This window comes from Dipteris shenzhenensis, chromosome 11 (assembly GCF_047967505.1).
Source record: "Dipteris shenzhenensis isolate YYH24624 ecotype China chromosome 11, Dip_SZ_1.0, whole genome shotgun sequence".
In the NCBI taxonomy this organism is placed as follows: domain Eukaryota; kingdom Viridiplantae; phylum Streptophyta; class Polypodiopsida; order Gleicheniales; family Dipteridaceae; genus Dipteris; species Dipteris shenzhenensis.
In genome coordinates this window covers 29,754,478-29,876,373 of record NC_141606.1, presented here as the reverse complement: position 1 = coordinate 29,876,373, position 121,896 = coordinate 29,754,478, and the positions used below count along the sequence as shown (strand labels likewise).

General features: G+C 45.3%; 2 protein-coding genes across 4 annotated transcripts; one reads left to right on the top strand and one right to left on the bottom strand.

Annotated features, from left to right (window-relative positions):
- The first annotated feature begins 3,745 nt into the window (after nt 1-3,745).
- Nucleotides 3,746-98,945, top strand: LOC147896880 (ultraviolet-B receptor UVR8-like). Of its 3 annotated transcripts, XM_087381340.1 has the most exons (13): nt 3,746-4,901; nt 5,500-5,686; nt 6,516-6,662; nt 20,180-20,261; nt 58,131-58,286; nt 58,461-58,634; nt 64,994-65,065; nt 65,249-65,320; nt 96,983-97,101; nt 97,318-97,403; nt 97,916-98,010; nt 98,337-98,445; nt 98,534-98,944. In XM_087381340.1, the coding sequence occupies exons 1-12, from the start codon at nt 4,811-4,813 to the stop codon at nt 98,424-98,426; spliced, it is 1,371 nt and encodes a 456-aa protein (XP_087237466.1). In that variant the 5' UTR covers nt 3,746-4,810; the 3' UTR covers nt 98,427-98,445; nt 98,534-98,944. The 3 variants fall into 3 exon arrangements, with proteins under 3 accessions (XP_087237466.1, XP_087237467.1, XP_087237465.1); XM_087381341.1 differs by having other exon boundaries at nt 97,916-97,971; nt 98,337-98,945; XM_087381339.1 differs by having other exon boundaries at nt 3,747-4,901; nt 98,337-98,944.
- Nucleotides 98,946-117,909: 18,964 nt separating this feature from the next.
- LOC147896879 (trihelix transcription factor PTL-like) lies at nt 117,910-120,155 on the bottom strand. The gene is made up of 3 exons (XM_087381994.1): nt 120,025-120,155; nt 119,827-119,897; nt 117,910-119,705 (listed from the first exon to the last, which is right to left on the bottom strand). The coding sequence occupies exon 3, from the start codon at nt 119,695-119,697 to the stop codon at nt 118,318-118,320; it is 1,380 nt and encodes a 459-aa protein (XP_087238120.1). The 5' UTR covers nt 119,698-119,705; nt 119,827-119,897; nt 120,025-120,155; the 3' UTR covers nt 117,910-118,317.
- Between the last annotated feature and the right edge of the window lie 1,741 nt (nt 120,156-121,896).

Below are 121,896 nucleotides of genomic sequence, written 5' to 3'. Positions count from 1 at the left end.
TAGGGATCAAACCATCAGTAAGAAAGAACAACATTTTATCATTCCAATTTGGTGGTTCTTCAATTCTTACCATGAAAATGCCTGCACATCAGGAAGTTCATCTAGTATACCTATTGGAGCTTCCCTTGATAGCAGCCTGCTCAAGTAATCAGCAATGGCATGTTGCTTTCCAGGCCTATGCACAGTGCTATAGTCAAACTCCTATAACAAGAGCATCCATCTAGCCAATCTTCCCGTTAATTATAGTTTATTCACTAAGTAAATAAGAGCTTGATGATCTACATGAAAATTCACTTTGTTACCCAATAAATAATGCCAAAATTTGTGCAATGCATAGATCATTCCAAGTGCTTCCCTTTCTGTGACTGCATAGTTCTTTTCATGCTTTGTTAAGATTCTGTTAGCATAGTAAACTGGTCTGAACCACTTAAGTGTTTCTTGCTGCATAAGCACTGCACCTATTGCTACATCAGAAGCATCAACAAAAACCTGAATGGAAGAGTCCAGTCAGGGGGTTGTAGTATAGGTGCCATCATTAACATTTTCTTCAGGATATTAAAAGCATATTGTTGTGCATCACCCCAGATGTATGGCTCAGTTTCCCTTGTGAGTTTTGTGAGAGGATAGCATATGTCAGTAAGGTATCTAAGAAATCTATAGTGCCATTTAATCTGGCCTATAAATCTATGAAGATGCTTAATTTTTTTGGGTGGTTTGGCATGTTGTATGGATGACACTTTGTTTGGGATCTATTTCCATTCCATCTTGTGAGATAATGTGCCCTAGGAGAATTCCTCTACTCATAGCAAATGCACATTTGGCTGGGTTTAAACTGAGACCAACCATTCTACACTTTGCAAAACATAAACTCAAGTGTTGTAGATCTTCCAATATTTTCCCAAATACTAAAAAATCATCAAGGAAGACTTTCATAAAAGATGTAAGATACTCAACAAATACCTCCTCGATGTACTTTTGAAAGGTTGGTGGAGCATTCTTAAGACCAAAGGTCATGACATTAGAAGCAAATACTCCCCATTCAGTGACAAAATTTGTTTTGTCCTTATCTTCAGGTGCCATTCTTATCTGGTTGTCGCCATTGAAACCATCAAGAAAACTATAGATTTCATGACCTGCTACAACATCTAGCAAAGAGTCACAAAATGGTAGAGAGAAAGGGTCAGTAATGGTGGCAACATTCAGCTTGTGGTAGTCCACACATATTTTGAGTTTTCCATTCTTTTTGGGCACAATGACCATAGGTGAAAGCCATGTAACATGGGTGAAAATGTATATAAAACCAACTCTCAACAACTTATCAATTTATTCTTTAACTTGTTTTGCATAGTTGGGATTCATTCTGTATCTTCCTTGCACCACTGGGACATCATCTTACTTTAATTTGCATAGTTGGGCACCAAATGCGCATTCCAATGGTGAAGAAGAAGAAGAAGAAGAAGAAGGAGGAGGAGGAGAAGGAGGAGGTGGGAGCGCCATAGCCAGAGCTTGAGGTTGGCTATGGCGATTGCTGCAGTGAAGAAGAGCTTGGGTTGAGCTCTCAAAGCCACAGGCCCACGAACATGGACAGGTGTCCCCCTCTTCGAAGGTGATGATGGGGCAGGGAGAGAATCTAGGGACATGGGAGAGAAATATGGAAGAGTGTTAGTTGTGGAAGGGGGATCAGAGGGGAGGGGGGGAAGAACTAGGCAAATGGTTTGAGCAGCTTGATAGTCCTCAAGGGTAGGATTAGCAAGGGAAGGGAAGAAGCTAAGGGTGAGAGGCTCATAAGTTTGTAACTATTGGGTTAGTTGAAAGTGGTGAGAGGCATGAGCAAAGATACGATGGAGGGAGTAAATGTTAGGCCGGATCTCAGGGAAGGTTAAGAGGGTGGTAGAAGCAAGGGTAAGTGAGGTTATGACGTTGGCATAGAGAGTGGTTAGATATGGGAAGTTGGATGTGAGATAGGCCTTGTCATCTTCCGACACTTCTTTTTGCTGGTGCGATGGGATCATCAGCTACAAGGGTGGGATGTCAGTTATGTCATGCCTTGCAAATAATAGTGATGGCCTTTGTAGCAATGGCAACAAACTAGAAATAACCTTGAAGGGAGGGCTACCCATGAGGCATACATATGCAATGAAAGCATTCATCCTGAGTGCTATAAACCCGGCGTGTGTAGACAAGCAGAATATATTTTTCTCATCTTCAGACAAGTCTTGGCAAATTATGAGCAGAGTTTTAGTCATTCCCCTTTGATTGTTGAATGAACAGATATGATCCTGATTTGGAGTTGCTTCCATATTACATTCATTAATGACTTCACCAATTATACTTGGGTCCATGGTCTAAAGCAAAAATCAGAAGTGTTTATGCATTTCAAACACTTTGTGGCTATGGTTGAAAATGAGACAAGACTCAAGGTGCAGACACTTCACATAGATAGAGGGGGGGAGTATATGTCTCATGAGTTTGAGGCATTTTTGAAGGAGAAAGGCATCACACACACCTCAGCAAAATGGCAAAGCTGAGCCCAAAAATCACACTCTTATGGAGATGGATAGATGCATGCTTACTAGTAAGAAGCTACCTCACAGGTTTTGGCTCGAAGGCCTCATGTGTGCCAATTATGCTTTGAATCAGGATCCCACTAAGGCTTTGAAGAAAATCACTCCCTATGAGGCATGGCATGGGAGAAATCCTTCAATGGATCACTTTAGAGTTTTTGGTTATGTTGCCTATGCCCAGGTGCCTATGGAGTTTCGACATAAGTTGTTAGATAAGGCACTTAAGTGTATTTTTGTTGGGTAGGCCATGGCTATGAGGAGCATTAGCCAATTATAGCCCAGTGCTTTTATGTGTATTAAGGCATCCTCCATTGAAAATGCATCCCTTATAACACAATTTATTAAAATTATTCCTCACCCGCATCAAAATTTACGGCAAAAATTAATAGATCTTTACACATCCTAATTTAAGACGCAAAGTCCCTCTTTTGTAGGAGACAAGTACATACCTTTAATGCATTCCAAGATCGTATGAAAAGGAATCTTACTTTAATTTGAAGGAAAAATGCGCATTCCTTGCACCATTGGAATGCGCATTTGGTGCCCAAATTTGTGCCCTCAAATTTTGAGTTGCAAAATCCAGCACTAGTGGCGCTTCAAAATGACCACCAGCTGGGCATTTCAAGGATTGTGTGCCCGGGCTCTAATAGTCTAAGCCCTAAACTCGATAGAGAAAAATCTAAGACCACCATGCAACATATGCTGAAAGGAAGTTGAGAGAGAGGCAAAAAGTTCAAAGTACAAGAAAGCTGCGTGTCACCTTCCATGGAAAGTTTGGTCTAGAGGACAGCGAGATTCTAGAATTTGAGAATTTAGAGTCGGCTTTTAGGAAGAGAGAGAAATTCAAAAGAAAAATCTGCAAGTCACATCTCGGGAGAAATCTCAACTGTGATGTTAGAATTAAGCTGCAAACTCACATCTTGAGGAAACAATTTAGAATTAAGCTGTTAATCACACGGCAGAACTTCTGGCTCTTGGACGAAACACTGTAGAATTAAGCTGTGTAGAATTAATCTGTCAATCACAAAATTCACAATTCTGGTTCGATGTTGAATTTAGTTGTCAACACACTTCTGGCTCGACGAGGAAACATTGTTGAATTAAGCTGTCAATCACACTGTACAACTTCTGGGTCTCCGAGGAAATGCTCTAGAATTAAGCACTGTCAGTCTTACATCAATACTGCGTGGAATTGTTGCATCAGCACGGCTTGGTTTGACACGATGCGCTTCCAGCACAATGTGGGCCTGTGGGATCAGTAAATGGTGAATGGCACTGTCATCTGGGAGGGACGATTCGTGTTCAAACTGTTCGAGGTAGGGAATTCACGAGGCAAGTAGTCAGGAGAGAGGGGGCAGGTGGGTGAGAGTGATGGAGCGAGGAGTGCAGAGTGCACTGTGAAGCTGGCTATGGCGGAGGAGCTCTGTGTGAGAGTTTGGGAGGGACAATGGTGATGCTATCTCCGCCTGTTCTGATTTTGCAACGATGCTGCAGCTCATCAGACTTCAGAATTCTGTGAGAGATGAGAGATGCGACGATGCTGCTCCAGAGTCCTGGGAAAAAGCTCTGCCTTGACAGCACCGTTCCAATCTCCCCCCCTCCTTAAAACCACGCATCGACGTAAAAATCTCAGCTTGATTCTTCAGGCCATTCCACTTCTATCTCCTCATAAAAAGGTCGCTCTGTAGAAGAAGCAGCGACCTTCCTCTGCCTGTCAGGCTCTACATGCACCATAACTCCTTGTTCTCGAAGCAGGTCCGCTGCCAGAGGAGTTCGTACTGCCTCGCCCCTAGATGGGCCCGAGAGGTTGGCTCGCTAGTCCTTTCCCTCGGACTCGGGAGCCCCTCAGAAAGTCCCCTACTCCTCCTTCAACAGCACTGCACAGCCTGCCCTGATCACGAGGCCTCAGTTTCACCACTCTCCCCTCAGCCACCCAACAATTATTCCTCTCCGCTAGTCCTTCCTTCAATTTGGGTCCCCCTTGCTACGCCCAAGTCTCAGTCCATCAGTTTGCTTCTTCCAATCATATATTTAGAGTAAACCAGTAAAGATGACGCGATACACATAGCGCCGAATGTCGAAATAAGCGCGCATCGCGGGGCTGCGAAGGAATTTTCAAGTACAAGACCCAAATTATTTTCTGCATTCTCAAGAGAATTGAGATGAGCTTTCTCCCCAAGGCTTCTGTAAGAATGCACAGGATGTGTTTGGAGTCGAGTTCTCTGGGAAAGGTTCATTAACGCACGATGGATGAGGCCACGTCGAGGATCAGCGAGAGAACTCCTTGTAGAGTGCAACTCGTTTCAGCAGGCGCTAGTCACACGGTTGCTCTTCTTTGTAAGTTAACTACTATGCGAATCCGTTTCCTTGGTCCCGTACTTTATTCGCTTGATGCATCTTAGACGTCTCTGCGGTAAATGCCTCTTGTTCTATTTGTGACTTCTGTGCATTTGGTTAGGTTCTCAGCTCGGTTTCTTCTTAGTATATGCATTGACAGCACAGGTTAAAAGCGCGTCGCAAGACCGCAACTAAGAATCAACCTCCACGCATTATATTCGTATAATCAAACTAAAGCTCAGTGCGTACACCACCAGATTTATTGCTGGACAATGTTTTATCGTAGCATCCTCTGAGTAAACATTGCCAAACCTGACCTATATGCGCCACTTCTTTGTGCCCCATGATGATGGGTTTTTGAACATCGATTGTGAAACGTGAAACGCAATTGTGCAAGTCAATTGTGTCAAAAAGTGTGAAGTCAATCGAGTCTTGGTTTGCCGTTATTGGTAGGATTTCTCTCTCTCTGTTTTTTTTCTAGAGCTTTGTTTTTATATGGGACATATGCCAACTGTCTGTTGATTCTTGTCCCTCTCGAATTCTTTGTAATATGATGGTATAGAGAACTGACGTAACTTGAGCCAATTTGTATGAGCAGCTGGAGACATCGTTTGCTCTTGGGGTAGAGGGGAAGATGGACAGCTAGGTCACGGAGATGCTGATGAAAGACACATTCCTACCGTCATTAGCTCTCTTGACGATTGCGAGATATCCTCTATAACATGTGGGGCTGATCACACAACAGCTCGATCAGATACGAGATTAACAGTTTACAGTTGGGGTTGGTATGTACAATTTATGTGTCTTTAATTTCATCTCTGTTTGCTACTGAAGCAAAATTTGCGAGGTTTTGACCTTCATGTCTGATGTGTTGCTATAGCGCATAGCAATAGGCATGTTGGATGGGTAATTCAACATGTTTGCAACTTGGTAAACTTTTTGCTTAGTAATTGGGTCACGATATCTGTCTTCTATTGCCTTGGTGCTGCAAGTTTTTTACATGCATTTTGCAAGAGAGTTCAATCTTAGTTACCTTGGCCAGTCTATCGGGGTTTAATATCCTACCAGAATATTCTGTTTATACGTCTGCGTGAATGTTTGGAATTGAAGCTTCACAAGTAGCTTGTTTAGAAGGAAAGAAAGTGCTCTTTTGAATTTTAAACCAATCTATTGATATTTGTTGTCCATGCAAATGAGAGCTGAAAATTAGTTGCATGCATTTCGGGCATGCTTTTTGCAGTCTTGACATTTTTGGCTGCAAGTGACGAGCTTTGATACTTAGGCCACCTTCCATGGATGTAACTTATTTTCTGTATTCAACATTTGTTCAACCATTCTTCAAAGTCAGTACTTTGTCATAGCTGCCTTGCAAGCTTTTGGAAAGCTCCTTCCATCTTGCAGACTTGCGCTATTGTAGAGCTTTTGTTTGCTGTATCTTGAAAGTGGGTTTTTTCAGAACAATAGTTTGTGCCTTTTTTTGATTATGACTTGAAGTTGCATGCAGTAAGTTTGTCTGATTCCAGGTCCCGATTTCTCATACTACATTGGTTTTAGTCAGACTGTCAAAGTCTATGGTTCATTCATGCATGCCAATTTTTAATGAGATTGTTGCAGGGGAGATTTTGGACGTCTGGGGCATGGACACTCAAGTGACCTTTTCATCCCTCACCCTATAAAGGGTCTTCAAGGCATTGAAATCAAGCAGATTGCTTGTGGTGATAGTCACTGCCTTGCAATTACCAGGAACGGAGAAGTCAGAAGGTAATTTTCAACTTTTGAGCTAAAGCGTGCTTGCATGTAATTTAGCAAAGAAGATTTTGAATTTGAACTTGAAAGAGAGCAGTCTTCCTGGACATCTTTGGGTTAATTTCAAAATGTTAGTCCCATGTAGTTGTTATAGGTTATAGTCATTTAAAGATTTCTACGGCTTGATGGATAAAGCTAAGGGTAGACCATATTTTGTTGCTTTGTATGCGTGTGATCTGGGCACCTGTGCATGTTACTTGTCTTCATATGTTTGAAGTATCGATGAATGCAACTGAAGACTATTTAATGTGAGGAAAAGTAATCCCACCAAATGTCATCTCATCTGAGGAGGACATGGATTTTTCTGTGTGTGATGCTTTTGTTTATTTTGTATTAGAGATTGTGGTCCAGTCAAAAAATCTGGCAGAGGTCGAACTAGATCATGTGTGCTAAATATTTATTCGGGTTTGTTCGGTGCTGAAAACAAGGAATGGAATTTGAAAACCTTGCAGTAGTCAATGTGACCAATCTATCCTACAATTAGGGTCCAGATTTTGTTGAAAACCCTCGGGACTGGCTTTTTTTTGCCAGAAGATTGCAATAAACAAGCTGCAGAATAGCTCTCCCCTGAAAAGCTTCAAATTTTGGCGGTTGAAAAATTTATAGACTAGAGTATAAAAGTCATCAATACACAATGGTTATAGAGATAATAGACTGGATGTATTCCAGCATTTTGCACGTCAAAGTTTGATCTCTAAGCAATCTGCTCTACCTGCGAGCTGCGCCCCCCCCCCGCGCGGCTCTGCTCTCCTTCCACGCCCGTTCAGCCTGCTCCTCAGCCGCGCGAATGTCAAGGGCTCCAGGACGGGGCCGCACTGATCCTGCGACTGCCTCCTATCGCTTCTAGCCACCAGAGCCCTCCGTACGGGCTGTGGTCGCCGTACAATCTGTGCCTCAGGGCTCGAGCCAGTCCGCGACCCCCTCCTAGCAGCTAGGCACTGCTCCCGTGCAAGAGGGCCCTCCTACGGGCACCTGCCATTGCCAGAAGCAGCTCTGCTGCTGCAGCCCGGCTCACTGTGTTCAGCACGCTCTACCCTCGCCATTTGGTTCGACGTGAAAAGCCTTTATCTTGGTTCGCCATTCAGCTCGAGCAGACAGCACACCCACAGCCCGCTGTGGGGCATCCCGTCCTCCCTTTGGTGCACTTTGATTCCAAGCCACATTCATCTTCATCGACCAAAGGAGGCACCTTGCTGCTCGTGTAGGCAGCTCATGGTCTAGGGGCTGGCATTGCACGTCCATTTTCCTGCATTATTCAATAGCTTGACCACCAGCCCCCTCAAGAAGAAGAGTTGAAGCTATTCCCGAGCTAGTGGAAAGCTTCAAAGCTTTTGTGGCTTGCTCTTCCTCGTGGCAGCTCCCTTGTGCAGTTCACTATTCTCTTTAAGTGCGAGAGCTTGCTTGTGGAAGAGCTTCGGGGTCGTTTTACTTCGTGGCTGAACCGGTTTCTGGGTGGCCTTCCTCTCACGGGCACCTTTTGCTTCTTTCTTCTTCTCCTTCTTTTGCGGGTGGTGCAGTTTATTGCTTAAGGCTAGTGACTGGGCCCTTGGTGGTGACCTTTGAGGGGCTCTATGGCAGCACCCTCGACTCCCCCAGCTGTCAAAGTTCTTTTGTCACCAGCGGATAAGCAACCTACAGCAGGCAGTGAATCTCTTACAGAATCGGGCTGTTATAGGCAAGATAGTAGGCCTCACTCCCTCGAGGAGGTAGATTTGGGATTGGATCCAAGCCAGCCCGGCACTAGACAGTGACCACATTCAGGAGGTCAGTATCTACGGACGCGGTGTTTTCCTCCACCAGCTAGGCTCCTCGGATCCCGCTCTGACTCTCGTGGAGTGTAGCCCTATCCTCCTGGGACCCCATTTGGTTTACCTCATCCCTTGGTATCATGGCTTCACGGTGCAGGACATGGACTCGACTCACCATGTTCCTCGCTTCCCAGTGACGCTTCGCTTCCCGAGACTTCCGAGGGAATATAGGTCCATCCTTTCTTCCATTGGATGAGCGTTTGGCACAGTTTTGGAGTACCCAGCAGAGTCGGAGGCGGCAGTGGTGACAGATGATGGGGTTCCTCGACTTAGACTCGTGGTAGGGAGCCCAGATACCGTCCTAGACGTGATTCTCTTGGAGACTTTGGAGGGGTGTACTCTTCGTCAGCGCCTGGCTAGTGTTTGAGGTGTAGACAGATGGGGCACCTAGCTCGTGATTGCACACATGGCCAGCACTGGACTCATCCCTCCCCCTAGGAGGCACAGGGACAGCATAGCGACATGAGAGGGGAGGGGACTTGGAGGCCACCTAGGCGGACGCAACAGGAGTCTCAGAGACAACAGCCAGAGTCGCAAACCCCCTGGGTAGAACCTTTGGAGGGTAGATGGACTAAGGTGGGGGCAAAGAAGAGGAGCAAGTGGGACAAAATGAATCAACGATATCGTGCCAACCGTAAGAGGCGAGCACAGACAGCTACACAGTCACAGGGGGATCTGATTTGAGGCCCACAGGTATCACGTGATCTGGAGAGGGAGACAGCGACCTTAGGGCATCCCTCAGGCCCTTTCGGAGGAGAGACTCCTCGTCCACCACAAAACCCCCCACCGCAGCCGGAGCCGATGCCATAGACTCCCAGAGCACCAGTGTCCACAGCCTCTCTTTTAGAAATTACCCAACAGAGGGTACACACAGCGGAAGACTGATAGTATTGCCCAGGAGCTCACATAGTGTGGTGTGGGGTGTGGAATCACATACTTCTTAACTTAATGTTCAAAGATGTGCAAGCCAGTAAATAGAGAATGCTCAGAAACAAATATAGAAGCAACTCTTTATATTTCTGTCCGTCCACAAAGTAGGACAGGATACAATACCAAAAGGTTCTCCTACTAGATGTCAAGCATTTCTAGATCTCTGAGCTCGCGTGCTCCACCTCGAGCGTTTTTAGACTCTCTGTCTAGTGTGTTTTTCTCCACCTTACTGCATGTGAATCAGCCTAGGTGGCAGCCCCTGCCAAGCTTTGTCTGCAGCACACAGGTCCCCTTGGTCCTTCTGAATGTAGGCTCCAAGATAGCTGCTCCACTGCTCCAAACTGCTTGTGAATGGCTGCTCCAGAAGATGATGATCTCAGCAACCTTCTGCCCTAGAAGACAGTCTAGGTTCAGCCTCTCCCTGGAGCTAAGTCTGCAGCAACACACCTCTCTCCTTCACTTCCTGTGTAGAGGCCCAAGGATGGTGGATGTGCTGCTCCTTTCTGCACCTCCCAAAGCTGCTTGGCTGGATATCAAATGAGGCCTGAGGCCTCTCCTTTTATAGCCCTCAAGGGCCCCTTGTAGAAACCGACCAGCAGCCTCAATCTGGCCGACCCAAACAGGCCGACCAGGCTGCTGCAAAACTACCCTAAAAGGGCTGTCATAACCAGGGCCCCTGGCCCACAAAACTAGGGCTTTTGGCCCTCACTTCAAGGGCTGATGCCCTCTTATATATGCAGGTTCCAGCCCCCTTCTGCCCTGCCATTTTCTAGGCATGGTAGGCTGGCTGGAACCAGCCCTATCATCCCTATACCTGGCCGACCAGGCTGCTGGTAACCCCCGCCATGTTGCACCTCTGCCAGGCCCTTCTCCAGCGCCGTATAGTTCTGTACACCCTGCTGATGTCATCGTGCCCTTCATAGGGCCTGCTGCAGTCTGTACGCCTGCTCTGCAATTCCGTCTTGCCAGGTCAGATCCAGGGCTTCATGCCACTGCCATCTCTCCTGCACAAGGTCTGTTGTGCTGTCCACATAACAGCTCATGTGCTGCCCATGTGGCAGGCCCATTATCTCCAGGTCTACCTCCCCCATGCTCTCCTCATATGGGGGCTTACAGATGGGGAGGTGACCATTCCAACACCCCCTCTCACCGAAACATCCAGGCCCAATGCCAACACGTCGATGAAGATGCTCTAGTAACTCTCTGGTCATAGTCCTCTGGAACTTTTCGATGTCGAAATCTTTTCCTGGCTTTTCATCCAATGGCTCCTGCTCCACCAGGTCTAGTTCCGCTTCCGCACACCATCCGGGTACACAGGTCCATCTTTTGTAGCACCTCCTGGCACCACCATCTTCAGTCACGTTCCTGCCTTTGAACTCGAGCAATCCAGCCGTCACGATCTTCCAGTTGTCCCCCTCATAATGAGTGAACAACCTGGAGTCTTCTAGGCACCATGCTCTGAGGGTCTTTTTCAACCTGTCCTTCCTTTGGCAAGGTTTGCAACAAATGAACATCTTCAGATAACCTGGACCACGAACTTTAAACGCACCTGATTGAACCTGAACTCAAGATCACTCCCACACTCCTTGAGCAGAGGCTAGATATGCCTGCTTCCGACGGGGGGCGACGGGTGAGACATTCAGCAGTGGAGGCCGATTACCCTTTTGGACACCGCTTGAAAGATCTTGGCTAAGGTCTTGAGTCTACATTTGAGACCCCACCTCCCAGATATCATTCATGAGACGCAGACCGGTTTTGTCCAGGAGCATAGCATCCTAGATAACATCTTCACATTCTAGGAGGCAGTGGTCTAGGCCAGGGAGGAGAAGCAACTGCTCGCTGTTCTTCTTGATTTCGAGAAGGCATATGACAGGTCTTGGAGGGGACCATGCAGAGGTTCGATTTGTCAGAGAGATGGATCAGAGGGGTATCAGCTCTCAATGCGGGCAAGGGCAGCTCCATCGCTTATCAACTCTCCATGCGGGCAGGGGCAGCTCCACCGACGGGTGAGATATTCGGCAGTGGAGGCCGATTACCCTTCAAGACACCGCTTACAAGATCTTGGCTAAGGTCTTGAGTCTACATTTGAGACCCCACCTCCCAGATATCATTCATGAGATGCAGACCGGTTTTGTCCAGGAGCGTAGCATCCTAGATAACATCTTCACATTCTGGGAGGCAGTGGTCTGGCCCAGGGAGGATCAGCAACTGCTCACTGGTCTTCTCGATTTCAAGAAGGCATATGACAGGGTCTTAGAGGGAACCATGCAGAGCTTCGATTTGTCAGAGAGATGGATCACAGGGGTATCAGCTCTCCATGCGGGCAAGGGCAGCTCCAGCTCCAACCAGATGATTATTGGGGGCCACACAGGCGAGGCCTTCCCTCTCTCCTGCTCAATGAGGCAGGGCTGCCCGCTAGCTCCTTATCTTTTCCTTTTCGTGTGGCAGAGGCCTTAGGTTACTTCCTGCAATCTTAGACTCTTGGTATCACAGGGATGCGGCTTCCGATGAGACAGGAGAAGGAGCTCCTTGACTCTGAGTTCGCAGATGACACAGCGCTATATGTGGATGGCTCTGCTGCCAGCCTGGAGAGGGTCAAAGGGCCTTAGCCATTTATTGCGAGGCTTCCAGAGCTCGCATAAATTGGACCAAATCTGTTGGTTTCTTCATAGGCTCGGAGGACACCCAGGGGGTTCGAGATTGGGAAGCTGATTTTGGCTTTTGTTGGATCCCGCGAGGAGAGACGGCACGTTATTTGGGCTGCCAGGTAGGCATTGACATTTTGGTAGAGCATCAGTTCAGCCTGGTCCTAGAGAGGTTAGGCGGAAGCTCTTATACGGGAGCTCTGCCAAACTCTTGCTTGCGGGTCGTGCACTAGTGGTGAACCGGGTACTCTTAGTTACAGCATGGTACATCGCCTCATGTTGGTATTTTCATTGGGGCTGCATGGGGCAGCTACGGCGCCTAGTACGAAACTTCCTCTAGTATGGATCGGATGGCACGCGCAACACTAGAGCCAGGGTGGTTTGGCAGACAATGATCTTGCCACAGACGCAGGAGGGACTTGGCATTATTGACCCCGAGATGCAGAGCAGAGCCCTCTTGGGCAAGCTGGTTGTGAGAGGCCTTACTCCAGGTGTGGAACCCTAGAAGCTCCTACTCCAACAGGGGCTTCTTGGGAACACACCTCGCACTGGAGGGCAGTGGTAGCAGTCCTACATGTGGATCTTCTCCGAGGCTCCATTGATAGGGAGGGGATCTCTGTTGATGCGAAGCCTCTACAGAGTGTGGCAGAGATTGGCAGGACTCATACGGGCTAGGCCGTCTTGCAGAGAAAGAAAGAAACAAATTTTATTAGTGTCTTCGGAAGACCGATGGGTCTATGAGACTGAAAGAAAACCTGATACAAATCACAGTAAAGGTGGAGCTACTGAAACGAGCATCATCACCCGTTCTGAATCCTAAGTCTGATCATACATAATCAAATAGATCTGGATGTAACAATGAAAAGAAAAGGACTGGAGCGGAGCGGAGCGGAATCCTTAGTATGTCATGTCGCCCTGGCTGGTGCATAGCCGGTGATGGGACGTTGGCGCTCCTCAAGGGGTGCCGTGCGTCTTGGTCTCCTGGACAAGGGTCAACGCAAGGCCAGAGCCACCGTGACTCCCGTGGGATGTATCTTGGGTCTAAACAATGATGGGAGGTCCCCAAGAGTGATCTGTGTCCCCTCGATGTCTCGTGTGTCGTGCTGCGATCGTCAGGTCGGGGTCTCTGTCACGTTTGCGGCTAGAGACTAGACGATCGATGTCACTCGATGGGAAGAACTCTGTGATCCTGCTCTGAGAGGTCTCTGATGATGTGGCCAAGCCCCGTCACCTGAGTAAGTACTCTCTGTGTTGGACCCCCTCGTGAATGAAGGCCGCGAGGCATCTCTGATATGGGTAGGCGAGGAATCTCGAAAGGAGCTCGGAGCCGTCTCTGAAGAGGCAGTGGTAGTGACCTCGGATCTTGTAGTACACTGGGCACCTGAAAATAAAATGCTCCTCCGACTCAGCCTCATGACAGTCGCACAATATGCATATGCGGAGGCGGTGTGATGATACCCGAAAGTGTCCGATGGAGATTTACAGTGAGTGAGGCATATGAGGCTCAGTGTACCCCGGTGGTGTGATGAATCCCTCCTCCGAAATATGAAGACAGTAATCTCTGTAGAAACTCAGCTTCACTGGAAGCTCCCTCGGCTCCAACCAGGTCCTAAAGATGTGTAGCTGCAAGAGATCCTCTTGAATGACCTGGTTGGTGTGGCGCCCGATCGGGATGGTGGGTGGGAGTACTGGAGGGGCTTCTAAACTGTACTGAAAAGGAGGTATCCTATCGTTGTGGAACCCTAGTCTCACAAACCATCTGTGAGTCCGTGCATACCAGCATCGGTCGTCTCCCTCTGCTGCCAACCTCATGGAAGAATCGAGAGCCAACCATGGCAACCTCTGTCTCCCTGATGTGCAGTCCCCATATGATCTAACCCGGTGTAGATATGTGATGGTCTGAAAGGCTGCATCTAGCTGGAGTGGAGAAGCACCAAACTTGGCCTGAATGATGTGATGTGGTACAGACGGTTTCCCCTAGATCATCCGTGAGAGCATGAGGATCTGCAGGCGCTCCACCTGTGTCCACTTTATCTCTGATATGTCAGGCCCCCAACAAGGGCTGCCATACATATCGGCTTGTCGGCGGACCAAGGAGTCGAAGAGAAGAGCTTTGGTACGAGGTTCCTGGATCTCCCAGAAGTTCCGGAAGAAGGCCGGAGTCAAGCCATCCTCGCCAGGACACTTGTGGGTCGGGAGAGCCTTGAGGGCTTCCCAGAGCTCCTCATCCGTGAAAGGCTCCTCTAGCCTGCTGCATAAATCTTGCGAGACTACTGTTGGAACGTGATCCCAAACTCTCTCTCGGGCTACAAGACCAGCTGGAGTCATCCTCAGTCTAAAAAAGCTAGCTGTAAAAACCTGTGGTCAGGTCTAATATCTCATGCGGTCAGTGTGCATGATGCGCTGTGGATTTCGGAGATGCTGCAACTGTGTGCCTGCCGAACGGGGCCCAGTGGTGTGAAAGAACCGCTTCGTTATCTTGTCCCCCTGCTGTACCCACTGGGCCCGAGAAGAGTGATAAGAGAACTCAGCCTGCCGAATCTCCGTGTCCTGAAGCTCAAGGCGAGCGCTCTCAAGCATGTCCCTAAGCCACTACGAATCTGAGTCCTGCTCCCTGAGCTGCTCTATGGAGGCGAGGTCCCTCCTCAAAGCCCGTTCACGATCCTGAAGCATCCTCCTCCGCCTAAGGGCGTGAGCCTGGAGCTCCTCACTGCTCCTCTGGATCGCATCGGCCACCCACGAAGCCCAGCCCTCGCCCGGTGTCATCTCTGACTGCTCTCAAATCCCTGCCATGACTTTTTGGATCTCCTCGTCCTGCAGAAGGTCTTATGGAATGCAGACCCCTTTTTGGGGGAGATCTCGGCGGGGCTGCTCTAAGTGAAGTACTATGGGAGAGTGGTCTGACATTGTGGTACTTGCCAGAATCTTGATAGAGCCGCCTTTGTGTAGTGCCCAGTCCCTCAAGCAATCCATTGTGTTTCCTCTGTCCGAAAGAGAATAGGAGACTGCTAGGTATCCTACTGAAATCTGGCTCTTGCCACGGGTCTCTGCCACTGATCATGAAATTGAATTGCTCCCAGGTGCTACGCTCTGCTGCTGGCATCTCAGAGAATGAGGCGCCGCCCTGGTTGTCTTCCCTAAACTCTAGGTTGTTGAAGTCTCCTCCAACAATCCAGGAGTCTACATGCGGAAGACTCTTTGTCAGCCTCCTCCAAAAGGCTGGGCGGTGCTGTCCGCACGTTGGAGCATACACGTTCAGGATCCCAAACCTGGACTCCCTCGTCTTGCTGACTCCCATCCAAATTGCCTGTCCTAGGATAAGCTCGCCCTGATCGTAGACCTCTGGAGCCAAAGTCTGTGAGACTGAGATGTAGACCCCTCTGCTCCGTTCTACTGCTGGGGACCACTCCTCTGGACCTCTCCCTAGGAGGAGGTGGTGGCGCTGTCTGATGTGTGATGTTGAGAACATATGCTCTTGGATCAAAAGAATGTCCACTGTCTGCCCTACCATGGCCCTTTGCAACTCCTGTCGGAGTATCAGGTACTTTGGCTGACTATGAGCACGGTCGTGGAGCCCGTGCACGTTCCAACTCACTATGGTCCAGCTCATGAGGACGGGGGTGCAGAGAACAAGGCTCTCCTGTGAGTGGATGCCTGTTCCAGAAAGACTGCCTTAAGTGACTTTGTTGGGGGTTTGGAGGGAGAATAGTCCGCGTCTGTGCGATGATGTACCAGGGTGGATATCGGCTCAATGCGATATTCCGCGCCCACTTCATCATGAAGGAGACTTCCACCTTGAACTGCTCCGCACACTTCTGGAGGGGCCAGTAGTATGCATGATCCACAGTTGCCTTAAGCGGCAATCCGATAAGTCCTACCGCCAAACCACACATCGGCTCCTCTCGCGTGAAGCTCAGTTGGAAATTCACCTCCGCACCATGGGCATACCAAAGATTCAGTCCGTGTGCTCCCATCCACTCGTCCATCGTGCGTACAATCTGGTCTCTCATAATAGCATCAAACACCTCTTGGGTCCACTTCTCTAGCCTTGTGGAGGCGAACTGGAAACTCCAAATGGGGTGTGTCTGAGAGTTCACTGCGCTGATCAAACCCCCCTTCCGTGGATGTAGGATCATAAGCGTTGCCTCCAGCGGTAAAGAATAGGAGTCCGGGATCTCCCGGTAGTTACAGGGCCCCAACCTCCAGAAGTCATGTGATAAGGGGTGCACGGGCTCTAGAGGTGGGGGGCGGCTTACCTAGAGGACGAGCCCCGTCTCTCTGGCTCCCTCCCTGGGTGGGCCTGATTCTGCGGTGAGGGAACAGAAGGGGACATCATCTTACCCTTGCTTGTTGGGAGGGGTGTTGAAGCCTAGGAGGGGGGGGGGGAGGTTGAGGAACCTGCTGCGGAGGGAAGGGGGTAGGAGGAGGTGGGGGGACGGAGGGAAGGGGGCGGGTGGTGAGAGTGATCACATGAGCGGGGGCGGGGGGGAGGAGGGGGCAGGGGAACCCGGGGGGGGGGAGTGGAGGGAAAAGGGGGAGGAGGGGGGGGGGGGAGGGGGCAATCATAGGCTAATCCTGTTGATCAGGCTTGTCGGGGCTTTGGATCCGCTCCTCCTCAACCACTGTCTACTATCATCTGCCATTGCCACATCAAGAGCTGGTGGGGCTTGCTTCTGATGCGAGGGTGGATGCGGACACTGAACCTCTGCCACGTGAGGAACATCTGGCTGGGCGGTGGCCCCTTCCGCTGAGGGAGGTGGATCCCCACTCAAGGGCTCCTGCTGCTGTTGCTCCTCCTCCTTAGGTGCCTTCCAGGCAACCTTGTCTCTCTCTCTCTATGCGTTTGGCCCTCTGTCTGTGGCGCTTGCGAGCATGTTTGCTTGGTTTCTTTTTCTTTTTAACCTGGGTCCAGTCCCCTTCTGAAGGGGTCACCTAGGGGGTCTGAGACTCCTGCTGCTCCTGTTTGAGGGGGCGCGGGACTCTGGTCTGCTGGCTGTGCCTACTCTGCGGGGGAGGGAGCGCAGGCGCTTGGGGGAGGCCACGGAGGCAATCTTTGGCGAGGTGACCTATTTGTCTACACCGAAGACACTGGCCTGGTAGCCCGGAAATCTCCACACGTTGGCGAATTGTGCCCCCTTCAAGGGTCTCGAGGAGGATCAACTCTGAGTGGGACTCTAGGCTCTCAACCAACAGTCTGATCCTGGGCACTCCATCATCTGCTAGAACTGAGGCGGCTGACTCTGGTGGGGACGACCACAGTGCCAAATGTCCGAACAATGGAGGAGAGGATGGCTCGATACTCCTTGGGGAGCCTTGGGAAGAAGAGCGTAATCGGAAAACGTGGAACATGGTGTGTCGTATCCATGTCCTCCACTGTAAACCCATGATACCAAGGAAAGAGGTAAACTAGATGCGGGCCAAGGAGGATGGGGCTCTGCTCCACGAGTGTTGAGGCAGTGTCGAGGGAGCTCAACTGGATGAGGAAAACGCCTCTTCCATAGATGGTGACCTCCTAGATGTGGTCGCCCTCTAATATCAAGCTTGCTTGGATCCACTGTCGCAGCTGTCTTTGTGTAGGCATGGGGCCCACAATTCTGCCCACAAGCGCCTTGTCTTGGAGGGACTGAATTGCCTGCTGTACCTGTTGCTTGTCAGCTAGGGAAAGAAGAACCTTAGCGGCTGTGGGAGTCGAGGGTGCTGCCATAGAGCCCCTCTGGCCAAATCAAGGGTCACCACCAAGATTTTCTTTCCCCTTAACAAGCACGAATGCTCCCAGTGTAGGGAGGCAAATGAAAAAAGGAGGGAGAGGAAGAAGGGCGTCGAGGCGAAGAGGTGGAGGAGAGAGGTGGAGAGGGCGGTAGGGAAGGTAGAGGGGAGGAGAGGAAGGAGGGAGAAAGGAGAGGAGGAGGAGGAAGGAGTGAAGGACTGGAAGGAAGGCGGGAGAGGTGGGAGAAGCGGAGGAGAAAGGAGGGGGGAGGCGGAATGATGTGGGGGCATGTTGGCGGGAGAGGTAGGAGGTCGGGAGGAGGTGCAAGGCGGAAGGGAGGGACGCTGGGAGGCGGAAGAAGGAAGGGTAGAGCTGGGGCGGAGGAGCAGAAAGTGGCAGGGGGAGCGAAGGATCACGGTGGAGCGGGGAGAAGGCAGGGTGGGGCGAAGGCGGCGAGGAGAAGGCAGGGCGGAGGAGAAGGCTAGGCGGAGCAGGGGCGAGGGCGAGGCAAGGCGGAAGGGTAGCGAGAAGGGCAGCGGGCAGCAGGCCTTCAAGGTTGGGGTTTGTATAGGCGCCGGCAATGGGCGGCCAAACAGGCGACTGCCAGCCTGGTCGGAGCAATCTGGTTGTCTGGATCTGACCGTTGGATGGGTGAAAGAGCAGGGCATTGGGCCCTATGAAAGGGCTCTATGCAGAATCACTTGTAGGTGCAGTCACTGAGCCCCTCAGTCCAGTGCAGACTGCAGATCAGCATCCTGTTGAAGAGCAGAGGAGTGGCAGGGAACCTGCCGAAAAAGAAGAATGCCAAGAATGATGGAGGGGACTTTTCTGATGGTGAAAACAAGAAGAGAAAGAAGCAGAAGACATGCTCATTGTGACATGTGTGGACATTCTGCTAAAGGTTGCAGAAAGAAGAAGGCTAATCTAGTGGAGGAGGACCAGACAGACAAGGCATCTGCCAATGTGGTAAGACAGGAACTTCTCTTAGTGATGTCTCCTTGTCCCATCGAGAGAGTTTACAGACTTCCTTGTCCCATCGAGAGAGTTTACAGACCCAGGTGTGAGTTTACAGACCCAGGTGTGATAGTCTTCGTGAGAGACATTGAAGAGTGGAGCACAGAGCTAGAGGTTGGAAGGCGTTGCTCAGTCTTGTGATCTGAGGGCCAGCTCAGCACCACCTGCGGAGATGGAGGAGCTCAGTCAGAGATTGGAGCTTGAAGTTGCAGAGTGGAGCATGATTACAGACTTACACAAAGGCACAGAAGAAGAGGGTACTTCTGGGAGGAACATGGCTTGCTTCAATGGCAGTGAACATCAAACTGAGTTTTGAGGGTATGTAGCCTCCATAGGCTTCATTGGAGATTTCAGTAGATTGCGTTGGGATGATTGTTCATATAGGAATCCTTGAGAATGGATGGTGGCAGATTCTTACTTTGGATGTCATTTGACAAATTCTTACTTTGCATGTTGTTTGACAAATCCTTACTTTGCATGTCACATGGCTTTTGTGCATTGAGATTTCAGCTTATGCAAATAGTGTGTGATGCCAAGTGTAATACCCTTTCATTAAGTTTAAGTGGAGATGATAAGCTCAATTGAGAGCTGTTCTCAAGCAACATTTATGGGTCATATCTCAAAAGGTTGCATGCTAAACAGTAAGAATATGTGATTGTATGAGGTGGTGACCCGTGGCACCTTCCACATGTACAACATTAATGGTGGTTGATCACGTTGTGTTAAAGCTTAAGGCCTATGCTAACGAGGAGACATGAAGAGGCATGAAGTCTATGGCTGTTTGTAGAAATGTCTCACAAACTGCAAGCTATTAAGTCAGTTCGTCACGGTCTCCAATCTTGTGCATGGCTTCTTTTTCTCATCTTGATGTCATTTTTTTTCCTTAATCTAAGAAGAACATTGAAACAACCACTTCATATTTGAAAAATGAAAGCGCAGATGAAGTTGACAATTTCATCTTTAAGGTTCTTGAATGCCTCATGCTTTGCAAGGAAAGCATCCTTCAAACATGCTTGCAAGGCAAGTTGATGCTAACTGCACTAGGGACTAAGTGTCGTAGGGCCGTTTGTGGCACATCTCTACTGTAGTTGCTGGTGAAGCTGAGTAAAGCTATCATCTATCAATGTTGTAAAATGGACTAGTGACGTTCTAAGCAACTAGATTCATTTGCAAAGAAAGCGTTAAATGGTTTTTACCGACGTAGCTAGTTGAATTGTCTGGAAGATTTCTTATGATGTTGGGGCTGGGCTTTTCATCTGTTGTGGAGTATGGTTTTTGGTCATTGAATTTGGCACCATTTCTGCTCTTATTGTGATAGATCAAAATTCAGTTTGCATTGTGTCTCAAGTTTGCTATTCTTTTGTGCAGTTGGGGGCGAAATCAAAATGGGCAGCTTGGGCTTGGCAATACGGAGGACTCTCTTGTTCCTTGCACCATCAATGCTTTCCAGGTTGGTATGGGTCTGTTTCCATGTATAGTTGTTTTATGCTCTCGGCACTTTCTCGTTTCTGCATGCTGTTTTTGGTTATGCATTTTGGCATTCTTTTAGATTAAAGCCAACAATGCTTTCATCACACATTGCATTGGTTCTCACTTTCCTAATACATTCATTCGCTATAGTATATCTAACAAGGATTCGCTATAGTATATCTAACAAATCCTTGTCTCGTAGAGCAATCCTCTAAATTCTTGTCTAGAAGGTGGTTATGAAAAGTTGTGAGGTGCCAATTTGTCTAGATATGTGGGTCAATGCCCCACTTCTGAGCCTCCAAATGGGGAGGACAATGGGGCATGATATTTGCACCAAGATGGAGAGAGAGAGAGAGAGAGAGAGAGAGAGAGAGAGAGAGAGAGAGAGTAATGTCTGCGAGAGGCCTCGCGGGCCTATGAGACAAAGTGTGAACCCAAGAAGTACCTCATACAAGCCACTGAAGCAAAGGGTTCACTAAGACCCTTGCAGAGAACTGAAAACTTAAAAAAACTGAAAAAATGAAAGCAAAAGCTAAAGCTAGCATACTAACATGCTCATCTAGTGAGCAAAGCAAGACACTAGAGTAGCAAAGTAACATAAGCGTGTCAGGCACTCAGGGCACTCCTAGCACATGCTCATGTTTTATGTCAGGTATCCTGGTGGTACTGTGATGAGATGTGAGAAGCTCTTGTATCTGTGTTTGTCGAGCTGTCTCGCGACGTGGGGGAGGGCGTGGTCTCCTCGATCTCTGGATCCAGTGGGCTACGTCAAGCGTGATGCCTCGTCTCTGGCGGTCACTTCTAAGAAGGGATGAGATAGGCCGGCGGACTTCGATCGTGTGTACTCTGGGATCTCTCCGTGTTGTATGTGAAGAGTGTGTCACTCGTCTGACCGCATCTTGGTGGATAGTCGTGCTACTGATCCATGATGCTCTCATCTCATCAAGCTCGTCTCCCTCAGCTACATTGGCAGCTGATTCCGATGCATAGAAGTCTGTGATCTATCGATGGTGACCTGTGGCATCAGTCCATGCTGCTCTCTGGTCTGTCGCATCAGTGTGTCTCTCTGTCGGCGCATCTCTAGCAGGTAGAGCCCAACACAAACCTGATCATGAAAATGTATCAACCGTGTGAGTGGACCAAAGCCATACCTCTCCTGAAAGAGACAGTGATATCATCCTTAGATCTCATAGTAGACCGGATAGACACATAGAAAATGCTCCTCTGTCTCGATCTCCCCCATCTGGCATAGTGTGCAAGTCCTTTGCTCTGTGGGTATGCCTGCAGTCCTCCCTGTCTCAATCCGCAGATGATGTGATGAGACTCGTATCTGACCAATGGCAATCCTCAGTGCATGTGAAACTCTCCTATCCTCAAGATACTGAGATCTATTGACAAGACCGTGCTCTGAGACCCTTAGGAAGTGATCATGATAGAAATGAAGCTTGGTGGAGAGATCCTCTCCCCCCCAAGCCCTAGATGTATGGACCTGGAGGAGGTCCAACCATATGATACGGTTGATCTCATCTTGTGGAATCATCTCGGGTGGTGCGTCTAGGGTACTGAAAGGGGGGAAGTCTGTCCATCTGAATGTCGTGACTACCTAACGATGTGGATATCTGTGCGTACCATGCCGTATCAACACCACTCTCTGCTAGTCGCCTCAAGGACTCAAGTGCTAACCTCGGTAGTCTCCCCTGGGGTAGGGTCCAAACTCTATGGAGGAATGTCACTGTCTGGAAGATGCCATCAACTTGGAGAGGGGTCATGGCGAACTTTGCCTGTATAATCTGATGGGGGATTGAAGGTTTACTCCGAATCATCCTGGATCCCATGGTCACCTGCAATTTCTCAAATTTCTTCCACTCCGTCGCTGAAATATCACTCCCCCAAAAAGGTGCTGCGTACATGGCAGTCAATCTCACTAGTGTGTCAAAGAGCCAGCCCTTCGTCGGGGGGTCCTGGAAGTGTGCTTGGAAGCATCTCCTCTCTAGTCGGCCTAGAGCACCCCGCCCTCGTGTGAGTCGTGCTATACCCGCATGGATCATCGTGAGACCTGGTCCAGTGAACACTATCCCCAAATATGTGTAGGACTGCACTATCTCCACAGGCTTGCCACGGTATGTGAAACTATGATGACGGGATGCTGCTCGCGAGGTGTTGAAGACCATAACCTTGGTCTTCCCAAGGTTAACTGTCAAATCTCTCTCCCTGCAGAACAACTCCAGAGCCTCTAGATGTTTCTGCAGCCCTCCTGCTGAGGATGACATGAGGACTATGTCATCGGCATACAACAATATCTACACCATCAGGTCAGCCAGGAGTGAACCCTCTCCACCTAGTTGATCGACAAAAGAAGTGATCTCGTTAATATAGAGGCCGAAGAGAGTTGGTGATAGGGGACAACCTTGGTTAATAACTCCGATGGTGCTCTCAATCCAGTCTGATAAGCCTCCTGGGGCACGTACCCTCCCTCTGACAGACTCATATAGACTCATGACCCCCCAAATCATGATATCTGTGTTAGAATCTCAATGTGCCCACCTGTGAGCCCCCGATTTGAGGGGATAAGGGACAGTGAGAGGTAGGAGGGCTGGGGAGAGACCCAGGCCGGCATCAGAGGGAGGATCGCATGGTAAATATAGGCGACCAGCACACAGGCTGGTCGCAGCCTGCAAAAGCAGGTATGAGGGGGCTCTAGGTCTCACATGGAGGCACCAGCAGCAGCACAGACTGGCCACCCAGGGCACTTATATAGGGGCCTGTGGCTGGCCAAGTCGGCCCAACCAGGGCCAACCCTGGTCGGTTTATGGGGCCCCTATGGTCGGCCACCAGACAGGGTAACCGACCCTGCTGGTCGGTCATTTGAAGGGGCCTGGGCAGAGCCTATAAAAGGCCCACTTCTGCATTCAGCCCAGCATCCAGTGCAATACAGAAAGCCCTTCTCCAAGGCCGTGTTCAGCACTCAGATCTGGGACAGTTTTGTGAGAGAGAGTTCATCAGTTTTCTCCAGCACCCTGCTGTGATTTGTATTGCTCCCTTGGAGCCATTCTCTGCCCACCATCCGGTGGATGAATTTACTCTCTCTCTCCGTCTATATTTGCTGTTATTTCTGAGTGTGTTTCTGTCGCATCTGTGATCATCTATCTAAGTTGAGTGTGTAAGAGTTGGAGAGTCTCAGCTCTGTAGATTCATGCACATGCCCAGTTCACAGCATTGGCAGGCAGTGAAGAGAGTCTTCAGATATCTCAGAGGCACTCATGATTTAGCCCTCTTCTATGGTGATCAGGGTTCACTTACCATGCATGCTTACACGGATAGTGACTGGGTAGGATGTTCCGACACAAGAGTATCACTTACCGGCAATTGTTTTTTGCTTGGCAATTCATGTATCTCTTGGCTTAGCAAGAAGCAACCAACAGTTGCCACATCTAGCTGTGAGGTTGAGTACAGGGCAGCTTTCACCGCTACAGTAGAGTGTGTTTGGCTTCGACGGTTACTTATAGATATTGGTATTCGCCAGACATCCTCCACTATGGTCTACACTGACAGCCAGAGTGCTTTGGCCATTGCGCGTAACCCAGTGTTTCATGCGCGTACCAAACATATTGAAGTTCACTATTATTATGTGGGGAGCGGTTGTCAGTAGGAGACATAGAGTTGTCCTATCTTCCCTTAGAGGACAACATAGCAGATATGTTTACAAAGGCACTTCCTCATCCCAAGTTCGAAGTCTTCCAATAGGCTTTACACTTGGTTCCCTTTGTTACATGATCTGACATGCCTTGTACATTCATATGTGGCTATATCCTTTTGGATGAACATGTGCCACCATGACCAGAAAATACCAGGTATTCTGAGATGTTTCCAGAATACTTCAGCCCATCCCATGGAGGGGGGTTTGTAGGCCATCTTTTGGTGGTTCTAGTGATGCCCTATAGGCCATGGCATGTGCCTTGTAGGCATAAATATAGGCACTTATAGTTTTAGTGCCTTTTAGGCCACATAGGATACTTAGTCCTAGGTCTAGGTACAAGTACTTTGTACTCTTTCTTTTCTATTACTCTAGTTGACATGACGGCTGATTCTCATGGAGTCCTTGTACCTTGCATTCTCTCTTTTGCCTATTGATCCTACAACTTCTGCATTCAGCCCAGCATCCAGTGCAATACAGAAAGCCCTTCTCCAAGGCCATATTCAGCACTCAGATCTGGGACAGTTTTGTGAGAGAGAGTTCAACAGTTTTCTCCAGCACCCTGCTGTGATTTGTAATGTCTGCCCACCAGATGGTGGATGAATTTACTCTCTCTCTCCGTCTATATTTGCTGTTATTTCTGAGTGTGTTTTTGTCGCATCTGTGATCATCTATCTAAGTTGAGTGTGTAAGAGTTGGAGAGATCTTGGGTGGAGGATTGAGTGATTCATTCCCTCCTCATTTCTAACAATTTGGGAGCCGTAACTCCTGTAGCCCCCTTTTCATGCGAGAGCGTGGGACAGTGTCAAATTCTTTACAAAAATCTACGAAGCAAGTGTAGACATGTTGACGCCTCGACTTGACTTCCTCAATAATAGCCCTTAGGGTAAAAATGTGACCCAGAGTGGAGTGCTATCTTCGAAATCCTGCCTACCCAAGTGCCCGCTGTCCATGACCCTCTGTGTGACTGTTGATCTCCCTTTCTAGGACTGATCTATATATCTTAGCCAAAATGTGGCCAATCATAAGAGTACGGTAATTTCTAGTGTCCATGGGATCACCTGCCTTGTGTATCGGTACTATGGTGGTGGTGCTCCAGGGAGGTGGGAAGCCATGGCATACAACATGATTGAACAGCTGTACTAATATCGTATCGGGGTCAGGATCTCTTGCCCATGTGCAAAATGCTCAGTGCGTAGTCCCTCATGATCCGGTGATCGTTGGTTATGAAGCTGAAGAAGGGCAGCTCGTACATTCGCGAAGTAAACAGATGACATGTGGTGGGTCTGGGCATAGAGGACATATCATGTGGTGCCTGGACCTGGGACATCATACAGAGAGCAAGCGTATGTGTGCCAGACTGCGGGATCTGTGATGGGAATGGGCCTTCTGATAGGAGTCCCCATCCCGTGATAGGATCTCCTGGGCGAAAAGAACTGATCACCTCATCCATCCTATGCATGAGGAAAGCCCGCTTCTTACGCCGTGTCACTCGAGTTGAGATCCGGTGTGCCTCTGGTGGAGTCAAATGTCCCAGTGCTATCTCATGTGTAAGGTGGGCTCTCATCTCTCTGCACTCATCATCGAACCATGGATTTTGGGACATCTTCCCATCTGGAACACGCGCAGATCGTGTCGTGGGAAAGGATCTCGCAGCAACATCCTGTATCAGTGTTTGATGCACGTGCGATGTCCATCCCATCACCAAGTAGTACTGGGAGCTCAGAAGCCAGGTGGCTCATGTACACCTCAAAATGGATCTGAACACGAGTGGGTGGTGGGGGGGCCCTCCTCATGGTTGGCGTGGCGATCGATATATAGAAAGTGAGATATGAGTGGTCGGCTCCAAGTGGGGGGGGGGCGGCACATTAAAGTCATGTATCCGTGGGGCCAGTGCCAGTGGACCGAGCCATGTGGGAAATAGGTGTGAGTCCACCAGATGATGGCCATCTTCGGAGACCGCTAAATATGATCAAGTCATGTATAGCCCCCAGCTCGAGTAAATGTCTCCCATATGCTGTCATTGGTGCATGTGCATCTGTTGATTGTCTCACGATCCCCAACTCTGCTGCATCCATCTCCGGTACTATGAGGGAATCGTCATCGAAATCTAACAGGCCCACCTGTGTGTTCTCAGTATGTGCATTGAAGTCACCAAGGAGGAGAGTGTCCCCTTGTCTAGAGAACTCCGTGATATCATCATGAATAGTCTCATATGGGCTGTGTCCGTCAATGGTGACTTCTCGTGCATAGGATGATGTGTCTGGGGGAAAGTAACATACTCCAATGAAAGTCGGCTGTGTGTCTGGTGTGAGGGAAAGGAAGAGGGAGTGGAACTAAGGAGACAGAGAGAGAGAGGGAGACACAAGAGGTGTGGGTGTGTAAAGTGTTGAGCCACACCACAAACTCATAGGTTTTATTAGGATTAGGCTTTCACCCTATGACTGTCTTAAGACAGTCATAGGTGTCATAACTTTAACAAAAGGGTGGCAATGTGCCTTTACCCCAACAACCTCCCACCTAAAGGCCAATGTGCCTAAAGGGGAGAAAAGAATAAAAATTACAGCAATATACAGTTACTGTATACAAGACCATAAAATAAGAATGGTCTCATCCTAATCCCATGATGTGGCGGCAATGTGCAAACCGCTCTGTAGGCAAGCTCTTAGTGAGCAAATCTGCAGGATTATCATCAGTATGCACCTTCACAAGCTCAAGTCGCTTGTCTTCCAGTACCTCCCTGATGAAATGGTATTTCACATCTATGTGCTTGGTCTTCTGATGAAAGACTGGATTCTTTGCCAACATGATAGCACTCTGACTATCACAATGCAAAACTGGCATATCTCCTGTAATGCCCAAATCTCCCACCAGCCGAGTAAGCCATATTGTTTCCTTGCAAGCCTCAGTGGCTGCAACATATTCAGCTTCAGTGGTTGACAGTGCAATGCATTTCTGCAACCGAGACACCCATGATATAGCACCTCCTGCAAATGTGAAAATATAACCGGTAGTAGACTTCCGGTTATCTGCATTCCCTGCATAGTTTGAATTTGTAAAACCATGCACCAATGCATCCTGCCTACCATAGCATATGCACAAGTCTTTGGTACCCTTGAGATACCTCAAGACGCCTTTCACTGCTTCCCAGTGCCGCTTGCCTGGATTTGCCATATACCTGTTGATGACTCCCACCGCAAAAGCAATATCCGGACGAGTGGCAACCATGGCATACATCAAAGAACCAACTGCAGATGCATACGGAACCTTGGCCATTTCAGCCTTATCATCATCTGATCTAGGGCTGTCCTTACTGCTGAGTTTTAAATGCGGAGGCAACGGGGTACTAATAGACTTCCCCCCCTCCATTTTAAACCTCTGCAGTACTTTGTCAATGTACTCCTTCTGTGACAGAAACAAAAGTCCTTTGGACCTGTCACGAATAATCCGCATACCAAGAATATGGTTTGCATCACCCAAGTCTTTCATGTCAAAAGACTTATGCAGTTGCTTCTTCAAAGCACTAATCTCCTGCTGAGATTTGCTGGCAATCAGCATGTCATCCACATATAGAATGAGTAGCATCAAACTGCCATCCTTTGCCCGTTTGGTGTACAAGCAGTGATCGGTCTCACACCTATGATACCCTTGGGACTGCATGAAGGCATCAAACTTCTTGTACCATTCTCTTGGCGCCTGCTTGAGTCCATACAAGCTCCTCTTGAGCTTACACACAAGCTGCTCTTTCCCTTTAACAGCATATCCCTCTGGCTGACTCATATAGATCTCATCATGGAGATCTCCGTGAAGAAAAGCAGTCTTCACATCCATTTGACATAAGTCCATGTCCTCATGAGCAACAAGAGCTAACACTGCCCTCAAAGTAGTCATCTTGACTACAGGGGAAAAGATCTCATCAAAGTCAATGCCCTTCTCCTACTTAAATCCCTTGGCAACCAATCTGGCCTTATACCTCGGTAAAGCATTTGAATCCACTTTGACTTTGTAAACCCATTTGCATGGCAAAACCTTTCTGCCTGCAGGTAGCTGCACCAAGTCCCATGTATCATTTTGAAGTAGGGAGTCCATTTCTGACTGCATGGTTTTCTCCCACTTCCTTTTCTCAGTTCTTTCCATAGCTTCCTTGAAGCTGGAAGGCTCACCACAATCTGTCAGCATGATAAAATCAGCCACATTATTGGCTCCTGGAACAAACCTGTCAGGAGGCCGTTGTACACGGGTGCTCCTCCTAACAAAATGTTCCATATTAGGCTGCTGTCTAGCCTGTTCGTCATGCATGACGGGTGGCTGTACCACCATATTTGGCTGTTCCACAGCCCCATTTGCTGGCATATCCAGTGGTGCATCATTGGCAAAATTGTCTGGCTGATTTTCAGCCTGTATACCCTCTTGAACAGGGTTATCTACAGCAGCCTGCTGCTGCATATTAATGGGCATTCTTTGCTGTCCGACATCATCATAAACAACCCTCCTATATTCCACAGGTTGCACGGGTTCTTTGTGTACACTATCCTCTTTAAAGATGACGTCATTGCTGCGTATAATCTTCCGTTTGACGGGATCCCATAACCTGTACCCCATTTCACCTTCGTCACCGTAACCCATGAAGATGCATCTGAAAGACTTTGGCTCCAGTTTGGTGCGCAGTTCTTTGCGTATATGAGCAAAGCACTCGCAGCCAAACACACGTAAGTGCTTATATGAAGGTGGCTTGCCAGACCACACCTCCTCTGGCACTTTCAACTCCAAAGCCTTATTCGGTGACCTGTTAATTAGGTGAACTGCTGTTTGCACGGCTTCTACCCAAAAGCCATGGGGCAATGCAGCATAAGACAACATACATCGAACTTTGTCCTGAATAGTTCGATTCATCCGCTCACTCACACCATTTTGAGATGCATTATGAGGGGTTGTGAGTTCCTGTTTAATGCCCTTAGCTTCGCAAAACTGTACAAAAGCATGTGACACATACTCACCCCCATTATCGGATCTGAGGCATTTCAGCCTGCGTCCTGTCCGATTCTCAACCTGAGCGACAAACTTCTTGAAAGCATCTAAGGCATCGCTCTTATGCTTCAAGAAATAGACCCACACTCTGCGTGTGGCATCATCAATAAAAGTAATGAAATACTTTGCACCCCCTAAGGATAGCTGTGGCATCTCACACAAATCAGTGTGCACTAGATCAAGCGGTGCTCTATTCTGGGGAGTTCTCCTCTTATGAGGAGTCATAGAATGCTTGCCAAATATGCAATGATCACAAGTAGGCAAATCTGAAAATGAAAGAGACGGCAGATAACCCAAACGTTACAGTTCTTGCATTTCTTTAACGGACATGTGTCCCAACCGGCTATGCCACAATGAAACCTTCGGCAGCTCGGTTATGGCAACAACATGATTACCTACACTGAAACATAAAGAGGGTACAAGGTATCACTCTTATAACCCTCAGCCACTACACCCTGGCCATCAGTAATCACCCATTTGGAATCCCCAAATGTGGTGTGGTAACCACTGTCATCCAACAAGCCAGTGCTAATCAGATTTTTCTTGATTTGCGGCACATGGCGAACACCATCAAGCATAAATATGCGTCCATCAGGGAATAGTATCTATATACTGCCAATCCCTGCAATCTGACATGCATAGTTGTTCCCAAGGTGAACAACTCCATGAGTACTTGTGTAGGAAGTAAACCACTCCCTATGAGGAGTAACATGAAAAGAAGCACCTGAATCCAAGAGCCAGGTGTGCATGTCATGGCCATCAATAACCAATGTATGTGCAATTACAGCAGAAGAGCATAAAACATCATGTCTGTCACTTTCACTGTCCTCTGCTGCAACATTCACTGCATCCAAGTCATCTGCCTTGGCCTTGCCTTTGCCTTTGCTTCCACTGCCTGCATCCTTTGCCTCAGCCTTCTTGGCTTTCTGATCCCGTATAAACTTGAAGCACTTAGACTTCACATGTCCCTTCTTGCCACAGTAAAAGCATTCAATATCCTTTTTGCCACGGGAATGACTGCGGGATTTGGACTTGCCAGCAGATCTCCCCTTCTGCTGAGTCCTACCTCTTTCCTGTACCTGCAAAGCATTTGAAGACTTGCTGCCCGCATTATTCTTCCTGCTCATCTCCTCCATAAGGAGAGAGCTCTCCACATCAGCATACATAAGAGTGACATTTGAATTAGATAGGGTGGTCTTGAAAGTGTCCCAACTCTCAGGGAGGGTACACAACAAGAAAGTAGCCTTGAACTCCTCATCAAGGTTCAATCCCTGTGCAATAAGCTGTGTAAAGATGGCATTGAACTCACTCAAGTGTGAGGTCATAGCTGTACCTTCCTTCATGCGAAGGTCTACAAGCTTTTTCAACCAATAAACCTTACTGGCTGAACTCTTTTGGGCATACAACTCTTCTAGCCTCTGCCATAGGCCATAAGAGGTCTTTTCAGCCTGAACATTGAACACAAGAGAATCACTGAGAGTAAGCATGATAGCAACGCTAGCGGACAAATCAAGCTCCTCCCACTCATCATCTGACATCCCAGATGGCTTGACACCCTTCACCCTTATGGGCTTAGAAATCTTCTTTAGCAGAAATACATTCAAACATTGTTCTGCCCATAATGCATAATTGTGTGCCCCTTCCAATTTCTTTATGTTCAGAATTGAAGATTCACTTCCCCCTGATGCCATATCAGATAAGGAAAGTACCTGACTCCCTGTAAGTCAAAAAATGACTAAATATAATTCTGATTTCTCAGAAAACCTGCTCTATCAAGAGCCAGGAGCACTCACAATAGTGCTGTTTTTACTGTCAAAAAATCTGCAGCAAAACAGAAAATTTTCCCTCCAGTCACTGTACCTTCTGACACACTGTACCGTGCTCAAATAGGCATAAAACAGTAACTTCAGAATGCTGCAGCTGTTCCACAAGTGTTTTGTCAGTGCATCATCATCTGACGAAGCACAAAACACTGCTGTCCTGGACACTTCTCCCACCTCAGATGAGGTCATGCACTGATTTTATATGCATAAACCACTTGTCATACACTGTTTGGTCCACTGAAAAAGGCCCCAAACACCTCAGCCTGTCACAAACCTGCAACAAAGAATGGGACAAATCCCAAACAATCACCCTTCTGCCAAGGGAATAAAAGGCATCTGAAGGTCTCAAACAGTAACTCAAGTGCTCACAAGCAAAATCTGGGCAAAAGCCCCTTGATTTGACACCTGTACCAAGTGAAAAACACCTCAACACTGAGGTAGCATACAAAATACAGCGCTCTCCTGGCACTTTCACCTGACAATGTAATGCATAAACGGCCCTGTGTACACAGTAACAACACAGATCCCAACGTACAAGCACTGAAGAGAAAATCTTTTGAGCACTGTCAATGATGGACAGTTAGGGACCGAGCAAACTCGATGCGCCCTGGCCAAGCGTGGCTCAACTGAGATTTTTCAAAGTGTCGTACACAGAATGTGACCTGCAAGAAATGTCACTGAATACACTGCGGAAACAAGACCAATGTGGGCACCCTGGCTCCACACTGCCTCAAGGCATACACTGCATACACTTCCAGGCAAAAGCCCTTTGAAATTGTCACCCGAAAGCTGAGATTTGCACTCATCAAAAGCATAAAAGCCCTCTGCAAAATCAAGGCATCTGACCTCCCCGAAACAAAATAACTGTGCAACCACCACACACTGTGGCAATAGTCACCTCAAGCACGAGGGACACGAGTGTACTTGCTGTACCTCAAACACACAGTTTGGAACTGAAAAAAAAATTCCGGGAATGAAGAGTAGAGTGCTCTCTTTTTTCTTTCTTCCCCAAAACAAAATTTTTGTGCCTGCTGTACCTCCTGTACCTGCGCAGGGTACTTGCTGTACCCTGTACCTGCGAGGGCACGAAATCCAAATTTTTTTTTTGACATGAACCACTTGTCGCAGCGTTCGTACGGCGGCGTCCGTACGGTACGGTTGCCTATACGACGTTGGCAGCTGCTGGTCACGCGACCGTACAGCCGGTATGACGGCCTGTACGGATTTCTTACAGCCGGTACGGCTGGCTGTACGGGTCGCTCCGGTACGGCTGCCCGTGTGCAGCTTGGGTGCGCGCCGGTGCTGCGCGTTGGCTGCGCCGCTTGGTAGCGGGTAGCAGATAGCAGCAGCTAGCTGCTGCTGTTGCGGCTGCTCGCGCGCGACCTGCGCGCGGCTGCTGCGCCCGCTCGCACGCGCTGCCCCGCTCCTGCTGCCGTTGCTCGCTGCTGTAGGGTGCGATGCCCGAGGGGAGAGAGAGGGGTAGAGGGAGGGGTAGACCGGAGTGGAGAGGGAGAGGTAGAGGCTCTGATACCAGTTGTGAGGGAAAGGGAGAGGGAGTGGAACTAAGGAGACAGAGAGAGAGAGGGAGACACAAGAGGTGTGGGTGTGTAAAGTGTTGAGCCACACCACAAACTCATAGGTTTTATTAGGATTAGGCTTTCATAGGGCAAGAAGTTTGATGCCTTCATGCAGTCCCAAGGGTATCATAGGTGTGAGACCGATCACTGCTTGTACACCAAACGTCTGGTAACTGGATCCGAATCCACATGTGTCGTGCATGCTCCTCCTTTCGTATCATTGAGAGGAGTGGCCTCAGATGTGATCTGAAAAGAATAGCCACACCTCCGGATCCTCCTACTCCACTATCCCTCCTCAATTCCTCCTGTGGGAAGACTCCCATGTGTATCTTGTCACTGTGGGTAGCCCTCTCTCTGGGCTCTCACGTGTCCCAGTGTAGAAGATCACATCTCTGTTATGGTATGTCTCCAAGAACCCCCTTGGGTCGGACCATAGGGTGCCTTTACAATTCCACACTGCCATCTTCAATTTGTTTTGCATACTCGCTCCATCATTCAGACACCGTTATGTGCTGTTCCCTTCTCCTATTGCATCTCATACTTCTTTTTCTACCTTCTCTCAAATGATCACCCTACCATCTATGTAAACTGCCCATTTCCCTTCTTGTCTTGCAGCCATCGCCCGCACCATACCCTCCCTTCTGTGTTCTTGCTGTAGGAGTGTGAGATCTTCATCTAGAAAGATCTTGGTCCCCTTCAATGCTGCCCGTGTACTCATAAGGGTGGACCTATCTGTGGCTGTTCGCAGCTTTACAACTAAGGGTCTCGTTAATGCATCTGTTTTACCCACTCTCCAAGCTGATGCACAAGTGAGGTTTACTCCCATCTTGTCAAAGAGGGTTTTGGCATTTGACATGGGGCTATCACCTACCGTTAAGCCTCTGACCAGCACATTCAAACTCTTGCTGTCCCGTCGTTTCAATTGTTTCAGAAATAAGCTACCTTTTCTTTGGTGTTGTGTCTTTCTTGAGTACATCTTTCCATCCAAGCATATCAGCCTTCCCTTTCGTAATTTGTTGTGTGAACTCGGAGTGTTTCCTATGTACCGTTGTTTGCAAAGCTACCATATCCTTTTTGAGTTGTTCATTCTCTAATTTCAGCATATCAATGATCTTGTGCCCTTCTTGTGACGTCCCCTCCGCATTTTTTGAGTTGCTGCATTTGCTCTTTAATGGTGTTCAGCTCCTCGTTAAAAGGTGGCCGAAACTCCCCTTCTTCCCAATGAGCACTTGCTTTCAGTTTGTCATTATCACTTTGGAGGGCATCAACATGGGCTTCTAGTGTCTCAATTTTTGAGGTCAAATTGCTGTTTTTTTCACCCAAACCACGAGTAATGTCCTGCATCATTTTACCTTTCTCACATATCCATTTGTTTTGCATATCCTCTTGCCATTTCTTCATTTCATCTTGCATTTGGGCTCGAAGGTTTGAGAGCTCTTCTTCTCTAGTCTCTCTCAGCTTCTTGCGTAGGCCTTCAATTTCTGTGTCTTGCATCTTGCGTATCTCCTTGGGTGTTGATATGTAGGCCTTGGCGTTCGGGTCTTCTATTTTCTCCGCCTTTGTCCAAATGAGGCTATACTTCTGGTCCTTGTTACCCCTTGTTTTCTGGTCGGGTGAGCTCTCCTTTGTCCCCATAGTGTCATCACTTCTTGGTCTGATGTCTTCAGATGGCTCATCCTTAACATTCTTCAATACAACAGAGTGTAAACTACTTCTATATCTATCAATCCTCCATTCTGTGTGAAAGGAAAGCTTGCCTCTTACGGCGTGTCAGTCGTTGGAAGATCCTCTGTGCCTCATGTGTAGGCATGTGACCTAATGCCTGTTCCCGTGTGAGGTGTGCTCTGGCTGCCTTGCACTCATCATCAAACCATGAGTTCTGTGGCATCTTCCCCTCATGTGCCTGTCTGGGTCGGGTCATGGAGAAGGATCTACTGGTAGCATCTTGTATAACGGTAACAAGTGTGTCTGAGGCTTGAGTCAGATCCAAGTCTCCGCCATCTCTGAGTAAGTCAGAGAGCTCTCTAGCCAAATGACTGGTGTAGACAGGATCGAGGGCTCGATCAAAATGAACCTGGGTGCATGGCTGTCTTTGGGGGTGCCGATCCGTGTGAGGTATAACGGCTGGTATACTGAATGCCAAATATGTGTGATCGGCTCCAAGTGGGGGTGGAGGCACCGTGAAGTGAGATATCCTCAATGTGAAGGCTAGTGAGCCGAGGAGATAGTCTATTGTACTTGTTCCCCCTCCGTGTGGAAAGCATGTGAGTCCTCCTGATGATGGCCATCGCTGGAGACTGTTATATATGATCAAATCATGTATTGCGCCTAGATCAAGTAACTGTCTCCCGTATTCGGTCACATTCGGGGCATCTGCGGAATGTCTCAGTATCCCCATTTCGGTGGCATCTAGCTCTGTGTACGTGCATTGAAGTCCCCTAGAAGGAGAATGTCCCCAATTCTAGAGAATTCAATGATGCCATCATGGATTGTCTCAAATGGGTTATGTCTGTTTGTCGTGACCTCAGCTGCATAAGGGGAACCATCTGGGGGAAAGTAACATACTGCTATGTAAAGTGCACGGGCCCCTGGTGGCTGTAATCATACCCACATGTATTGTGCATGCTCCTCTCTCTGTACTACGGATATGCATGGTCTCAGATGTGCTCTGAATAGGACAGCTACCCCTCCTGATCCACGGACTCCGTTCCCTCTCCGGGTTTCTTTCCTATGGGTCGACTCCCATGTGTAGCCCACCACATCGGGCAGCCCTCTCTCTGGGCTCTCATGTGTCTCTGTGTAAAAAATAACATCTCAGTCAGCATGTGTCTCTAGGAACCCCCCTGGATCGGACCAAAGCGTGCTATTGCAGTTCCATACAGCCATGTGTAGCTGTTTTAAGTCTCTTCCTACATCATATAGACACCGTCATTTATTGTCTTTCACTATCTCCTTGCCCTTCCTGTCACGGCTGGCATTGCTCACTTCTCCACTTGTCCCCTCTTTGCTGTCATTTCTGCTTACCTCTCCACTTGTCCCCTGTTTGCTGTCATTTCTGTCCCGAATAATGATTTTTCCATCTCGGTACACAGCCCACTTTCCTTCTTGTCTGGCAGCCATAACCTTGACCATGCCCTCTCTTCTGTGTTCTTGCTGTAGTAGTGTTAGGTCATCATCTAGAAAGATTCTAGTCCCCTTGAATCATGCCCTCACCTCTAGGAGATTGGATCTGTTTGTGGCTGTCCTCATTTTGATAACCATAGGTCTCTTGGGCATGTCTTCTTTCCCAACGCGCCAGGCTAAATCGCATGTGAGATTTATCTCCATTTTCTCAAATAAAGCTTTTGCATCCCCCATTGGAGTGTCTCCTACATCTAACCCTCACACTAGTACATTCAATGCTTTGCTATGCCGTCTCTTTTCCTCCTCTAGGGTTTCAGAAATTAGCTCCCTCTTTGGGGCTGTTGTACCCTTTTTTCCCACATCCTTCCATGCTAGCATGTCAGCCTTCCCCTTTGTGATTTGCTGTGTAATTTCAGCGTGTTTTCCACTAACATTGGCCTGTAGTGCCTTCATTTCATTCCTTAGTTGGGCATTTTCAGATTTCAGCTCAATGATGAGTTTATCATTCTCCCAAGATGATCCTGCATGGTTCTCCTTTTGCTTTTCTAATTTCTTGACTTGTTCCCGGAGTGAATTCAGCTCATAATGGATAGATGATTGAATCTCCCCTTGTATGCCTATCATCTTCGGGAGGCCTCGCGGGTCTATGAGACAAAGTACAATCCGAGGGTAGCTCATACAAGCCACTATGCTGAGGCAATGGGCTCACTAGAGCCCTTGTTGAGTGATATGCTAAAAAAGCTCAAAAAGCCTAAACTCAAAACCCAAAAATAGTACCTCAAAATACATGACCAAGTGCCATGGCAGCTTTTTGTGAGATGAGAAGATATCTTGTATCCGTCTGTTGGGTTGCCTCTTGTTGTGGCAGGGGGCGTGGTCTCCATTGTCTCGATCAGATAAACCATATCAAGGGTGACGCCTTTGCTCCGACGGTCCCTCCTTGTGAGTAGAGTAAGGATGGGATGAACCTCCATCGTGCGTGCTCTGGACCCTTTGCATTGTGCGTGGTCTTTGTTTCTTTGGCTCCACTGCTCTATGTCATCTCTTCCCATTGGCCCGTGCTGCCCTCATATCAGCTATTTCCTCCGCCTCTAGTCTAGTATGTCCCAGGGCTGACTCAAGTGTATAGTAAGTATGTGACATGTCGTTGTACCCGATCTGTCTTTGGCTCCGGTGGCAGTGTCAACTCCTGCTGTCTAATCTACTGTAATAGGGTCTCACTCTGTTATCGCATCTCCATCAGATAGAGACCAACACTGATTGGTCGTAAAAGTGGAGCAATTGAGAGTGTGGCCCAAACCTGTGCCCCTCCTGAAAGTGGCAGTGGTATCGTCCTTGGATCTCATAGTAGACTGGGCACGTACATAGGAAAGCTCCTCTATCTTCACCTCCGCTAGTGTGCATAATTTGCGGATCTGCTGCTCTCTAGCCGTGCTTGTGGCTCTCCCTGCCTCGATCCTCAGCTGATGGGACGGGACCTGCATCTATCCAATGGCAATCCTCAATGTGTGTAGTCGTGGTAGTATTGGATCTTGGCGGGGAACTTGTCGCTCCCCAATAGGTCCGTGATGTATAGAACTGGAGTAGATCCAATTATATGATATGGTTGATCTCATCTTGCGGGATTAGGAGAGATGGGGCAACCAAGCTGTATTGCAAGGGGGGGGGGGAACTTGGAAGGTGGTCCATCTGATACCTTGACTGGCAAACCCTCTCTCGACGAGTTTTCTAGATGACTCTATTGCTAGTTGCGGTAGTCTCCCAAACCTTGTGAAGATATGTCGCTGTATGGAAGATGGCATCAATCTGGAGTGGTGTCGAATGTTGCTTGTATGATATGGCGGGAAAGAGAGAGAGAGAGAGAGAGAGAGAGAGAGAGAGAGAGAGAGAGAGAGAGGGGAGTGGGAGCGGGGGGAGGGGGAGGGGGAGAGGGGGAGGGAGGGAGAGAGAGAGTTTAATAAACTCTTTGAAAGATTGAAGGGTCCTGAAAAAATGGCTAGAGCCACTAAGTGGGCGTCCACACCCAAAGACAAATGCTAATATTTGAACCCATGGGAAAAAGATAGAAATACAACGTGGTATCACTGTGGCAGTCATATAAGCTAAGATGAAGGTCTTTAGCTTTGGTCTCAAACTCTCTCGTGATTATTTTACCTATCTTTAGACTGGCTATTTACATGCTTTTTCTCAAAGCAAAAACTTGAGCTGAAAATTTGAGGAAATTGGGACTCAGTAGCCGAAGCCTAGCACCGTGGTAACTTTGCGGTGGGCTGCAAAGATATACCGGATCTATGTTTGTCGGGTTGTCTCCCGCTGTGGTGGAGGGTGTGGTGTGCTCGACCTCTATATTTGAAGTGCTATATCAAGAGTACGCCTCGTCTCGGGCGGTCTCCTTTAAGGAGGGTGGAGATGGGTCGGACCTCGATGGTGCGTGCTCTAGTCGCTCTCTGGGTGTTGCATGGACTCTGCGTCTCCCGCTCGACAGTATTGTGCTGTCTCTCTCCGCTGATCCATGTTGCCTTGCATGTTTGCTAACTCCTCCTCCTCCACCCCTCTGTTGCCCAGAGCCGACTCGAATGCATAGAATTCCGTGACATGTCGCTATGATTGGTTTGCCTCCACAATGCATGCTGCTGTCTAATCTATTATAGTAGTGTCTCTTTGTGTCGTCGCATCTTGATCAAATAGAGCCCAATGCAGACTTGATGATGGAAGTAGATCAGTTGGGAGAGTGGACCAAAGCCGTGCCCCTCCTGAAAGAGGCAAGGCTAGCATCCTTGGATCTTGTAATATGCTGGGTAGACCATAAGAAATGCTCCTTTGTCTCAACTATGTTCATTGTGCATAACTTGCAGATCCACTGCTGTCATGTGCACGGATTGGTATCTGACGTGTACTAGGTACACAGAACTAGCTCAGGTTAGCCTGGGGAGGCTTAGAGCTAGGCAGGCTTGATTCTCGGGTTGAGTGGCAAGGGTACGAACTATTTATAGGTCTTCGCTATTTTTGGCGCCGGGGCCCGAGTCTATAAAAGAGGCCCAGGGGGTTCAGTTCTCAGTGTGCAGTTGGGAGCAAGTCTCATTCCCAGGTGCAAGGTCTGATCCTGGATTGAGTCGCGGACGCGCGCCTGCATCTTAGCGTAGCCCAAGGCCCAGTGGCAGATCCAGGGCTTCACAATGCCACCTGGTGGTATGGGACACTAGGCTGGTTTGGATCTGATTGGGAGTTCGTGCCAGTAGCTCAGCTCGTGGCTCGGAGGGGACATCTTCTGATTCGGGATCACATCCTGTAGATGTCACGGTTGGGTGGTGAGCAGCCTGCTCAGTGCTGATGTTGTGTGTGGTTGTTTTACAGATCAGGGGTTTTAGGAGTGCTGGGACGTGTCAGTTGGTATCAGAGCCAACTCCTGAGGTAGGAACTTCTGATGCGAGAATTTTTGACGGATTTCTCTTCCAAGTATGCCCTAAATTTCGAAATCTGTTGCTGCGTTTTTGCTGGCTACCTGGGATAGAAGGGGTGGAGAGATATCTGGAAAAGAAAGAAGAATAGGAGAGAGAAAAAAATCGAGATCTCTGAAGGCCTGTGAGAGAAGGCTAGAGGAAGGGGAGAGAGAGCAGAAAAGCAGGAGAGGGGCGGAAAAGAGCAGCAAGGGAGGCGTGGAACAGGCGCCTGTGATGGTACAGAGTAGGCTGGGGCAAAGAGAGGCTCGTGAGCCTGCGCAACAGGCTGTGTACAGCCTGCGCTACAGGCTGCGTGCAGCCTGCGCATAGGGCTGCGTGCAGCCTGCGCAGGGGGTGCTTTTTTCGAAAAAAGCACCCCTCCGAAGCTAGGGGGGCTTGGCCTTTTTTGGAAGCACAGCTTCCAAATAAGGCTGCCCTGCACCCTATATAGGTGGGGGCAGGGTACCAGCCTACCCACAAGCCAGCCTAGAGCTTCGAAGCAGCGCCTCGATTTCAGCGCCAGCCTGCGTCAGCCGACCCTGCCTGCGCCAGCGCTGCCCTGCATCGTGCAGTCTGCAGCATCCATACCCTGTCAGTGTCAGCCTGCGACAGCCATCGTAGGCTGTGCATCAGCACCGTACGGAATTGTACGGAATACCTGCGTCAGCCCTGCTTCTACTGCTGCGAACCCTGTCTGTGCACCTGTACCTGCAGACTGTACGGACGCCATACAGCCACGTCAGCAACTGTACGGCCTCCGTCAGCATCTGTACGGCCTGCGTTAGCAGCCGTACAGCCACGTCAGCGACCGTACAGCCACGTCAGCAGACCGTACAGCTACTCCAGCAGCACGCGCATACGGTTGCGGGTTCGGAGAGGTCTCGGGATTCGTGGGCTTCCGATTCGCCAGGTTGCAGCATCTCCTTCCGTCAGCATCTTTCAGGACGGTTTTCTTCTGCTCCATTCTCTGTGCTTCGTTCAGTCAGTTATTTCTCTCAGTTCGTATTCAAATCAGATTTCAGCCATGACTGATGCTCCGAATCCCGAGTTCACCATGGGAGAGCAGGACTTGGATTACACTCCTGTGGGAGAGGAGGATCAGGGTCTCTATGACGACCTGATAACCAAAAAGGCCTTCAGTGAATTTACGACAGCTCTTGATGGCAAATTCGAGCAGGTCAATGCTAATCAATCGGGGTTGACACAGCAACTCCAGGGGATACAAGCAACTCTCACCCTTTTGGCTAGCACTGTACATGCACTCACGCATGTGGATGCCATGGCTTCAGTGCTAGGCCCGAATATAACTCCAGATCCTTTTCCGGGTGACCAAAAGTCAAGAACAAAGGAGGTAGTTGACACTTGGTTACACAAGTGGCAGGTACACTTCCAATTCCACCCCTATCCAGATGAGAAAAAGATCCAGCTTGCAGCAGGGTTTATGTTAGGTGAAGCCTTGCTATGGTGGAAAGAACTCCAGCCTAAGCCTGATACTTGGACAGATTTTGAGGGCATCTTCAGGAAGGAGTTTCTGAAGAAGGAGGATGATTACGATATCGTTGGCAAGCTCAAGGCCCTCGATATGTCAAAATTAAACTTGACCTTTGAAGTTTATCTTCAAAGATTTAGGGATCTGCAAACCAGGGCCACTAAAATGGATCCAGTGACCTTGTTAGGTTTCTTCGTGGATGGTTTGCCAGACTCCTACAAGTTGCAGATAAAGAACAACAAGTGCACAACGTTGCAGGAGGCCATGACATATGCACGCATATATGATGATACCATGGCCGGTACCAAGGCAACCACAGTTACCGATACAAGTGGAAAGAACAAATGCAAGTTCTTTCAGCATACGATTGGTATTGCGGAGACGAAGTCTACGGACAACGCCTCCAGGAAAAGCTTAACTCCAGCAAAGAATGGTAAAGCCCGTTTCCTTCGCACTCTGAGGCTCAAGAAAGAAGGACGATGCTTCTATTGCGAGGAGCGGGGCCACATAAAGAATGAGTGTCCTAAGCGGAAGAACCAAAAGTTGGTGCTAGGACCGAAGCTCCAGGCGGGTCCACGTACCGCAGCCAAGGGAGCAAACCAAGTCGCGATGACAGGTATTTCAGTCAATGTCATTACCTGCCCACTCTCTTATAATTGTACTTTCAATACTTCGTTGTTTGGTTCCCATGATCTTTTCCGAGTTTATGGAGAAGTTAGGAACCAACAGGTTCACATTCTCTTTGATCCGGGTAGCTCTCACAATTTTATTAATTACAAATTTGTGCAGAAGATGGGGCTGTCCACAGTACCTAGCGACCACACCTATGAGGTGCAGCTTCCAGCTAGGAAGCAGTTTAGGGATCGCAAGGTTGAAGCGCTTCCTATCCGGATTCAGGCCTACATGGGAGCTCTTACATGTTATGTTATGCATCTGGAGCATGTAGACTTGTTGATCGGGATAGAGTGGTTTAAAACCCACAATATTCAGATCGGATGGACGGAGCATACGCTTTCTTTTGTAGATAAGGACACCCAATTTTGTATTCAGTGTGATAAAATTCCCCCTTCTCAGGGGCCTATTGTATCTGCGATGCAGCTTCGGAATATATTAAACAATTTTCATTATGATGTCTATCAGCGTGTTTTGATTCCACTTTCTTCATTTATTGTTTCAGTAATTAACAAGAATGAATTAAGTGTGTTTGAATACCGTGAATTGAGAATGTTGTTAGATAATTTTAAGGACGTATTCCCAGCTCAACTGCCGGAAGGTTTACCTCTAGAACAGGCAGTAGATCATCGCATAGACTTAGTCCCAGGGGCTCAACCTATCAGTGTACCACCTTATAGGATGAGCCAGGTAGAGGAGGATGAGTTAGCTTTACAGCTTCAGGATTACCTGAATATGGGCTATATCCGCTCAAGTAAATCACCTTGGGGTGCCCCTGTCCTCTTAAGAAAGAAGAAAGATTCTTCCTGGAGAATGTGTATAGATTATAAAGGATTAAATAAAGTCACAATTAAGAACCGCTATCCTTTACCTCGTTCCGATGATTTGAGAGACCGTTTGGCCGGAGCGAAGTATTTCACTAAGATTGATTTGCGTACGGGTTATCATCAAATCCGTATCTATGCTAAACACATAGATAGGACCGCATTCCGGACTAGGTATGGTCATTACGAGTTCCTCGTATTACCTTTTGGGTTGACCAATGCTCCTGCTACTTTTCAGCAGATGATGAACGATTTGTTCAGGGATTTTCTGGGAAAATTTGTTGTAGTGTTCTTAGATGATATCTTGGTATATAGTAAAACGCTTGAGGGTCACATAGGACACCTCTGGGTTGTCTTAGTTGTTCTAAGACAGCATAAGCTTTATGCCAAGATGAGTAAATGTGACTTCTTTATGAAGGAGATCATTTACTTAGGACACAAGATTTCTTCTGAAGGTATTAGCATTGATCTGGATCGTATCCAGAAGGTTTTAGAATGGCCTATCCCTCAGACTGTGAAACAACTTCGTTCTTTCCTAGGATTTACGATATTTCTTCGGAAGTTAGTGCGTGATTATTCACGTATCACGGCACCCTTGACCAACATATTGAAAGGTCGTGGACGCAGGTCTACCCAACCGATCTCTTGGAATGATGCAATGAACAAGGCTTTTGAAACCTTGAAGTTTTCTATCAAGGAAGCACCCGTTCTTGCATTACCCGATCCTACCCGGCCTTATGTTTTGGAGGCCGATGCGAGTGATTATGCGATTGGGGCAGCTCTATTCCAAGAGGGCAGACCTGTAGCTTTCGAGAGTAAGAAGCTAGACGACACACAATATCGTTGGCCCACACTCGAGAAGGAACTTTATGCTGTAGTGTATGCTCTTAAGGTTTGGAGACACTACTTGTATGGTTCAAAGTTCCTTGTATTGACTGATCATCAATCAATTAAGTATGTGTGTGATGGCTCATAATTGAGAGGAAGGAAAGCTAGATGGGCAGAATTAATGCAGGATTTTGATTTCGAAATACGTTATCGTAAGGGTTCGTTGAATAGTGTGGCGGATGCCTTAAGTCGAGTTAAGTTTGTAAATGCTTTGTCATTTACGGAAATATCCTCAGACCTATTTCAATCCTTGAGAGGGCTATACGCAACTGATAGTCATTTCAGTTCTTATTGGCAGAGAGTCCAGGATGGGAGCTCCATGGTTGACCAGGACTCAGGGATTGTGCCACCTAGGATACAGGCGGCGGGAGGTCAGTGGATGATTAGGAACGGCTTGCTGTTCCGGAATGAAAAGATTTGTGTGCCTGATGTTTTGGACCTTAAATCCAAGATTCTCTGGGAGTGTCATGATGCTCCTAGTGCGGGACATCCAGGTATACATAGGACTCTGTCTCTTGTGAAGCATACCTTTTATTGGCCTAAGATGCGTGCATTTATAGAGAACTATGTAGTAGGTTGCCGGGTTTGTCAGGTTACTAAGGCTGAACGCCTTAGAAGCGCGGGCTTATTACAGCCTTTACAGATTCCAGGTAATAAATGGGAAAGTATTTCCATGGATTTTATTACTGGTTTGCCTCGAACGCGCAAGAGTCATGACTCTATTTGGGTCATAGTCGACCGTTTGACAAAAATGGCTAGATTCTTACCTACAAGAACAACTATTTCAGCTGTTCAGTTGGCTCACGAGTTTGTGGACCACTTGTTCAAGCTGTATGGTTTGCCATCTGACATAGTCAGTGACAGGGACTCAAAGTTTACAAGTAACTTCTGGACACTTGTATTTGAGAAGTTGGAAACTACTCTAAGTATGAGTTCCTCGGATCATGCGCAATCCGATGGCAGTACAGAAAAGGTCAACCAGTTGGTTGAAGACATGCTTCAGGCATATGTATCTAAGAGACAGTCTTCATGGGAAGATTATCTACCTATGATTGAATTTGCTTACAACAGTGCAAAGCATTCTAGTACAGGTTACAGTCCTTTTATGCTTATGTACGGGTTTCAACCTAAGTCACCAGTTATGGTTGGATTAAAAGGGATTCAAAATGATGCTGCTAAGAATTTCTTGCTCGATATGCAGGAAATGTTGCAGTTTGCCAAGGAGTCTATTAGAAGTGCCCAAGATCGGGACAGATTTTATGCTAATAGACATCGTTCACCTAGAGAGTTCTCTGAAGGAATGATGGTATATTTGAGAATTCCAAAGGAATCCAAGAGCCTAAGTACTGGTTTGGTTCCGAAATTATCCCCCAGATACTGTGGTCCTTTCAAGGTCATTAAAAGAATTGGACCAGTTGCATATCGACTAGAATTGCCTCCTGATGTTAAAGTACATCCAGTCTTTCATGTCAGTAGACTGAAAGAAGTATTGGGTGTAGATGATCAACTTGTTTCTCCTCATGAGATTATAGAAGTTACAGATTTGACTTTTATTCCTCACGAACCTGAGTGTATTCTTGAATTTCGTGAAAGACAGATTCGAAATCGTACTATCACGGAATACAAGATTAAGTGGAAGGATCGTGTTGAGGAGGATGCAACATGGGAGACATTACAAAACCTCCAAAGAACATTTCCAGATTTCTTAGCAAACTCAGGAGTGAGTTCTTAGAGGAGGGGGAGTATGTCATGTGCACGGATTGGTATCTGACGTGTACTAGGTACACAGAACTAGCTCAGGTTAGCCTGGGGAGGCTTAGAGCTAGGTAGGCTTGATTCTCGGGTTGAGTGGCAAGGGTACGAACTATTTATAGGTCTTCGCTATTTTTGGCGCCGGGGCCCGAGTCTATAAAAGAGACCCAGGGGGGTCAGTTCTCAGTGTGCAGTTGGGAGCAAGTCTCGTTCCCAGGTGCAAGGTCTGATCCTGGATTGAGTTGCGGACGCGCGCCTGCATCTTAGCGTAGCCCAAGGCCTAGTGGCAGATCCAGGGCTTCACAGTGCCACCTGGTGGTATGGGACACCAGGCTGGTTTGGATCTGATTGGGAGTTCGTGCCAGTAGCTCAGCTCGTGGCTCGGAGGGGACATCTTCTGATTCGGGATCACATCCTGTAGATGTCACGGTTGGGTGGTGAGCAGCCTGCTCAGTACTGATGTTGTGTGTGGTTGTTTTGCAGATCAGGGGTTTCAGGAGTGCTGGGACGTGTCAACTGCTCTCTAGGTATGCTTGCAGCTCTCCCTCGCCTTGCCTCAATCCCCAGCTGATGTGAGGAGACCCGCATGTTGGAAGGGCAAACCTTGATAGGTGTGTGCTTGTGTGTGACCACCAGGTGTGTAGGTGGTGGGTGTGATTGATGATCTAAGTTGTGACGTGTGAGTTGGTATGATTGAGAGAATCAAGGAGCGATCCAAGGAGAGAATTGTGGATCTAGATGCTTCCACATGAGGCTATATTATGATGTATTTCCAAAGAGTAATGCAATGCACCAATGCTCATTTGATTTCTCTATCTTGCCTTGAGTCTACTTCTTCTTTATCTAACATGTCATTGCTTAGATTCATTTGCTATGAGCCTCCTTGAATCCTAAAATTTTACATGGTATTACAGCAGTTCAACTGCCCATTATCTCCTCCACTCAGTTTGTGGAGATTAATTATCTTTGCCGTCTTGAAGGATGCGCAGTTGCCTTGCTGCCTTCAAAGTTGCCTTATTCTTGAGTTGAGCTTGTGCAAGCTCCTCAACTATCCATACTTTGGTACCCTTCAGCTTGTAAGATTGTCGAAGAAGCTTGATCCGCATATCTTTTGACTTTAGTGTAAGGATGCATGACCTTTATAGTGCATAATAGAAGCTGGCCTGGAGTCGTCATCATCCTGCTCATCGTCATCCACCTATTCAATGTTGGCAGGCTTGCTTTGATCTTAGGAGTCCTCCTATTCTAATCTTCAGCGCATTATCACATTTAGCTTCGTGTTCTTTAATCTCTGCTTGAATATTAGACTTACTTGCTTTGGTGTCCACTTCCACAATCACTTCCTTCTTAGCAGTTTGTACTTCAATGTGAACAAGATCTTTGATTGTAGAGACTAGTTGCGGGGTAGGGGGGGAGTCCTTACAAGATTTTACAGCCTCATCAATTACTGCTTGCTTTCCAGGCCCTTCTAAATGTGAAGTCGAGCCTTTACTTCTGCCAATTCCAATCGTAGCTCTCTCACTGCCTGCTGCAGATACAAAATCTGATCCTGTTGCCCTAGTATGGGTCGTTTTGAGCCTTCTTGTTGGTAATTGCGTGCATATGGAGGGTGTCATGGCTGCAATTGTAGAGTACCGAGTCTTGATGGAGGTTGAAGGAGTTGAGGGGGACTTGGAGGAGAGGATAGGCCAGTCCATAATTGGCTGTCTGTTGAACCCCCTAGCTAAACCTAACCCCCAGGTTGGGTTGGGGGTTTAGCCCAACTCGGGGTTAGGGTTAGTTTGCTGCTGGCTGAGGCGAAGGGCTGCTGATGGGCGGCGGTGACGAGAAGAGATGTGATGACGGGCTGAGAGAGAGGTACGGCTGGTTGACGGGCTGTACGGCGGCTGTATACGGCCAACTGACAGGTGAGGTACGCACGGACGGATGAGCGAGGTACGGGTGGGCGGGCTGCTGGTGAGAGAGAGAGAGAGAGAGAGAGAGAGAGAGAGAGAGAGAGAGAGAGAAGTAGAAGTAGAGTCTATTAACGTCCTCGGGGGGCCAAAAATGACCCATAGGACCCGCCTCAATACAATGTAAAATAGAGTCTCCTCAAGGAAGGTCTTGCCATTAAATTTCTCAACTTTTAACTTGCCTTCTTATGCAATTTCTCCCACTCAAACTAGGAACCTCCTTCCTAATGATCTAGAGGACATTGCTCAAACAATTGCCCTAATACCAGTTGTTAGGAGCAACATGATAACGGAGCAACAATGCAAGAAGTGGAATTTATAGAATACATAATATAGAAAGCACACAGAATGGAAGAGACAATGAGACACCGATATACGTGGGGTCAGGAGTCTATGAGTTCCACATGGTCGAATATGCTTCCACTTTCCATCTACTGAACCATTTTCTTATGTTGGTTGCCCGTCCTGTACAGATGATCTTACTTTTGTGGTTCTTTTGTGCTGGCATTCCATGCTTTATGAGGCAACCTATCAGGTTGCATTTGCTGCACCTCTATTAGGTATTGCATAACTCTGATCAGTGCATAAAATTCAATCGGCCTCCTTCCCGTTTCCAACAGAAGTACTAGTGGGTTTGACACCTAGGTGTCGCCGTAAGAAAGCCTTTTGCATTTTCTCAATATCATTCCATGTAGAGGCTGAAATACTGCCTCCCGATACTTCCACTCCATATAATACTGTCTGTACTACATATGTATCAAACAATACATTTCGAATTTTCCAGTTCCTGGTGTTAGTGTGCCTGCAGTCATTCTTAAACTGGTAGTACTTCCCCTAGCCAGTGTCCATCCTTCTGTGTATACATTGCCACCATCTGTGATCTGCTGAGATATCAACCCCTAAGTATTTGAAGGTGCTGACATACTCAATAATCTGTCCATCAAAGGTGATCTCAGGGGGATGTTTTGGCTGATTGGTACAGACTGCCATCATCTTTGTTTTTCCGACATCCACTTGCAGCCCACTTTCCCTACAGAAAGTCTTGAGCACTTGTAAAAGTTTGTGCATAGAGTCCGGATCGTATGCAAAAAGAACCACATCATCTGCGCATAGCAGCAATAGCACTGTCCATAGTCCCGATTGCGGTCCTTGCAACCCTTCCTCTGTTGCAAATTCATTATCAATGCATATTCCAAACAAGGTAGGTGATAGAGGGCAGCCTTGCTTCACTCCCATATTACTCTCAAACACATCTAACATACCCTGTGCTTGTTTGAGTCGGCATAATACCTTTTCATAGATACGAGAGATGCCTACTCTCAAGGCCAATGGGACTCCTATTGCTTGCATTCTCTTCCATAGTCACAGAGAGAGAGAGAGAGAGAGAGAGAGAGAGAGATGGATGTATTAACGTCCGCGGGAGGCCTCACGGGCCTATGAGACAAAGTACAGAAATGAAATGAAAGTCATAGAAGCCACAAAGGGCTGAAGCAAAGGGCACGCTAGGGCCCTTGCTGAGTGCACAAAGAGAGAGAGAGAGAGAGAGAGGCTGAATACGACCTATGGAACAATGCACAAGATCCAAACTCAGCACTAGACGGAACTCCTCCTAATGAGGATAAACATCTAACAATCAAGTATCAAAATCAGGGATACTAAGTTAGGTTGTAAGGGTTACATAAGCCACAAGAGGTGGTAGGAGTAGAGGCTGCCATGTGAGCAAATTAAGAGCGGCTATGGACTGTCACATGGGTAGCAAGATGAGCTGCATGCAGGCAGAAACTAAGGGCTGCATAGGGGGCCTGGGCTGTAGATCTGTCATGGATCTGGTTCCCATGTGTGCAGCCAGAATGGTGGGCTAGATGGCCGTTTATAGGTCCTGGATGAGCCAGCAAAAGACCTGACTAGGGCTGGCAGAGCGGCCTTGGGGTGGGGTGGGCAAATGGCGAGGTCGGCCAGATCTTGGCTGGCGTAGGGAATGGACAAGTCGGACAGGGGCCTGGCCTACAGGAGTGGTCAAGCAATGTGCAAATCGGCCTAGTTAAGGGCTGGTCGGCCCTCAGTGGTAGGCCCAATTGGCCAGTTCAAGAAGGGGGAGCACATCCAGCCCTTCCCTGTAAATAAAGGTACTTGGGCTTCATCCTTCTCAATCGCTCAGGTCCACTAAACCCCCTCTTATATAAGGGCACGTGGCAAAGGATAGGACCGTTTAGAGTAGAGGAACAAGTGGCCACTTTTCGTACTTAGGTGGGTCAGCCATCTGCCTGCAGTGTGAGGATTTAGTGTGCTACCCAGGGTGTTCCAGGCTGTTATGCTGACAACACTCTTAGACATTGTCCTCCAAGGACGAGAAGGGTGACAACACATAGTGAAGATTGATGCAGCCTTCCTAGGGGCCCTTATGAGAGGGACTATGCCGCATAGGTAGGGACCTTCGGTGCATTGGCAGGGACAGTTCTCTAGACTGGACCTAGATACTGATGCACCTACTGCTAGATTGCCCTCTTGTTCTACAGTATAGGAACAAGTGGAATACTCTATCTGCAATCCTCGATGCTGCACTTGGATGTCGTAGATGACTAATGTCTTGATTTGTATCTTGGCAGTAGTTGGGCGGTAGGGCAAGCAAGGGCTATGTACTCGTGGACAACTTCTTGCGGGTATCAAGACAGTGGTGAATTTGGCTGTGGGGGTGTCTTTCTCTTTGAGAGGTAAATTGGTAGTGGTTCTGGCTTGAGCAAACCCAAAGTCCAAGCCATTTTCTTTCTTCTCTTACACCATGCACATTGACAGGAGACTTTATATAGCAGCCTCTTCATGGACCTCATTGCAAGAGAGGTATTAACTCTTGTTGTGGGAGGGCCATTCTCTTTCTCATTTGCCCTCTTTTTACCTTTGTTTCAGCCTGTTTTGGGCCTTCTTGTGCTGCTGAACATCCAGAGACTCGAGAACTTCTTGTGCTGCAATCAGCCTCTCCTCTGTAACCAGCAGATGGCTGGTCTGCTCCCTGGATGCACTAGCAAATGCCCCCCAAAGAGGGCCCTTTTATAGGGTACAATTTCCTGGAACTGACTTACCAGTAGGCTGTTTTGCCCCACCAGCACACAGACTGGACCAACCCAGTCTGTAAACCTGACCCTGCTGCTGGCCCTGATCTCCCACAAACTGTGCAATGCAGTCTTCTCCTGCTCCAGCCTTTTCGCCTTGTCCATGTGGTCCATATGCAGTCCTGCAACGTGCTTCTGCTGTCAGCTGCAGACCTGTCCTGCTCCTGCAGCTGTTCTTGCAGTTCACCATACTACTGTGCTCCAGGTGCCTATGCCGTTGCTGCTGTACCATCTGCAGTATGTCTAAGTACCCGTTGTAACTTGTACCTGCTGTTGCTGCTGCTGTACAACCTACAGGACCTATTACTTCTGCTGAGGTATTTGCACAGCCCTTTAGTACTTGATCTCTCACTAGAATGCTGCCCATGTGGCAACCTATTTGCTGCGCACATGCCAGTCTTTCTACCGCCAATATTTCTACAGGCATCAAGCCCCTTTTCATTCACTAGGTTGGCTTACAGGTGGGGCATTGACCCTTTCTCTCAAAACCTTGGCTCACTCATCGGGGCTTCCTTAGCCATTCTCCTTTTACCCAGCCATGGGTTGCTTCAGGCTATTAAAGAAACCCCCCCCCCCCCCCCCGCCCCCCCACACCCGCAAAAAAAAAAGAAAAGAAAAGAAAGAAAAACAACAATCTTATCAACCTTTGAGGCCTTCCTTCCCTTGTCCTTTGTCACTTCTTGCTTCTTCCCCTCTATCTCACCCCTTTCTCCAAAGGAGATCAGATGCCAACATCCTTGACTCCCATCACATGTCACATTTTCCTCTCATCTGAGGATAAGAAGCATGTCGAACAAGCAATATAGGAGCTCAACAATAGAGCATAGAGATCACATCCAAGAAGTGATGATATATTGAGATGTTTATATTATAGTCATAAGATCTGTACAATAGATTTCCTGTGATACAAAATCTTCTCCTCTAGTGTCAAGAAACATAAAGTCCCACTGATAGGAAAACACCAAAAAGCTTCAGTCCATTGGTCCTTTAAAAGGAGAGAGAGAAGGGATAGAGAAAGTCTGCAAATCCTGTTGGGAACTGGTGCAGCTGGTATAAGCTCAGAGATGCTCCAAATTCCACCAAAAAGGTTCAGTCAACTGGCTCTTCCTTAACAGGAAAGAGAGAAAGGATAGACAAAGTCTGCGAATCCTGAGGGAAGTTGGTGCAATTGGCAAAAGCTCTGAGATGTTCCTCAACCTCCACCTGTAACTGAACAAGCTGATCATTATAGTTGTCAATATCTTGGTGCAATTGGAATTTAGCCTGGGCCAAAACATAGGGGAGTCAGTTAGTAAGCAAATGAACATTTCTATGATACCAATTTGTGAATAGCTGTTCAGCATTGAGGCATTCATCACTAAACTGAAAAGCATTTCTGGCGATCCATATAAACCACAGCGCATGTGCTTTGATAATAATCCACAAAGCATAAGGAATCTTCAGTGCATCTCCCAAAAGTAGAAACTTCCAATTGAAATGTTCTCCTAGCTTGATTTGGATAAACTTCTAGACTTTTCTAGCTCCAAGGCATGTGATGCAAAGGTGAAAAATATCCTCTTTTGTCCCACGACATCTTTTGCACATTCCATCCCCTTTTCCAATACTCAGACTCTTGTAGTTAGTCCACACAGCTTTGTAAAGGATTAACCAAAGAAGTGTAGACATTTTTTCTCGAACCTTTTTTCCCCAAATCAGCAAAAATCTTGTTTTCCACTTTCTCCCTTGTCAGAAAGTTTCCATCTAGTGTTGAGAGTCAAAACTACCCCTTCCATACTTTCTGCTGATGTGGGTATGGGCAAGAGAGTGGGGCTTCCAACCCAGCTGAATTACGCCCATTAGTTTAATTGCCCCAGCCCCCTCTTCCCCTCCCTTTTCACCCCTTTCCTCTCCCCCTTCCAAGTTGTTAAACGTAATAATTTAAAAATCTGCCCCCTTGCCAAGGCAGCTCATCATTCCAGAGCTGTAGCTTGCTCATGACAAGTTCTTGGTCAATATTGGCCAATCTGAACTCTCTTCTAATCTCTAACCATGTCTTCCATATGAGGTTACCTTTATCCCACATGTTCTCCCAAGTTTGTAAACCTTTTTTAAAGAGATGCCTGGCTTTGAAAAGGTCTTCATCATTTAACTGCTTATTTTTGAACAAAACTGGAACCCAAATTGAGTCTAATGCCATGAAAGATCCTTCCATTTGGGAATTCTGTGAGGTCTGACAAATTTGAAGTTTCAGAGCAGTAAGTTAGCCCAATAACTCTCAGGAGAGGAAATGGCTTTTGATATCCAAGTAGGAGCAAGCTTGAAAGCAGCCTGCTCCTAGTCTCCCTTCACGTGTGGGTCTGGTACAGTAGGACCATTTGACCTTTGAGATCCTCCTTCTAGTGTCACTTCCACCCCAAAGGAAAGATCTGCAAATTCTAATAATTTTTTCTAACCCTTGTTTAGAGGGGCACCAGTAGGAGAGGTAGAAGATAGAAATTGGGTAGATACAGTGATTAAGGACACCCTTCTGCTTGCCAAATCTGCCTGGAAACCTTTTAGTCTATCCAACTTGTTTTTAAGTCTATTTAGAAACCATTCCCATATGTCCTTCATACTTACTTTCAAGCCATAGGAATGCCCAACAATGTGAAAATTTGCTCATGTTGAATTTGTTTACAGCCCAATTGGTCTAAGTGCCACTGCTTTCTTTCTGAGAGTAAGGCATACCCCGTTTTAGCATGGTTTATCTTGGACCTTGAAGCAAGGCAGAATTGATCCTGACATTCCATGGTATTCTGAATGTACTGATCAGAGTTCCTGATAGTTAAGTTGGTATCATCTGCAAACTGATGGTTGACCAGATGTTTACCCGAAGGGTGTTCAATTCCCTTGATTGAATTCTTAGAGACCTAATCCTTTATCAACCATCCCAGAGCATTTGCTGCAATGGCAAAGAGCAAAGGGGCCAAAGGACATCCTTGCCTTATAGATCTCTTTAGTGAAAAAGCTTGACTGATTTTCCCATTCACACAAACTCTAGCTGAGGCATTAGAGAGAAGCAAGGCTACAAAAGAAGTGTTTTCTCACCTAATTCCTGGTCCTTAAGGGATTGAAGCAAGAAATCCCAGTTTAACTTTCATATGCCTTGTCAAAGTCAATTTTAGTAAAGCAAACATCTTGATGAGTTTTCTCAGCATGAGTACATGCCTCCCATAGATTTATTATTGCTTCCAAAAGATACCTGCCCTTAATGAAACCCTTTTGTTTTTGGAGAATCCCTTCAAGTAACATGTGGATAGGGCAACCTATGGGAGTACTGAAATGTTCAACCAAATTAAGTACAAGTGATAGATGAGGAGGGAGGTTGAAGAGATGGAGATGGTCTCTAGAGGGAAGGAGACCCCCCCAACTTAGTGGCAACTATCCATCCTAACTCAAAATTAGCAGCTGATGTGACACTGCTCACAAGTTTGCATGGGACTACGACTGGCTCATTGAAACAGTCAACGTCCTCGACGCATCATGAGAAGGAGCTGTGGCGACCTCTACTGGATTTGACAAAGGAGCTCAACTCCTCTATTCATTTTCCTTTGTTGCACAGCTCAAACGACGAGTACAATGGAGGAGAAAGGAGGCGAGAGAGACGTGGAAGTTCTGCCTACACCAACTCCCTGTCAGCCTCTATCAGAGGTGCTGCACAAAAGGGTCCAAGGACCTCTTACGCGGGCGTTGTTCAGGAATTTAAGGGAGGTTTATTTATGCCTCCCTTCACACGCAGTCATAACTGGAGAATGAAACAAAGGAGAAGGTCTCGGTTTCTGGCTCGCAGGAGGGTGGCTCTCCAAAGACCAACAAAGAACTCCCGACAGAGGAGATAAAAGCCTCTCAGGATTCAGAGGAGCAGTTCGCCAATCAGAAGATGAAAGAAGACTAGGAGAGGCAGCGCTTTCGACTCCTCTACACTCCTCGAGGAAGGAAAGCTCTCAAGTCTAGAATGAAGCGGAAGTGCAGCATATCTGTATCGATTCTTCCTCCTAGTCCCGAAGAAATGATGTCCACATGGAAGCTCAGCTGACTACGCCGGAAAAGGAGGAGAGGAGATTGATAGAGATGCAGGAGGCAGCGCCAACGCAGTAGGTCCAAGCTTGTTGGGGAATACTAGATCATCTGCAATTCCACTCTCATCTTAGTAGGAGAGTTTCAAGTCTGAGAATGAGGAAAGTGCATATTTTAAAGTTAAAGTGACTGCCTTTCTGGATGAGGACATGCTAGATCAGTCTATTGAGTGGTTATCTTCACATGCTCTTATAGGTTTTCTTCCTAGCCCTAGGCCCCCAGCTGCCTTCCTTGATAATTGGCCTTGAAATAATTGGATAAGAAAAAGACTTGTTGTTACAAGTGTGAGGTTTCTGAGAAAGGGATACTATTTTTTTCTTTTTGAAAAAGAGGACATGACCTTCAAAGCTCTTTATCGTGGTCTACGGACCATTAGGCACCAGCCCATGTATCTAGAGTTCTGGTCTCAAGACTTCAACCCAGATAGACCAAGATCTACTTTCCTACGTGTGTGGGTGGAACTTCCTAATCTCCCCTTTTCTTTAGTCAACCAGGCTCCAAACCTCTGTAGGAGCTTGGGTCAAGTGATAGAACATTTATCAATCCTAGAGGCCACCCCCAAGTCTGTAGAGCTTCTCAATCACATCAAGCTTGACACAGACTTGGGGGTGGCCTCTAGGATTGATGAACTTTCATTGGAGTTACTTTTCTTTTCACCCAAATGGTGGTACTTGGTTTAGAAGGAGTCTCAATTGGCTTCGCCATTGGCCACTAGGCTGTGCGACATTCCCTTTACTAACCCACTTCTTCTTAAACCCACTTTTCTTCGAGTACTTATACCAAGTCCTAGCCTACACAAACCCACTTGGTCTGCTACCTTTGGTATCCTCAAGCAAAGGCTATGGCAATTGCTTCATCTAGAGTGTTCGTGTACTTAGCCCGAACTACATTATGTTGTGTTTCTAGAGGATGAGTTTGGGAATGTTCCTAGATTCATCTAGGTATATACAAACTTCCATCTTGATTCTATCATTCAGTCTGAAAATAAAATCCTTTACCTATATTGATTGAGGAAGACTTTCATTACACATTCTCTAAATTTATCATTGTATTTCGCCACTGGCAAATTTCTCTGACAAAGGTTTCTATACTGATCCCAATCTCGGGGTGTTTCGTTAAGAGGTAAGAAGTGTTTTCTAAATTCTTTCTTGAACCCTTCCCAGTATGGATGCCACTCCATTCCTGTGCTGTTTTATCCACCATCTATCCACTGCCTCATTAAACATATGAGTGGATTTCACAAATGGCGAAAGCCTCTTCCCATTTGTGCAACCAGGTTTCTATGACATTAGAGCTACGGTCAGTCGTCCGACCAGAATACTTTTTTGACCTATAATTGGAAATATAAGATGTCTTAGCGCTCCCCCGTATGAACACTAGTTTGAGGCTTCATTGGAGCTTTTCCTTTTTTCTCACAGGATGGTCTAGTAGACATACTGTGAACCGTTTTTCTAAGCTCAGATTGCCCTATGTTTGCTTGCGGTTGCTGAGCCAGAATCTTTTGTAAGGCATAATAAAGCAATCCTACTTGAGAGTGTGTCGGCCACTAGGCGTGACACCTGCGGGGTTGGCCGGACTCCTGACTCTACGGGATCCACCCTTGAAGCCTCTTCTTTAACCTCCATTGTTATTGCTTTGCCTTTATTCATAAAATCTTAAGCTCAAAAGATTTAACCCTATTTGGTTTGGTTGACGGGTTTATTATTTTTTAAAAAACACTGTCTCAAAACTGAAATTTTAAAGTGCATTTACCAACTTCAAAACCCCTTTCTTTACCGGCATAACCCCAAATATTCACAATTGATTAGAGACCTCAACCATAAAGCTGTAAATCCACAACCAAGGCTAATACTTTTTTTTCCTATACTAGGGAAATACTTGCAATCTCCAATAATTTAAATCCTAAGGCAAAATGAACTAACATACATCACAACTGAATTGAAAAGGGCATAGAAAACTCCCTAGTCCACTTTCTCTTGCGATGCTCCGTGTCCTGTTAGCTTCGTTGGATGACTTCATTGACTATGATCCTTTCCTAACCGCCGTGAAGGAGGTATTACATTGAACGATTGTTGAAGTAACGTGAATACTGCTAAACATCATTATTACCTCTCCATAGATTGAGATCAGGCGCACTCTCGTGCTCTTTCTGAATTAAAACAGGGCAATGAATTCTGCATACGAGGGCTCCCAACAAGTTATTTTCGTTTCGTTACTGAATGAATGAGTGGTGCGATGGAGCGATGGACAGATGATGATTAGGTAGTTTAGTGACACAGTTTCCCAAGAATTTCCTTTCACCCTGATGACCGGCTCACCACTAATGACATCACCAAATAAAACATGCATTCACTTGCGTAGGGCCACCTTACATGTTCTTGGTAAATCCGCTCATGAAACGAATCACCTGCGTAAGGCCACCTTACCCATTCTTGGCAAATTCGCTCATGATACTATGATGCAATACACCAACTCAACCTTTCTATTGCACTGCAAATCTTCAATTATCATAACACTCTGGTATGCTCATTGCCACGTAGCGTCCACGTCAACGCCTGTCTGGACATGAACATCTTATTGCAAGCAAGCTCGTTTTTCCTTGTTAGAGGATCGCCAAAAAGCCAGTGCAAAGGACTCGCAATGAACACAACACCAATGTACGTTCACCGTCACAAAGTTAATGAATATCTATTGATTCATAGTTAGCCTGTCAGTTCGACGTGCAGCTCCAAATTACAATGATCATCACACACCCTAGGCTCTGATACCAAATGAACGAACCACAGCTAAAACTCAAACAAATCATGGGCAATGACAATATATTATTCCACCCAGCCAATCTCTGTGATAGCAAGCTCATAAGATCCTCACGTATGTTCTTCTTGCATGCTACACACAAAGCCCACAATTCCCTAGATGATTCTAGATGCCACATGTCACAATCCTAGGGTCAATCCTTGGTGCACCATTTGCCCCTCTCTTGGAGTACCATTTAATTCCATTTGCCGCTTGGAAATTTAGACATTTTGATGCCCCTAGACCCTTGACCTTTAGAACCATCTAGTACAAACTTTGGTCCTCTAAAGGAAATTGTCTACTGACCCTTCCGAGGTCATGTTATCTCAGCTTGAGCATAACAGTTGTCTTCACACACTTGGACGGTTATTGTCATCAAATCTAGTGCATTGTTCATTTATAGCCTCAATGATATCACTTTCTATTGTCGATAAACCATAAGTTCATTTTTCGTTGGTTTATACCCCATGAGGCTACATGATCCTACCATGGTGGTGGCACCCTTTATACAAGGGTAGCCGCAGCAGACACTTCATACATAGTTCAGCTACGCACATCTAAGTGAAGATATTGGGAGGTAGTGCAGAAATGTTTTCATTATGCTTACAATCTAGATTATGTTTAGATTATCTAGAAATGTTTTGTATAGCTGCATGAATACCCATGCTAAATGCCAATACAAGCATGAACTAGTTTATCTTATGAGGTGAAACTCTGGCCTGCTTTATAATTCGTCCATGAAGTCTTTTTCGTGTGTGTGCGCGTGGTCTCTTGATTTCTTACTTTTGTTACAACAACAGATCAGGCTTGTTTCCCCAGTGCTTGCTTTGGCAAGCAATTTTTCTTGTCTGGCTTTCATCAGGTCTGGCAAGGATATGATCTGCTCTTTTACTGGGCTCGCTACTGGGCACTGTGGGCCTTATGCAAGGACCGCAACCATCGGGTCTTTGGTGATCTCTCTATTGCTAAATATCACTTCTTCGGGGCACCTCTACAGCAATCAGTGTATGATTCTCTACATGCGGGGGATCTAGATTATCCTGCCTTCTTGTCATATAATGATATTTTCTGATGCTTGGAACTGACTGTCCTACACTTACGGACTGTTTTCTTATAATATAATGACAAATGGATTTCACTAAAAAAAAAAGTGCGTGTGTGTGTGTCTATAGGTTTCAATAAACATGTATTCCATAATATACTTTTCACAGCTTCATTTATTCATTTGTGGATTGCTGTGAATAATTGTTTTTCTCGTTATTGCTTGAGGAGGCTTTACAAAGCTTTCATCCGAACAAGTGTCATTTCATTCAATTCTGAAAAGTAAAGCTGAATATGCAGAATTGGTTGTTTCAATCTTTCCAGGAGTGATATATCATGATAATACTGATTATAATTTGAGCTTGGTGCTTGGCGCTCATGGAGTAAAGACTGCTTTAGTTGATCCTGTTTGTGAAACTCAAAGCTTTTTTGATCTTACAATTCGCCTTTGCCTTGAAATCAAGAGAAGTTGCTAGAACGGGTTCAAGTGTGTTTGCTTTTCTTTTTGTAATTGCGATGTTAGCTGACAGTATTCAATGCTTATGTAGGGCATTTCTGTAAAGATGGTGGCAGCTGGGGCTGAACACACAGCTGCAGTGACAGAAGGTGGCAAGTTGTATGGTTGGGGATGGGGCCGCTATGGAAATTTGGGCTTGGGTGATAGAAGTGATCGTTTAGTACCAGGAGAAGTTGCTTCCATTCCAGTTAGTGACAAACTTTTTGTCTTGTTCAACGTGGCACCTTCATATTAATTAGTGCACCCTCGTTTTCTAGAGCTGTTTTGCTTAGAACTAGTACATATGCTAGCTTTTATTTCGTGTGGATTGGGTTTCAGAGGATCTTTTTAATTTGTAGTTTAATGCGGTGATTTTTTGTAGGGGGAGAGAATGAATTTGGTGGCCTGTGGCTGGCGGCACACCATTGCTGTTTCGGATGCAGGGACCCTTTTTACATATGGGTGGAGTAAATATGGACAGCTTGGACATGGCGATTATGAAGACCATCTTGTACCTCACGTAGTTGCAGCCCTGAAAGGCAACCACATTTCTCAGGTATTGGGCTTTGGTTTTTATTGGCTTGATTGCATTTTGACTCTTAGGGTTGAGGAGCTTGTATTAGGCATATAAATCTAAGCTCTATTTTGCTTTGGGTTTGTCTGTGGTGCCTGGATCAATCGATAATGAAAGCTGAAAAAAGGAAGCTTCCCTGCACATCAACAAGGTTCTAAGGGTTCACAAGGAGGACGAGCTCTTTTGAACTCCCCTCAAGCGGGATTTTAGAGTTGTAGAAGGAAGACAGGTTGACCCCCTAGGTTTGAGATGACAGTTTTACAGTCCTGTCAGGTTGGTGGTGGAGCTTTGTCCTTTGTCTATGTGAGCCTTCAAGCACCTAAAATTTGCACAGTTGGCTTCAGAGCTTCACGACGTCTGCTCTATCGTACCTCAACTATGGGAATAACATGTATATCCTGAGCTTCATCCTGAGGAAAGAGCAATCCTCTAGAAAAAGAAGAGCATAAATAAGTGATCCTTCGGCCATTTGTGCCACCATATTCTGGAAACCTCAGCTCAAAACCGCTAGTTGGCCATGCAGAGTTTTATTGATGGACTAAGTAAAGTCCAGATTTCTGGAGCCCTACTTGCTGACTGGGGCATCTATTATGCTGCCCATACGTTGCGGGCTTGTATAGGCTACAATGGTTGCTCAGAGCCTGAGCTAGGACTACATCCAACCATATGGGATAGATAAAGTAGAGGTGCCAAAGAGCAGGATGAGAGAGATCTGTTGAAGTGGGATTCCAAAGGTGCAACTGGGCAATGGAAGGATTAGGATGAGCCCTTTACTATTTAGTAATAAAGCTAGATCACTAACCGAGTGTCACAGGGTGACATCACCAAGATATCGACAAGATATCTCAAAAATCGTTATTTCGGTGCCCCCCTATTATCAAAGCCAAAATAAAAATGGCCACAGTGGTCGAGGGTCCAACTGGCTAGATGGTAGCAGCAGGAGCTCGTATAGGCTACAATGGTTGCTCAGAGCCTGAGCTAGGACTACATCCAACCATATGGGATAGATAAAGTAGAGGTGCCAAAGAGCAGGATGAGAGAGATCTGTTGAAGTGGGATTCCAAAGGTGCAACTGGGCAATGGAAGGATTAGGATGAGCCCTTTACTATTTAGTAATAAAGCTAGATCACTAACCGAGTGTCACAGGGTGACATCACCAAGATATCGACAAGATATCTCAAAAATCGTTATTTCGGTGCCCCCCTATTATCAAAGCCAAAATAAAAATGGCCACAGTGGTCGAGGGTCCAACTGGCTAGATGGTAGCAGCAGGAGCTCTACATATGCAGGCTGCCACATCAACCACAACAGATGCAGTAGCAAATAGTCCAGGTCAGCTTTCCAACATGGCCATGCAGGCAGGTCAAAGACAGACAGATTGCAGCCGCCTTTTATACGTATCACCTGACAGTTCCAGGCCTGAAGAATATGCTATTTCACCATATCATGTGCTGATTTATGGTCTTCAATGCTGCAAAAACAATGCCTTCTGTCTGAATAAGAGGAAAGGGAAGCGGCTTACCATAGATACAAGCTGTTGATGCTTTACTTGTAGAGGAATGCAAACATTATTGTAAGCTTACTCCAGCATAGGTTCATTGATGTATCTTGGGTTTGAATCCTATGACGGCTAATGAGCCTCTACTTATATGTTTCTATTTGTGCTATGGCCCTATTAGCAAGTCCGCAGATGTAAAGGTTTGTTATTTCTGTTTTACCTCAGCATGGCTGCATAGAGCTGCTGAGCTGAGCCCTTCCCTTTTTTGGATCATTTTGATCATAGTAAAGTGTTGATCTATCAAGTGTCCTCATGTATTAAGCAAGCCAACCCCAGTCAAAGTGGGTCCTAAGGAAGGCTGTAAAGCCAAGAGATGCCACATGGTGGGCATCCAACGACTTTTGATAGGTACAAGAATTTTCAATAGATTTGCATCTTGATCCTCCCTCCACCTACAAAGCAGGTTGGAGGTATCGACCATCGTCATTGAGCGGTTGTTTCTAGGCTTGGCAATTGATGCAGCGCCTAGAAGACCCCCTCACATGGTCAAGGGTACTTTTGGCATGCAAAGCTAGAGAGCATTGCAGGTGCTATCTTTTGTATCTTCCTGATCGTAGGAAGATTCTACAATCATCACCAAGAGAAAGGAGTTTGAGGATCGAATTACCAGATCCAAAATGGTTGCTCAAGGGTGGAAATTTGACTGAGCAAATCCATGCTCATGCCTAAAAGCAATGTTGAGCCAAGGGCTTCTAAAATAAAGAACTTTAACCTGCTCGAACTTTTTGGTGTAGATTGCTGTGACAAGTCGCAGCCGGTTATTCTTAATGTCATGATCTTATGAATGTAGAGCCCAAAGAGTGTCAAAGAGAGGGGGCATCCTTGCTTCACTCCAATCATGCTCTCAATCCAATTTGATAGACCTCCAGGTGCATGGACCCTCCCTCTGCTAGACTCTTATAAGCTTATCACGCCCCATATCATGACTCTTGGTATCCGCATCTCTTGAAGCCTCCGTATCAAGGGGCTCGTGGGATTGTGTCAAAAGCTTTCGAAAGTCTATGAAGCAAGCATAAACTTTCTGGGATTTGGATCTCTCCTCCCCAATGATTTCCCGTAGGGTGAAGATGTGGTCAAGGGTGGAATGCCATCGTCGAAAACCCGCCTGTCCCAATGCCCACTGCCCATGTGCCTCAGTATGGGAGCTGATCTCTTGTTCTAGCACCAATCCATATATCTTGGCCAGTGTATGGCCTATCATGACTGTGTGGTAGTTCCCCATATCTATAGGGTCCCCTACTTTGTGTATCGGTACAATAGTAGTAGTGCTCCAAGCAGGAGGAAAAGCCATGACATACCGCATGATAAAACATCTGTGCTAGGATTGGAGCCAAGATCTGATGCCCATGTGCAAAGTATTATGTCCTCAACCCCTCATAATCCATAGCTTTCCGGTTGTGGAGCCGGTGTAGCGCAGCTTGAACATTTTGTGGAGTGAAAAAAGGGGGGGGGGGGGTGGGCTTGGTAAGGAGGACAAGTCCGGCGGTGCCTGCATCGGGACATTGCAGAGTGAAGTTGCATACATGTCTTGGATTGGTGATAGGAATGGGTGACTTAACCCTAAAAAAAGAAGCCCCATGCAAAGGTGGGATCTCCCCCTCGAAAAGATCTGATCACCTCTTCCATCCTATGTGAGAGGAAAGCTTGTCTCTTCCGGCAAGTCACGTGGCATGATATCCGTTGTGCCTCGATCCTCGTAAGGTGCCCCAGGGCCTGCTTCTGTATGAGGTGGGATCTCATCTCTCGACACTCATCATCGAACTATGGGTTCTAGGGTATCTTCCAAGTTGGGGAACGTGATGTAGATGGAGTCGTGGGGAAGGATCTCATTGCGGCATCCTTAACCACTGATACTTGAGTGTCTGAGGCATGGGCGAGGTTTGCATAATCCCCGAGGGAGTCTGGTAGCTTACGCGAAAGGTGACTCATGTATATTGCATCAAGGGCATGGTCAAAGTGCACCTGGACCCGAGTGGAGGCTGGTGGACCCTGTCTTGTGGTTGGCATGGAGGCCTAGACCCTGAAAGTCAGATAGGAGTGGTCAGCGCCTCGTTGGGGGGGAGGGACAGTGAGATCATGTATATGTGACATAAAAGCCGGGGATCCCAATGTTGGAAAGGTCACCTCCCCATCTATAAGCCCCCATATGAGGAGAGCATGGGGGAGGTAGACCAGGGGATATTGGGGCTGCCACATGGGCAGCACATGAGCTGCCATGTGGGCAGCACACAGCAAAGGCAGAGGTTGCCACATGGGCAGCACACAGGCTGCCATGTGGGCAGCTATCCAGACAGGGCCAATGGGCTAACAAGAAGAGTACCTGGCAAGTCGTGGAGCTCCTGATGTGAAAGCAGTACGGAGCAGACACATGGACATCAGGGACCTGCAGCAGCCTGATTGCGCAGGGTTTTCCAGCAAGAACAGATGGCGCATCAGTGGGGAAGAGTACGGTATGCATACGTGGCTGTACGGGGCTGGTGAAGGCCTGGCAGGAGGCAAGGATGCTGCAGCAGGAAGGCGCCTGCATGAAGAAAGATGCATGGCAGATGGCGATGGCTATGGGCAGGTGAGAGGCCTGGAAAATGCCCTGGATTGGAGGCAGTAGGGCCCTGGACAGTGGTGCAATGCCATGTGGCAGGTCGGCCCTGCAAGTGGTCCTGAAGGGGTCTAGTTTTGTGAGCCCATAGGGGGGGCTGCTGGGTCGCCAGTAGACCCCACAATGGGTCAGTTTTTTAGGGCTGCTAGTCTGTCCATATGAAGGGGCATGCTTGCCTTATAAAAGGAGAGCCTCAGGCCTCATTCAATCATCCAGCCTTGCAGCTTTTGGAGGAGCAGAAAGGAGCAGCATATACACTACGCTTGGGCCTCTACACAGGAAGTGAAGGGGAGAGGTGCTGCAGACTTAGCTCCAGGGAGAGGCTGAACCGAGACTGTCTTCCAGGGCTTAGGTTGCTGAGGTCATTCTGGACAGAAAGTCTACAGATGCTTAAGGTGGATCATGTGGGCTCGAGTCTAGATAGCCGGCAGATAGGAGGACCTTGTGGTAAGATGAGAGGACCACACCATTAGTGGGACTGTGGATCTATCTCTTTTGTATTGTGTCCATAGCTTTGGACAGAAATATATTATTTTGGTGTCTTCTATATCTGGCTAGTTCATTGTCTATTGATGAGTCTGCACACCTATGCTATGCACATAAGTTTAAGAAGTTGGTGATTCCACATCCCACACCACAGTGTGAGCTCCGGGGCTATTCTATCAGTCTTTCGCTGTGCGTACCTGGTTGATCTTTAACACCCAAAAGGTAATCTATTGTACTCGTTCCACCCTCTAGGTAGGCCTTATGAGACCATGTCTCAAAAACTCTTGCATTGCTTTTGGATTTCATCTTGTTGGGCTTTATTGACTCTATATAATGTCTTTACTGTATAGTGTGGAGAACTGCTTGCAGTTTGATCATCTTGAGGATGTTATAGAGGTAAAAGAACTTTGGGACTTGGTGGAGAAACAAATCCAAAACCAATATCCTTGTCTTGCCCGGAAGTAAGGTAAGAATGCAATACAATTCTCGCTTCCATTTGGGTGGAGATTATCTTCACTCTCAGGAGTCAGTGGGAGTGGTGTACAGGCACCTCTTTGGCAGCTCGTGGGAGACTTTTATCCTTCATGAGGACATGGGACTGCTCATTATTTTTTCATTTGACCCCTTTTGGGATGTCGTGGCATTTTAGACCACCACCATGGCTTTTTTGCCACATTGTTGAGGCTAGGGATAGAGTACTTTCTCTCCCACCTGTTGTATGATTCGTTTTGAATGGAATATATCACTCTTTATTTTAAAATGACTCCATTACACACGTAGTTTACCTTCTATTGGTGCTACATCAGTTCCTTTTGAGTTCTTAAGTGCTTGCTTTGCTATTCCTGAACCCTTGCTCTGAGACTCCAGCAATTCCAAAGATGATGACAATTCAGTCGAGATTACATTGTGTGTCGAACCTAGATCATAGAGGAGTGCCGGTTTGTCACTGACCGTTCCCCATGATTTCAACAAAGCATGGCATGGATACTCTCCCTTTTTCTGTAACTCCAGTGCGCTAACTTTAACCGTCTTCTTTTCAGCTTCCTGCTTCACTGACTTCTCCATTCTTTTCTTCTTATATTCCAGATTTTTGTGGGTTCCATCACAAGGTATACCAAAGCCTTCGTCTTTATATATCTTGAAAATAGCTGTCTAGAGGGTTTCCAACTTGTTTCCCCTACTGGTTATTCATTCTAAAGAAGTGAAACTTCTCTTGTTTCATTTGCCTTGGTGGATGATCACGTTGTGCCCCAAACTGTCTACCAATCTTATGTTCTGCTTCAGCTTTAAGTGTGAGATGAATTATTCCATTGACTGTCTTCACCATAGCTACTTTGAATGGAAACACTGACTGGATCTTTGGCCACTCTTGGAATAGGAACAAGAACACGAATGGAACAGGATTGGGAGAAAAATGCCACATCATTATACTCGTCCTCATGCACATATAATAATGACAAACACTGAATTTGCCAAATCCAATGCATCTTACCAAGACTTGAAGTTGTATGGGAAAAGTTATATTTTACCAAGACTTGAAGTTGTATGGGAAAAGTTCTATTTTCCTGACCTTTTTATGGTCTTCTTAAGTTTCTACTTTTCAAGTTGCAACTTCATGAGCAGTTAGTAAGGTCGACACAATTAAGATTCTTAAAGAGTGCAGTCATAGAAATACTCAAGGAAAAATATTATTTTGGGCAGATTTCGGGAGGCTGGAGACATACAATGGCTCTTGATAACCAAGGAAAGTTGTATGGATGGGGTTGGAACAAGGTGATTTGTGAATTATATGGAAGCGTGGTTCAGGATTTTGTGTTTGCATTGCATGTCTTAGCCAGCATGAATATATCTATTCAATACATGCTTGTTGTGGATCCACATAGCAATTTTATTGCATAATGATGTCTGGTTGGGAGTGGCAGATGTAGAAATTGAGGCTTCATTGTTATTTTGCAGTTTGGCCAGGTTGGCATGGGGAATAATGAGGATCAAACAAGTCCACAACTTGTGAAAATTCCAGGGGATGAGGTTTGTTCTAATACTTGTTCCTGTAAATGGTCTATTATCGTAATTGATCAGTTGTGAAATAATAGTTTTAGGGTTTCCATGGCCTCTTAATGGAGGATGCATACATGTATTGTTTATTTCCCTTGAAGTAGCAGGCATACATGTGGGTCAACTTCACTCATTTAACTCACGAATTGACCATCTGTGGATATGAAAGCAATCCTCTCCTATCATCTTCGATTCTTGACCGTTGCCCGTTACTACTGCTTAGTTATGGCCTCATCATAACTGTTCTTTGGGGCAGAGAGAGAGAGAGAGAGAGAGAGAGAGAGAGAGAGAGAGAGAGAGACATCTTTGGGAGGCCTCGCGGGCCTATGAGACAAAAGTACAATCACAAGTGACTCACACAAGCCACTATGGGCTGAGGCAAGGGGTTAGTTAAGACCCCTGCAAGGTACAATGGAAAACTCAAAGAAAAACATAACTCAGATGACTGAAACAATATATATGGAGACTCAGATACTTAGAAAGCATATCCAGGTGCCATGGTGGCTCTCCTGTGAGATGCGAGGATATCTTGGATCTGCGTCTGTCGTGTCGACTCGGTAATGGCAGGGGGGACGTGGTTTCCAAGACCTGTATCCAACGTGCCATGTCAAGAGTGACCCCTTGACTCTGGCGCTCGCCTCGGAGAAAGGTTGTGATATGATGGACCTCCATTGTGTATGGAGAGAGAGTTTATTAAAGTCTTTAGAAGACTCATGGGTCTATGAGATTGAGAGAAACCTAATACAATAAACTGAAAGGATGGAGCTACTAAATGAGCATCATCACCCATGCTAAATGCGAAGTACTACATAGTGGTAACAACATCATCATCATCATATCAAATCAGTTCCAATGTCAAGTCTGATCAAATACATTAGATACGTGATGGGCCCACTTGTGGGGGGGTGTATTGGCATGAGGTCGGAGATAAAGCTGTGGATGAGGTCCGTTGTGGCCTTCTGGCGATGGCTCTACGTTTGATAAGGGCCATGGTAACTCCGGTCGGTGGTGCTCCATTCTTGAACATGGATGGAATGACACCAAGCAAATGGTGTGCGCCCACCCTTTGTCAAGTGTGTCGTGTCGCTGGCTCTGGATCTCTAGCTCATCGACCACTCGTTGTTTCGTGGTCTGTGTCATCTGGTTGGAGGAACTCCGTAATCATACTCTGAGATGAGTCTATCTGTGTGCCCTGTCCCTATCTCTGCAATTTGAGTAAGCATTCTTTGTGCCTAACTGCCTTATGGATGAAGGTGGCTAGGCATCCCTGATCTGGATAGGAGAGGAGTCCAAAGCCATCTTTGAAGGGACAATGATAGCGGCCTCGGATCTCATAGTATACGGGGCATCTTAATACGAAGTGCTTCTCTTACTCAATCTCGTGTCGATTACACAAGGTGCAAATGCGACTCTCCTTGGGTACTCCCTCCACTTGTCTACTCTCAATGCAGAGTCGATGTGATACAGAACTGTCCGATAAAGATCCTTAGTCAATGTGGAAGGTGGATCCGGGTATACCCTGGCAGATCAATGAAGCCCTCCTTGGAGATCCACAAGCAATGATATTTGTAGAAACTGAGGTTCATTGGGAGCTCACTCAGCGCCAACCAGGTCCTAAGTGTGTATGGCTGTAGAAGGTCCTCGTGTATGATCTGGTTGACCTCATGATATCTGAGTGGGGGAGATGGAGCCTCAATGCTGTACTGGAAGGGGAGTAATCTGTCCATGTGGATCCCCAAATCTCTCAAACCACCTACATGTGTGCCCATACCAATATCTCTGATCACCCTCAGTTGCTAGGGCCATAGAGGAGGATAGTGCTAACCATGGTAATCTACTTGGCTCTGAGGTCCATGTGGAGCCCCCAATCTCTCAAACCACCTACATGTGTGCACATACCAGTATCTCTGATCACCCTCAGTTGCTAGGGCCATAGAGGAGGATAGTGCTAACCATGGGAATCTACTTGGCTCTGAGGTGCAAGAGCTGTGCTCCCTGACGCGGTATAAATATTTGATGACCTGGAATGCTGTATCAAGTTGCAGAGGAGATGACCCAAACTGAGCTTGAATGATCTACTGGGGAACTGATGGCTTATTGCTGATCATCTACAATACCATGAGAACCTGGAGTCACTCTACCCTAGCCCAGTTTGCATTTGAGAGATCTGGCTCCCAACAAGGACTACCATACATGCTTGCTGGCCAGACTAAGGAGTTGAAAGGAGAGCTTTGGTTTGAGGGTTTTGAAAGTGTGAGTGGAAGCATTGTCTCTCCAGCCGACTAATGAAGCATATCCTCTGCTCAAGCAAGCATGCATTGTTGGTCTCATCGTGATGAAAATAGGGCCAGAGAAGAGAATTCTTGAATATGTGTATGATGAATCAATTTCAACTAGTGATCCATCAAAAGTGAACCACTCTATACGCATAGCTGCTCGGGAGGTGTTGAATGTCATAACCTTGGTCTTACCAAGGTTGATCCTCAAATCATGTGACTCACAGAACACGTGCAACACATCGAGGTGTCTCTGGAGGTCCTTTGCAGAAGAAGATAATAGCACCACATTATTTGCGTACAACAAGATCCGAATCAAGCAACTAGTGAGAGAGCATCCAGCCCCCTCTAGCGTCTCCGTAAAGATCTTGAGCTCATCTATGTAGAGGCAAAATAGGATTGTTAATAACGGGCAACCTTTTTTGACCCCAATAGTGATGAGATGAAACCTATAATCCGTATATTTCATTAACCTCTCAACCACATGTAACATCCCACGCTCTCTAGAGTGTGCTATGTTTGAAACATGATATTCACAATATAGGCCATCCTTCAAGTTGATTTCTCATAAAGACAAGCATACATATCAGCTGACAAGAGGATAAGCGCTTAAGCTAGGGAGCGCTTCTTCCATGGGTCCAGTCTTTGCTGTAAGATAGGAGCAGCCTATCAGCACAAACTAGTCGCCTGTCGTATTCTCTATTTTGGACCCTCTTCTCTGCATATTTTGGCCACAATCTCTTCTAGAGAATTGTAGAGCTCGATTCATGTTCACAATTAAAAAAAAAAGCTCCCTAATTCGAGTTACGGATCAAAAGTTATCGCAAAAATAGTGACTGCTGCTTTTTCTAGGGAGGTGTGATTGCTTTTTTTAGTTGCATGCTCTTTACTAACGCCTCCACTGTCCTATCTACCATTAGTACCAATCAACAATCACTTTCTACCTTGATGCAAATAAACATCTAGTCCTAGCATGCAAAACATGACCGAACATATACAACAGTATCAATTCTGCCAGTTCCTACCACTAGCAGTTCAAAATTGGGGTCCTCAAAATCTACCTATCAATGTCATCGAGGAAGAAAATCAGTGATGGATTGTTGTTGATGCTCAGAATCATCGACAATCTGTCCAAGTACCTTCCTCATCCTTTGTAGTCTCCGAGAGATAGTTCCTCATCTGACAAGAGTGTGTGTGTGTGTGTGAGCGTGCGTGTGTGTTGTGCATGTGTGTGTGTGTGTGTGAGTGCAGACCCCACGTCAGGTTCCCCCTTGGTTTCGACTTGCTTGCAAGCAGCCCATCTGGTGGTTCTAACTGCTCGCGTGCATTTTCTGCAGCATCTTGCTTGCTCTGCACTCTTTCTCCAGTCTTTCTGTCACCCTTTTCTCCTTTGGTTGCTGGTGCCTTTTGCGTGTGTTGTGTGGGGGTGTGTGTTGAGGGTATATGCTGATCTTTTTTGAGCTGCTTTGTCAAATATTTTCACCATTTGTGTTCCTAGGTAGCACCCTTGTCTTTCCTATTCATAATCCCTCTTTTTTCGTGCTGTAAAGCCGCCTTTATCCCTCCGTCCAATAAGTCCCTTTGTTGCGAGTCTATATGCCCATTTGCCCTTTCTATTTACTGGGTATTTCAATACTCGATGTCCTACTCTTTAATGGCCTTTTTGCCTTGCTGCCCATAGCTTTGTGTGTCAGTTACATTGCTAAAATTTGGAGGGTTTTTTTTGCTGTGGCAGCATATCAATTTGACAAAACTTATGCAAAAAAAAAATCAGCCCAGAACAAGAAGCAAAAGCATGCTCTAGGTCAAGGTGACCTCTTAAAAGTTTCTAACGAGGCACAGCTTCTTTATGAAGTTATGCATGAGGGGTTTGAAGATACTCGAAAAGCATGGAAAGAGCCAGCTCCTACGGTTGGCATCATAGTAGAATGGGATGATATTGTTGACCCACTAAGGGAATATATCAAGAAGCTGTGATTATCTTTTGCCCAAGCCGAATGCCAGTTGCTGTAGATGTGGGAAACTAGTTGACACAAACTTTGGGTGGATGCTTTCTGAAAGTGCACTATGCTGCTCTAGGATTTTTTCAAGTGATTGTGTTAAAAAAACATCACATGAAAATGCTTCCGGAGCATTCTCCCCTTTATTATGCACGTGATACTATCTTCTTTGATCATGCGCCATTGTCCTGTTTTACGTTGTGGATTTCCCTCGATGCTTGGAAAAACTCTTGGAAAAAATTGTAGCCTCATTAGGCAAGTTGGTGTGTCCACCCAGGGTGGAACGGGAAATCAGATAGATTTTATAAAGGTTTATTTTCTATCACCTTAGCGGACATGCAAATTCTGTGAATTTTTGTCCAAGTGGTGATACAGCTGTTCAACTATATCGAATTATCTTACGCAGGTGTAGAAGCCTCAATAGCTAAAAATTCTCAATTATTTAATAAAAATCTAAATTTGTACGATTGGATATATTCTAGTCTTACAAAGGTATATTTTTCTATCACCTTAGTGGACATGCAAATTCTTTGAATTTTCGTCCAAGTGGTGATCTGTTGTTCAACTATATCGAATTATCTTACGCGGGCACAGAAGCCCAAATAGCTAAAATTTCTCAATTATTCAACAAGAATCTAAATTTGTACGAGTTGGATATATTATAGTCTTATCAAATATATTTTGCATATTGTGGGACATAAATGTCCCCATGCCAAAATCATATTATGTTACAGTGAATAATGTGGCAATGGGCAGTGCATTCTACAAGCTTGAATGTGGTCTTTTTGCAGGGGCTTTCTTTGAAGGCAGGAAATTTGGCCATATGGCTTCACAATGTCTTTTGCATAAGATGCCTCCTGAAGCAATGCCTACTTTAGTACAAAATAAGAATGCCCCTAGGACCTCCGGACCAAAAAATAAAATTAACAAGCCAGTGTCTGTTGTCTAGGATAAAGGAAAGGCCAAGGTTGCTGCTGCTAGCAATGGTAATACTCCAATGCCCCCTGCAGCTCAAGTAAAAGATAAGGAAAAATCCTCAAATGAGGTGGCAAATCCCAATGAAAATTGTCCCTCGTACATGGATGGGTGCATCCTCTAATGGGCACACCCCTGCTGAGAACTCTGTATGGGCATAAAAAAAGATTGCTGCAGAGAACGCTTGAAGAAAGCAAACAAAGAAAATGTTGGATCACCAAAGACTTGACAACTCCTGTCTATCCATAAAGTCCAAAGTGCCCAATAACGAACCTAAACAAAGAAAAGATCAAACTCCTGAGTGCGCGGAGAGCCATAAGAATTTCCCAAAAGTAGTAGTCGGGAATCTCGTTCTCAACCGCTGTCGAAGAAAATCCAGGAACTCATGGGAGGACGGGCAAAACCAGAACAAATGAGCACAGTCTCCTGAGAAGTCAAACATCTACGACAAACAACAAGAGCAATGTGTCTATGTGCCAGCAGTTGGCTAGATGGAATAACACACACACATTTTTGGTGAGAAGAATATTTTATTACTGTGAAATAATTACATTCATAGGTACTCCAAAAGCGGAGTAACTACTACTCAACCGAAAATCTCAGTATAAGCCATATATACATCATGGTCAATCAAATGAGTCTGAAAGCAATCATAAAACGATTGCCGCAGAGATTGTTTGAAAAAAACAAAAGATGGAAAAGTAGGATCACCAAAGACTCTATGATTTCTGTCCATCCATAGAGTCTAAAGCGCCCAGTAGCGCACCCAAACAAAAAATAAATCAAAATCCTGTGTAGTTGGATGAAAACCAAATAACCAGAAGAACCTGCCAAAAGTAACAGTAGGAAATGTCGCTTGAAGCCCCTGACGAATGAGAGCGAGGAAATCAACAGTATGTGGACAGTGCCAGAAAATGCGAGGCACAGATTCAACAGAATAAAGACATCGGTGGCAAACAGCCGAGGCAATATGTCTATGTCCGAGTAACTGCCCAGATGAAAAAATGCCAAGTAGGACTCGTTAGAGGAAAAGCTGTTGCCGAAGAGGGACTTTATAATGCCAAAGGAGATGCAGCCGCTTTCTCCACCACTTTGATGGGCGATCCATATGCCAAATAGAATTGGCTTTGTCGGAAACCCAAGACGGAGGTAACAACACTTTATACAAAGAAGGCACTGTGATATGTGATAGCTTCAAAGGACAGGCTGAAGAAGAGGAAGAATGGAGAGTCCAATCCTCAAGCCTATCCTAAAGTTTCAAACAAGGTACCGGCAAGGAAGGTTGAAGCATTTCTGAAATTTTGTGCCATAAAGGACAATAATGAGCTCCCAAACCATACTTGCTAGTAGCCGCAGAAAAAGATAAAAGAGTGCCATCATCTTGAAGTACATCCGCCACAGAAGCAATACCTTTGAAAGATAACACTTGGGTTCTTGTATAGCGAAAGGAGGGTGGAATACTTTGGACCAATAAATATTCTCAGCAATCAAGGAATTTCACAACAAAGAATCCCTGCCGTTCCATTCCAAGTGGGTTAAAATATGCTTACAGTCAAGAAGCAAACGAGAGACAAAAGGGCAGCCTCTGATCTTGCCTTGAATAGAGCCAAGTAGAAAATCCCACTGTGTAGGCTGCCAATGCCCAAAAGCAGAAGTATCAATATGCAACAAAAGAGAGCGGATCATGAAAGCCCAAGGCTGATCCCCTTGCATAAACTGCAACATCATTTCCCCCCTGTGAGTGTGCATCTTTGGAGAACAGAGACGATGCATAGAGAGTATTCTGAGACTTTTCTTGTCATTTTTTGAACGCCAGAAAATCTCCATGATAGCAGACATAAAGGAAGCTAGATCTACCTTAGTAAAGATAATGAGGGGCAGATAGAATTGTATGTATGCTATCAAAATGGATTGTATTACTCGCAAACGAACATGTAATGGCAAAGTTGCAAGCTTCCAATATTCAAGTTTTTTCCTCAGCTTTGTGAGCACCCAATCAGTTTGTTGAGAACGAGTGAGCCCCCAATCTAGAGGATAGCCAAGATGTCGAATCAATTGAGAAGGTGGAACAATTTCCCCAAGCCACAAAAGACTATGCCAGTCTTTAGCATGCAACGGCAAGAGCTTGGATTTCTGAAAATTCACATGAAAACTAGCAGCCAAGTCATATGTGGAAAGAGCCTGCATAATCAAGGAGAGATCGCTCTGAGTATTTTTCGGGGTAAAGAAAGAATCATCAGCATATGCTTGAGCGATCATGCTGCGGTTGCCAGGATTTTCAATCCATGCAACATGCCAGTGTCCAGAAGGTGGTCCATATATTGAAGCATTGGATGAGTGGCTATGGCAAATAGTAAAGTACTAAGGGGACAGTGTTGCCGAACAGAACAACCAAGAGTCCAGGTTGTAGAAATATCCACTGATAGTATGCAGGCAACTTTACTATCTTGATGTAGCCAATTGCTAACTTGTTGCATTTTTTTGCCAAATCCCAAGGCCTGCATTGTTTGTGGAATAAAGTCCCACTGAACAGTGTCAAAAGCTTTGGCAATATCAAAACATCCTGCTGCATATATTTGGCATATTCTATTCCAACATAGGCATTAGCAATGTTGTCTGTGATATGCCTACGAGGAACAAAACCATATTGCGCAGGATGCAACCCATCATGCAAATAGCCTTTTATCCGATCAACAATCATTTTGGTAGTAGATTTGTAAATAACTGGCATAAGCGTGATAGGTCTCCAATCAGCCAAAGATTCACAGATTTGCTTTTTTGGAAGGAGTTTAACAAGACCTCTCTTCCATGTGTCTGGGATTTTTTGATTTTGCCAAGCAGAATTCACCATATGCAACAAAATATGCTTCAAAAGAGGCCAATATTCTAAGAAAATCTCAACTGTAAGACCATCCCATCTTGGAGATTTCCATCTACCACAGGATTTGATTGCATCTGACAATTCCCTTTCAATAAAAGGTTCCTCCAATTCCAAAGCCTGAGTAGTGGAGATAATAGGAGAAACATGCTGTAAAAGCAAATTTCTTGCAGACAAAACCTGCTGTGAAGGAGGATCTGCATAACCAAACTGCTGAGAGAAATGATGTACACAAACAGAAGCAAGCTGTGACCGTGATGTAGTCCATGAACCATCAGGTGTTGGAGATAAGTGCACACTATACATTTGTCTAAGTCTAAGTCTAAGTCTAGTCTTTATGTCTTGAGTGTGTGCCATGTGGCACTTCTACAATTATCCCATAAGCACTCTTGCTTTATGTCTTGTACTTTGGCCCATATATTCAATGGGTCACATCATTGTAATCTATCAGTCTAGCTTGTGTCTTGTCTACACTCTTCTCAAGGTATTTCTATTCTGTCAGTCTTGTTATTTCATTTCTAGTTTCTAGTTCTAGTTCTTGCTTCCATATTCCAACATGGTATCAGAGCATGTACATCCTCTCTCCTCTCCTCTCACTTTGCTGCAGCCATAGCTTCGTCTTCTCCTTTCAGTTTACCTCTCCCTCCGGCATCTCTCTCTTCAGCCTCTTGTGGCATCTCTACCTCTGCACCGCCCTCTTCTACGCTTCTGCTGGCCGCCTCTTCTCCGAGATCTGCCCTCTTTCTGCCCCGCCATTGCGCTCCAGATCTGCGCGACTCTGCTGCGTGTACGCCTGCTCCGCCTGCTCCAAATCTCTGCGCCAGATCTGCGCTTCAGATCTGTGCAGCTCAGCCACAGATCTGAGCACCAGATCTGCTGTCACGCCAGATCTGCGCAGCACTCTGCTGTCACGACAGATCTGCGCAATCTACTGTCACTTCTGCACCTGCTGTCGCTCCTGCTATCCGTACAGATCAGCGCACGTATTTCGTACGATGTCCGTACTCCGCTGGTCGTTAGTGGTCTGTACTCCGCTGACTGTACGACGCCCGTACTTCGCACGTCGACCGTACCTCGCTGTCCGCACAGTCCGTACGACTGTACGGAATCTGTACCTGCACAGGCTGACTTCTCCAGCTCCATCTTCACGGAGATCTGCATCCTTTTGACACTTCTACCTCTGCCCGGGATTAAAGGTACTGAGCTTTGCCTCTTTCAGTTTGCTGAACAGTCTCTCCTTTTTTTTTTGCTGGTTCCTCCTGCTTCGATGGGCTGTCATATGCTATGGCCTTGACAAAGTGGTGAGAGAACTGGCTTCTTGGATCTCTCCTCTCATTTATTTCTGCAATCTTGTAAGGGAATAGACACTGCTCTTGCATCCTAGCAAGAGGTAAGACCTTTCCACATGGCGTCTTCCTCTCATTCTCTCATATCTATCGACAAATTCAATGGGTCCAACTTTCATACTTGGCAGATCAAAATCAAGTGCCATCTTATGAAAGAAGGCCTTTGGGACATTGTTCACCGTGCTGCTCCCGAAGGTCCATCTGAGCAAGTTGTCACTGCCAAGAACGACAAAGCCTATGCTATCATATTGCTTGGCCTTGGAGATGATTACATTCATCACATCTCCGACATACAGTCTGATCCTCAAGCATGGATTACTTTGGATACCCTTTTTGGAGCCCGATCTAAAAACTCTAAGATTGCACTTATGATCTCATTCTTTGATCTACATATGCAGGAAGGAGCTACTATAGCCTCTCATGTCAATTATCTTCGCAGTCTTATGGTTCAGCTTGCGTCAGTCAAGTCTCCCATCTCCGAAGATATTGCTATTGCTGTGCTTCTCAAAAGCTTACCTGACTCCTATGCTACTCTTGTCACTACCTTCAAGTATCATAATAATCCTTCTCTTGAGGGTATCATCAATGCTCTCCAAGAGGAAGAAAGAACTCAACAACGAAAGGTAACTGACACTGCATTTTTAGCAAAGAAAGGAAGTTCTAAGGTAAGAAAGCCTTGCACCCATTGTGGCAAAACTAATCATATGGAGAAGGACTGTTTCAAGGCTCATCCATGCACCATTTGTGGCCGTGATAATCACCGGGAAAGGGACTGCTACTCCAAAACCTCTACATCAGCTCCTGCATCTACCTCAGCCCATGTTGCTCCAACATCTCCATCAGCTGATCTTGCTGTTCCTTCCTCACATGATGAGAAGTGGGCTTTCTGATTACTTCTATGTCTTGTCTACCACTTGACCACCGATGATGTAGGTCAAGGGGTTCTAGTGTCTTTGTCTTTCTATTTGTCTAGAGTCAGTCTTCTGTCTATCTAGTCTTGTCTGTCTGTCTATTTGTCTATCAATCTGACTGTGTTTTAGATCCATCTTGTTCCTACCCTTGTGGACCCATATGAGGATATCACTTGAGGAGGGGTGTCTCAGGATCTTTTGTCTGTCATGTTTTCTATCTTGTCTCTCAGTCTATCAGTCTGTCTTCTAGTCTTGTCTCTCTGTCTTACTCCTAGTGTCCACTTAAGGAGGGTGTTGGAGATAAGTGCACACTAAGTGTACTATTTCCCAGTCTACATTTGTCTAAGTCTAAGTCTAGTCTTTATGTCTTGAGTGTGTGCCATGTGGCACTTCTACAATTATCCCATAAGCACTCTTGCTTTATGTCTTGTACTTTGGCCCATATATTCAATGGGTCACATCATTGTAATCTATCAGTCTAGCTTGTGTCTTGTCTACACTCTTCTCAAGGTATTTCTATTCTTTCAGTCTTGTTATTTCATTTCCAGTTTCTAGTTCTAGTTCTTGCTTCCATATTCCAACATCAGGCATAAGCACCCTGCAAATGTTTGTGTTTAATGTCTTCTGATGCAAGCTTTTAAAAAATTGTTTGGAAGAACAACCTTTATCTATGAAAGCTCTTTGTCTTGCTTTGGTCTCCCATTTGGCAAGTTTCCTGTGATCATTGATTTGGAGACAATGTTTAGCTTGGCATAGTGTTGTTTGCTCATGCAAGAACAAAGGACGAAATTGATGTTTAGGACGAAATCGGCTGAGTTCAGTGAGGTCTTGGCAAGTCAATTTAGCCTGAGCAACAGTTTTCCTCATAGTCTTCATGTAAGACTTGCCATAACCTCTAATTACAACTTGCATTTTGGAAACAAAAGAATCCCATGCATTATCAATATCAAAGTGACTCTGAGAAGACAGAGATTGATAGGCACACACACACACACACTTTTTTTTTAGTAAAATCCAGTGCAGTGTATTTATATTCTCATAAATTTACAAGATGGGAAGTTTCCAAAATGGAGAGTATCCGAAAGATCAGAAACATAAAAAGAAAAGCTCTATGCAAGAAGCATGTATATCACCCTCATGGTTGGCATCATATAAGGATTGCCGCAATGAGGCTCGGAAAGATTCATATGACTTGTGAATCTGCCGACCCAAGTGTGCCAAATTATGCTCACTCCAGATTGTCCAAAGAGCCCAATATCTCACCCATGAGAGAAATAGTGAGTATTGAGACAAAGACCTCATAAATCTGCCAAATAACCAAAAATGTTTCCCAAATCTGTGACTCGGGAAACGGAGCCGAAGATGATCTGAAATTCTCCCGAGGAGGTTCCTGGAACATGGGCAGTGCCAAAGCAAATGAGGGATAGTCTCTGAAGGAGCCTGACATCGTAAACATGTGGATGGTGCAATGTGACGTTTGGCAAGTGTGATTCCCACTGACAATGTGCCGGTCATGCATCTCCAAAGAAAAAGTCTTTGTTTCAAAGGCATTTTACACTTCCATAATATCCGGAGATTCTTCCGCCACCATGAGAGGGGCTTCCTGATATGCCACAGAGTATTAGCATATTGTTGAATCCATGGAGCAGGCTGAAGAAGCCTGTAGGCTTTGATGGAGGTCAAAGCAGGAAGAGGTATAGGATGAGAGCATGTAGTAGAGGGTTACAATTGCCAATCCATAAGCCTGTCTGTGTCAGCCATAGGAGGAACAGGTAGAAGAGGATGTAACAAATCAGCAATTTTCTTCCATATCAACCTATGATGCATTCCCAATGCATAGGAAGCAGTGGCGTGAGGAAAAGATAAGACATAGCCCTGATCATCTACCACATCATTTATGTATCTAATTCCCAATTTCATGAGATTATATGCCCGAACAGGTTCCTGTAAAGCAAGTGGAATGTCAAAGATGGCACTCCAATGAATACTTTCTTTCCTCATTGAGTTTGTCCCCGAGCAATTATCGGGAGCCCATTTGACCTTAGAAAGTACTTGTTTCCAGTCAAGTATCAGAGCAGTAGAGAAAGGACAGCCATGTATCTTTCCTACAAATCTCCCAATGACAACCTCCCAATGATCAGTAGTCCAATGACCATAAGCAGATGTCCTCATGTTGACACACATGGATGCTATCATACAAGTCCATGGCTATTGTTGACGGAAAAAAGTTCGCCTTCCTTGCAAGTACATGATATCTTATATTGAGAACATTAAGTCCACCATGCATCCTAGGAGAGCACACCATTTGCATCTTCATCAGTCTCAATGCTTTCACAGCAGTTTCTGTCCTCCATAACATCTCCATAGCTTGAGACATAAAGGTTGAAATATCTCTGGAGGACCAATGCAGCAAAGGCAAAAAGAACTGGACATAGGACATTACAATGGACTGTACTATTCTGAGCCTGACATGAAGTGGCCACGTAGAAATTTTCCAATATTCCAGTTTATGTTGAAGTCTTTGGAAGATCCATTTTAACTGCTGCTTCTTGGTGATATGCCATCCTATAGGATATCCCAAACGCCTGACTACATCTTTGGAATGCACCACCTGACCTGGCCAGAGAATAGAATGCTAGTCACATTGTTTTAGGGGAAGCAATTTAGATTTGTCAAAATTGACATGCAATCCCGCTGCCAATCCATACAATGATAGTGTGGTCATAAGCATGTGAACTTCCCGGGGAGAATTCTGTGGCATAAAGAAGGAATCATCAGCATATGCTTGTGCCAAAAAAGATGCAGCCCTAGGGATTTTAAGACGAGTCATCTGTCCTGTGTTTGTAAGATGATCAAGATACATCAAGAGGGGATGGGTCGCAATGGCATAGAAGAGAGCACTAAGAGGGCAGCCCTGTCTAACTGATCTACCCAATGTCCATGACCGAGATAGATGACCCCCAAGAATGCACTGAGAAGTAGAGCCAGAATAAAGCCAATAAACTGCATTTGCTATCTTGGGACCAAAGCCCAACTTTGTCATGATTTGAGAGATAAAATCCCATTGAACTGTGTTAAATGCCTTAGCAATATCTACCTGCAACTACCTGCAATATGAGCACATCTTACTTAGCATATTCAATTGCAGTCAATGCATTGGAGATATTGTCATGGATTTGTCTTCGCGGCACAAACCCATACTGATGAGGATGAAGGCCCGCATTCAGTATCCCGTGAAGCCTATACACAATCATTTTGGCAATGAGTTTGTAAACTACAGGCATCAAAGTAATAGGCCTCCAATCTGACAGATGGTCACACAGATGTTTTTTGGGCACAAGTTTGACTATGCCATGCTTCCAAGGGTGCAGCAAGTGATTTTCTTGCCAGGCAACATTGATCATTTACAAAAGGACATCTTTCAAATCATCCCAAAAAGAAATATAAAATTCCACCGTAAGGCCATCCTAGCCAGGGGACTTGTATTTGCTGAGGTGGGACAATGCATTATCAAGTTCTGTGTCAGTAAAAGGTCTCTCCAATGTAAGAGCATCATACATTTCCACTATCTAAGAAACATATTGAAGAAATTCAGTCCTCGCATCAGTCATTTGATTTGATGGGGAACTAGGAGCAGAGAACAATTTCTGGAAATAATTTTGGCATTCATCTTGGAGATCAGAGAAAGAGTGCGTCCAAGAGCCATCTAGCTTCCTTACCCTTAGACATGAGTTTTTCTTTCGAGTAGCATGCAGGCCCTGGAACACACACACACACACACACACACACTTTTTTGGGTGAAATTTTTGATTGATTATATTATATGAGTAGCAACCTCAAAACAAGGTGCTACAATTACATCAACTGAAAATTTCAGTATATGCCAAAAAGACCTCATGATCTATGCAGCGGGTCTGTAAGCAATCAAAGAAAGATTGCTGCAGAGAACGCCAAAAAAGATTGCTGCAGAGAACGCCTAAAAATGCCAAACAAAGAGAAAGTAGGATCACCAAAGACTTTACAATTCCTATATGTCCATAAAGTCCATAGTGCCCAGTAGCGAACCCAAACGAAGAAAAGATAAAACACACACTTTTTTTTTTTGGGGTAAAACCAAGATACTTATATTATGAAACATTCATTTACATCCAGGCAGTGCTCAAAAGAGAGCTACAGCCGTATCCATCAGAAGCAGTAAAAGAAAAGTTGAATACAAGAAACATCCAAATCTTCCTCATGTAAGGCATCATATAAAGACTGCCTTAATGAGGCTCTGAAAAACTCATAAGGATGCTGAAGGGGAGAATTCAGAAATGCTTGATTGCGCTGCAGCCAGAGGGTCCATAAGGCCCAGTATCTGATCCAGTGGAAGAAGAGAGAATACTGTGACAAAGAAGCTGATAGTTTGCCATACATCCAGAAAAACCTGTAGAATCTGTGTGTTGGAAATCTGAGAGATAAAAAATAGGAGATTCTGTCTAGAAGGTCTCTGGAATATGAACAAAACCACAATAAATGCGGAATACTCTCCGATGTAAGGTGACATCTTGGACAAAGAGGTGAAGCTATCCGTCGTTTAGCCAATTTCACTCCCACTGGAAGAATACCAACAATACATCTCCATAGAAATAGTCGTTGCTTCAATGGCATTTTCAACTTCCATATCATTTGCAATCTTCCTTTCCACCAGGCTAATGATTTGTTCAGATGCCATAGAGAATTAGCATGATGGGCAATCCAAGGAGGAGGTAATATCAATCGATAAGCCTGTATAGAAGTCAATAACTGCAAAGACTTAGAGGAAATGCTTGGACTTGAAGGCTGAAGGTGCCAATCTTGAAGCCTGTCACTGACATTCAATGTCGGAATCGGAACCAGAGGAAGTAGGAGATCAGCAATAGCTTTCCAAATAGGTCTATGATGCATTCCCAGGTTGTATTGTCGACATGCTACTGGAAAAGGGAGAATATTTCCTTGCATATCTACGACGTCATCAATGAACCGGATACCCAATTTCATAAGATTGTAAGCTCTGATGGGTTGTTGAACAGCAAGGGGAGAGGAAAACACAGCACTCCAATGAATACTTTCCAATCTGAGTGAAGAAGCTAGAGAAGCAGGATGAGGAGACCATTTGATGTGAGAGAGTACTTGCTTCCAATCCTGAATCAAGGAATTAGAAAATGGACAACCAGGGATTTTACCTTGAAATTTTCCAAGTACTACTTCCGATGGATCTACTAGCCAATGTCCATAAGCATGTGTGCGCATCTGACCACACAAAATTGCCAGCATAATAGACCAAGGCGGCTCTTGTTGAAAGAATGTCTTGAGCATAGTGATCTTTCTTGCCAACACATGATATTTGATGTTTATTATATTCAAGCCACCATGCATTCTGGGTGAGCAAAGCAAGTCCATTTTGAGCAACCGTAAAGCTTTTTTATGAAGCTTAGTTTTCCAAAAAATCTCCATGGCTTGAGACATAAAAGATGTGAGATCTCGAGATGACCAATGTAATAGAGGAAGGTAGAACTGGACATAAGCTAGAACAATAGACTGGACAATTCGAAGCCGTACATGCAGAGGCCAAGTGGAGATCTTCCAATATTCTAATTTGTCCTGAATTTTGTTAAACACCCACGACATTTGTTGCTTATTGCTGATTTTCCAGCCAATAGGATAGCCCAAATGTCTTACTATATTTTCCGGTTGAATAATCTGGCTTGGCCACAGAATAGCATGCCAATCACAATGCTTGAGAGGCAAGAGTTTTGATTTCTGAAAATTAATTTTAAGACCAGCTGCCAACCCAAAATCTGAAAGGGTATCCATCAAGAGGTGAATCTCCAATGGACTGTTCTTTGGCATGAAGAATGAATCATATGCATAGGCCTGTGCTATGAAGGGTCGTGAATCAGAAATCTGAAGCCCCTGTAGCTGTCCAGTATCAACCATGTGATCCATATAAAGAAGCAAAGGATGTGAAGCGATGGCATAAAGCAAGGCACTGAGAGGGCATCCTTGTCGAACTGAACGTTCGAGAGTCCAAGACTCAGACAAATGTTTCCCTATAAAGCATTGTGCAGTGGAATTTGAGTAAAGCCAATATATGACATTAGCTAGCTTTGGCCCAAAACCAAGTTTTAGCATGATTTGAGAGACATAATCCCACTGTACTGTATCAAATGCCTTCGCCACATCCACCTGCATGACCAACACATCTTGATCTGAATATTTAGCATATTCCATTGCGATAAGAGTGTTAGAGATATTGTCATGTATGTGCCGTCTTGGAACAAAACCATATTGCCTGGGATGAAGTCCATCATGAAGGATATCCTTTATCGGGTGTACCAACATTTTGGCAATCAGTTTGTATATTACCGGCATCAAAGTGATGGGCCTCCAGTCATCCATAGTCTCACATAGAAGTTTTTTGGGCACAAGCTTAACCAGACCATGCTTCCAAGCTGAGGGAAGATGTTGGTGCTGCCATGCTGCATTAATAAACTGCAGAATTGGACCCTTCAATTCAGGCCAAAAGGCTTCAAAAAATTCAACCGTCAGACCATCCCAGCCAGGGGATTTATGTTTACCCAAATGCTTAAGGGCTTCATCCAATTCATCATCTGAAAAGGACATTTCCAGCATTGAGGCTTTTTGCGAGGAGACAATGGGAGAAACAAGCTCAGTAAATCTGTTACGAGCCAATGCGACCTGAGGTGTAGAAGAAGATGGCTGAGAAAAAAGGAACTGAAAATGATCCAGACATTGTTTTTCTAGCTGAGAGAGAGACTGGGTCCAAAGACCATGTGATTTCCTTACCCTCATGATAGATTGGCTTTGTCTATGTGCATGTAAGTTCCGAAAAAAAGATTTAGAGGAACAGCCCTTATCTAGCATAGGTAGATGGCAGAGGAATAGCAGCTGGAGGAGGTGGATGAAGGATAGAGGGACACTCCGAAGCAAGATGCCCAAATTTGTGACAAGAAAAACAAGCTCCAGCAAAAATGCCCCATTTTAAAGTGAAATATTTCTTACCCAAATTAACACCCTCAATCTCAACTGCAATAGAGGAAGGGGTCGGTCTATCAGTATCCCATAAGATGCAAAAACGGTTTTTATTACCTGTGGGACGAGGGGGACAGATCACTTGTCCCAATGTCATAGCTAAACCTGGATGCTCTGTTCTCATATAATCTGGAAAATCAACCACTTCAACCCATACGGGGCAATGATGCTTGATGAGGTTCTGATAGTCCTTATTAGGGGACCAGGGCATGATATGCACCATCTGGCGACCGAAAAATAAAGGAGACATTTCCAGCATCTTTTGTTTTGTCAAAGCATCCAAAAGATGAACTTCATAAAATCCTCGGGAGGCAAAATAGACTCCTTCTACATAGCATCCACCTAGGAGAGAATTAACCCATTGTCCCACATCATTAGCAGAGGGAATTTTGCCTGGGAAAAAGATGATAACTGCAGTTTGAGAGAGCTTCTTCAAAGGATGCACAAGAGATGGCAGCTTCATTTTGTAAGTGAGTTCCGGAACAGGTTGAATCCATTCCCTTCTACTTTGTTGAAAATCATCATTCAGCATATCAAACACATAGGAAGCATCTTCAGAAGAAGGAGCTATGGGGGAAGAGGTTCCCCTTGATTGTCTTTTGGGTTCAGGAGAGAGGGCTCTCTTGACATAGTACTTGTTTGGTTCTGCCATGGCGGCTAAGGGATTCAACAGATATCAAACAGCGAGAATCGGACTGAGCACAAAGTAGGGCTGGCAGGCTGTACGGAGGCTGAACTGACGCACTGTACGGTGGCACAAAGAAACTGACAGAACTGTACGGACAGATTGAGAGATTGCAGGAAAGAACTGACAAACTGTACGGACTGCTGACAGGCTGTACGGGAAAACAGACTATGTACGAAAAATTCAAACGACTGCACGGGAACTAGTACGGGGACAGTACGGATGAGAAAAATAGACGACTGTACGGAAATGAGAAGGATGACTGCAGGTACGAACTGTCGTGCAAGGTTGAACGGAGCCTCGATGGAACGGAATCCTGACGCTAAATTCGTACGGAAACCGTACGACGGCCGTACGGACAAAACGACAGGCGCCAAACTATCCCTGACGACGTTGATCACACACACACACACACACACACACTCTTTTTTTTGGGTAAAATCCAGTGTATTTATATTATCATAAATTTACAAGATGGGAAGTCTCCCACTCACTGACATGAGACTAAAAAAAAGAGCCCAATGGAAGAACTCAAAAACAGGTAGAGAACACTTCAAGGCTAGTGGCATCCAAGTCCCTTGCAGCAAAACTGTCATAAGGATTGCTTGAGGGACATTCTGAAGAAAATATATGCCTGAGGAAACTGTTGACTCATCCTAGAATGCAGTCTCTGTGTCCAAATGGTCCATAGTACCCAAAAGCGAGTCCAGTAAAAGAAGAGGAGGAATGGAGACATCTGAGATGAGAGGCATCCAAACATCCAGAAGAGTTTCCCAAATCTCTCACACACACACACACTTTTTTTTTTTTTTTTGGTAAAATCCATTGTATTTATATGCTCATAAATTTACAATATGGGAGGTCTCCCACACACTAGCAAAGAACTCCGAAAGAGAGCCCAATAGAAGAACTCAAAAACAAGTAGAGAACACTTCAAGGCAAGTAGCATCCAAATCCCTTGCAGCAATACTGTCATGTAAAGACTGCTTAAGGGACATTCTGAAGAAAATATATGCCTGAGGAAACTGTTGACCCATCCTAGAGTGCAGTCTCTGTGTCCAGATGGTCCATAATACCCAAAAGCGAGTCCAATGAAAGAAAAGGAGTAATGGAGACATCTGAGATGAGCAGCATCCACACACACACACACACACACACACACACACACTCACTCACTCTTACACTTTTTTTGGGTAAAATCCAGTATATCTATATCTTATAAATTTATAAGATGGGAAGTCTCCCACACACTGACATTAGAGCCCAATGTAAAAAACTCAAAAACAGATAGAGAACACTTCAAGGCTAGTAGCATCCCTGTTCCCTAGGCTCCTGCTCCTGCGAGCTCCCTCCCCCTTCGCTCCCCGTCTACCCCCCCCTCGCTACCTGCGCGGCCCTCTCCCTCCCTCCGTCGACTGCTGCCGTGCAGCCTTCGCCCCCTCTCTCCGCTACGCTCTCCCCCTCTCTGCCAACTCCTCCGCCCGTCACTACCCCCCCCCCCCTTCTCTTCGCTACACTCACTCCTCCGCCCGTCGCTACCCCCCCCCCCCTCTTTCCTCGCTACTCTCACTCCGTCCCGCTCCGTCTCGTTCCCCTCCTCTCCTCTCCTCTCACCTCACCCCATCCCACCTCCCTCCATTCCGCACCACTCTCCTCACCCTTCCCGCCTCGACCCCCTCTCTCCGCTCCACCTCGCCCACCCGTTCCGTTCACCTCACCCCACTCCACTCACCGCACCCCGCTCCACTACGCTCACCTTACCCAACCCGCCTCACACCACTCCGCTCCGCTCACCTCACCTTAGTTCACCTCACCACCCTTAGTCCTCGTTTTTTTTTTTTTTTTGGGGCCACCCCTTGTCCCCGCCCACCTTCTTCCACCCTTAGCCCTTACCTCTCACCCCCCTCTTCTTTTCCCTTCACCTGCCTCGGGAGTTCGCAGTTAGTCAAGCGATATGGCGGCTACGTGCCCGGAACCGGTGGCCCCGACGGACCCCCCCCCTCCACCAGCCTATCGCGTTACCTTGACAGAGCACCAGGTCTCCTTGGTGAAGCAGGCCGCCACGGACTTCTCCCAGACATCAGTTTATGGGAGGGTCATTGGTTTCTCTCCTTCACGAGCAGACATCAGGGATTGGTTGCAGTCCACCCTCTACCTCGAGGACAGTCACATTGAGGAGGTGGCACTCATGGGACGTGGCATTTTCTGGCTTAAGCTCTCCTCAGCACAGGCTGCGAGCGACATAGTTAGGCGATCCCCTACTTCTGTGGGTGGGAAGATCATCCTCATGGTCCCTTGGTACAGGGGTTTCAGTGTAGCGGACTTCGATTCCCGCTTTCGCATTCCTCGACACCCAGTTACCCTTATCTTCCCAGGTCTCGCAACCGAGCTTCGCCCGATCATCAAGGACCTAGGGGCACACTTTGGTTGGCCTATGCAGGACACTTACGTTGATGCGGCGGCAGCCCAAGGGGTGCCACGTGTCAAAGTGGCAGTCCTTGATCCACAGAGGATCTCGTCGGAGTTTGAGATAGAGACAGACACAGGTGTGGTGACGCAGCGCATTCTGGTCACTGGTCGCCCAAACCAGTGTCTGAGATGCCATGGCTTCGGGCACCAGGCTCGCTCTTGTCCTTGCTTCACGGGTACAGATTCCCAGAAGACCCCCGTTCAGGCAGCTCAGGATCCTCCGCTCCAGTCAGCGACATCCCCTCTCGAAGGGGAAGGTTGGACGGAAGTCAAACGAAAACGGAAGGGCAACTAGGCAGGCCCCAAAAAACCTTCCCAGCCACAGCCAGAGCCCCCTCAGATGATCCCTACTCATCAACAGCCCGGTAAGGGGAAGGAGAAAGGAAAGGAGAAGGTCAGCCAGCCTCCCCCTCATCCCTCACCCCGCCCTCCCCCACCTCCCCCCTCCTCGATTCTCTGACCCCCACCCCCCCCTCCAGGATCACCCCCCGCACCAGTGGTTTCCGCTCCACCCTCTTCCTCGAGCATGACCCAGAAGGAACCCCCCCCCCACCTGCGCCACCTTCAGCCCCGAAGCCTGCACAGACCTCACCCTCGTTTATCCTTTCGGGCCCGACGGCGGGGATAGGCCTTTCCCCACAGGTGGCCAGCACCCCTCCGTCCGGTTCAGACTCCTCATCTTCATCCCCAAGCCCAAGGGCTGCTCCTAGAGCTCTTCCATTGGAGTTTTACCGAGCAGGTCCTTGGGACTACTTGGATGCAGCGGGTATTGGCTCCTTTCCCGCATGCCTAGACATCTCTTCCTCCGCAAGGGAGCGGAGGGTAAGGTGTCCATCCTGGCTCCGCACGATGGTCCTAGCTATTCCTTCACTATCTCCAGTGAAGGGAATGAGCAATGGACGAATGAAAATGTTTGGGAGACGATACGAGACCAGACCCAGGAGCAGGTGCAGGACTGGATTGGTAGCAGAGCAGCGGAGCTTCTTCAGCAACAATGGCAGGAGGGCGATGTTTGTCTGCGTTGGCGCCACAGCGCCAAACGTTTCCGACTCCTGGTCATTATCAGACCACCGCTAGAGTGGGCCTACGCGGAAGGGCTTCGCCCCTGGAGGACTTCAGAGGTTGCAGGCTTCTACAGCATTTCCTTGGCAGAGGCGTCGAGCTGGTTAGAGAGAGCTTACCACCACGGGACGAAAGGCCTTTCCCCTCTGCTGAAGGTTTTAGAGGATGGGTCCGATGATCCGGCCTCTCCTTCGAAACCTTCACAGAAGCGCCTTCGTCTCCACACAGGACATCCTCCGACCACTTCGACTTCGATCGCAAGCAGACAGCTGCTTGTGGCCCACCTTCCCTCCTCATGAGTTTACGCATTATCTCTTGGAATGTCAACGGGTTCCACTCATCAGGCACCCGTGGCCCCAGGAAGATGGTGCTCAGACAGGAGCTCCAGCCAGCTTTGGTGGGAAAGGTAGATGTGCTCCTATTACAGGAACACAAGCTTTCGGCTTCACAGACTAGTATTTGTGGGAAGGTCCTCACAGGACGCTCCCACACCTACTGGGAACCTTCGATTGGCGAGCAGGGGAGAAGCGGAGGTGTCTGTACCTCCATCGACACTTCTCTAGTTCAGCATGTGTTTGGTTCTTGCACTTTGATCCCAGGACGGGCGCTTTGGGTGGGCTTGCATATTGAGGGATCCCGCCTCGGCATCCTCAATATCTACGCTCCGACTGATCTCAGACGTAGATCCGTTTTTTGGAGATCCTTGACAGACCTATTACCAGAGATGGACTCTTGGATTGTAGGAGGGGACTTCAACAATCTTGAGACCTTAGAGGATCAGCAGGGAAGGGGCCCAGAGTTCCTCGGTATAGCTCAGGTAGAGCAGGCAGATTGGGACTCCTTCCTCTTTGCAGTTGGAGGCCGGGACAGCTGGAGGGAGCCTTCCTTTCGCAGATGGCCTGGGAGTCTGGACTTCTCTTGGGGTTACAGGAGGGAGGGATGGAGACTCCTGGAGAGACTGGACCGTTTCTATGTCAGTGATTGGGCGCTTGGTAGAGGAGGAGAGTCAGGAGTGGTTCCAGGGACGACACTTTCAGACCATGCCCCAGTCATCCTAGTCCTGGACTCGGCCTCTCAATCCTCACCTCCACGTTCATGTCGGATCCCAGATTCCATATACACCAGAGCAGCGGTTCACAATAGGATTGTGGACCTATGGGAGCAGGAGTGGGACCCTACCAGGGATATGGCAGCACAGGTAGCGCAGGCACTTGATGAGTCTAGCCGCATTTGCCAGCAAGAGGCGATTCAGGTCAGACAGCGGTGTTGGGCGCGGGAGAGGGGTCTCAGACGTGACCTTGCCTCGATTCAAAGGATGCAGCAGTCTTCTCCAGGCTCTGAGGAGCTCAAACAGCAGGAGGTTCGGGCCCGGGCCATGCTAGAGGAGATCACCCAACGTCGCTCAGAGTTTTCATTTCATGCTTCCAAGTCCTTCTGGGCTAGGAAAGGCAATAGGATGTGCAGGGAGTTCTTCAGGACTCATGGACAGAGGTCAGCAGGGGAACAGCTCCGTTCTCTTAGGGCGCAGGATGGTAGTGTCAGGACAGATCCAGATGAGGTCCGGGACTTAGCGACAGACTTCTACAGATGTTTATTCCAGCAGGAGCCCCCAGACCCTTGTGGTCGCATTTGCAGGGAGGAGGTGTGGAGATCTACACCGAGACTCGTGCAGCCCAGCATGCGTGATACCCTTCTCGCACCCTTCACAGTTGCGGAGATGCAGGATGCGGTGAGTGCTATTGATGGGCAGAGGTGAGGATGGCCTCTCTAGAGCTTTCTTCACCACCTTTTGGGAGCAGATCCACCGGCCCTTGCTCGCAGCTTTGCAGCACATCTTCTCCAGCGGGCAGATGCCAGAGAGCCTTGCAACAGGCCTGATTTGCCTCATCCCCAAAGGGGGGGACCGCCAGGAGATCAGACAGTGGCGCCCAATCACCCTCCTCCCGATCGCCTACAAAATCCTCGCCAAGATGATCAGCAGTCGCATCCGTCCCCTGCTACACGATCTGATTCACGACACCCAGATTGGTTTTGTCCAAGATCGCAGCATCTTGGACAACATCTTCACTTTCTCAGAGGTGACAGAATGGGCCCAGCACAGTGGACAGCACCTTGCCATACTCCTCGACTTTGAGAAGGCGTACGACAGGGTAGACTGGTCTTTCTTGGAAGGTACACTTGCTCGGTTCGGTTTCTCGGACGAGTGGATTAGAGGTATTGCTAGCCTTTACAGATCGGGCTCCAGTCGGGTTATCATTAGCGGCAGGATGGGGGAGAGATTCACACTTGAGCACTCGGTACGTCAGGGCTGTCCATTAGCGCCTTACCTCTTCCTATTTTTTGCGGAGGCCATGACACACTTCCTTCGAGCTCGCACCACTGGTCTTCACGGGATGCGTCTCCCTATTCGAGAGGATGCCGAGCTGTTGGACTCCGAGTATGCAGACGACACAGCCCTATATGTGCAGGATGATGTCGAGTCACTGGAGCGTGTGAGACTGTCCCTAGAGATGTTTTGCCTTGCGGCTGGAGCGAAAATCAACTGGCATAAGTCAGTTGGTTTTCTTACGGATCCGGGAGCCAGCTCACAGTGGGGTATTTTCCTGGGGTTTCGTTGGATCCCTAGAGGACAGACGACACGTTACCTGGGATTCCAGGTAGGCCTGGACATCACACCGGCTCAGTAGTTCTTGCAGGTCCTAGCCTCCATACGACGGAAGCTTGCTTTCTGGAGCACGGCTCGACTTTCCTTGGCAGGCAGGGCCCTTGTGTTCAACCAGGTCCTTCTTGCCACTGCTTGGTATGTGGCCTCTTGCTGGTGTTTCTCGAGGTCTTGTGTAGCCCAGCTGAGGAGACTGGTGCGGAATTTCCTATGGTCTGGTTCAGACGGCTCCTGCACCACCCGAGCTAGGGTCGCCTGGCAGACGGTCATTCTCCCCCAGGCAGAGGGCGGCCTTGGCATCATAGATCCAGAGCTTCAGAGTCAGGCACTTTTGGCAAGCTAGTCATCCGCGGCTTGACCCCAGGAGGACAGACGTGGAAGCTCTTGCTACAGCATGGTCTCAGTGGGTGTACCCCCCAGTTAGGGGGTGTTTGGCAGCCTTCTATCCGATGGATCTTCACTTCAGCACCTTTGACTCAGCCTCGTTCCCCCTTCCTCCGTAGCCTCATTTCAGTGTGGAGGAAGTTGCGACACAGCCTCTCCCAAGTCCCTCCTAGTTGCCGAGAGGAGACAGACAGACAGCCAGCCCCTGATTTGGAGCAGCCAGGTGACAGATGATAGAGGTCGTCAGCTCGGAGAGAGATCCCATATCCCTTGGACGCTCTGGGCGCGTGGGCCCGGGCGCTCGTTTCGGGTTTGGAGGGACGTCTACAGTCTGCTGAGTCCAGGTGAGCTGGCAACAGCAGTAGGTACGGCTCGTGGGATCCAGGCTCGGCGAGCGGAGATTGATGCTGCCATCCCTGCAGGTTGGAGGATTCCCGTAAACACCAGACAGCTCTTCCCGGGAGATGAGAGGTGGCTCGGATTGTTCACTCCACGAGGCATTCCTTTGGTGGTGGTAGGCCTCTTCTCGGACTCTTCGGTACACTTCTTCTCCATCACTGATGACAGTCGCCTACAGAGCAGAGAGGCCATGATCGACCCCCAGCTTCCCTGGCAACGCCTTCGCATTGTAGGGCTGCAAGGGAAGACGTGGCATATAGACCCCCTGATTATACAGGACCAGGATTGGAGACTCTGGATTTGGGAGGGCCGCTCCTTGTCAGAGGTGGAGTGGGACCCAGGGGAGTGGCGTTGGCCACCATTGGAGACCTCAGAGAGAACCCCACCCCCTTCTTTTCTTACAGTGCACGCACGGGTCGGCGTGCTCTTGGGGCTCTCCAGCGTGGGCTACCCACACAGGCACATAGCTGGTATGCCCAGGGGATATCCTTGGTCTTTCTTCGCACCTTCTGGAAGACTCTTTGGGCTAGCTGGCGTCCAAGAAAGATCTCCTACTTCCTTTGGATGGTGGTACACAAGGGGCTTCCAGTTGGCAGCTGGCTGAGACAGATGGGGCAGGAAGGGCATTGCCAGATGTGCTTTCAGGAGGAGGAGACCCTAAAGCATTGCCTTTGGAGCTGTTCGCATGCGCAGACGGTTTGGAAGGGAATCATGGGGATCTTAGCTAGGACTACACCCGAGCTAGGACCGATCACTTGGGGAGCCGTTTGTTGGTGCAGCACTGAGCCGGGGCATCACTTGGCCTATGAGTTCTCTAGACCGGATCCCGTCTTTTTCATCACGCAGGCCACTTGGGCTTACATGGACAGCTTCCCTTGGCATCTGACAGAGATGTGAGGGAAAGAGAGAGGGAGTGGAACAATGGAGACAGAGAGAGAGGGAGACACAAGGAAGTGGGGGTGTGTAAAATGTGTTGAGCCACACCACAAACTCAAGAGTTTTATTAGGATTAGGGATTCACCCTATGACTGTCTTAAGACAGTCATAGGTGTCATAACATTTTAAAGGGTGGCAATGTGCCTTTACCCCAACAACCTCCCACCTAAAGGCCAATGTGCCTAAAGGGGAGAAAAGAATAAAAATTACAGCAATATACAGTTACTGTATACAAGACCATAAAATAAGAATGGTCTCATCCTAATCCCATGATGTGGCGACAATGTGCAAACCGCTCTGTAGGCAAGCTCTTAGTGAGCAAATCTGCAGGATTATCATCAGTATGCACCTTCACAAGCTCAAGCCGCTTGTCTTCAAGTACCTCCCTGATGAAATGGTATTTCACATCTATGTGCTTGGTCTTCTGATGAAAGACCGGATTCTTTGCCAACATGATAGCACTTTGACTATCACAATGCAAAACTGGCATATCTCCTGTAATGCCCAAATCTCCCACCAGCCGAGTAAGCCATATTGCTTCCTTGCAAGCCTCAGTGGCTGCAACATATTCAGCTTCAGTGGTTGACAGTGCAATGCATTTCTGCAACCGAGACACCCATGATATAGCACCTCCTCCAAATGTAAAAATATAACCGGTAGTAGACTTCCGGTTATCTGCATTCCCTGCATAGTCTGAATGTGTAAAACCATGCACCAATGCATCCTGCCTACCATAGCATATGCATAAGTCTTTGGTACCCTTGAGATACCTCAAGATGCCTTTCACTGCTTCCCAGTGCCGCTTGCCTGGATTTGCCATATACCTGCTGATGACTCCCACCGCAAAAGCAATATCCGGACGAGTGGCAACCATGGCATACATCAAAGAACCAACTGCAGATGCATACGGAACCTTGGCCATCTCAGCCTTATCATCATCTGATCTGGGGCTGTCCTTACTGCTGAGTTTTAAATGAGGAGGCAACGGGGTACTAATGGACTTCCCCCCCTCCATTTTAAACTCTGCAGTACTTTGTCAATGTACTCCTTCTGTGACAGAAACAAAAGTCCCTTGGACCTGTCACGAATAATCCACATACCAAGAATGTGGTTTGCATCACCCAAGTCTTTCATGTCAAAAGACTTATGCAGTTGTTTCTTCAAAGCACTAATCTCCTGCTGAGATTTGCTGGCAATCAGCATGTCATCTACATATAGAATGAGTAGCATCAAACTGCCATCCTTTGCCCGTTTGGTGTACAAGCAGTGATCGGTCTCACACCTATGATACCCTTGGGACTGCATGAAGGCATCAAACTTCTTGTACCATTCTCTTGGCGCCTGCTTGAGTCCATACAAGCTCCTCTTGAGCTTACACACAAGCTGCTCTTTCCCTTTAACAGCATATCCCTCTGGCTGACTCATGTAGATCTCATCATGGAGATCTCCGTGAAGAAAAGCAGTCTTCACATCCATTTGACATAAATCCATATCCTCATGAGCAACAAGAGCTAACACTGCTCTCAAAGTAGTCATCTTGACTACAGGGGAAAAAATCTCATCAAAGTCAATGCCCTTCTCCTGCTTAAATCCCTTGGCAACCAATCTGGCCTTATACCTCGGTAAAGCATTTGAATCCACTTTGACTTTGTAAACCCACTTGCACGGCAAAACTTTTCTGCCTGCAGGTAGCTGCACCAAGTCCCATGTATCATTTTGAAGTAGGGAGTCCATTTCTGACTGCATGGCTTTCTCCCACTTCCTTTTCTCTGCTGTTCCCATAGCTTCCCTGAAGCTGGAAGGCTCACCACAATCTGTCAGCATGATAAAATCAGCCACATTATTGGCTCCTGGAAGAAACCTGTCAGGAGGCCGTTGTACACGGGTGCTCCTCCTAACAAAATGTTCCATATTAGGCTGCTGTCTAGCCTGTTCGTCATGCATGACGGGTGGCTGTACCACCATATTTGGCTGTTCTACAGCGCCATTTGCTGGCATATCCAGTGGTGCATCATTGGCAAAATTGTCTGGCTGATTTTCAGCCTGTATACCCTCTTGAACAGGGTTATTTACAGCAGCCTGCTGCTGCATATTAATGGGCATTCTTTGCTGTCCGACATCATCATAAACAACCCTCCTATATTCCACAGGTTGCACGGGTTCTTTGTGTACACTATCCTCTTTAAAGATGACGTCATTGCTGCGTATAATCTTCCGTTTGACGGGATCCCATAACCTGTACCCCATTTCACCTTCGTCACCGTAACCCATGAAGATGGATCTGAAAGACTTTGGCTCCAGTTTGGTGCGCAGTTCTTTGCGTATATGAGCAAAGCACTCGCAGCCAAACACACGTTAAGTGCTTATATGAAGGTGGCTTGCCAGACCACACCTCCTCTGGCACTTTCAACTCCAAAGCCTTATTCGGTGACCTGTTAATTAGGTGAACTGCTGTTTGCACGGCTTCTGCCCAAAAGCCATGGGGCAATGCAGCATAAGACAACATACATCGAACTTTGTCCTGAATAGTTCGATTCATCCGCTCACTCACACCATTTTGAGATGCATTATGAGGGGTTGTGAGTTCCTGTTTAATGCCCTTAGCTTCGCAAAACTGTACAAAAGCATGTGACACATACTCACCCCCATTATCGGATCTGAGGCATTTCAGCCTGCGTCCTGTCCGATTCTCAACCTGAGCGACAAACTTCTTGAAAGCATCTAAGGCATCGCTCTTATGCTTCAAGAAATAGACCCACACTTTGCGTGTGGCAACATCAATAAAAGTAATGAAATACTTTGCACCCCCTAGTGATAGCTGTGGCATCTCACACAAATCAGTGTGCACTAGATCAAGCGGTGCTCTATTCTGGGGAGTTCTCCTCTTATGAGGAGTCATAGAATGCTTGCCAAATATGCAATGATCACAAAGGCAAATCTGAAAATGAAAGAGACGGCAGATAACCCAAATGTGACAGTTCTTGCATTCCTTTAACGGAATGTGTCCCAACCGGCTATGCCACAATGAAACCTTCGGCAGCTCGGTTATGGCAACAACATGATTACCTACACTGGAAACATAAAGAGGATACAAGGTATCACTCTTATAACCCTCAGCAACTACAACCTCGCCATCAGTAATCACTCCCCAAATGTGGTGTGGTAACCACTGTCATCCAACATGCCAGTGCTAATCAGATTTTTCTTGATTTGCGGCACATGGCGAACACCATCAAGCATAAATATGCGTCCATCAGGGAATACTATTTGTATACTGCCAATCCCTGCAATCTGACATGCATAGTTGTTCCCAAGGTGAACAACTCCATGAGTACCTGTGTAGGAAGTAAACCACTCCCTATGCGGCGTAACATGAAAAGAAGCACCTGAATCCAAGAGCCAGGTGTGCATGTCATGGCCATCAATAACCAATGTATTTGCAATTACAGCAGAAGAGCATAAAACATCATGTCTGTCACTGTCACTGTCCTCTGCTGTAACATTCACTGCATCCAAGTCATCTGCCTTGGCCTTGCCTTTGCCTTTGCTTTCACTGCCTGCATCCTTTGTCTCAGTCTTCTTGGCTTTCTGATCCCGTATAAACTTGAAGCACTTAGACTTCACATTTCCCTTCTTGCCACAGTAAAAGCATTCAATATCCTTTTTGCCACGGGACTGACTGCGGGATTTGGACTTGCCAGCGGATCTCCCCTTCTGCTGAGTCCTACCTCTTTCCTGTACTTGCAAAGCATTGGAAGACTTGCTGCCCGCATTATTCTTCCTGCTCATCTCCTCCATGAGAAGAGAGCTCTCCACATCAGCATACATAAGAGTGACATTTGAATTTGACAGAGTGGTCTTGAAAGTGTCCCAACTCTCAGGGAGGATACACAACAAGAAAGTAGCCTTGAACTCCTCATCAAGGTTCAATCCCTGTGCGATAAGCTGTGTAAAGATGGCATTGAACTCACTCAAGTGTGAGGTCATAGCTGTACCTTCCTTCATGCGAAGGTCGACAAGCTTCTTCAACCAATAAACCTTACTGGCTGAACTCTTTTGGGCATACAACTCTTCTAGCCTCCGCCATAGGCCATAAGAGGTCTTTTCAGCCTGAACATTGAACACAAGAGAATCAGTGAGAGTAAGCATAATAGCAGCCCTTGCAGACAAATCAAGCTCCTCCCACTCATCATCTGCCATCCCAGATGGCTTGACACCCTTCACTCTTATGGACTTAGAAATCTTCTTTAGTAGAAGTACATTCAAACACTGTTCTGCCCATAATGCATAATTGTGTGCCCCTTCCAATTTCTTTATGTTCAGTATTGAAGATTCACTTCCCCCTGATGCCATATCAGATAAGGAAAGTGCCTGACTCCCTGTAAGTCAAAAAATGACTAAATAAAATTCTGATTTCTTAGAAAACCTGCTCTATCAAGAGCCAGGAGCACTCACAATAGTGCTGTTTTTTTACTGTCAAAAAATCTGCAGCAAAACAGTACTGGAATCCTTTACCGGGCTACAAGAACAGTACAATGTTGGGGAAGAGGGCTAGTTAAGGATTGGAGCCTTCATTCCATGCTAGGCTTTTGCATAGGTCAATGTTACTGGAAAGTTTGTAGGAACCTGCAACATGCAACAACAACTGTGGAGGTTTCGATTGTATGATTAATCAAATGAATCTAGTGTGATTGTCATGTTTCACTGCTCTCATCATCCCTCGCAGGTCTGAATGAAAAAGAACGAAAACACCTTGAGAACCTCTAAAACGTCTATCTTCATGGGTCTCGTTCCAAGAATTTGATCCCCAATAATATGCATCAACTACAGGTAATCCTCTCTCGGAGGGAGGTCCGGTGGATGCGTATCTATGTAGCATATGACATGTTTGCAAAAAGATTCCCTGGGTCAACATAATAGTGCAATTGCAACTCCATATCCCTTTGAAGTTATTTCTGCCATCTTCTTCTACTGTTGCAAGAACTGTTTCTTCTATGCCAGCTGCCCAAAGTCTTCTGTATGGGGAAGGGCCCGTTTGGCTCTTTCAGAGTGAATATAGAGCTTGGCCCTTCCTTACACATGCTTGCTTTGGGCTGAGTGACCATCAGGTTCTCTTGAGCTGCTTGTATATCATTTTTCAGGGAGGAGATTTTCACCTTCGTTTGAGGGTCTCTTGCATGTTGGTTTGGACAAGATTGTGTTCATCTTTCACTCTTTGTTCTTTTTTTTTCAATCCTTGAAATTCACGTGTCCTTGCACTGTGCACATGACCAGCCTTCACCAGTTCTTGCTAATCCTGTATCTGGTTTGAGATGCCTTCGAGACATCTATTGCTTCAACATGGCTTTTTTGAAAGATTTGAAACTTTTGCTGCAATATCTTATGATGCAAGGCTTAAAATTTTGTCGATACATCATTCATGGATCTCACAACGCCACACTGTTTAGTGCCTTGTCATTCTGTAAGTATAGACGATTGCTGCCCAAAATATGGATGGAAATTAAGATATGTGGCAAAATTAAAGGTAGAGAGAGAGAGAGAGAGAGATTTAATGCATTTGTAGTGGATATTATTTCAGAAAGTCACACAAGTATCATGTGGGTGGAGACATACTGTGGCGATAACAGAGAGATGCAATGTGTTTTCTTGGGGTAGAGGCACAAGTGGTCAATTAGGACATGGAGATGCGGTCGACAGGTTAGTCACTACGCTCTGGTTGATGGTATCACTTTCTTTTGGTATTAATGGTCTACAATTTCATGCCTCTACCATGTGGGTTTTAGAAACCCTTATTTTTTTATTTTCATTAATTAAGGTGCTTACTTTTTTTCCTGTATTTAGAAAAACAGACCGTTTTCCACCTTCAATAAATTTTTTGAAAGCTGATGTTAGAGATTTTTGATGGAACAACAGGGCTTTGCCGAAGATGATAGATGCTCTGAGTGCAGATGGTGAAGCCTGTGTAGGAATTGAAGGATCCCAATCAACTCCAAATGCAGGTTTGGCTCTGTGACTGTTTCTGAATGTGTGGCTGTAGTAGTATGCTGTAAGTGAATTCTGACGCCACTGCTGGGTGCGGAGGAAAACACTTGTCGCAGCTGCAAGTTTTACGTCAGCCTACTGTACACAAAAAAGATGACTCCTACACATATGCAAGCAGCTACTGAAAGTGATAACACAGTTGCAACCTTTGCCTAAAGAATAATCACATTTGTATTTGTGTTAAATGCTGAACAAAGAGAAGGAAGAGTCTTTCAGTTGGTGGGAGAGAGAATGAAGTCTTTTTCTCTTCTCTTTTGGGGGGGAGGGTGTAAGAACTGGTCCCAGTTTTCTCTGGAGAAAAAAATGGTTCCAGTATTTGGAGTGCTGTCATTTTATTTAATTCCAAATTAGTGCAGCATTGGGGCTAAAATTGCATTTTGTGGATAAATTGGTCATTCTCTTGGATTTCACTCCAAATAGTGCAAGAAAGTTTTAATTGATTCTGAGGAAAACTAAACAATGTCTGCAGCTGCTGCAAACTGGATCTCACCCTCTGAAAGATATGCTGTCGTGCCAGATGAAACTGTAAGAACGCTTGCCAGTCGTCTTCACCAGACAGCCAGTGTATGGTTTACGTTTTTATACCAGTGCCCTGCTTCACTGTTGTTGCTCAATACCTGAAGTAAAGCATGAGGGATTTCTGTTCTGACAGTCTGGAACTTCAGCTTTTTCATGCATGACTATTTCGATGCACTAGTGTTGAACTGCTCATTGAGAATGCTTTTAATTTTCCTTGAACAAACATCACATTGCTTGATTTCTATCTAACACTTCTCTAGCAAAATCCCTGGAACATATTTGAAGTAAATTAAAACGTACAGTTTCTTGAAGTCTCCACAGACAACGTGTGTAAGAATCTCATTTTCTCATGTATTCATTCGTGTACACAGGTTAGCAGCCGAGTACAACGTCTCTTCGAAGGTTCTAGAGAAGATGCCAGCGTGCCTGACACTGATTTTAAACGCATACGAACTGAATAGGTATTACCCTGATTTGAAGGTAATTTGTCTAACTGTGCCGAGGCTTGGTATTTGATATAAATGGATTTGGCCTGAAGTTTGAAGCTGGACTTAGTGTTGCATAGCAGAAAGGGTTCTGGAGGTAACCATATAAGCCTACAGACACTGTGTACTGCTCATGCTCTACAAAGAATAAAGTCTGGCCTAACACACTCTGTCCTGATTAAGCAAAATTGGAAAGTACATTTTTTTGCAAGTGCTTCGAAGCTTTTTAAATGCAGAATTCAAGCTGTAAAGGTGAAATTTGATAAACAATCTTACATCGTTGTGCATACAGCTGTAGACCTGATTGAATCACATTGGCCTTCAGAAGCAACGTTAATTGTGATGTCGAGAATATGGACTAATTTTTCTTAGATGCCTCCTCCTCATGTGACTAAGCCTGCCCTTCATTCTGGAGGGCCGACAGGACTTAATGCAAAGACTTCATGCAAGTGTTTTTAAAAATGTAACAGAGAATGGGTTGATATGAAACGAATGCTGTTTTAATGTCTTGGGAGAATGAATTGGTTGTATTTGAGAAAACAGACCATATAAGATGTACATGTCTCACCATATATATATATATATAGAGAGAGAGAGAGAGAGAGAGAGAGAGAGAGAGAGAGTATTACATGGCATAAACTTAATAATATTGCTGGAGACCCGACAAAGTCTATGAGAAAGAAAGAAAGAAAGAAAGAAAGAAATTTTATTAGAGTCTTCGGAAGACCGATGGGTCTATGAGACTGAAAGAAAACCTGATACAAATCACAGTAAGGGTGGAGCTACTGAAACGAGCATCATCACCCGTGCTGAATCCTAAGTTTGATCATACATAATCAAATACATCTGGATGTAACAATGAAAAGAAAAGGACTGGAGCGGAGTGGAATCCTCCGTATGTCATGTCCCCCTGGCTGGTGCATAGCTGGTGATGGGACGTTGGTGCCCGTCAATGGGTGGTCTCCTGGACGAGGCTCGACGCAAGACCAGAGCCACCGTGACTCCCGTGGGACGTATCCCGGGTCTAAACAATGACGGGAGGTCCCCCAGAGTGATCTGTGTGTCCCCTCGATGTCTCGTGTGTCGTGCTGCGATCGTCGGGTCGGGGTCTCTGTCACGTCGGCGGCTAGAGACTGGACGATCAATGTCACTCGATGAGAAGAACTCTGTGATCCTACTCTGAGAGGTGTCTGATGATGTGACCAAGCCCCGTCGCCTGAGTAAGTACTCTCTATGTCGGATTCCCTCGTGAATGAAGGCCGCGAGGCATCTCTGATCTGGGTAGGCGAGGAATCTCGAAAGGAGCCCGGAGCCGTCTCTGAAGAGGCAGTGGTAGCGACCTCAGATCTTGTAGTACACTGGGCACCTGAAAATAAAATGCTCCTCCGACTCAACCTCCTAACAGTCGCACAGTATGCATAAGCGATGCTCCCTAGGAATTCCCTCTGCTCTGCCGCTCTCTATACGGAGGCGGTGTGATGATACCTGAAACTGTCCGATGGAGATCCGTAGTGAGTGAGGCATATGAAGCTCAGTGTACCCCGGTGGTGTGATGAATCCCTCCTCCGAAATGGGAAGACAGTGATCTCTGTAGAAACTCAGCTTCACTGGAAGCTCCCTCGGCTCCAACCAGGTCCTAAAGGTGTGTAGCTGTAGGAGATCCTCTCGAATGACCTGGTTGGTATGTGGCCCAATCGGGATGGTGGGTGGGAGTACTGGAGGGGCATCTAAACTGTACTGAAAAGGAGGTATCCTATCGATGTGGAACGCTAGTCTCACAAACCATTTGTGAGTCTGTGCATACCAGCATCGCTCGTCTCCCTCTGCTGCCAACCTCATGGAGGAATCGAGAGCCAACCATGGCAACCTCTGTGTCCTTGATGTGCAGTCCCCATATGATCTAACCCGGTGTAGATATGTGATGGTCTGAAAGGCTGCATCGAGCTGGAGTGGAGAAGCACCAAACTCGGCCTGAATGATGTGATGTGGTACAGACGGTTTCCCCCGGATCATCCTTGAGAGCATGAGGATCTGTAAGCGCTCCACCCGTGTCCACTCTATCTCTGACATGTCAGGCCCCCAACAAGGGCTGCCATACAGTCGCTGGAGCCCCTCGGGTGTGGACGACAAGAGTACCACATCATCTGCATAAAGAAGAATCTTGACGATGATCCCGGCAAGTGAGCAACCGGTCCCTCCGAACGTCCCCATGAAAGTCTCAAGCTCATCGATGTAGAGGCCAAACAGGGTCGGTGATAAGGGACAACCTCGTTTGACCCCTATAGTACTCAGGATCTCATCTGTCCAACCTGCGCCTGTACGAACTCGGCCTGAGACTCTCTCATACAGTGCCATGACTGCCCAGATGATCTCCTGATCAAATCCCAGTGTCTGTAGGCGTGTGATAAGACGAGCTCGAGGTACTGTGTCAAAGACAAAAAAATGGCTGATTAAGCTCAAGCTGCTGTAATATGGGTTACTACAATTGTTAGACCCTACATACTTGCATTCAGAGCAATTGTGACCAAGCTTTGTGCCCCTTTTGGTCCCATAACCTCTTTTACTTTTGATCCCACTCCTGTTGCTGTCTACTGAAACCTATGCTGATTTTTGAGTGTCAAAGTCTCTGTTGTGCTTCTCCTGGATAGATTAGCATGGCATACTAAATTGTGTGGTGCCCATTTTCCGATGGTCTCCTATCTGGTGAGGTTGCATGTTCGAATGTCCCTCCACTGCTTGCTTCCACTTCTAGGTAATGAGATCATTTTACAGAATGGTCTCTCTCAGATAAAGAGAGGTCTCCTGCAAGGTGGTTGTGGATTGGTATAACATGGGGGGAGAGAGAGAGAGAGAGAGAGAGAGAGAGAGAGAGAGAGAATATATGATGTTATTAATTTCCATATCCAACCAAAACTAGGGAGAAGGATTGTCTATATCAATTATACAAGTCGCAGCTCTCTGGATGGCTGTCAAGTGCTTGTTTTTCATGCCTTTGTGCCTGTGGCCAATCTTGCAAAGGAGTGTGCCCTGTCCAAGACCCGACTATGGTGTTTTATGATTTTGTTTATGTAGAATTCTACCAGTTTTGCTACTTCCAAGGATGCTCTGAAGAGTCATGGACGAGAGAGCTTTATCTTCTGCATATTTTTGCTGTTGTGATTGTGGCATACAAAGAGTTCAGGGATCCTCAATTGTTGTGATTATGGCATACAAGGAGTTCAAGGATCCTCAATACTTTCCGATGGGTTTATTTTCTAATGTTTTGTTTTGATTTTATTTTTGTTTTTGGAGGTGTTTTTTTGCTTGTTCTATAAAAATCTTAATTTGTAAGATAGGAGATATTCTAGTCTTTGAAGGTATATATTTTTTCTCTTGATACTTGCTCCATCTGTCCATTTCCACAAATTCATGAGAATGGATTCTTTGTCTGCATACTAGTGCTCGCCTGCCCCTTCTCTGTCTTCCTTCTTCCCCCACACACACATATTTTTTGGGTGAAATCCAGTTGGCATTATTACACCAAAAAAACAAGATAATCTCATTATGATACAAAGAGCAGTCCACGAAGGGCGCCCCCCCACCCCACCCCCCTCTCTCTCATCCTTTTTTCCCCACAGACACTTTTCTTGGCCTTGCTAAGGGTTTATGGAGGGATGGATAAGTTTTTTGCTAATCAGGTTCATTGTTTAGGAGTTAGTTGAGGTGTAAGGGGCGAGTGGTAGAACCTTGACAATGTAAGTTCCAACACACACACACACACACACGCACATGCTAAAACAATTGACTATTAATGTCCAGAAACCCAATAGGATGAATGGGCCAAGAAAAGATTGCTTCAATTGACCTAAATCACACAAGAAATTACAATTAGAATTGCATCTAGAGATTAAATAATTGAAATCAATGAGTTTTAGGGTTAGTTCGACCAGGTTGTATGCTATTCTCAAAGCCTTTTAATATGCAAATACTTGAAGTGCGTTCTAATTTGTTTGGGAGCTGGGTGAAGGAGTTGCATTTGTTTTAAACGATTTGAAAGTGGTATCCTTTTTATAAGTTTATTATAAAAAAATGTGGGTCCACCTTTTAATTTAATTAGTTGATGTAATTTTGTTTTGTTTTGTTTTTTTGTTGGGAGTTTCATCCATGTTTGAATTCATTGGGAGTTTCATCCATGTTTGAATTCGTATCTGTTTGTTTAGCTTGTAGATGAGATGATGTTGGAAACTTCACGTTTTCTTTAAGGTAGCTTGGTGTCCGCTTGGTGTCCCATATATCAATGCTATAGTACCTTCTAGAACATTAAAGGCCTTTAAGGTTTGATAGATAGACAGACAGACAGATAGACAGACAGAAAGAGAGAGAGAGAGAGAGAGAGATAGATAGGTAGGTAGGTAGGTAGGTAGGTAGGTAGAGATAGAGGGGTTTTTAACTTCGTAGCAACAAGGTGGAGAGCCAAATTGACTCATTAGAAGCGATTCCTAGGAATCGAGCACACACACATCACGACATGAACCAGAGCCTCAACCACTACATGGTTTTCACAAAACTTGGTGGGAAAGGATGGTACACGCACACACACACACACACACACACACACAGAGATCTATTAACGTCTGCAGAAGACCTCAGGGGTTTATGAGAAAGTACCAGCATCAAAACATCTGTTTAAGACTAAGAGTCTTTGGGTTTGGATTTGAAGCTCCTAATCAATGCTTGCTCATCTCGATGAATCGCCCATTTGCTTGCCTTGGGTGCTTCCTTTGACTTGGTGAGTTCACCTTTTCTTTGTTTGAGGTGGAGCGGAGTGAGGTCCTGAGATATCTAAATCTTTGTACCCTTCAACTTTTATATGAGAATTTTGATTCTTGCTACATGCCCCTCTATAGTAGATGTATGCTTGTGTGCCAGTTTGATAAACATTGCGGATATCGGGTAGGTTTTGAATAGCGTTTGAAAGGTGAAAATATATAGTTGGCATGGTAAACTTGGTGGGCCACCTTCCAGTTTTCATGTTGGCTATTAAAGAATAGGGCTTGGGATCAGATCAGCAGCTAGAAGGGGTCTCGAAATGGGAGGAACACATTTCCCGGGCGTGCGAAAGGGGGGACGAGCGATTATGCTTTTTTGTGCTTCAACTTGTAAAAGGCTTGAGGACCTTCTTTGAACTACATGACTTGAGTTTGCTCATCATTTCAAGCTAGGGATATCATTGATGTTTTCATGTTTGCACTAATAGATTCCCCCCCCCCCCCCCAAATAGTGTGAAAATAATGTGATAGCCTTGGATACTGAGAAAAAACACTAAGAAAATTGATTAGTAATGTCAATGTGTTGTGTATCGTCCTCGCATTTTGCTCATGAGAGTTCTAGTTAAGGTATTGCTTAAGCATTTGTTGAGAACATTTGTTGAGGCTTCTTGAAGCATAAAGGAGAGTGGAAAATGTAGGGATGAAAAAGAAAGTTATTGATGGGAGTTTATAATCAATTTATGTGACTATATTGAATGGGAATGCAAATACTATCATGAGCAGAAATACTATCATGAGATGACCCTCCTAAGGGGTCACTTCATGAGCAAAAATATCATCATGAGGTGGCCCTTGTAAGGGATCACTTGGATTTGCAAACAGATATATCGCAGTTGCTATGCTGTAGGGGTATTGCTAGGTTGAACATAAACTAGAGGCAGAAATATGAAGAGGCTAAAAGATCATTTTGGTAAGTGATGAGTGATAGTGCCAATGTCCCACCTCCCATTTTTCCTTCAAAATCTCAATGCACACAACCTCAAGCAAGTTGTGAGACTACACAAGGTCAACTCAATAGTCTTGGTGCAAGTATCTCTCAATCGAGAAGGTAAGAAACACCGATATCCACACTGTGAGGAACCAAAGCATTTGTACTGAATGAAAATCAAAGAGTGAGTATTCACACTTGGAAATTTGATTTAGCATTTTCGAATATCCGTGGACTATGGTGGACAACTTGGATAGCAAGATGCATGAAATTGTATTGCCAATTGTGGAGTGGGTTTTAAACCTCCTACTTATAATGCCTTGCAGACAAGGATAGTGGACAAAGCATTCAATGAAGAGAAATAGGACATCAACTATAGTAATTTTCAGCACTTGCATACTGTGAGATGCACAATTATAGTTTCAAATGAATGAGCAAATATGAAACATCGCCCTTCGTTGAATATACCCCCAAAAGGGGAGGCTCATCCTAGCCCATTGATTTACTAAATTAAAGAAAGTATGGGCTTTATGTAGCAAGTATACATATATCAATATGAAGAGCTGTTTTGAGGTTGGTGGAATGCTATAGAGAGAGTTTGGACATTTATATTAACAGAATACTGAAGAGAGATTTTGGCTATACAAACACCTTGAATTTGACGTTGAAAGATTGGTACAAGCAACGTCTAAGGAGGTAATTTACATGACTTTGTAGACATGAATTCCCTAATCTTTAATGATTACCTTGTTTTGTTGATCTTTATTTTACATTTGAAATCTCTAGTAACCATTGCAGCCATACATCAAGGACTATAGCTCATATATAACTATTTGTATGATACCTAAAATAGGAGTTGGTCTATTGTGTTGACATTATTTGTGTATTTAGCTATACATTTTGTCTTTTGTAATCAACGCACACTCAACTTTTCATTGTTTTTAAGCACTGCAATAATGGAAAAGAACCAATTAATTTTGTTCATAGCTTACACTAATACTTGTCATAGCAATTGATCCAACCTCTCTTTTATCAAGTTGGCATAATTCATGTGCATCTAATAGCGCTATTATCTAATCAGCTTGGCACGATGAGTAGTGGTTGATGTAGCCAAATACTATTTGGGACTTCTCTCAACTCAGTATAGTCCTACACGTATAGGGGAGATTTGGGCCAAAAAAAGGGCCTCTTGGATTATGAATGTAAGCACCCCATAGTCTAAAAATTAGGAAACGATAGGAAGAGTGGGGCATTTAAAATTTGGAGGAAACTACATTGGGAATTTATTGGGAGAGACCTCCCCTTGCCCCTAATCCCTCTCCCCATAGACCCTCTCTTGTCCTCACCACCACTTGAGGCATTTATTCACGTGTAGGTCTCCACATGCTCTTGGGGTTGGCCCCCTTGACCTCACTTGTCTCTTCGTGGGCCTCTAATCTCGTGTAAATTTTTTTCTTCAAAAAGTGGAATTCTCATACGATAGGTCTCCACATCCCTTTTTGGTGGGATCTCTTGACCTTGCTGATCCCTTAGTAGGTCCCTAATCTCGAGTAAGTTTATTGAACCCCTTGAACGAAGGGGTCCAATGAAGCCAAGAGCCTAGTGAAGTGAATATGGAATGAGTGATTCATTCACTAATATACCGGTCATTTGGACCATTCCAAAGTAAGGAGCTTGATTGAGAGGAAGGCACTACACCGGCACATCCAAAATAGTACGTGGTATTGCGTTCTTAGCTCGAAGAAAACGTACATTTCACCACCATGTATGGGATACCTCCACTCCTCCAATATACCAACAGCGGGTACCTTAAGGAATGGTGCTAGTCATCCTGTTGGAAGTGTAGCACAGGTCGAGAGAATATGAATAACAATGGAAAAGAAACATTAGAGGTGGGACATAAGAGATGGAGGGCATGCCAAGCATCAATGGCGAAGGGTATATAAGGAAGAGTAATCAATTTTACAAGGGTTTTGATCCCAAAGAGTTCCATTATTTTGAGTTGCTGATTACCTAGTCATATATGACCTATGATTGTAAGCCTACGGAAGGTTCATGTGTGAGACTTTGGTTTATGCCAATTGTTGTTGCCTTGTGCTGAGAGTTGATATAATGGAATGAACACCCGTTTCTCCAAGAATTGTGTAATCTCTGAGCAATCGATACATTTTACATTTGCATTTCATTTTTCATGTATGCATCATTCTACTTTTCTATGTACAAGCGCATTGCATAAGGAATCAAGCATGCGGATTCCATCTTAAGTGAATCTAAAATTGGTAGGCTACCCTCATAGAAGCCTATATAATAGACACCTTGAATGCATGTCTAAATGAATGTAGTCTATATTTAAGCAGCATTTCATGGCTTGTAGCTAATAGTTATCTCATCAGAAAATGAAGATATTCCAAAAGACTGAAATAGCTCGAAGATATACCAACATTCCTTCCAAACTATGCCCATGCACCCAATCCCTCTTCTTGAGTGAAAAGTGCCCTTCGAGTGTAAGATCTCAATCAATCCCTTCCTCCTCAATGAACCCCTTACTAGCTTAAGATCTCAATGAACCTGTTCATTTTCTTTGCTTGCTCTCATTCTTCCTAAGATGGTGAAGGAATCATCTTCCCCTAGAACAAAGCTATCAGTTCAATCTTGTGTATGCTGTTGTATGAAGGATGAAAATGATGTTTGGATTGATGAAGCATTTAGGCTTAATGTATTTAGTTCAATACAGCTTTCTAAATGTTGGTTTGCACAAGATTTCAAGGAAGGTAGAGAAAAGAAAGAGAAGCATTGGAAAAGCCACATTTTGGGGCTTTTAAAGATTAAAAATGCCGACAGGCATGTGTACATGGCTTGTGATATAAACTTGGACCCTACAAGTTCACATTATAAATTAAAATTATGCATCATAATAGTATATTGTTCTCTACTATAAGATTGGCATTGTTGTAAGTGCTTGTATACATTATTGAACTTTGTTTGCGCATTCTTGCAAGTTACTAAAGATTTACGTGTGCATCTTTGTGTGTGTGTGTGTGTGTGTGTGAGAGAGAGAGAGAGAGAGAGAGAGAGAGAGAGATCTTAATGTCCTTGAGAGGCCTCATGGGTATGTGTGTGTGTGTGTGAGAGAGAGAGAGAGAGAGAGAGAGAGAGAGAGAATTGTTTGGCTATTTATGTAGACATATTTTCTTCCATTAAGTCAAAAGCCCAACCTTGGAGGGTCTCACGAGAATTTTGTCAAAGTGAAGTGCCCTTAATCAACTACCTCTTTTTCGACATTGGGGAGTTAATATTTAACCTATTAACCACGGGCACGAGGAAAAAAAAAGAGGACACACGGCAACTAAGAGGAGAAGAGCTTGCCACATGTCACAAAGAAGGAGCTCTTGGATGGAGGCTTGGAGATGGGAGGAGGTGGAAAGACAAGAGGGAGCTTTGGGAGGAAGGAGGAAATAGAAGGTCAATTGAATGGAGGAGATGGAAGTTCAGCTTTGAGAGGAAGGAGGAGATGGAATGTCAATGGAATGAAAAGAGGAGATGGAATGTCTCAGAGCCACGGGTTAAGACTTAGCCAAAGTTTCAAAAGAAAATCCAAGTACGCAAGGTGTATTGATTGGCAATTTAAGAACAGATCAATGCATGTGCCAAAAGGAGCTTCTAGTGTTTAAAACAAGCATTTGTTTTGGCCTTGGCCATTTCTCAATTACTTTTTGGTTGATCCATTTCCTTGATTCCAGCAAAGTAGACAAACAAAAGATCCATTCGATCTAGACAAAGGAAGCAAATTGGATTCGTGAATCTAGCATTGATGAAAGAAACCAGCACAGGAGAGAGAGAGAGAGAGAGAGAGAGAGAGAGTATATCTAAATACATAACTATCTATATATCTATATGTGTGTGTGTGTGTGTGTGTATTTATCTATATTTAAATATATCAATATATAATTATATAAAATAAATAAATAAATACAAATGCAATTATATATAATATAGGATACATGAAGATAAATACAAGTTTATATATATCAATATATTATTATATAAAATAAATAAATAAATACAAATCCAATTATATATAATATAGAATACATTATATATTCTATACTACACACACACACACAAGATGTATATCAATATGTAAGTATATAAATACAAATGCAATGGGAATAATATATGATATTATAGTATATATATTATATAAAATATATAAGATGTAGAGTATCTATATATTTTTTAAATATGTATACTATATTATACATTACATACACACACAGATAGATACATAATATATTATATATATATGTATATGTATATGTATAAAACATATATAATATACTATATGTATATTATATTATTCAAACTATTATATATATATATAAAATATGGAGTATTTATATTTTTTCAAAATAGATATTATATATTATACATTACACATGCACACGCACACACACACACACACACACACACACACACACACACACACACTCACTCACTCGCCCATCCTTTGACAAGGGTGCCAAAAAGAAGGCTAGTGAATAATGTAGGACCTTGCCTTCTACGACATGCTATTTTATGGAGTTTTATATTATAAGGATCACTAGAACAATTATTAGCAGAAATACAATGGTCCATATTAATCGAATGTACCATGGATCACTATAATAGGGAGTTAAAAATACCCCTATATCGGATTAAAATGAAGAGATGTATTTGATATGTGAAATGAATAGGAGTAGACCCACGTATGGTATATACTCCTATAAATCCCAATATTTTTTTCAGATTATTATAACCTGGGACTCGATAAGTCCTAGAAGAGGAAATGATATAACAATTAAATGTGCTCACAAATTAGGGGGATGCAATACCATAGACATGTATAAATAGAATTAGAGAGCCCCTGTATTACCCATCAGATACCCATCGATGTAGGGATATATATGCGGGATTTAACGCGTCAATATGAGTCAAAGGGATGGTAATACAATAACCGATGGCTCCGCACATGAGTCTAAGAAAAGTATTGATGAACGGCAAAGAATTGATGAGGGAAAGAAAAATCACCACGAAGGGGATATCGTCCAAATCGTTGGAATAGAGAGGGCGGCGGTCGAACAATGGCTAGGTGAAAGTATGAGACAAATTTCAGGTAAGAAGCTACAGAAAATGAAGGGGTGACTATTGGAGATATGAAGGGTGGACTAAAATTGATTAAATAACTTTGCATGAAAGAATATTTGAGGGCATATAGAGATTGGTAATGAAAGGATTCTGAACTTTTTTCAAAGATAAGTTTATGGGAATGATTAGAATAGTAGTTGCAATATAGGTTGAACACACACACACACACACACACACACACACACACACACACACACACACACACAAAAGATGTATATCAATATTTAAGTATATAAATACAAATGCAACTGGTATAATATATGCTATTATAGTATATATATTATATAAAATATAAAATATGTAGAGTATCTATAGGTTTTTTAAATATATATACTATATTATACATTACATACACACATAGATAGATACATAATATATTATATTATAGATAATATTATATATAATATAATATATTATATAATATTATATCATAGATGATATTATATATATATATATATATATATATATATAAAATCATTCATTATCTAGGGGAGAAGGAGGCCTACCTTGCAGCATTGAATTCACAAACCACCATCTTTGGATTACTGGAAACTTTTCTACTGAACTAATAGTATAATCTGTAGAGAATAGAGTTGCATTTATAGACGGAGCTAAATGGAGCGATCATATGCATGCTTTTGCACAAAGTGCTTGATGCGCTCCACTTAATGTTGAGATGATGTTTACAAAGTGGATCTCTTGCAACCACTTGCGTTACTCTTAAGCCATAGCCAGTTATGAGATCATTCACGTAAGAAATTGATCGAACAATGGGAGCGTAACTCCCTAAAGCAAATGCTTTCTATTGGCTCGCTGAGGGAAGATCCACCTTCAGATGGAGAGTGGCTGAGGATGGTCATGTATCTTTGCCCGTGCAAAGCACGGGTTCAGTACTCGTATTCTCAAAGTGGAGTCCTTCCTCTTTAACAGGATGTCCTTTTGTGTACATTATAGTCATGTTCTATTGTTTTTTATTTTTGGGAAAACCAAAATTTGTATTAAGTCGAGAAAAAGGATTACAACTAAGAAGAAAAGAATAGCCCTTTGAACTAGGTAGGCATTAATAAAAGGGACTCCAAATGTAATCCGAACGATTGTTAAATAGACTTGGCCAAAGTAACTCAAAGTTCTCCTCAAATCCTAGGTGACCTTATCGAAGAGAGACTTAGTACCACATGCCTTCTAAAAATCCACCTTACTTTGATCTTTCCAAATGCACTCGATAGTCAACACCCAAACTAGTTGCCATACTTCTAGGAGAGGCTCATTTAATTTACTATTATCACCAAGAATAGCCTGCTTCCATATTAGATGGAAGCAATTGGATGTAGCCTCAAAGCACTCGCATAATCTCTTCCAAACTGCATGAACTAAAAGACAATCCCAAAATAAATCGAAATGAGTTTCCTTCCTGACCCTGCATAGAGAGCATAAAGGAACTGCTTGCATACTCTCTTCCTAACCACACGAACTACAAGAGTTTCCTTCTTGACCTTGCACAAAGAGCATAAAGGAGAGACATTTGGATTCCCACTTGGAGAGATGCACTCTAATAGGAAATTTACCAAGAATGATCTTCCATAGGACAACATTAATTCTAAAAAATCATGTAGCCTTCCACACTCGACTTATTCTTTAAAGTTCGGTGTATCCTTCCACACTTGACTTTTCTATTCTTCCAAATTAGCTCACTGTCATGTGGTGCATGAGAACACCATAGCTTTTGAGCTAAACATGCTATCCCCATGGATCAACCGGTTCTTTAAGTCTTCTTAAAGAGAATTTAGGAAGGGGTTTTCTTAATGTGAACACAAAACCTTTGAAATCATCTAAACTTCTCAAAATTTTATTGGTTCGCCAATCATCTTGAATCCTACCCATCATCAACTACATAAATCTTTGCCCACCAGTAGACAATTGAAATTGGGCTATATCTGCTTCTACTATTAGCCAATCCCCTATTCCAACATCCTTCCAAATCTAAATCCGTTTGCTATGAGGCTTTTATACTTATCTTAGAGTAATCTTGAGAGGAGGAGGACCTTCTTTGAGCGCCCAAGTGGAAAGCCAAATCGAGTTGCCAAGTGACACATCTCTTGAGAAAGAATGCAAACTAGCCAAGTGACATTTAACAGTCTTAATTTTCTAGACCTGCAACAATCTTGAGAGCAATTAGGATTTAGAGATTTTAATTTGAAAATAAAAAAGGACCGCATCTTGCCAAGGAGTATAAGAATCACTGATACCTCTAACCCATTGTTGCAAATCCAGTATTGGGCAAGCCTTGCCCATGGCTGATTGCAACCCAATCTAAAGAGCAATTTAGAACATATCCGATCACATTTAAACTTTATTGCCTCCAAACCGAACCCACCATCCAATTTAGACATGATAATCAAATCCCACGAAATGGCATGCCACTGATGCTTCCACAACAAATCACAGACGAATCCATCTATCTCTCTCCATGATGTTTTGGAGAAAGGAAACATGGATAAAATGTATACTTTAATTAAAGAAAGAATGTGCTTGGCAACCATCAGTTGATAGCAAGGGATACCTTTTTATCCTTCCACTTGCTTGACAAACTTTTTTGCTAAATTTTGGATGCACTAGTCAGACTTGTTCTTGAGAGAAAGTCCTATATAAATACAACATCCAAGGTATTTTAGTGCCTCTTCTGATCGAATCCTTTAAACTCAAAAATGTAAGTCAGGTCAGAGAGATCCTTCCATGCAAGTCAGACAACACTGGTCTTTGCTTCATCGATCTTTTAATTAAATACTACTGCAAAATCTTCATACTTTACAAAACACTCCTTATATTTTCCTCTGTAGCTACTAGCATGCGTGTATTGTCATCCGTAAAGAATTGTGAGAAAAATTGCAAGCCATAAGGCAAAGGAAGACCATTGATGGTACCCAAGTTTTGATACTAATCAAAATGGCATAAAAGGTGTTCCATAGAAATGGCAAGCAACAATGGTGGACATCCTTGGCGAATAGAACGCTAAAAAGAAAAGCTTTGATCGTAATATCCATTTAGGGCCAACTTAGCATATGCATTAGAAGATAGGGTATGAGTTGTTCTACAAAAGCCCTCGTCAAACCATGATTTCTTGGTACTTTTGAGCACAAAATCCCAACTGATCCTATCATACGATTTCTCAAGATCCAAATTAAGCATCACAAACATTTTGTTTCTCTCCTCCTTTCCTTTTCTTTCTCTCAAGGAAAGAACAATACATGAAAAACAATATATATATATATATATAAAGAGAAAGAGAAACTAAGAGAGAGAGAGAGAGAGAGAGAGAGAGTATCTATATATATTTTTACTATATATACTATATTATACATTACATACACACATAGATATATACATAATATATTATATATATATTTATATATATATATATATATATATATATCTATCTATAAAACATATATAATATACTATATGTATATTACATTATTCAAACTATTATATATATATATAATTTGGAGTATCTATATATTTTTTTAAATATGTATTATATATTATACATTACACACACACACACAAATGCAATGGGTATAATGTATGATATCATAGGACATATATCATATAAAGTATATAATATACTATATGATATTATATTATATAAACTATAATACACACACACGCGCATGCGTGCGCACACACACACACACAGATAGATACATAATATATTATATATTATATTAAATACAATACAATCTATTATATATTTTTATACACACACACACACACACACACACACACACACATATACATACATACATACATACATACATACATACATACATACACACACATATATATATACATATATATATATACATACATATAGACACACACACACACATATGCGCACGCACGCATGCACACACACACACATGTACATATGTACATACGTGTACGTACATACATACATACAGACATACATATATATATATATAGATAAAAAGAGATAGAAATAGAGAGAGAGAGAGAGAGAGAGAGAGAGTATATTATTTTTATATATATAAATAAAATGATGACACTTAGAGGGAGAGAGAGAGAGAGAGAGAGAGAGAGAGAGAGGCAATGACTCAATCTCTCACACCTGAGAGTCTTTGGTAGCCAAAAGTTTGCCCACTCACAAAAGATGGCTTGCAATGCATTTTTCCTAGCTGGAATTGAGAAATCTTGGTTGGAATTTGAGGTTGCCTTTAATTTTAAGGGACATAATGTAATTGTTTTATTTGAATATCGTGGCATTTATAAAATTTTTAGAAAATGTCAATATTTCGTTTTTGAATATTGAGGGCTTGAAAAAACACTTTATTGAAGCATTAATACATATAGAAGAAAACTTTACAAGATTTTTTATGTCCTTCTAGTGGACAATATCCAAATCATCCCATGTAAACGTGCCTTGGATCGTGCTTGGCAATTAGTATGAAGGGTGATAGAAATCCTTTGCATGCGCTCATGTCATGCAAGAACTACTCAATTGTGAGTCTCTTCCTTTTGTGCCTCTTGTGTGAGTTGAATCTTGCCCGCCTATGGGCTTTCTCGTCATGTGGAGGCCCCTCTCCTTGTAACATGCTGTTGAGCAAGAAGGAGATTGTGATTGGGGTTGCATGAAATGAAGTGGTCATGTAGCTATGACTAATAGAGTGCAAATCATTTTTCATATATGAGGTCAAACACATTGATAGATCGATATGTCACATCTTATGCTGCAATGTTATAATATCTCCAATCATTGTAGGCAAAAAATGGATTATACTACATTGCGATTACACAGACAAAATTTGGTGCAAGCCCCATCTCTTTGATGGTCCACATGGATAGCTCCCCATCACAACCAAACATTGTGAGAGCCACACACACACACACACACACACACACACACACACACACACATACTAACTATCCTTTTCTTCCTTTTTTCCATGCAACTACATTCTTTCCCTTGTTACCCCTTTGGTAAAATTTTTTTACCCTCTCTCTCTCTTCAAATAAAACTTCCTTCCACACTCTTTACCCTTCCTCTCTCTTTCTTCTAATTTCCCTCACACCCTTTCTGAACTCCCCCCCTCCCCTCCCCCACTTTTTTTTCCTAATCTAAAACCTATTTTTTAAATAAAAGTATATTTTCTCCTAATATTTTCCTATTTTTCTACTTTTTATCTTCCAAAAATTTTCCTATTTTTTCTAAAATTTTCTCAAATTTTCATATTGTTTTTCTCCCTATTGTGTTCAGAGGAGGATTGATGCAGGATGGGGTAAGTACTACCGCTTTGAAAATGACTGCAGAAACAATGACACCACGAGATGGGATATTAGGCATGTGCTATTTGATGCGTATGTCATTCAAACAGAGCTTTACGGTGTGGAGGTATGGGGAGGCAGCATTTCAGCATCAAGATGGAATGACATTGAGAAATTGCAGAAGTCATTTCTCAAGAGGCATTTAGGAATTAAGTCCACCACACCATACTCAATCATGCTTCTTGAAACTGGTTGCAGACCCATTGAGCTGAGAGCACTGGAAAGAGTCTTCAAATATATAAAGAGGATTCAAGATATGCAAGCACATAGGCTACCAAAGAGAGCATGGCAGGCAGGCAAGAGACCTCAAAAAACAAACAAGAGCAAGATGCTATCATCTGGATGGGGGTATGACATTAAAGGCTGGTTCCAAAGATGGGAAGTTGCTTCTTACCTAGATGCAATACCAAGGGAAGAGGAGAAAAGGACATTTTCTATAGCCCTTTTAGAAGCACTACACAGTAAATGGCAATCAGCGAAGAAAAGGACCAAATATGAATATTATTGTGAGAATATCAACCCCAACTATTGGACCACATACTCTTAAAAAGAGAACAAAGCACACAAATATATATGCACACCTATCTCTCTCAGGGCAAGAAGAAGCATCGCAATCATCCGAACTCGATCACACTCCCTATAAGTGGAGAAAAAAGCATGGGAAGGAGTATCAAGGGAACAAAGACTCTGCCAGCTATGCAACTTAGATGAAGTGGAAAATGAGGCACATGTTCTTTTGACATGTCCGCGATATGAGCATCTAAGAGAAGATTTCAGCAATGTCACGCAACATCACAACAGTTTGGAGAGCTTGCTTTCCCATCGTCACCTCGCAGCCTTGGGCAATTACATTACCAAGGTCCTTGCATACCGTGACCAATGTATTACACAGGTAGCAACATGCTAGATGTCCACTCCACCCTTCTTCAAAGAAGGAGACTTTTTGTAACATTCCATTGGTCGATTTCAGGCCCCCAGAGGACGATAATAATAGTTTCTTTCTTTCTTTCTTTCTCTCTCTCTCTCTCTCTCTCTCTCTCTCTCACACACACACACACACACACACACACACACAAAAAAATAAAATTATTTGATTGTTAAAAGCTCTCATTTCCATCAAGGCTTCAACAACGATTTTCATAGCATGTCATAATTTAAGGATTCAAATGGTATCACACATATAATAAGAATCCATATCATAAAAACGTTTAGAGAAAGGCCCAAGGGGTCTCCACAAAAATCTACACATTTTTCTAAAACTCTAATTCATATCCTCAAAATTCTAATCTCTTTCTTTGAATTTTCTAAGCCCTAATTCACAAGAGGCAAAAGAGCCCACAATTCCAAGAAAAACGGACATGGCCTACACACCTTAAACTGTCGAATAATTCATCCATAGGATACTTTGCGTTATACCATCAATATATGCAAATATAGCAGTATTATATTTATATTGTTGGCATGTATATTGTTGACTAGAGATTTAATTGCTACACTTCACATAAATCCGTATTTATCGATGTGCAGGTAATCCTAGTAATTATTATCGAGTCATTGTGAATATCAACATGACTTGACTACCATGCATGATCGTGTGACCATAAACATTTAAAGCCTAAGTGACAAAGGTGCTGACTGAGAGCTCTTCCCTATGTTACCCTCTTGTCGTATTAAATTTCAATCAAAACTTGCCCAAGTGAAAGGAGGCATGGAGAAATAAACATACAAAAGTCCATGATGCATCAATAGCTCAAGAGCTTATATTCATTGAAATATGTGAGCCCATAAAATTTAAGGCTCTAAAACTCACAAAGCATTTTAGTAAAACTGTAAGAGTATTCAGCTCACCTATTGCGACATGATTGCAAGTTGTGAACGGCCAGGAGAGTAAAACCCTCCACCTCTGGAGTACCAGGCCAACAGCCCGCCCATATCACCCTTTAAAGTATTCATTGATTAGCGAAAGATTTGGAGGCTCTTGATGAATTTCTTTCAACGATAAGGACAATCCCTCAAAATCCAACTTCCATGTATCTATATGTATATGATGTTTGGCGCATCTAAAATGGCCAAGGTATACATAAACACTCTTTTGCTTACTTGAAAGACATGAGCCTATTATGAAGTCTTGCTTTCAGTGTGTGCAGGAGGCCGGAGGCGGACTTAACTATACATTTGTAAGACTAGAATATATCCCATTGTACAGACTCAGATTTTTGTTGTTCTAAATGCAAGATGGGGTCTTCAGTAAAATCGTAGCTGATGATACAAGACAACTCATGTTACGTGACAGAAACCCTATGAGCAAGAATAAAACAATTAACATGACCAAAACATAAACCCATGAAAGCCCTTAATAGCCAGAATCCTGATTTAAAAAACCCTGACTAATGACTCTAATGTGAATAAACAATTTACAAGACCGAAATGCTCAGTCCCCTCCACCCCGTTAACATTTTAAAGAGCGAACAGCCTAGATTCTCGTGGTCAACTCATTCAATGTGGAACACTCTTTCAGTTGCTGGGGGAATGTGAGGGGGGGAGGGAAATATAACTGCAGATAAAAGGATTAATACAAACCTGTGCCTGAGCCTACTACATTTTCAAAATAGAAATGACTGCTTGAAGTGACACACTCCATTGAAGTACAGGGACTTTCATGCAGCAAAAACATAGACGTTTGATATACTAAAATATGAAATCATCTGCAAGCACTTGTAAGCGACGTTCTCGGCTCCAATTGTATGGATACTCACCTTAGTCCAAATGGAATTTTCCTTTCTCATTCTGATGGTACAACCTAGGTCTTAAGACTCGCTTTAGTCACCGTCCTGTATTCAACATGGGAAACTAAGTGTCATGAATAAATAGTCACTCCTATAGCATCTCAAAATCTCTTGCAAGGGCAAACTAAGAAGCTAGACTGTTGGGAACATAGAATGGTGCTACTGCGTATGAAAGACAAGGAATGCAGGAGACCAACAAAGCCCAAGTTTAAAGGGATTGCCACTTTGGAATCCCTACAAAAGAGTTCCCACGATGCACTACACAAAAAATCTCTGCTATAGGCACATGTACTCTGAACAAGCCGTGTCCTGAAACACCCAACTCTTAGATACTATTAGCTGGTTGCAATGTCTAGCTATGCAGTCCCTAAACTACTCTACAAATGGTCAAACTTTAAAAGAAAGAAATGCGAAAGTTGAATCAGAGATACCTAGCTTGAATTCAAAAACCTTCCCTTAGCGTTCCCACAATCACTATAGAATGCAAAGACTCTTGGTACACAGCCTGCCTATATATAAAAACTATTTAAGCTTTGCAACAAGAGTGCCATCTGCACAGGGATCTCTCCTTCAATACGGCCAACAACCTAGTCCTCGTAGTGAACCATCTCAGGTTGCTGCAGCTTGCAGATAAAGAACATGCTCTTCAGGGCCCCCTTCATCTCTGGAAGCTTCACATCCAAAAGGAGACACCATCCGCACCGCACTGATGTCCAGTCTACAAAGGCAAATCCATCACATCTGTGATTGTATATTTGGTGTGTATATACATATACATATTGGAAAAGCACATGCTTTGTGAGCGTCATCTTTGTTGATAATTATCCAGCCTCTCCAGGCCGGCCACCAACAACTGCTGTTAGCTCTGCAAAATAGGGGCTATCATCTTGATCCCTTTTCCCATCAACAACATCCTTATACTCAGACATAAGCTTGTCCCACTTTTCCCGACACTGTTTTCCATCTCGATTGATTCCTTGAGTTGCTAGAACTTCGGCAAGTTCTTCCCAAAGTGCAGCTCTCCTCATAGACTTCGAAAACTTGGCCTCCATCTCTCCTCGGAGCTTAATAAGCTGCAAAACCTCCCCTCTTTTCCAGTTTTTTGATCGCTTCATGGGCCCTTGATGAGCCACAGGATTGCAAATTAAAGGGGCAGAAAAATTAGATGTTGCACCAACCCTTTCACCGACAAGCTTTTGAGTGAGTACTATCATGGCATTATTGAAAACACACCTTTGAGCCCGCTCTTCTGCCCTCCATTTCTCCTCTCTTTCTTGTCTCATCTGCTCTCGAAGCTGCTCCTTCCGCTCCATGGCATCAAGGAATTCTCTGAAAAACTTCTGCTGTCTGGAGATCACCGTCTCAAGCAATGTCTGAACGGCATGGAGATCTGTGACGGCCACATACTTTGGGCCCCTTTTTCTCTTGCGCAAAGGGGTTCTGTCTAAAACATCGTCTTCCTCAATACTACCTTCTCTCTTCATGCACAAGCCTTCTTTATCTACATCTTTTGCTGCACTGTCTAAAACCGCTTGCTGGGCTCCAGCTCCATTTTCGTTCTCATGTGGGAAGAATAGATTTTCTTTGTCTTGTCTCGATGCCTTTCCTGAAAGTAGAAGGTGCAGCTCTTCATAAAAAGGATTGTCCTCCCGTTCCTTTAGTCCATCCCGTACTTCCTTGTATCCTGCCATGAGTTTCTCCCATTTATCTCTGCACTGCTGTGCATCCCTAAAAAACTGGTCTTGTCGCAATGCTATGGCAATTTGATCCCACAACTCACTCTTTCGACCAGTCCTAGCAAACCTTGGAGCCAGTTCGGTCCTAAGCCTTATAAGCTTCAAAGTCTCTGGCCTCGTCCAATTCTTTGACCTCTTCTTGTGTTCCCTATCACGTCTCTTCTCCTCCTCGACATCTAATTCACCCTCTGCCACTAGACTATTGCCCCCATTCAGAACAATTTTGGCCTCGGGGGAGATGCAGTGCTGGGCTGAGAAGGACGTCATGTAAGGGACGGAAAGAACAGCGGAACCGACTGGGGGAAAAGCACTAGCAAGGGGAGTGACCAGGGAAGGGCTCTGAAAGGACTCGTCTTGCATCCTCTGGGACTCATGTATATCTCGAGACTCATGGCCACCATGGCAAAGAGAACTACCATTACCATTTTCCAGGGGTAGAGAAGGCACGGAAGCCATGGAAGCCATGAGCAACACTGCAAAACAAACGGTTGTAACAGTCGTACCATGAAATGTCAACGAGATAACGAGACGCAGAGAGGCTGCACCAATTTTTCTGCACGGAGTCTGTGAGCCAAAAATGCAACTTCCACTTACCCTCTCTACCCAGTAAGCGTTTGAAAAGCGCGATTTCGCGGGGGCAGGGACGGTAAGAAGCAGCGGAAGAACTGAAAATACAGGTCAAATCTTGTGAGCTCTGAGAGGTCTGAAATCGTTCGCAAAAGGTAAGGTAAGAGCGACAACAAAAAGCATCGAAAAACGCAAATTCGATAGCATGATAGAATTGGAGCAAACCATGAAAAGATGTGGAGAGCCAAGAACAGAAAAATTCACGGCAGCTGGTGCTGATGATGAAAACTAAGAATCGGCAACGAAAACAGGAACATCTTCTGTAAGAGCACACTATACGATGATGATGTTGCTAGATCTGGTTGTTCCCGACAAATATAGCATCTCCCTCCAGTTTTAGGGGACATCCTCCACTTTGGTTGCCGACAAACTTAGCATTATCCGTCCATTCGTCCCCCTCCTCCACTTTGCATTTAACCTCACATTGGTTTGCCTCGGTCGTTTGTGCACAATAGCTATTTAACTCGGTCAGATACGTCGGCATCAGGATCTAAAATTCGTCCTCAAATAGGAGAAAATGTTCGGCATAAAAAACTCAATCCGAGAAAGAGAGCCCTTATTCGGGAGTGGGGATTTCCCCTTATTCGGAGGGAGAGGCTTCTGAAAAAATCATGGAAAAGAGGGAAATCTGGGAATTTGGCCGACCTAATTTTGGGGTTTCCCTCCTTTCGAAAGGAGCTCCGGATAAAACCATCCAAAAGACGAAAATCTGAAGATTTCTCCGAAAAATCACATAGTTCGTGAAAGTCGTCCCCCTCTTACGGATTGGTCTACTAGACCCCCCCCGACGCGGCATCCCAGTGGTACGGCTTCGTGCTTACCGCGGTGGCAGTGGCCCTTGCTCGAGTCTTGCAACGGTTAGGGTGCTCGTAGATAGAGCCAAATGGGTTTTTAAAAAAAAAGCTTGTTTGCAATTTGGTATCTTTTTGGGTTTGACCATTCGCCATTAATAATCCACCGTTAATAAAAGCTCGCAAGTTTATCCCCAAGAAAAAGAAAAAGAGAGTGCACAAGTGGCGCACTGCCTCCTAATATACTAATAAGCGCTACGAAGAGGAAGCAAACAGTTCTTTAAGTGCGTTGGGTTACTAAAAGGCAGTTTTAGCCTAGCTTTGTAAACTAATCTCCATAAAAGAAAGCTACTCATTTTGGGCTCTCAATTTTCAGCATTCTTATTGTATTATGCACTAACACAGAGATCATATCAAAAGGTACGACGCATATGCATAAATAGACGCCATAATACCAAAATGGCCACCATGCCAAAAGAAAAGGCACATATGTGCAGCGAGAGGTCACCATGCAAATGCTAAGGTAGGTTGCATGGAGATTGAGATGAGACAATAACAAAGCAAGTTGGTTGCAAGGTCTCATGAGCCATGAATTCAAACCCTAAGGAACTTTAGAATCCAACCCCATTGGAGAACTTAAGCAACTCATCCAAGTTATGATGCTCACCATAAACATGGATGCATCCACTTCCTTAGAAAAGGTGTTTGACTACAATAGCATAGCCATTTGGTAGATACTATCTTTGCACGTGGATCCAAAATCTCATTACTTCTAAGCACACTTGCTTAGACACAAAGTGACCTATAATTAAAATTAAAGAATATTATGTTGGAGATTCACCACCTTTTCTTCAAACAATTTGGCATCAAGTAACTCTAATAATCTTGACTCAACCTACTACACAGGTGTATTGTCAATTCTACAATAAGCATTTCTTAGCTTATGTATTATTCTAACGCTGAGCTCTTGTAGTAGAAGCATCCATCTCACCAATCTCCCTTGTAGGGAAGGAGTTTTCAAATTGAGTGAGTTACATGGCACATACATGTTTAGATAGTGACCTTCCCTCAAAGATCATAGTAAGTGTTTGCTTTTTTATAGTGCTATTTGGGTCTGGTACACTGCAACACAACATACTAGGTCCTCGAGTCTCATGCTTCCTAGAGGCAACAAGAACTAGGAAGTTATCCCCCTCTTCCAGTGCATGAGTGAGGTCATCGAATCCCTCCCCAAACTCCAATATAC

Excerpts from the sequence above, each read along its gene's own strand:
- LOC147896880 (XM_087381340.1), top strand. The coding sequence starts at position 4,811 with ATGGATGAGGCCACGTCGAGGATCAGCGAGAGAACTCCTTGTAGAGTG. Across the intron at positions 4,902-5,499 it reads TCACACGGTTGCTCTTCTTT|CTGGAGACATCGTTTGCTCT; the intron begins GTAAGTTAACTA and ends TTGTATGAGCAG. Across the intron at positions 97,102-97,317 it reads CATGGAGATGCGGTCGACAG|GGCTTTGCCGAAGATGATAG; the intron begins GTTAGTCACTAC and ends ATGGAACAACAG.
- LOC147896879 (XM_087381994.1), bottom strand. The coding sequence starts at position 119,697 with ATGGCTTCCATGGCTTCCGTGCCTTCTCTACCCCTGGAAAATGGTAAT.